The following is a 142,328-nucleotide window of genomic DNA, read 5'->3' on the forward strand; positions in this document are numbered from 1 at the left end:
CATTCCCTGACTGTTGCAGTACCTCGCGCAGGTATGGCTCTCCTACTAAAAGGCAAAATTCAACATATTCCAAACTCCCGATTTACCAAATATGAAAAACTCCTCCTGTCAGCTGCCAATGTGACTCTGTCCCGTTGATCTGTACTAAACCCTGCTTCCCTTTTACCCATCACTTCTGACGGTGAACCCCATGACTGCCTCTCTGTAACTGTGCAACGTTTAACTCCTCGGATAGATTTAAAGGACGTCCCAATCCCAAATTCTGATCTTGTCCTGTACGTCGATGGATCCTGCCTTAGGAACACAAGTGGACAGTTAGTTGCGGGATACACTGTGTGTACTCGGCACACTGTGCTTGGAGCTGATTCTCTCCCTCCAGCCCACTCTGCACAAGCAGCACAATTCTTTGCCCTCACACGCGCCTGCATCCTTGCCCGCAATCAGCCTCTAACCATTTATACTGACTCCAAATATGCATTTGGTGTAGTATACGATTTCAGCCAAATTTGGAAGCAAAGGGGATTCCTTACATCCTCTGGTACTCGAATTAGTCATGGTTGTTATGTTAATGTTCTTCTCGAAGCCATCCAATTGCCTTCTGCTATTGCCGTTGTTAAATGTAAAGCTCGTGAGCTCCCTTCTGATGATGTCACTCGAGGAAATGATCTAGCTGATCGCTCAGCTAGACGAGCGGCCCTTTCTGGCCCTCAGGCTCCTAATTCTGTTCCTGTTTGTTTATCAGCAGTCCAGTCCCCTTTGGCCAGCCCCTCAGACCTGGCCATTCTCCAAGATCAGGCTCAGACCAGGAAGAGAAGGACTGGCTGCATGCAGGATGTTCCCTGCACCCAGACTCTCTCTGGCGCTCCCCAGACGGCCACTTGGGAGCCCCACGAGAGTTACTCCCTCATCTTGCTCATCTGACCCACTCAGTGGCACACATGAGCAAAGGGGGGATGATTGTGCAGTACAAAGAGATTGGTTTGCCCCAAATTTTTCATCCGTGGCACAACAGTACTGTAGCTCCTGTCCCACCTGTGTAGCCCAGAACACTGGCCAACGTGTAAAAACCACACCTGCTGTCCATCCCCCACCACGGGGACCATTTGTCAACCTACAGATTGATTTTATACAGTTACCTAGATGCTGCTCTTACGAATATGTGCTTGTGATTGTTTATATGTATTCTGGTTGGGCAGACGCCTACCCCTGCGCACATGCAGATCCCATCACAGTTGCAAAGAAATTGCTCAAGGAACTAATTCCCAGATTTGCCTTACCTCTCACAAGAGACACTGATAGAGGCACCCATTTCACAGGTCAAATTATTCAGGACATTTGTAAAGCACTCAACACACAGCAACACCTACACTGTAGTTATCACCCACAATCCAGCGGTGCGGTGGAACGTAAGAATTCTGACCTGAAAACACGTCTTTCCAAAATCTGTGCCAAAACTGGTCTTAAGTGGCCAGATGCACTGCCCATTGCCCTCATGCATATTAGAAACACTGCAAAGAGAAAACATGGACTAACTCCACATGAATTTCTTATGGCAGCCCTATGAGACTGCCAGCCACTCCTCCGGTAGTCCCACACCAAATACATTTACACCTAACTGTTGAACTGTTCTGAATTATTGTAAGGTGCTAATGAAATGTGTCCAGTCTATCCATTCACAGATGCAGGAAGTCTTACCTCAGCCACCTGACGTCCCTTGCCATGACCTCCAGCCAGGAGACTGGGTATATCTGAAGGTCCATCAGCCAAAGGATGCACTCCAACCCAGGGGGAAAGGACCATTCAAGTTTTACTGACCACCCATACTGCTGTCAAGTGCCAAGGACACCAGACGAGGACTCATGCCTCACACTGCAAAAAGGTGCTACCGCCATTAGATCCAGACGCTCCGGCATTTCAACCATCTAAGCACCCAGCGGCTACAAACCAAGACTCCCAACACACTAAAGAAAAGACATCAGAAGAATCACCTCGATATAACCTCCGGAGCCGCACCAGAAATACTCAGAGACAATAGGTTCATGTACCCAAACACTGAAGTCATAAGCCCCTGGGGTAATCTGGGACCGGAGAGGGTGGAAAAGTTGTGGTTGCCATCTTGGGTCTGGTTAGTTGCATTCTTCTTCCTACTGGTACTAATTGCATTCGTCGTTGAGATATTTTGTCCTTCCTGTCTCTAAACTGGCACTGATATTCTTATACATTGTACCCAGGTACTTTAGTAGCACCCAAGGCCGGTGGGAGAAAAATTTGTTCTTGCAGATCTCCCAAAAGGTGACTCAGGTTGGGAATAAAAGTGACTGCTGGATGTGCTCCCACTGCCCAGCGCACCTGCATCAAGGGGTCCCTATGATCTGAATAGCAATAACCCTCCAGCAATGGGGAAAGACAAATGGCAGCTTCATTAGACCCTACTCGATTGCTGCCAACCAGTCCGCTTCCGAGGAATGGAGGTCCGCCCCCGCTGACTGGATAATCTCCCCAAGAGTAGAGGCGCCTTTCTGTTACAGATCCAACGACACCAGAGCTTATGACGAAGCCACACCTGTAGGGCACTACCCTCATTGCCAAACTATTTTAGACTAAAGCCTTAATAGTACAAGTGGAATCCTGCTGGGTAATGTGCCCTCTCTCAGTTGTACAGGATTCACGGTTCACAACTTCTCTGATGAACCTCATGTTGTTCTCATTGCAAACAGATCAGAATTTCACATTCATTCCAGCTTTACTTCTTGTAATATATCTCAGTCCAGCAAGACCTCAGCCCAACGTGGTCCGTCCTATATGTTGCATGTCAACCGACAGTGCCTGGTAAGGAAGAACACCTATAAAGATTTGAGTACCCTTTCCGCTCCAGGCCTCTACTGGCTCTGCGGAAACAGGGCTCATAAAATCTTACCCTGGAAATGGGTGGGGGCATGCACTCTTGGACATGTTATCCCTGGTTTTGAAATGCATAATGCAATATATCTGAAACAAGTAAGAAATTTCAACCATCGCATAAAAAGGGCGGTTAACCCCTGAGCTACCAGAAACACAGGGCTCCACCAATTTGCAAAGACCCTCATACCTCGGCTTGGAGTAAATGAATGGAAACAAGCCATAGCTAATATTTCAGCCACAATGGAAGCAATGGGGAACACTACTGCTAGGTCTTACAAGAAGAGATCTCCCAGATCTCACAAGTAACTATACAAAACCGCATGGCCCTAGACTACCTACTGGTATCCCAGGGAGGAGTATGTGCCCTGGTAAACTCCACCTGTTGTGTGTATGTCAACCAAACCAAGCGAATAGAGACAGACATTCACAAAATCCACAACCAGTTAAGGGTCCTACACCAGGTAGCCTCAATAAATACCAAATGGGGAACCGAAGACATGTGGTTCTGGCTTACCTCCTGGCTGCCCAGCCTTGGGCTCTGGGAAAGAAAATTCTGTATGGAATAATGATTGTTCTAATACTGTGAGTAGTTCTATGTGTTTTACTTCAATTGTCTCTTTGCTGCATACACACTGGTACCCAAAGCTTTGACAAGACTAGTAAACCTAAGATAGAGAACAAAATAATGATATTACAGAGATGTGGGTAAATTGAGAAGGAACAAGAAGAAAGATATTATGAAATAAAAGGGTTAATGAGCATTGAAGTTTAAGGCTAAAATGAGGCTTAAAAGTCTTAAAGGGGGGAGTGTGGAATTCAGAAATCACTGGTCTTAAACTTTGACCAGATTCTGTAAGAAAAAGGATGTGAGTGGACAAGTACAAGTTTTGTCTTTCAGTTGTTAGCAGAAAGCATTTGTTCTAGCAAACCCTGTCTCCCCCGTAACCGCTTCCCGATAATAGCAAGACGGTACGTGACTAGTGTCTATAGCTGCTTGTTCTAAAAAATTCCATTATACAATCATGTGAGTTGTAGTGGCTGTTTAAAGGTATATAAGCTGCCTGATTTTGTTTTTGGAGAGAGATTTCTTCCAAGTGCTTCGTGACTCCATGTCACTTTGAGGTCTCTCCTACAGCTGTAGTTTCATCTGAATAAAAAGCTTTTGCTGACCTTTGAAAAAGGTCCTCTCTTTGAAAAAGTCCTTTTTCAAATATATAGGGAGGATGAAGAAGGCACCAGGAAATGTGGGGCCCCTGTAAGATGCGCTGGGCAATCTGGTGGTTGTGCCAGAGGAGAAGGAAGACCTTTAAAACAAATTCTTCACCTCCGTTTTCTTGTGCAGGGACCGGGACTCCCCCACTGTGTTTTGAGACGGACTCGAGGGGAACGCCTCAAGACCTGAGGTTGAGGAGGTCCGGGTTAGAGTGCTTCTGGAGGGGCTGGACCTGTTCAAGTCAGCAGGTCCAGATGCTCTCCACCCCAGGGTGTTGAGGGAGCTAGCAGGGGTTATTGCAGGGCCCCTGGCACGGCTTTATGAGCGCTTGTGGTGCTCGGGCCAGGCGCCAGATGATTGGAAGATAGCCAATGTGGTCCCCATCTTTAAAAAAGGGAGGAGGGAGGACCCGGGCAACTATAGGCCCGTCAGTCTTACCTCAATCCTGGGGAAACTCTTTGAGAAGATCATCAAGGAGCACATCTGTGATGGGCTGGCATCGGGGATGATGCTCAAGGGCAACCAGCACGGTTTCATTAAGGGCAGGTCATGTCAGACCAACCTGATTGCCTTTTACGATCAGGTCACAAAAGCATTGGATACAGGTGTCGCCATGGATGTAGACTTTCTGGACTTCAGTAAGGCCTTTGACACTGTCTTCCACCCCATCCTCATTAAGAAACTAGGCGACTGTGGCATCGATGCCTACATGGTCAGATGGACTGCAAATTGGCTGAAGGGTCGTACTCAGAGGGTGGTGGTGGACGGGTCGTATTCGACCTGGGGGGAAGTGGGCAGCGGAGTCCCCCAGGGCTTGGTCCTTGGGCCCGCAATGTTCAATTTCTTTATCAGCGATTTGGACAATGGGGTGAAAAGCAATCTGTTCAAATTTGCTGATGATACCAAAATTTGGGGTGAAGTTGGCACGTTAGCAGGGGGGGAAGGACTGCAGAAAGACCTTGATAGGTTGCAGGGGTGGGCTAACAAAAACAGGATATGTTTCAATACTGACAAGTGCAGGGTGCTGCACTTGGGCAGTAGTAACCAGCAGCACGCTTATAAGATGGGAAACTCCCTTCTTGAGAGCACGGAGGCAGAAAGGGATCTTGGAGTCATCATTGACTCCAAGATGAACATGGGCCGACAATGCAAGATCACGGTCGGCAGGGCTAACGAGCCCTGGGCCTCTTTAGCCTGGAAAAGCGCAGGCTCAGGGGTGATCTGGTGGCCACCTACAAGTTTATCAGAGGTGACCACCAGTATCTGGGGGAACGTTTGTTCACCAGAGCGCCTCAAGGGATGACGAGGTCAAATGGTCACAAACTACTACAAGATCGTTTCAGGCTGGACATAAGGAAGAATTTCTTTACTGTCCGAGCCCCCAAGGTCTGGAACAGCCTGCCACCGGAGGTTGTTCAAGCGCCTTCATTGAACACCTTCAAGATGAAACTGGATGCTTATCTTGCTGGGATCCTGTGACCCCGGCTGACTTCCTGCCCTTTGGGCAGGGGGCTGGAGTCGATGATCTTCTGAGGTCCCTTCCAGCCCTAATGTCTATGAAATCTATGAACTCTGTCGTGCATCCACAGGTGCATCTCAAGTAAGGCCAAGGAGGTGATCCTCCCCCTCTAAGTGACACTAGTCAGGATGCAGCTGGAGTACTGTGTCCAGTCCTAGGCGCTGCACTCCAGGAGGGAGGTGGACAACATTGAGAGGGTCCAGAGGAGGGCCACCCACATGATCCAAGGGCAGCAGGGCAGACCATACAATGAGAGGCTACAGGACCTGAACCTGTTCAGCCTTCACAAGAGAAGGCTGAGGGGGGACCTGGTGACTCTCTATAAACTCACTAGGGGGGACCAGAAGGGTTTGGGGGAGACCTTATTTCCCCTAGCGCCCCCCAGGATAACAAGGAATAATGACCACAAGTTGCTGGAGTGTAGGTTTAGATTAGACATCCGTAGCAACTACTTCACAGTTAGGGTGGCTAGGATCTGGAACCAACTTCCAAGGGAAGTAGTGCTGGCTCCTACCCTGGGGGACTTTAAGAAGAGGCTTGATGCCTACCTGGCTGGGGTCATTTCCGACCCGACTTCTATGATTCTATGACCTGACTCAAAAGTATTCTGCGTGTGTTTCCACAACACCTCCAACCCTTTTCTCCCACCCCAAACTTCATGGTTGGAGTCAGATTAAGCTGGCTGAGTAGAGGACTCAATGAGATTTGGAACTGAGACTGCAGAGCCTCAAGGAGGATGAAATGCCACAGAAACAGAAAGCTTGACATGATATCAAGATCATGCCTTGCCATTATAAGAACAGGACTGGCAGAGAAGTTCCCATCATTACAGAGAAAGTGGGAAACCCCCTAGAAGTCACAGGAGCTGTTCTGGAGTCCCGGCACAACGGCATCAACAAAACCACACGCAGGTCTAGCAGGGGGTCACAGGCAGGGTGGTCGAGGCAGCTGAAGCCTTCCATGAGGCACAAGGCTGACGGGCCAATCTTAGATGTAGGTGCCTGAAGGCATTTTCTCAGAGCATCGTCCAGGGCAGGGAGTTGAGCTGCAGGGATGAAGGACTCTCTATCCCCATCTTCTAACCTACAGGATACAGAGAATCAGTCCAATGTGAAAAATAGGCATCCGCTCTGCGCCCGACCCCTCTGCAAAGAACTGGGCTCTAGGGAAGGCCAAGTCACTGCTGCATTTGGGAGGGCTCTTATATGGAAGTAGCGCCCCCCCCCCGCCCCCCCCCCCCGACAGGAATCAGCAGTGTGGTCTCAGGATCTGGAGTTTAAGCTTCATGCCAAAATCCCTAGGGTATAAGAGGCATGGAAATGGGGTTTGCAACAGAGTTCAGGGGTCTTGAAGAGCCGGCTCCCACTACCCCAAAGCTTCTCCAATGCGGTGTGACAGGAATTAATTTACTTAAATTGCAAGAGGGGAGACTTAAAGTGAGGACAAAGAGGTTCATAATTGGGTGGCTCAGCCTTGGGACAGGTTACTGGAGATTTTCTGGGCAGGTCAGACACACACTTGTCCAGGATTGTTTAGAAAGGGTTATACTAGATGCCACTCTTTCCAGCCAGGTTTTCCCAAGGGCACTGACAGATGTTACATCTCTCCTGTGATTAACCTATTCATTGAGTGATACATTATAACATGACACATGTTCAAGCTATTTACCAGCTAATAACAACCCAAAAAATGGTGATCCCACCTCAGAGACGTTACTTGTGTCATGACCCAAGGTTATGATTGTGTGTGTGCTTTGGCACTGCTGAATTATTCCTGCCACTCGAAGCTTTCTTTGCAGGGTGCATTTCTTAGTTGCAAAGAGAAATGCACGGTGCAAAGAAGTTCCCGCCACCCATATGTAAATTTGTTTCCCGCTATTGGCTAGTTCTAAATTATTCCCACGTGGCAGCTAGCGATTGGCCTGCTAGCCGTATAAGAGGCTTGAGCAGTTTCCGCCCAAGTTGGAGGAGGAGGAGAACTTCACATCCATCTCGTGAAGAACTCTAAGCGCCCTGTGGAGCTGATCAAACCCAGCGTGTGCTTAGAGAAGGATACAGGGGCCTGATCAACCTCTAGCCTCTCCTCGTCGCCGCCTGATCCCTCGACGAACCCCTTCCCTGCGCACTCGTTCCACGGAGCCTAGCAAACTTTGTGTGTGTGTATCCAGAGCTCTGATCCGGGTTGTTCAAGAGGCTCGAGTTTATCTGCGGGTCTTGTTTGTGTTTGTAACTGCAACTTAAGCGAAGTTTTCTCCTGCCTGCACCGCGACCATCTATGGTGTAAGTAAAATAATCTTTAATCAATCGCTACGAGTCCGTGCCTAATTGTAGTCCGTCGTGCCGCCTTTCCCCGGCCCACGTGCCGGGGCTGCTGGCCACAGCCCACGCCGCGCGCCCCCGAACGCCTCGGACCACTCCCGACTCGCACATGGTGACGAGGATGGGATACGGGGAAGGCATGAATGAACTAGAATTAGTTGAGAACTGACCTTGGCGAAGTGGGAGACGCGATGTAGCAAGTGTCGTGGAACTGGAGGCGCATATCGCTTACCGCCAGGCGGGCGGAACGGGTGAGAGGTTTATCAGCGGACGCCTTTCACTGAAGGGAGAAGAGGGAGCTTCTGAAGATGGAGCCCTAGAAGAGAGGGAGGTGTATCTTCACCCCGCGGCATTCGGGTGTATCATGAACAACGAGCGGGTTTTGTTTAAGCCCCTGAAGACTGTGTCCCTCGCTAGAGTCAACCCGGCGGGTGCAGTAAACCCGACCCTCACCCAGGAGTGTGCCCGTTCTTCGCGATGTGCTCAGGAGAGTGAGGAACCGGTGCCAATCGGCCGGATCCCCTCTTTCATGCTAGCGTCTAGATCGAAGGGCCGCGAGCTTCCATCCGAGCTCCACGAAGATCTGGAGGCGGAGGAACGCGCCGCAGATGAGAGGGCAACCCCGAGGTACGACGGGGGGAGAAGGTTAACTGCCACTTTTCATACTATAACCGATTTAATACAGAAAAATTTAAGTTTGAGAGCCCAGCTGCGTATGGCCGTTCAAGCGGTCCAAGAAGCGGCTGCGAAAAGAAATTCTGAGATGCCGCTCCAAGATGGCGCCGAGCAAGAGAGAGACCACGTGGAAGAACTGGAAGAGAAGGGTGGAGCTTCGGAAGAGCACGTGAGAGTTCGGCCGGCGACCCCGCCCACCGACGCAGCGTCGCTTCCGGCGACCACGCCTTCTTGCCAACGGGAGGGAGCATCGAGCGGAGGAGTGCATCCGCCCCTCCTGCCAGAAGCAGTAACAGCAGCAGTGACTCCTGAAGAAACAGATCAGCCTGTAGCAACAACCAGCCGAGTCATCAATCCGCAGAGTGCAATTCGTGCTACTACCTATTACGCTCGCTCCAGAACCGAACTACAGGATTTGTGTAGAGAATCAAGAATCCAACCTGAAGAAACTCTAGCTGTGTGGGTGGGATGTCTGGTCGTGGAACTTGGGTCCGACCTGCTGAACCAGGAAGAAGCAAGCTTCTTGGTCAGACAAGCTTCATGGAGTAGAGGATGTCACTGACATCAACATGGTGGCGTTTAACGTTCACTGGCCTATTCCACTGCCAGCGTTTGGTGCACGACTGATCGGACAAAAGGCCCATGCATGGCATGATGGACAGCCAGAATATACCGGCGCAAAACAGCTTATGCTAGCCATCATCGGAGACTCGTACTGTGCCTGGAACCTCAGAACGTGTGCGCTGGGACTGACATCACTCCAGCGAATACGACCATGGCCTCACCGTCATCTACGAAACCCTGGAACCGTTGCAGTGACCATTCACAGCATAGATAGTTGTCTTGAGGTTTATGGGTGAAAAAACATCATTGTCCTTTGGATTCTGCTTAACCCAATGGTTAATCAATCTGTGAGTAATCTTCTTCATCGGTTGTCACGACTGCGTATCCTGATGGAGCCAAGACTGTCCAGTGATCGGGAACATCAACGCCCGACCGAGGTTCAAAACGCAAGATGCTGTGAATCTGACCTCTCATCATTGCCACAGAGAACACCAGAGGAGCGATACATGTTTGGATTTCTCCTACAGCGCTCTGGACTTAATAAGCGGCAACTTCGGATTTTAGGGGACGCACGCCAATGGCAACTGGCCTATGAGTTAGGTTTTCATTACCTGGAAGAACTGGATGACGACTCCTCGACAATTTCGTCTAATCCGGAATTCAGAGCGCGTGGCGGAGAGAAGCCCCAAGAAGGACGACATCGCCGAAGAAGTGAGGGCTTGAAGCGCGACTTTGCCATGACGCCCAATGAAGCCCTGATCGTTCAGTTTTTTGTTATGAACGTGATTATGTGTGCATGTGTGTGTGCCGGCTATTATCTGATTCGATCCCTGGAGGACGAACTTTTTATGTTAGCTAATTTTGTGTTTACCCGTTTAGTTCGACAACCCGTTATGAGAGCTACTGGTTACCCGAGTGACGAGTGTATGGTATAATTCCCCTGTGCCTTCAGCAAGGGGGGATGTCATGACCCATGGTTATGATTGTGTGTGTGCTTCGGCACTGCTGAATTATTCCCGCCACTCGAAGCTTTCTTTGCAGGGTGCATTTCTTAGTTGCAAAGAAAAATGCACGGTGCAAAGAAGTTCCTGCCACCCATACGTAAATTTGTTTCCCGCTATTGGCTAGTTCTAAATTATTCCCATGTGGCAGCTAGCGATTGGCCTGCTAGCCGTATAAGAGGCTTGAGCAGTTTCCGCCCAAGTTGGAGGAGGAGGAAAACTTCACATCCATCTCGTGAAGAACTCTAAGCGCGCTGTGGAGCTGATCAAACCCAGCGTGTGCTTAGAGAAGGATACAGGGGCCTGATCAACCTCTAGCCTCTCCTCGTCGCCGCCTGATCCCTCGACGAACCCCTTCCCTGCGCACTCGTTCCACGGAGCCTAGCAAACTTTGTGTGTGTGTATCCAGAGCTCTGATCCGGGTTGTTCAAGAGGCTTGAGTTTATCTGCGGGTCTTGTTCGTGTTTGTAACTGCAACTTAAGCGAAGTTTTCTCCTGCCTGCACCGCGACCATCTACGGTGTAAGTAAAATAATCTTTAATCAACCGCTACGAGTCCGTGCCTAATTCTAGTCTGTCGTGCCACCTTTCCCCAGCCCACGTGCCGGGGCTGCTGGCCACAGCCCACGCCGCGCGCCCCCGAATGCCTTGGACTGCTCCTGGCCCGCACAACTTGTAAAAGGTAGAACTTGTTGCAGCGAGTCTGTACTCAGCTTGTGTGCAGTGCTGCTAAGTGTCTTCTGCAACCCTGCCCAGATGGAGTCTACCAGAGACTGATGATACTGTCCAGAGCTGCCGGCTCATTGGCCCAGATGGGAGTAACTTGCAGGCAAAGCATTGAAGAGGAAGCAATTCTCAGAAAAAGCCCAAATTCCTGGAGCGGGGCAGGGGGTGACGCTTGTGCTCAGTGGTGCAGACTTCCCCCCTGAGCAGCAGCAGAAGCTCAGCCGTGACAGGGGGTTGGGAGTGCAAAGCAGTGGGAGAGGGTCTGAAACCCCTGGGTCTATACTATGGATTTCTCCTCGCCCTGAAATACCTGAGGGGCAGGGAACTGGAGTGGCATAGCCACGTACACATGGGAGTTAGGATTTAGGGAGGGACTCATGACTAGTACTGTCAATGCACTGGTCAGCTTAGAAAGCAGGGATTTCAGGGGTTGAAAGGAAGGGCTGCCACTGGAAACTGCCTGAAGCATAGAGATAGGAGCTGGAGGTAAGAGGTAGTGCCAAGGCCTATGCTTAGAAGCAGGACCCAGAGCCAAGATTAGGATTGCTATCACCTCAGTGAGTCCCAGCTCCATGTGCCCCCTGCAGTCATGGCAGCCCCAGACCGAAGCAGGGGTGGGTGGGGGCAGTCGGCCTCTGTAGTCAGTGCTGGGTCCATGTCAGGGAGCTTCCTGGCTTTCCAACCCAACAGCACCGGTGGATCATATGAAAGTCAGGCTGGAACGGACCTGTTGAGGTCACATTTGGTCTCTGCTCCAGGCAGGATCACCCCTGATTTAACCACCCCAGCGAAACATCTGTCCAACCTGCTCTTGACAACTTCCTAGGAAGGAGATTCACAATTCCTCCTCTGGAAGCCTGTTCAGTGCTCGACCGCCCTCAGTCAGAAATGTCCTTCTTGTCTGAAACTTCAATTTCTCCTGCTTCAGCTTGAGGCCACTACTCCTAGTCTTGTCCCAGACAGCCAGGGAGGAAAGGATGGTCTGACCTGTCCTCCACGTGCCTCTGGGGAGGGACCTTCCCCAGACGACTCCTGCACTGAGCTGTAGTTAGACCAGAGCTTTCCAGTCCCCGGACTCTAGACTGGAGGTGCCCCAGGAATGGATCTGGGGTGCCAGGCCCTAATCCTCTTGCAAAGGCTGGGGCACGGGGTGATTGTTTAGGGGAGATGTGAGCAGAAGGCCCCAGCATGTGCCCATTCCCACAACTTCATAAGGGCAGACCAGTACCCACAAAAGCACACAATCCCCTCCAGGGGCCTGCCGGTCTGAACTGGAGGGGATAATCCTTCCTGGACTCAAAGCCAATGATCAGTGTCACTCTGAGCATGTGACCAAGACCCTCCTTCCTGTCATCAAACAAGGGAATTCTCCACACCCGCTCAGAGCACCGACCTAGCTTGTCCCATGTCCAGCCATGGCCAATCTACTGATGTTTCAGGGGGAAAAGTCCGCCCAGCAATTTCTACAACAGCACAAATCTCACTACTGTGCCCTGCAGCTGGATAGCTGGTGCCCTGCATCTCGAGAGTAGACTGTAGTTATTTCGCAGCTGACCTGACAGTGATGAGGGCAGCCCAATGCTCCCCACTGGAGGAAGACGAGGGAATGAATGAGCAGTGGGGTTAGATGTCACGGACTCCCAAGGCCAAGAGAACTGTAACAGCACCTAGCCCCAAAAATGCAGAGCTTCTCCCAGAAGCTGCAGTAGAGCAGGCCACTGAGGGCCATGCACAATGTCATGATAAAGCTTTCACATAACAATAGAAAAATCAGGAGCACAATTCATAGATTCATAGATGTTAGGGTCGGAAGGGACCTCAATAGATCATCGAGTCTGCATAGGCAGGAAAGAGTGCTGGTTCTAGATGACCCCAGCTAGATACTCATCCAACCTCCTCTTGAAGACCCCCAGGGTAGGGGAGAGCACCACCTCCCTTGGGAGCCCGTTCCACACCTTCGCCACTCGAACTGTGAAGAAGTTCTTCCTAATGTCCAATCTAAATCTGCTCTCTACTAGCTTGTGGCCATTGTTTCTTGTAACCCCCGGGGGCGCCTTGGTGAATAAATACTCACCAATTCCCTTCTGTGCCCCCGTGATGAACGTATAGGCAGCCACAAGGTCGCCTCTCAACCTGCTCTTGCGGAGGCTGAAAAGGTCCAGTTTCTCTAGTCTCTCCTCGTAGGGCTTGGTCTGCAGGCCCTTAACCATACGAGTTGCCCTTCTCTGGACCCTCTCCAGGTTATCCGCTTCCTTCTTGAATTGCGGCGCCCAGAATTGCACGCAGTACTCCAACTGCGGTCTGACCAGCGCCCGATAGAGGGGAAGTATCACCTCCCTGGACCTATTCGTCATGCATCTGCTGATGCACGATAAAGTGCCATTGGCTTTTTTGATGGCTTCGTCACGCTGCCGACTCATGTTCATCCTGGAGTCCACTAGGACTCCAAGATCCCTTTCCACTTCCGTGCCACCCAGCAGGTCATTCCCTAGGCTGTAGGTGTGCTGGACATTTTTCCTCCCTAGGTGCAGCACTTTGCATTTCTCCTTGTTGAACTGCATCCTGTTGTTTTCTGCCCACTTGTGCAGCCTATCCAGGTCTGCCTGCAGCTGTTCCCTGCCCTCCGGCGTGTCCACTTCTCCCCATAGCTTTGTGTCATCTGCAAACTTGGACAGAGTACATTTCACTCCCTCGTCCAAGTCACTGATGAAGACATTAAAGAGTATCAGTCCTAGGACCGAACCCTATGGGACCCTACTGCCCACACCCTTTCAGGTCGAAACCGACCCATCCACCACGACTCTCTGGGTGCGACCCTCCAGCCAATTCGCCACCTACCGGACCGTGTAGTCATCCAAGTTACAGCCTCTTAACTTGTTCACCAGTATGGGGTGGGATACTGTATCGAAGGCCTTCCTGAAGTCTAAGTATACAACATCTACCCCTCCTCCTGTGTCCAGGCGTTTCGTAACCTGGTCATAGAAAAAGACTAGATTGGTCAGGCACGATCTGCCTGCCACGAACCCGTGCTGGTTTCCCCTCAGCATGATTTGTCCTGCTGGGCTCTCACAAATGTGAGCCTTGATAATTTTTTCAAAGATTTTGCCTATGATGGAGGTGAGACTGACTGGCCTATAGTTGCCTGGGTCCTCCTTCCTCCCCTTCTTGAAAATGGGGACCACATTGGCCCTTTTCCAGTCCTCCGGGACTTTGCCCATGCGCCACGAGCGTTCAAATATTCCCGCCAGTGGCTGTGCAATGACGTCAGCCAGTGCCTTCAGCACCCTCGGATGGAGCTCATCCGGGCCTGCCGACTTAAAGGCATCCAGTTCTTCCAAGTGACTCTGCACCATCTCAGGGTCTACGCATGGCAGTCCGGCGCCTTGCTGCTGCCTCTCTACAACCCCAGTGAGAGACTTGTCGTGCCCCTCGCTTAGGAACACTGAGGCCAAGAACTCGTTGAGGAGTTCAGCCTTGTTCCCCCTGTCCATCACCAATTGCTTCTGCCCATTTAGCAGTGGTCCTATTCCTCCCTGGGCCTTCCTTTTACTCCCTATATATCTAAAAACAATTTTTTGTTATCCTTTACTTGGGATGCCATCCTCAGGTCCATGGTAGCTTTGGCCCATCTAACTGCCTCCCTACAAGCGTGAGCAGAGGAGGTATATTCGTCTTTGGTGATTTCTCCCTGTTTCCACTTTTTATGTGCCCCCCTTTTGGCCTTTAGGCTACCCTGGATTTCTCTGGTCAGCCAAGGAAGCCTCCTGGCCCCTTTCCCTCTTTTTCCTCGCATCGGGATCGTCTTGCTTTGTGCCTGAAGGATCATTTCCTTAAGGCACAGCCACCCTTCTTGGGCTCCCATCCCTTCAAAACTCCTACTCTGCAGTGCGTCCTTGACTAATCGCCTGAGTTCATTGAAATCAGCTTTCCTAAAGTCTAGCGCTTTCACCCTACTAGTTACCTTACCCACTTGACGTTTTATAAAGAATTCTATTATTAGGTGATCACTGTCCCCCAGATGGCTACCAATCTGTAGGTCCCCTACCATGTCATCCCCCATTGCCAATACCAGATCCAGTAAGGCATTCCCCCTAGTGGGACCATGTACCTCCTGTGTCAGGTGGAGGTCCTGCACACAGGATGGGAACCTGCGTGAGCGGTGGGACTTTGCTGTCTGTGACTCCCAGCAGATGTCTGGGTAGTTTAGGTCCCCCATGACTACCGCCTCTTTAGCTTTTATGGTCTCTGAGAGCTGTCTCAGGAGCCCCGAATCTATTTCTTCCCCTTGGTGAGGGGGTCTGTAGCAGACCCCTACCACCAAATCCCTTTCTCCTTGCCCCCCATGTAGCCTAACCCACAATCCTTCTACTTCCTCATCCTTGGATTCTGTCTTGATGAGGGTTGATGTATATTGCTCCTTGACATAGAGCGCAACCCCTCCCCCTTTTTTCCCCACCCTGTCCTTTCTGTACAGCCTATAACCCTCAATATGTACCGCCCAGTTGTGGGACAAATCCCACCAGGTTTCCGTTAGCCCTACTAAGTCATAGATGTTTTGTGCAAGCAGGAGTGCTAGTTCATCCTGCTTGTTCCCCATGCTCCTAGCATTAGTATATAGGCACTTGAGCCCTGCGCCTGGTGCCTTTGCTGCTCCCCCGCTCCGAGTCCCAAGGGGTCCCTTATTTCTTACCTTCTCGTTTCTTACCTGTGCTGTACTGCTGGTCTCCCCATGGCTTTCAGGTTCCCAATGCTCTCTTTCTTCAGGCTGGGCTGTCCTTGTGGGTGCCACATGGTTTGGTGGTCCACAGCTTCCCCCGCCCTCATCTTCCCCTCCCCCCAACGAGGCTAGTTTAAAGCCCACCGGAGGAGATCCGCCAACCTAGAAGAAAACACACGCTTACCTTTGGGGGACAGGTGAAGCCCATCCCAACTAAGAATGTCCCTCGTCGTGATGTGCGGGTTGTTGTCTAGGAAGCCGAAGCCTGCCTCGAGACACCACTGCCGAAGCCGCCAGTTGGTCTCTCGGATACAGTTCTCATGCCGTCTTCCACGTCCGGTCACTGGTAGGATGGAAGAGAAAACCACCTGTGCACCGAACTCCCTCAGCACGCCGCCCAGAGCACTGTAGTCCGCCATCAGGTGATCGGGGGTTCTCCTGGCCGCATCATTAGTACCCATATGGACTAGGACCATGGGGTAGTAATCGGTGGTCTTGATCCTTGCCTGGATTACCTCCTTCACATCCCGAATCTTTGCTCCGGGCAGGCAGTAGACCTCTCGTGTTGAGGGGTCCTGGCGACAGATGGGCCCTTCCGTACCTCTCAGGATGGAGTCGCCTATGACGAGCACTCGTTGCCTCCTCCTCTGGGTCCGCTTGGATCTCTTGACCTGTTCGGAGCATGGAGAATGTGGTGTTTCTTCTTGCCCAAGGGTTTCCTCCTCCCCTTCCATCTCCTGCAGGGTCGCCAGGGCCTCGTACCTGTTCTCCAGTCGGACTGGAGGAACTGGTACCTGTTCGCTGCAAGCTGCTCCGGTCCTGGATGTGACCATCTGCCACTCTGCTGCGGAGGGCACTCCCTTGGCTGCTTCTTCCTTGGGTGCCTGGGCCTGCAGGGAAAGGAAATAACTGTCAGTTTCATCCTCCGCCTCCCTGATCCCCCTCAGCCTGCTAACCTCCTCCCGGAGCTCCCTCACCTGCGCCTCCAGAGCCCTAAGACGGGCTCCTGCCGGACACGTGTGGGGGCCCCCAATCTCTGCCCCCCCTGGCCCTGCTGGGGATACCCCACAAGCCAGGAGGTAGGGGGACATCAGCTCCCCCATGGGCTCAGTCTGGGTGGAAGCCTCCATCATTGTTGGGGATAAGGATGAGACCAGAATAAGTAACACCTGCAGGGCTGAGGATCTACATTATATTGCACGGAACAAACTCAATTTGACCCACCAGCTGCTAAAGCTTCATCTGCTGCAGCAACAAGGTTTGAGCCAAGGGAAGCTACAATTATGGTCTGTTGGGATAGGAAGTTTTACCCAGGGCAAACCCTGGTTTGTGGCAGCAGACAAGCAGCAGGATGGAAGCAGAAACACCCCTTGATACCTCAGCCTCATGAGGTCCCACAGTAGGGTACACCCAGGTGCCTCCAACCCCTTGGGACTGGCACCTCTGAATCAAGGATCACTGCCTTGAAGCAGAGGAGAGGAAATGTCCTCAGTCAAGGCAGTGGCAGCTCTTCTTACCCATGGTCCCTGCTCTGCCCTGCCCCTCAGATGAGGGAGGGACAGTGGGATCCATCCCCAGCCCCAGGAGATGTAGAGCCCGGAGACCCCTGCCAGACTCCAGGGCAGCTGCTGCTGTATGCTGGGAGGGAGGGGAGCCTACAGCCAGGCCCACAGGTCTAGCATTTTGCCCCAGATAAACCCTCAATCCACCACCCCATCCATGCCCCACTCACCTTTGCTGTTCCTCAGTTAAACAAGGAGTCCCAGTGCCGGGAAGATTAGCCCCAGCACGAAGCCCCCGACCCCCATCAGCATCTTGTTCCTGGCTGAATTTGACTGTGCCTCTGTGGGGTGACAAAAGTAGCCCACAGGTGAAGGGCTCAGTCTGGGCTTCCACCCCCTGCTCACACCTCTGCCCACTGTGGGAAAGGGCTCTGACCATGGACAGCCCTTGTGGGGCTGCACAAATGAAGACCTGTCCGCTCCAAGATCTCAGGGGCTGCCCCAGGCTCCCAGTTCCTTACCCCAGAGCACGGTGACAGGGTCCGGCAGGCTGCTGTGCTCCACCTGGCAGGTGTAGACATCTCCGCTCCGGGGGGTCATTTCCAGCATCACCAGGATCTGGAAGGTCCAGTCTCCGTTCTGCATCAGCTCCGTGGACACCACTCCGGCCGTCTGCTCCTGCCCGTTCTTCAACCACTTGACCTTGATCCCACCAGGGTAAAACACCATCACAGAGCAAATCAGTGTGTCTGGGTGGACCTGGGCCACTGACTTTGCTGGCGAGACTTTCACCTTGGGCTTCACTGAGATGGAACAAAATTCAGGGAATGAGCTGGGAACAAAGAATCATACCTCCCCCAGGGAAACTTTTTTCTCCGCACACCCAGCCGTGCTCAGTTTCTCTCATCCCTTGACTTCATTTAAATCTTGATTTTGGCACCACTCATCCCTGTAGACAGAGGGAGCACATAGGTGCTGTGGATGGAGAGGAAGGGTGTACACTGGGGAATCCTAACCACTCTGTGCACAAAGGGACCAAAGTGGAGCACAGGGCAGGAGGCGTTTAGTCACTGGGACCAGATTACAACTGGTGCCTATAGGAAAGGCAGGACCCAATGTCCCAGTCTCCCCTGAGTCCTATCTGCAGTACCCTCCACAGTCCAGTGAGCAGGCTGCCTGGTGGGAGTTTGTCCATCTCTAGGCTGTTGGTCTCCCTGCTATCATCTTCCTCAGCAGCAGGGATTTCTCTCTTTAGCAGGTCCCTCCCAGCCCATTACTGTCTGCACAACCTGATCTCTATGCAACTACCTTATCTTGTGCCCACTCCAAATGCCCCCAAGAGAGGAGATGGTTAGAAGATGGGCTTCCCCCAGGCCTACATGGCCTGGTGCACCCAGCTGGTCATGCAGGGCACCAGAATAGTCAAAACCATCTGCACTACAAGGTCTTGGACACCTGAACCCGTGGTTGGAGCAGGAATGGGAGAAGGGAAGTGGAGGCCCCTAATTCCTCATGCTGAGCCTGTACAAACTCCCATTAGAGAGCCCATGGGCTGATGAGGGGGCTCTTGGGGAAGGAGGGCACTGCAGGAAGAGGCTTAGGCCTTGGCAGCCAAGGACTTTGGGGAAGGGGCTGTGGGTTTTGTGCTCCGTGACCCTTATAAGGAGGGGACTTCAGGCACCCCACCATGCCATCCCCCCAGTGGGATGCTTATCCACAACAGATATGAAAAACAGGAGCTTCTCCTACAGGTACATCCCAGTCCCACACCCTGCAGGGCAGAACATGGCCCTTTGCAGGGACAGAGCCCCTGGCCAGGCCCAGCCCCACAATTGTTCAGCTGCTGTCCAGGAATCATCACCACAGGGGGCTCAGCAGAGCATTAGGTTCCTCAGGACCCTGCGCTAGACCCAGAGGTTGGGCAGCCCCAGCCAAGTGGACCAGTCAGCATCAGGGCTGAGCAGTGTCATCCGTGTCCAGGCAGAGTCAGGCTCAGCAGGGCTCCACCACCCACTTCTCCCTCCTGCAGCAGAGTCAGTGCCTGGGGACAGGCTGCAGGAGAACCCAAGCTTTTTTCCTGTCCCCTTGGAGGCCTGGCTGGTGGCTGAATTGACATGGATCTGGAGGCAGCCCAGGGTGCAGCCCTCCCCAGAGCTCAGAGCCCAGCCAAGAGCCTAGGACACATTGATAGATCTGTACATAAGGGTGGTGTGGATCTGCAGCTGTCCGCCAGCTCAAGGGGTCTGGGAGAGAGCTACACATTGCAGAGTCTCCAGCCTAGTTGCCACCAGTAACTGTGATTGCAGGCTGCTCAGGGGACTGAACCAGCTGAGGGAGATAAGCAGGGGCTGCAGAAAATCAAATGGCTCCCAGGGAGGGGAAGCCAGAGGGAGACTTCCCAAAGGGACCAGAGGGAGCAACTTCCTGGGGAAGAAGCCTGGGAGCAGAGTTGGGCCCCTGGGGAAAGGAACTAGAAGAAGAAGGTGATGACTTGGAGACTCTTGCTAAGCTGGGGCCTACTCACAAAAGTTAAAATACAAAATATTGATGCTATCTGCATAGTGCAAGTGGATGTGAGTTCATGGCTAGGTCATCTGAGAAGAAATGAAGAAGTATCCCTTCCCGCTTATCTTACTACATTCGTCATGATTTCAAGCAAGCTCCTAGTTGTCTGGTATGCAACCATGTGAAATGTATATCCTGGATTAATTAGTATGGTAAATATTTCTCTTCCAATTAACTCATTGTATGTACAGGAAGAGTCATTCTCTATTTGTGATAGATGCTTCCTCCTGATTTACTTCTGTTTTGGCTCGTGGTTCTCTTGATTTTCCAAGGACACTCTCCAAAACCTTGTGATTTCTCCTGGTTGTTAATCAGTTTTTTGATATGTTCCAAACTTAATAGAAATGGATAACCTCCTGTCACTGAGGAAGGTAATTCATTCAAATTGGAGCCTCCTGATAACCAATAATGAGTAGTTTGATTATCAGGATTGTCCTGTCAAATACTGCTCGGGACTCTCTCTTGATTTACACAACTACTGACTTTTTCATCTGACTTTGAAATAAAGCCTTTCTGTCACTCATCCAACAAGGTGCTGTGGCAGTCCCTTATGCTAGTCTGGAATCCTTGGGTTTTATTTGCAAACAGAGGGACAGACAGAGTACAAGGGATTGGGGACAGATAGACTCCTAGAGGGAAGGACCTGGAGGGGGGAGATAGACCTGGCAGAACAAGGTTAGGTTCCTGAGAGCTGGAAGACAGAAGCAATAAGCTGAGAATGGAGCTGCAGAGCCATGAGAAGGGCTGCGTGCCAGCCGAGCAGCAGTGAGTCCAAGGCTTCTTCTTGGGGGCTGGAAAGATTCATTACCATAAGTTACCACTTAAAGGGACTGGGTGGATGGCTGATGTGGCGTATGGACTGGGTTATGTTTAAGGATTCCTTGGGGGGTAAGTCTGTCCAGGAAACAAAGGTCTGAGTTGAAGTTAAAGATTGGGCTTACAGAGCTCCAAACCTACCACAGGATGTCTCGGGGTGGATGGTGAATTTAGTTCAGGGAAAAGGTTTGAGTCTAGCCCCAGAGGCAGAACCATGCAGCTTTCTCTCACTCCCAGAGATGAGCCCTGTCCCACAGGGAACCACCCCAGAGCGGGAAGCCCCAGTGTTGATGGTCCCACTTCTGGGGGCAACTGCAGAGAATTGCCAGCACTTGCAGGGTGGGCACCAGTTGTCTCCTTAGGCTTAGCGATACCCAGTGCTCCCATATTACTTCCTTTGTGACACTCTCTGGGGAGTCCTCACACCTTCAGAGGAGTTCCTCATCCCCAAACCCCTCTCCGCTGCCTCCTGTCTGACCACTGAGATGTGTATCCCAGGGATAAACCATCACACACCACGAGTAACACATCCAACACAACATCTTTACTTCTTGCTGTCAATTCCTTCATAAAAAGAAACGCTCAGTGACAGTTCTACCTGGGTACCTTTGATACTGCTGGTGCCATTAGTGTTGAGCCAGGTAAGTTATTTCAACCTGCCACCATTTACAGTGGTGAACCGGACTGAGGCTGTAGGGGAGGAGGAGACCTTAGGGGGGAACACCACCATGTTGTGCAGAGGCCCCAGTGCCAGGAAGGGCACACCTGAACACACACACAGTCTCACAAGCACCCGTGTCATGAGTTTTGCCTGCCTGTGGACAGAGGTGCAGGGCCCCCGAACCCAGACTCCCCCTGCAGTTTTCACCCCACTGTGCCTTAACACGCACACAGTGTCACCTATGTCATGAGTTTTGCTTGTCAGCAGTTTGAGGTGCAACTTCCCAGAAACCCCTGCACCTATCTCCTTGAAACTTGTCAGGCTTTGTGGCCTCAGCAAGAGCTACCATCTCTGCAGTTTTTACCCCACTGTAGCTTCACACACACACACGTGACATAAGTTTTTCATTCAGGAATTTGAGGTGCAGTTTCCCAGAAACCCCTGCACCTATCACCTTGAAGGTGTCATGCCCGCAGCAGCGGCCACCATCCCTTTGAGTTTCATCCGAATCAGCCAAAAGACAACAAAGTTACAGATATTTCATTGATTCCCCATTATACTCAATTGCTGAATCTCCGAATCGGCTCTGAATCTTCCGGGCTAATTGAATCAGAAAAATGATTCAGATCTCCAAATTGAATCTCTAGCATTTAAATCAGCCAAATCCAAATCTGAATCAAATAGTTCCCTATTTGCACAGGTCTATTAACCAGCCCATTGTACCATCCTTTGTGTAACACGCTGGGAGCTCTCGCAACTTCACAGCAGTCCCTAAGCCGGAAACCCTTCTCTGCTGTCTGGTGGTTTACTACCTAGTCCTAGACAGACCCAAGGGACCAATGCTCTAGTCCCAAGTGCCTCAGCTGCACCTGACTCATTCAGGCCTTCCTAGATCACAGCAGAGGAAATTTTGCCAACTTAGGAAATCTCACCCTTCACCTCATTTGTGCTAGAAATGGCAGGTTCCCTCCCTCACAACAGAGGCTGCCAGAATTTTCTAAGTGCCCTGATCTGATCTCACCCTTTGGCAGACCATCAGTAAGGTCCAAGCCATGTTGATGATGTCCAAAGACATTCAGAAACCAACTACTCCAGCCAGAAGTCTGGGAAAGAGCTGCCAGACTGGTCATCTCAGATTATATTGTGACCATGCAGGGACATGAGACCTGTATTACCATTAGCAGGTTCAAGAAACAAGAACCAGAGATTCACACCTGCATGTTCAGTACCTTCACAAGCTCATGCTCCCAGTAGCTGATGTCCTCCAAAGCCAGTGGAAAGCCCTCAGGGCAGGGCCTCAGGGACTGCTCTGCTAGCACCTGCTGAAGGGGAAGCTGAGCACAACCTGTCCAGAGCTCTTTAGTGAGCCCCAGGGGGAAGGGGGCAAAGGTGACTTGAAGCGAGGCCTGTGGATCGCAGCAGGATTGGTGGCACCCCCTAAGTCAGCCTCTGTCACAGCTTCACTGCCATTTGATTCCTGATTGACACTGCTTTCCCCAAACAACTCCCACCACCAAATGTAGCAGCCATGGGCTGAGGGAAACACCAGCTGCAGTTAGGAGAGTGCCAGAGAACCTGATTTTGCTACACATGGCTGTAAATGCAAAGGGCTTTGGAAGTGCAGCTCCAGGGAAATGGAGCTCTGAAAAGGGAGGGCTCAACACACCGCACCCACTGGTGAGACAATTTATTGGTCACAAACACCATCACCCTCCAGGACAGATACCTGCTCCTTTCCAGTCCCAAAGGAGTGATCCAGAGCAGTAGCAGGAGCAATTACAATAGCACAAGCTTGAGCAAATGTGTCAAGGCACCCGACAAAATCCCCTCCTGCTTCTCTCCAACAGCTCTATGGGACACCCTGGGACCCCAGGCCAGTCTTACCAGATCTCAATTGTAACAAGGGGGCTACAAGCTCAGAGACCCCCCAGGACCACCCTGGCCCAAGGGTACAGCACATGTTCCCTGGGTATCGCTGGGCTCCTCCATCCTGTCCTTTCCTAACAACATGTTTCCACCGCTCAGGCTGAGGGTGATACTGGTCCTTTCTAGGGCATATTAGCTTAAGTTGGGGCCCACGAGAGTCTCGTTCCAGAGCGCTGTGACAACTGCTGGAAATGGCCTTGTTACAGCTCCCCGTGTCTCAGATCAGAGTCCCCTGAAAGTCCCCCAAAAGCCTGACGAAGGGTTTTTGAACCCGAAAGCTTGCTTAATAACTATTCTCCAACCATTTGGGTTGGTCTAATTAAAGATATCAAATTCACCCAGGGAACCTTGTCTGCCCAAAAGCAGTAGCATTGATGAGTGCAGATGTGGTGCAGGCTTAGGCAGATAAAGGGTTAATTCTGAGGAGTCAGCCCCAGGGATCCAGGTGAGGATGGAGGGAAAGTGAGAAGAGCTCCAGACACAGGGACAGGTGCCAGGAGACGGGGCTGGAGAATCACGCTGGGCAATGCAGGCCCTGAAGCTGCAGGATCTAACTGAGGAGCCCTGCAGGGAGAGAGGGGAGAGGCATCAGCACAGGGCAGGGACTAGTGGCACTGGGGAAGGGCCAGGTTGGGGATCTGACAGGCTCTAGGGCCTCTCTAGAGGCTTGTCTGGGGCCTCCTGGTGGAGAGATGCTTTTTCAGGGCCCAGGATGCTCTGACCCTGGGAGTAGCTCTAGGTTTGGGCTGAATGGCAGTAACGAGGAAGATAGTGACTCTTCCTCTTCCTCAATGCAAATGCTCCATGTTCCAGTTTCCACCCAGGGTGGGCAAATGTTGGGCTGAAAGGGCAGGGGAAGATGCTCCATGGACTCCCTGTACAACCTGTGGCCCCTGAGTGGGAGGGGGCTTCATAGGGGGGAACTGAGGTGGAAATTACCTGTTGGCTGGGAAGCCAGGCGGTGCGGAAAATAAAGAGAAACATGGTGAGAGTCTGGGCAGAGGCAGCCCCTTCTTGAGAGATCAGAGCTTCTGCCCTACCCTTGAGGCATGGAGCACACCTCATCATTTACCCCAAATCCCTCTTTAAAAACCTAAATCATGATCTCACCCAAACAGGGCTGGATAGAGGAGTTCACTGTGTTCACATGTATATATTCCACTGATCTGGATTCACTACTCTGTGCTCGGTCTCTATTTCCAGAGAACATTCAGTGAGGATGAATTCAACCAGGGTCACACTTGTGTGAGCCACAGTATCAGCTAGGAAGGTATGTCTGTATTTGCATTATGACCGAAGACAGGCAGGGACATACAGGCAGAATCGAGTCTCAGGAACAGCCCTAGTCCAGACCATGGCTATGCGCATTTTAGAGGAGTCCTTGCTATGTTTTTTGTTTCCACCAAAAGCAGCAATTGAAAATTTAAGGAAGAAGGAGGTGGTGAGGAGTGTCAGCAAGGAGGAAACTGATTCTGATTGGGACAGATGAAAGAGAAAAGATACTATCTTCTCATCTATCTGACTTGAAGCAGGAGAGAGGAAATGCCCTGAGTCAAGGCAGTGGCAGCTCTGCCTACCCATGTCCCCTGCTCTGCAATGCCCCCAAGAAGAGGGAGGGACAGTGGGATCCATCTCCAGGAGGTGAGAAGCCAGGAGGCCCCTGCCAGACTCCAGGGCAGCCAGGCCCACAAGCTGAGAACTTTGCCCCAAGGAAGCCTTAGCTCTGGCACCCCAGATATACCTCACTCACCTTTCTTGTTCCTCAGGTAGACGAGGAGTCCCAGCGCCAGGAAGATCAGCCCCAGCACAAAGCCCCCGACCCCCGTCAGCATCTTGCTCCAGGATGAGTCTGACTGAGCCTCTGTGGAGACAGGACCCCAGAGTTTTAGGGATGAGTTCAGTCTCTCACCCCCTGCTCACACCTCTGCTCCCTGTGGGGAAGGGGTCTGCCAATGGACAGCCCTTGTGGGGCTGCGCAAAGGGAGACGCGTCCCCTCCAAGATCTCGGGGGCTGCCCCAGGCTCCCAGTTCCTTACCCCAGAGCACAGTGACGGGGCCCGGCAGGCTGCTGTGCTCCACTTGGCAGGTGTAGACGTCCCCGCTCCGGGGGGTCATTTCCAGCAGCACCAGGATCTGGAAGGTCCAGTCTCCGTTCTGCATCAGCTCCGTGGACACCACTGCGGCCGTCTGCTCCTGCCTGTTCTTCAACCATTTGACCTCAGTCCTGCCAGGGTAAAACCCCGTCACGGAGCAAACCAGTGTGTCTGGGTGGGCCTGGGCTCTGGATTATGTTGGGGAGACTTTCACCTTGGGATTCACTGGGAGGGAAAGAGATGGAGAGAATGAGTTGGGAGAAAGAATGATTCCTCAATCACAGGAAGAGATTCTGTTCCCAACCCCTGCCCACCGCAGTTTCCCTCACCCCGATCTTTGACTTTATTTAAATCTTTACTTTGGTGCCACTGTAAAACCACTCTGTTTTCTCAAATGTAGCACATATTCTTTTCCCCAAGAACAGGTAATTGGGCTTTGCAATGTGAATCTTAACTGAGGAATATGTAAGAACCGTTTCTGAGCACATGTGTAAGTTAAATCTGCAGGGACTTTCAAGAAGCAGAGCAAGTGGGAGCCTCCCTGCTGCTACTTGCTTACTTATGGTAAGGAAATTGGGGGGGCTTTTTGTTGCTGCATGTTGTTGCTGCTGCATTCTGTGCTGCATGTTGTATTCAGGGGAAAAAAAAAAATTAAAGCTAATCTTTAATTGCACTTTCCTTTTTAGTTGCAAATGACCTGAATCCAGAAGCATCTTTCAAAGACCATTTTTAATTCAAGATGTCAAGGGGAGACCTCTCCATTTTGGAGGCCAAGCTCTATGGATGTGGCACCAAGCTTCCTGTCCTGGGTTAATGGTTTCCAGCTGCGGACAGCCAGGGGCTTTGCTTGGGAGTGCCAGAGAGTGGCAAAGATATCCCAGGTTTGGGACCTGGCCCTCGCCCCAGGAGACCCCATCATGTGTCTCATAAGCAGACGTTTGGGTTTCCCATTTGCTGCAGAAAAATGTGGATGTTCTCCTTTAAAGAGAAAAGGAGGCCAGGTAGAGGTGCAGCCCCGCATGCGAGTCCCCCTGGTCTGTCACTCCTCACCCTGCTTGTGGCGCGGCCTTACTCCACGGTGGCAGGGCTGCTGCAGAGGTGTTGGCGGCAGCGGCAGCAGTGAGTCTTGCCACCCTGCTCTACCCTCCTGTGCCAGGTCCTACCTGCTCGGCCACAAAGGCAATTCCTGCCTCATGGTGGTGGTCCAGCCAAGCTACAGCTTCATGTCCCACTGTGGGCACACAAGTCTGTGAGTGCATGTCCCTCCCCTATGCCACCCCAACTCATCACCTATACTGTTGCCTATGGCTAGGCACCTCCCCTGCCCAATACAACCCTCTTCCCAATATATTGGGGGGCTGTGGACTGGGGTAGGGGGAAGTGGATTGAAAGTGGGGGGCATCAGCAGGACTGCAGTGCGTGGCGGGTTGCCAGGAGAGAGGAGATCTGGTAGGGATTGGGGTTGTGGGTCAGGAGTGTGGGGCACCAGAGGGGATGGAGGTCTGTGGATCGCGAGTGAGGAGCACCACTGGGGATGAGGAACTGCGTTTCGAGAGTGAAGGGCACTGGTGGAGATGGGGAGGTGCAGGTCAGGAGTGAGGGGCATCGGCAGGACTAGTGGGCTGAGAGTCAGGATTGAGGGGCACTGGTGGGAATGGTGGGCTGTGGGTTCAGAGTAAGGGTCACTTGTGAGGATGGGGGAGTGCAGGTCAGGAGTGAGGGGTAGCAGCATGGCTGGGGGGGGGCTGCAGCTTGATAGTGAGGGGTACCGACATGTCAGGGCTGCTCAGTATTACAAAGCAGGTAGGGCGGGGTGGGGAACCGCAGCTGTCACCCACATCGTGGTGAGTGAAGGGGGCAGGGAAGTTCTGAATTTCCATGATGAATGACCAAAATCAAATGCCAAAATATAGAGGTATTTAGATGGTAATTTATTGTAATGACTGAGGCACTGGCTGGTTTCCAAATTGGTTTAAAACAGTAAATATCTCAATAAAGCTTGTCTGCAGCTGACACCTCTATATACAGGGGAGTTTCGTTTTAGTAATGGAAAAATGTAGATTTGCAGGTTTTTAATCACAGAAGCTGGGATTTTTAAACAGAGGACACCAGGATCCCTGCTCATCTGGATGAGATTTCTGTTATCCCCTGAATGCAGCGACTTGCCCCATGCCAAGAGCAACAAGCTTGTCTTCTCAGAGATGAGCGAGACCCTTCTGGTTTTCTTCCCTGATGGAAACGGGACGTTCCCCAGGATCTGGGCAGGCAAAGCTGTCTGGGCCCAGGAAACCCCCAGCTGTGGTGCCCCCTCCCACACCACAGGGACCTGCCCCCGCCCCAGGGAAAGGCTCCACAGGGCTGAGTCCCCTGGGTCCTGCCTGTGGCGCGAGTGCCCCTGCCTGGACCCACCTGCAGGCCTTGGGCAAAGCTCTTTGCAGGGACTGGTTTCTAGGGCAGGGAGCTCTGATCTCAGGCACTGGTGGATGCTGCGCAGCCGGCCCCCGGGACCAGGGCCCACAGCCACTCCCCAGCCAAAGCAGTCCTGCGAGTGGAGACAGGCAGAGCCCCTCTGACCCCACAGCTCCCATCACTGCATCGCAGGCCGTGCCTGGGCTCCTGTCCGTCCTCACCATGGGCGACCCCTGCGCCCCTCCCCCTCCCAGCCCTGGGGGCCTGATGCTCCTGGGTCACTTCTGCTACCCCTGGTGTGACCTGACTGCCCCCAGCTGCCCCTGCCCCAGGGAGTGTCCCTGCAGCTGCCCCATGGATCGTGCCCCAGCAGGGTGACAGTGTGACTCCCAAGTACAATCCAGCACCCAACACCTTCCCCCCCCCCCCACTGGGATCTGCAATCCTACCTCCTGCTGTGCTCCACCATCCCATCTTATTTCTTTTCCCTTCCCAGTCACACCTGCCCCTTCCTCTGCCCGCGCCCCATGGCGCAGCTCTGCCCCTGCCCTGGCGGCGTGGGTGGGGGCTGTGGGGAGCAGCTGCAGCTCCTGGCCCTCGCCCCCCACAGCCCCACTGCACACGGGGAAGGCGCCAGACCCCGGGGACACCGCGCTGCGGCCAGTGACACGGATGGTGTTCCCGTGCGCCCCGCAGGGCCAGGGGCTGTGGGCGATCACCCCAGGGCCTGGCCCTGCCTCTTCCCCACTGCCTGTTTACTGAACAATGGCCCCAGACTCTGGGGACTCACCGCTGCGGCCAATCACGTGTCTTTGCTCAGCCAACCCATAGTCATATCGGCAGAACTCACCTTTGTGCGTGTTGATAAAGTTCTCGTACACCCCGTAGTTGTGTCGGCAGAACGAGTCCATTTCGCTCCATGCGTGCTGCGGCTCCTCCTTCTGGCTGTTCCAGTGCTTGGCGTCAGGCTCCGCCCACACCGTGTCGGCCACGTGCATGCCTACATTGCTGTCAAAATGAACATCCTGCTGCCGGTCCCAGATGCAGCTGTACAGACACTTCAACTGCTGGGTGCCGTTGGTGTAGACACAGTCTGCCTTGCTCTGGAACAGGAAATGCTCTGGGGGGGGAGGGACAGCGAGGCGGGTCAGGGTCTCCCCCACAGCAGACCCCCGGGGGGCAGAGTGCCCGGGCAGTCAGTGCTGTGCTACTGTGCAGGGCGCTATTTCTGCTGGCCACTTTAAGGGCCTGAAGCTGGCAGCTGCCAGGTGCCTGATGAGGGCGGCCGTTTTGAATCTGGGGCTGCCCATATAAACAGGGTGGTTTTGCTTCTGGAGGTCTGGCAACAACATTGTGTGGCTGCTGAGATCACCTGGAGGTAAGGGAGGAGTTGTAGGGGAAGGTCAGGAGGCTCATGGTCCTGGGCATGACCTAAAACAGCACCCTGCCAGGAGTGGGCGGCCTGGTGGGGCTCCCAGTGGTGCGGGAGCGCCCAGGAAATGCCAGGTCAGTTTCCACTCCAGTGACAGGTGGGTCAGGGTGCCTTAACCCCGAGCCCTCACAACCAGGTGGGTTACCCCTGTGTGTAGGGTCTGGATGGTGGGCCCCAGAGAGAGTGTGAGGCCATAGACTCACGAACCTGTCTGAACTTCCCCTGACTGGTCAGTGCTGGGGCCAGGACCTGGGGCACTGACTGGCCTAGAGGTGGGCCAGGGCTCGTGAGCCAAAGGTCCCGGGAGGGTGGGGCCATACCCAGAAGGGGAAGCGGTTCAGGGAGCTGTGCTGCCCAGGATGAAGGCGGACTAGGCCACCAGAATGGAGGGATCACAGAGGGCTCCAATTAGTAGGATTCTGGAGCCCAGTGTGGGGGCCGGCGCTACGGATAATATCTGGATGCCATCTGTGAGGCTTGGGCTGTGGTGTAGGGGAGGATCAGAGCCGCAGATAGCGCCCCCTGGCATTGGGGCAGGGAATGGGCAGCCTCCCACTTAATTAATATTAATCAATTAACATCGCGACATGGCAGGCGAGAAGATGGGAGGTTAGCCCACTAGCAGGTGGACGGGCCACTGGGAGATTGGCCCCGAGAAGGCCCCCTGTTACAGGGACCCACATGGGATGCCCCCCCAGTCATCTGCAGCCCCTCCTGCCCTCCCCACCAGTGACCCCCCACCTCACACCACTGCCTGTGCAGCACCCAGGTGTCCATCGGGGGAATCACTGCTTTCCCCCCCCCCACACACACACAGCATTGCCCCTGTCTGTGCATTGCAGTACCTCCACACAGAAACACCCTGGTCCCTGAAAGCCGGAGATCATTTCCCCTTGCAGAAAACCCCAGAGCTGCCGTGGCTGTATGTCCTGCTGGACCCACCCCGAGCCCTGCTCACTTGGGGGCTCTGTACAATGAGCCACATAGATTGCCAGCACAGCCAGTGACACCAGCACAGCCCCAGCACAGCAGCTCCCAGCCCCTGGGATCCCACTGGTCCCCATCGCTGCGCAGGACACAGAGCTGACATCCCTTGATGTCCCCTAAAATTAGAAATACTCTGCCCAGAACTAAGCTTCAGCTCCCCCAACACACTGCCCCAGGCCCGGGGATAGGACACCCCAGTGGAGGGGACCAATCAGGATCAAGCCTGAGCAGCCTCATCTGTCACCAGGTAAAGCCAGGCTCAGCAGGGCTCTGCTCCACACTTGTCCCTGCTACAACAGCATCAGTGCTTGTCCCCCAGCACCTGCACTGGCCCCATGGCAGCTGGATGGTGCTGGGGGGAGGGGGGAGCCCAGGGTCCACATCCACAGATGAGTAAGTTTTGCTCCCAGGAACCCACCCCAAGGGGAAGCCCTGTCTCTAGGGCTCAACCACCTCAGGGCTCCCTCAGCTCATCTCCCAGATGGTTCCCAAACCCTGGCTTCTCCCTTCCCAGCTGTGTTTCCCCCTCACATCCTGTGCACCTGGACAGGGCTCCTCTCCACATGATACAGGCAGAAGCTGAGCCCCGAGTAGTCCAGTGCTGTGCAGTGCGATACATGGGCATCTGGGGCAAAGTCAGGACCCTTACGCCCAAGTCCCAGACAAGCTTCCAGACTGTGCACCCATCTCCTCTCCCTGTCTCTTTTCCCAGCCTCCTGTGACCACCCAGCCCTGAGGACAGAAGCAGCAACTGGGTGCTGAGAGTGGGCAGGAAGGGTGCGCACTGAGGAATCTTAACCACTCTGTGTGCAAAGGGACTAAAAAGGGGTGCAGGGCTGGAGGGGTTTGGTCACTGGGAAGGGAATTCTTACAGGGGAGGGTTTCCTGCCATTTTTGTGGCTAGCTGCTGGAAGGGAAGCCCCCCCGCCCCAATGTGGGAGGGCTTTTGGGTTTGAGGTCAGACTTTTGGTGATTCAAGGATGATTACAGGGTGCCCACAGGGCATTGGGGTATCCCTTTCCTCTTATTATCTTTGGGCATAGTTATTGCTCTAGGGCAACATGGGGTATTCTTAGTTTTCACTGAGATGTGTGCCTTCTCACTTGTAAACTGTGCACCTCCTATTTTGTGAATCCTGAGCCTCATATTTTGTGAACTTGCATTCCATTACAGTATAAAATCACATGAATTGCAATAAGACCCTTGCTTTGACCCCTAGAGTCCTCCCTTGTACATAGAGTATTTGCATAGGTATGTAAATAGTCTGTGCATAGTTCCTGTCACTATATATAGTGAGACGTTTCCTTACTAATGGTGAGGGCAGCATTCCTATTGTGCAGTGCCAGGGGAGGAGCAGCCCTAGCCCTGTATGCCCTGGAGCCTGGGATGGCCGTCTTCCATGTAGCTCTGGGTGGTTTGGTGGCCAGTCTTCTTGATGGCCACCTTCTCCTCCATCTTCTGGAGAAGATCCTAGCAGTGATGTAGTCTTCATGGGCCCTGATGGTGTGTAGCTGATGAACCTCCTCCTTGAGCTCCTGCACCTGGACTTCCAGAGCCTCCACTAGGGAGCACACCCCACAAGTTGGAGTGTCCCCATGTCTATCTGCCAGTGGCTATGCAGCCCTCAAAGCCCAGAGTTGGGCGCTCAGTCTGGGTGGAGACCTCAGCAGCACTAGGAAGCCTGCAGGCACAACAAGTCTTGACCATGTCAAGGAGTGAGACTATGCACCTACCTGGTCCCAGCAGCTACAGTTCGGGTTTCTGGGAGCATGATGGTTGCTTAGCTGTGCATCTCCGCCAAGGAGCAGGCCTGAACAGTGGGAGGAGTGGGCTGAACTCAATTGATCCATGGAACAGTAGATATGATTACTCATAGTTATGTTCATTAGGCATTTCAGTAATTTTTTAATCACTGGATGAAGAAGCTGCATTTTATTGAGTCCACTGGCAGTTCTTTAAAATGGGAAAAAATACCCCTTTAAATGCTTTTGGACTAGGACCAAAGTTTCAAAACTAGCCATTGGTTCTCTACTCTAAAATCAAAACAAGCAGTAACAGTCCACAAACACCTATTATAATTGAGTTCCCCTTGTTAGAGGTACATGCATCTAGGGTGCCTTCTATCATACCTCCTTTTGTTATGGAGATGGACACGTCTGCCCAATGAGTCAAAAACTATTGGACTATATAGATAATAAAACCAGGACAAGAAGATCATAACATAATATCATCAACTGATGCTAGTTTATTTTTTGACAAAGCAGTGAACACAATCCAACCCAGAGGTGAATGGGGAGGGGTGGGGGTATTCCTGCTCCACCCACACTTCGTAACCAATTGCTTGGCAGGGCTAGTCAAGCCATTTTGACAGAGACAGTTGACTTCAAGGCTCATTACCTTGTCCATGATTCCTGGTATTAGCTCTCCACTCCACAGGTGTTAACATCCCTCTCTCTTCTGTAATGGGTCTCACAGCTCCAGTATTGACACCAGGATGTTCTTCTTCAATGTTGCTGCCTGTTAGCCATTCCTGGCAATGCCTCCCTTCTATTTCAAAGCCTGGCAGACTGTTATTAGTTCTAGCTAAAATCCTTACCTCAGGTGTGGTCATGTTAGCTCAGGTGCAGAAATGACTGACAATTGGAGGCACTCAAGACACTCAAGAAGACTACATTTTGTTTTATGACTATGAATAAAATACTTTAATTGAAGTATGACTATAAGACTAATGGCAATATCTTCTGACTATTTTGACTGTTTCTTTGCTGAGTTCATTGTATTTTCCTTATCAGCCTACAACCTCAGTCAAGTGATGACGTTGCCGCTTGCCAGACAGGTAGGGGACGTGGGGCGCATTGGCCCCACTGTGCATCCCTTGCCTGCCTGACAGCAGGAAGCACACTGGTATTGTACAGCTGAGCTCCTCGGGCAAAGGCAGCAAGGCAGAGAGCCCCAGCCTACAGCAGGCATCCCACCTCTGCCCTGTGGGAGCCATATGCCCCCCTTCCCTCCCCCTTGGGTGTGCACCACTGCAGGGAGCCACACCACTCGCCCACACTTCTCTACAACCCACCCTGGCCCCCGGGCCCCATTCACCCCAGCCCCTGCCCTACACTCTCCCTCACCCCAGGGGCTTATGATCTGCTCCCCCGTCCCCTTCCTCTTCCCCCAGCCCCTTCCCCTCCACTTACCAGCTGGGTGCTGTCTGTGTCTCTGTGTGTCTGCTCTTCACTCCAAAGCCATAGCCCCCTAGCCCTGCTGCCACCTTTTACTCCTGACCTACTGTGCCCTGCATTTTTCCAGAGTGTGTGGGACCTGTGGCAGGCCAGTAGGGGGCGCTACTGCATTGAGCTGCCCACCTCACTGCGCCCGACCACCTTCCATGCTCCGAGTGCCTCCCTGGGGTGCCTCATGTCTGGCCCACCCCTTCCCTGGAGCACACCCGCTAGCCTGGGGTTCCCGCTGCCACCATCCAAGGCTCTGGACTCAATTCTGGCTCTGCGCACCTTGGAGAACGCAGGCCTGATCGTCCAATGGGTACTAGACCCAATACCAGCACTTGGGGCACTTCCCCAAGTCAGGGGCTTATTAGGGAAGCCTCCCTTAGTCCACAGACCTAAGGGGCCTCCTAGGCATAATTTCGACCCACCCCTCAATAAGTCTCCCACACCGGTCACAAGGAGAACTGTATTGTTTACAGTGAGTAGGGCGGGAACAGGGTAAAAGGTAGAGCAGAATCATGGAAATATCAGAGGAATCTCAGAGGGATCCCATAGAGCAAACCAGTGTGGCTGATGGTAGCCTTTTGATCTCGCATCTCATAGATTTCATAGATTTCGTAGACATTAGGGCTGGAAGGGACCTCGGAAGATCATCGAGTCCAGCCCCCTGCCCAAAGGGCAGGAAGTCAGCTGGGGTCATAGGATCCCAGCAAGATAAGCATCCAGTTTGCTCTTGAAGGTGTTCAATGAAGGCGCTTGAACCACCTCTGGTGGCAGGCTGTTCCAGACCTCGGGGGGCTCGGACAGTAAAGAAATTCTTCCTTATGTCCAGCCTGAAACGGTCTTGTAGTAGTTTATGACCATTCAACCTAGTCGTCATCCCTTGGGGCGCTCTGGTGAACAAACGTTCCCCCAGATACTGGTGGTCACCCCTGATAAACTTGTAGGTGGCCATCAGATCACCCCTGAGCCTGCGCTTTTCCAGGCTAAAGAGCCCCAGGGCTCTCAGCCTGTCATCGTAGGGTCTGCTTCCCTGACCTCTGATCATGCGCGTGGCTCTTCTCTGGACTCTCTCAAGCTTCTCCACATCCTTTTTGAATTGTGGAGCCCAAAACTGGACGCAGTACTCCAGCTGCGGCCTCACTAAGGCTGAGTACAAGGGGAGAATGACGTCCCGGGATTTGCTTGAAAAGCATCTATGGATGGAAGCCAGCGTTTTGGCCGCTTTAGTAGCTGCAGCATCGCACTGCAGGCTTATGTTCATCTTGTGGTCAATGATGACCCCCAAGTCTCTTTCTTGCATAGTGCTAGCCAACATAGCACTGCCGAGCCTATAAGGATGCTGTGGGTTTTTCTTCCCAAGGGGGAGAACCATGCATTTATCGTCATTGAACACCATCAGATTCTCATCCGCCCACTTGCTGAGCCTGTCCAGGTCAGCCTGGATCACCCGCCTGTCTTCTGGTGTGGATGCTTTGCCCCAAAGTTTGGTGTCATTGGCGAACTTGGCCAGTCCGCTTCTGACTCCAGTGTCCACATCATTAATGAAGATGTTGAACAGTATGGGTCCAAGGACAGAGCCCTGGGGGACCCCACTGGTCACAGGACACCACGATGAGTGACTTCCATCAATTACTACCCTCTGGGTCCGACCCCGGAGCCAATTTTCCAGCCAGTGGATCGTGGGGGACCCAAGGTGACAATTGGCCAGTTTCTCCAAGAGACGATCATGGGACACCAGATCGAAGGCTTTTTTGAAGTCAAGATATATGACATCAATCTCATCTCCCTTGTCCAGGTGATAGGTCACCTGGTCGTAGAAGGAAATGAGATTGGTCAAGCAAGACCTACCCGCAACAAACCCGTGCTGGCTATCCCTTAAGATGTTGGCGTCGGCCAGTCCATTAAGGATGGCCTCCTTAATAAACTTTTCTAAGATCTTCCCCGGGATAGAAGTCAGGCTGATGGGCCTATAGTTAGCCGGATCCACTTTCCTCCCTTTCTTGAAGATAGACACCACATTGGCTTTCTTCCAGTCTTTGGGCACTACACCAGAGCGCCAAGAGTTTTCAAAGATCCTCTTTTCAAAGAGGCTGGGGTATGATGCTCGCCAGCTCCTTGAGTACCCTGGGGTGAAGATTGTCAGGGCCGGCTGACTTGAAGGTATCCAGCTTCTCAAGATATTCCTTCACGAAGTCAGCATTAATGGAGGGCAGGGGATCACCCTCACCCGGACTTCCCTGTCCCGTAGCGGGCATGGGCGTCCCATGGGACTGATGAAAGACCGACGCAAAGTACCTATTTAACAGGTTGGCTTTTTCCTGGGTGTCAGTTGTCAGTTGCCCCATCTGGTTCAGCAGGGGTCCAACGTTGCCCCTGCTTTTCCTCCGGCTCCCCACATATCTGAAAAAGGACTTTTTATTGTCCTTGATGCTCAAAGCTAGCTGGAGTTCAGTTGCAGCCTTGGCTTTCCTGGTCTGCTCCCTACAGGACCGGACCAGTGCAGAATAATCCTCCTTGGAGGTGACTCCCATCCTCCATCCTTTGTAGGCCTTTCTTTTTAGCCTCAGGAGGTCTGCTAGGTCCCTGGAGAGCCAGGGGGGCTGCTGTGCCCTCTTGCTGCCTTTCCTCCGAGATGGAATAGACTTAGTTTGTGCATTGAGGATCGCTCCCTTGAGGAGCAACCACTCTTCTTGAACTCCCCTCTCCCTGCGGTCACGGTCCCTTAGGGCCTCACTGACAAGCCTCCTGAGCTTGTCAAAGTCGGCTTTCCTGAAGTCAAGGACTTCCATGTTGCTGCCTGACTTGCCAGCTTTTCGGCAGATGGTGAAGGTGATCCACTCGTGGTCGCTGTCACCCAGCTTCCCATCGATTACTTGGTCGCCGACTAGGTCCTCCCCTGTAGCCAGTACCAGGTTGAGCAGCGCTTTGCCTCTCATTGGCCCATAGACTTCTTGAGTCAGGTAGAGGTCATCCACGCACGAGAGGAAGCTTTGCGACCACTCAGATTTTGCTGAGTGATCCTCCCACGAGATGTCCGGATAATTGAAGTCACCCATGACAACCATGGTCCTAGAGCATGCTGCCTCAGCCAGTTCCCGGACAAACTCCTGGTCTAGCTCAGGACTTTGGGTGGGAGGTCTGTAGTAGACTCCCACCATTGTGTCCCCTGTGCCATGTTCCCCATGGATTTTAACTCAGAGGGTCTCCTCTGAGTTACTGTAAGCTAAATATCTAGTCTGATCTCAAGTAGCTTACTCGCATGCATCGTCCAGAGGTGGTTGGAGTTTTCCTCTAGAGGCAGGTCACTCTTGGAGCATGCGGTGATGAGGAGAGAGCCAGTTTCAGATTCACCTGGGTGACCGCATGGCTAATGGTTGCCTTCTTCCTGGCCCGGGCCTTTTTATAACCTCTCTGACCTCAGCAGCCCGGTCCAATTGAAGCTGCCAGTGCTGGCCACAAGCCAACCAATCTAAAAAAGCATCACTGGCTACCTGGGCTGGTGAGCAGGGCTTCCCTCCCCCTCCCCCCCCGCCCCGCAGGTGACCAGAGCATCCGCCTCCAAGGCACCAGGCTTTTTTCATGTGGGTAGGGAGGGAGATCCCTGCCCTGAGGAATTCAACCCCAGCCTCTCACGCTGGCAGAGACAGATCTCTGGAGAGGGGCACAGACGGTGGCATTTCTGCCACAGGACACCGCCCCCCTCGCCCCCCACAGTCTCTCACACTTTCAGAAACAACACCCCCAGCATACTCTTCAAAAAATAACATCTCATGATTTACGTGCCAATCTCTTGATTTTTGTAAGAGCTTGTCTAATGATTTTTGACACAGTGGGTTTGGTAATACTGATTCTAATAAAATTATATATTTTTTTGCATTCATTTTAAACTGAATAACATAGTGTTATCCACTAGAATATTAGCAAACGTCTAGCTCCCCCTGAACTGGAGAAAAATGTTGTATGTGTGATTTGCCACAACATCTGCACCCCTCTTCAAAATCCCCGATCCACCCATGATCTGAACTACTAAAGGTGATAATAAAATATGGTAAAAAGTTTCAGGATTTAAAACTAAGTCAGAACTCCTAGACATTGGTGTAGGACTAGATACACATATCTTTTATCTCTTTGTGTAAATACTTCATTAAAATACTTGAGGGAATATTACTGAAAAAAATGTCAGGACTCATAATACAGCTCAATTATGTTCCTTTGTTTGAGAGAATCCAAATTATAATATAATAAAGGGCTTAATCTCTTTGTTGAACTGTCTGCTTCTCTATCCATAAGCCTTTGGCTCTCGTGTGAATGCACTGCCAAGATAGGGTTACAATACATCTGGGTTTTGCTGGACGTATCCCTGCTCTGAGCCCTCTGATCACCATCCAGGAGAGTTTTCTAAATCTTCCCAAATGTCTGTACTCATAGGGACTGAGGGGCCAGGAGCTGCTGCCTGGAGTGGGGAGCAGGGAGGAAGGGGTGAGGAAGAGGGAGCTGGGCCCTGGCCAGTCTACCTGTAGCCATATCCCAGGGCAGGGGTGCCACAAGCCTCCCCTCCTCTTCCCTCCGGCCCATGCTGGGACTGGTTATAATCCATCACTGCCCGCACTAATCAGAGCAATTGCATTGCAGCCCAGGGAGGATGGGGACAGCTGGGGCTCTTCTGGGAGAGCTGGGGGTGGGGCAAAGGGGCTGTGGGTCGAGTGTATAGGGCACTAGGTGTGGGGGTGGGGCACTATACAGGGGGCACTGGCAGCCCCAGAGGCCTATGGGTCAGGAGTGAGAGGCACCAGCAGGGACAGGGGTGGGGGGCTCTGGCACTATAGCATGTCACTACTGTGGCAGAAATGCCACCGTCTGTGTCCCTCTCCAGAGATCTGTCTCTGCCAGCGTGAGAGGCTGGTGTTGAATCCCTCAGGGAGGGGGATCTTCCTCCCTGCCGACATGACAAAAGCCTGGTTCCTTGGATGTGGATTCTCTGGTCACCTGGGGAGGGGGAGGGAAAAGCCCCACTCACCGGCCCAGGTAGCCAGTGATGCTTTTTAAATTGGTTGGCTAGTGGCCAGCACTGGCAGCTTCGATTGGACCGGGCTGCTGAGGTCAGAAAGGTTATTTAAAGGCCCGGCCCAGGAAGAAGGCAGCCATTAGCCATGTGGCCATCCAGGTGAATCTGAACCTGGGAGAGGAGCTTCACCATCTGAAACAGGCTCTCTCCTCATCACTGCATGCTCCAAGAGTGCCCTGCCTCCAGAGGAAAACTCCAGCCACCTCTGGACGTGGTGGACCTCTTGTGTGAGTAAGCTACTTGAGATCCAACTAGATATTTAGCTTACAGTAACTCAGATGCATGATCAAAGGGCTACCTCAGCCATACTGGTTTGCTCTATGGGATCCCTCTGAGATTCCTCCGATACTGCTCTACCTTTTACCCTGTTTTCACCCTACCCCCTGTAATCAATAAAGTGCTCCTTTGTGACCGGTGTGGGAGACTTATTAAGGGGCCTCCTCGGCATAATTTAGACCCACCCCTCAGGTCTGTGGACTAAGGGAGACTTTCCTATTAAGCCCCTGACTTGGGGAAGTGCCCCAAGTGCCTGTATTGGGTCTAGTACCAAGTGGATGATCAGATCTGTGTTTTCTAAGGTGCGCAGAGCCAGAATTGAGTCCAGAGCCTTGGATGGTGGCAGCGGGAAACCCAGGCTAGCGGGTGTGCTCCAGGGAAGGGGTCGGCCGGATGGGAGGCACCCCAGGGAGGCACTCGGAGCCTGGAAGGTGGTCGGGTGCAGTGAGGTGGGTGGCTCAAATCAGGAGCGCCCCCGACTGGCCCTCCACAGCTACATCAGCGTAGCTGCTAAAAATAGCCTTGCACTGCTGGGATGGCGTAGTAACAGCTGTACTGTGCAGCATTCAGTATTTCCTAAAGCAAGCACTGAATGATGCACAGTAACAACTGATCATTGGTTGCACATGTAGATGCACCCAGGAGTGCCAGATTACAGAACAGGAGCAATTGTTTCGAGTTTCAAGTGAACTTTAGGTTAGTGTGAGGTAGTATGGATAATCTTAGTTATAGAAAGGTATAGATTGCCTCTTGTTTTCAAGATGGGATTACAAATTGAAAATAAGAATTTTTATTACCAATGTATTTTTAGTAGTGATCCTGAATCTCGTCAACCACATGTTGAGAACATGGCAGAATTCTTGAGAAAAAATATGTTAATTTTTGTAGGGGAGGGATGGATTTATACACCACTATATAACTTAAATATGTTGATTTATCTTCTATCACTGTACTCTTGTAATCCTCTTCGGAGTCTATGAAAATACTACCACCCTTATTATACAAACTTACCATGATCATTTTTTTTTCTCTGTTAATTGTGCTTTATTATTTTTATTACATAACACCTATCATTACACTTTAGAAATTTGGAATTTTTAAATATTTTCTTCCAGTTTGTTTCTTTGGATTCAGATAACTACACAGTTCTGTATATATAAAGAAATTAGGATCCACAACAAAACATGAAAAAGAAAACTAAGAGGATGATATAATACTTTAAAATGCTCATTGACCCACCCACCTGTTTCTGGGCCAACTGCCCACCTGCTCTCCTGCCATGCTTTAATGATACATAATTATAGTGTTATTAGGGGGAGGCTGCCCATTCTTGCCCGGATGCCAGGGGTGCTATCTGCGGCTCTATTCCTCCCCTACACTGTAGCCAAGCCTCGAAGATGGCATCCAGATTAATATTACCATATTTTTGTGCATATAGCCTGCCCACAGGTATAAGCTGCACCCACATATAACCCTCAGAAAATTGTATTTTTGTAAATTAGTCCATGTATATGCTGCACCCGTGTATTCCCTGCGGTAGCATATACATGGGGAGGTGGCACTGCCCAGACCGCCCCAGCTCCCATGGTGGCAGTGGCACAGCCCAGCCCCAGCCCCGGCCCCAGCCCCTGTGGCAGCAGTGGCACAGCTTGGCTTGCCCAGGCCCACTGGGGAGGCAGCGGAGCCTGCCCTGGCCCCAGCCCCGGCCCCCACAGTGGTGCAGCTCGGCCCCAGCCCTGGCCTTGGCCCCCGTGGTGGCAGCAGCACAGCCTGGCCTGCCCAGGCCCAGCGGAGATGTGGTGCAGTCTGCCCCGACCCCCGCGGCAGTGGCAGCAGCAGCGCAGCTGGGCCAGCCCCGGTCCCCGCAGCCGTGGTGGCACAGCCCGGCCTGCCCGGGCCTAGCAGGGAAAAAAAGTCCATTGATAGCCCACACACCCATATAGCCCGCTCCCATCCATTTTTTTTGTAAAATCACAAATGCCCCGCGGGATATATGCACAAAAATACAGTACTCCCAGCCTGAGACTGGAACAAACTGAGTTCCAAGTTATGCTCCATGCACACGGACATTCATACCACCTCTTCTCTCCCCTGCCCTGCTCCTCCTTGAGTGACCCCTCTGGACCATCAGGTTTCACTACTCATATAATGGCCTCACCATGCAGTCCCTTTGGTTCCTGCAAGTTCCCCTACTCTGTCCTACAAAGCCCAGGGCTTTGTGGTGAGCCCTGGGCTAATTCCACCCCATGCACCTCACTGGTCAATGCTAGATGCACACACAAGCATTTACTGGGCTCCCAGCCCTCTGGTTTCCCCCTCACTTGGGTTCCACTTCTGCCCCCTCACTGGGGCCCTGCACATATCCCCTCATTGGGCCTGCCCCTTCCTGGGGCTCCTTATCTCCACCCCATCCTTGGGCCATGGGGCTTCCCTCACTGGTGTGGACTCAGGTGGCTCTAGTCATGCCTGGCCCCATTGTACCTACAGTATTGTGGGAGCTAGGAGTTAAGGCACCCTGACTCACCTTTCAACAGGGTGGTAACTGACTGGGTATTTCCTTGGGGCTCCCACACCACTGGGAGCCCCACCAGGCCACCCACTCCCAGGTGCAGTTTTAGGTCATGCCAAGGACCAGAAGCCTCCATACCATCCCCCGAAGCTCCTGTCCTTACCTCCAAATGTAGCATTCAGTCTACATCTAAGCAATGTTTCTGCTTGGCCTGCTAGCAGTGAACAGCTCTGTTTGTATTGGTGGCCAAAGATCTAAAATGGCCACCACAATCAAGCACCTGCTGGCTGCTTGTCTCAGCCCTTAAAGTGGCAGGCACCAGCAGTGCCCTGCCACACTTATCAGGCAATGAAAGTCTGTTATTCCTGTTTATTTGTCTTGTAACCTTAACTCTTTAAAAACTAGTAAACTTTAATGTATTCCTTTCCTTGTGAGTTCTTTTGTGTTTCTTAACATAAAACTTAAAAGAAAAGTTGCAAGGCTCCTGTGTCCTGTATCGTTGAACCGGTATTTTTTATCTTTCTTCTATTCATGAATCTTCAATCAGCCTCAGCCCATTTCAACTCTCCTTAATCGATCCTCCAGCTGTCCGTCAGCTCTCCATTGATCCAGCTGTTGTTCTCCTCCACCTCAGTACACCTCCATGCCGCATGACTCCCCTCATTCCCATCCGGGTCTTTTTCTCAACTCCACCCCTCTCTGGGACCATTTTAACTTAACAGAGAAAACACTCCAGAAGCGTGGCTCCCAGTGAGATCTCCTGTCCCTTCCTGGCTCCTGCCTGCTCCCAGGCAGGATTGGTGTCATTTTTTTTTCTTTTTCACAGATAAATATTAGGGAACTTCTCTCAAGAGGACAGTAAAGTACTGTACAGGTCACCCAGAGAGGTTGTGAGCTCCATGCTTGGAGGTTTTTAAGACCTGGCTACACAAAACCTTGGGTGGGATGATTATTTGTGGGTGGTCTTGATCTGAATAGGTGGTTGGTCTAGATGATGTCTTGAGTTCCCTTCCAACCCTCATTTTCTATGATTCTAACCTCAGCCTGCTTCATTTAGGGTCAAAGCTGGGTGACTCCCCTGGCTTGTATCCACATGCATGTGTAACAGTTGCAGGAAAACAGCTGATCCATGCACCGAACTGGAAGCTCTCTGTCCCAGGGGCACTACCATAGGCAGACTGGAGAACCCTTCCCCAAGGGACCCTAGCATGGGGGGTTACACACATTTAAGAAAAAAAAACAAAAACGCCAAACCAAAGAATCACTTACCTAATGAAGGACAGCAGATGACAAGGGAACAAAGAATGGAGCCTACGTGGTTCATGAGCTGTGCCTTTATACAGGTGAGACAAGCGGGTGATGTCAGAGGCAATCACCCGCTGGCGAGGATAAAAGTCACTGGGAGCAATGCAGTGGAGCTGAGAGCTGGGAGCAGCAGCGGAGTCTGTGGAGGCTCCCAAAGCTGGCCGTGAGCAGTGCCGGTTGGAGAACAGATGCCTAGAGCCTGGAGAATCAGCAGAGTCTTCAGAGGCACTCTGTGCCGACAATAAGGAATGCCCGTACAAGGGGGCAGAGTACACTAGGGGCAAGTCATCCCGAATGATGGAAGAAAGACCCCACACTAGGTACAACCCACACCAGCATTTGGGGGGCAGCATACTTAGAGACAGAACTATGACAGACCCAGAGGCAATGGAGGCTTCCTGCTCTGGGAGTTCACAGGTACCGAGCTGGGGAGGGAGTCTGACTTGAGAAAGGGCAGAAGATAATTTCATAGAAAGGTAGAGCAGAACAGCATGGAGGGGATGTCATCACACCTCGGCCAAGAGACAGAAAGGGGAGAGTGACAGTTCACCCTGACCCTGTCTCTTTCACTGTCAGTTCCTTATCCTTGGTCCTAATCCTTTTGTTTTGTCTATAGTCCTTGGTTTAGATCCGTGTAATTGCCATAGTGTTGTCGGGGTCCGACCTTTTTGTTTTCTTTTTGTTGGTGTCATTGTGGGCAGGGTCGCCCTTAAGAGGACCATATCCATGTCATATAAGCAAAGTAACTCCGAGGCCTGGCAAGTGACCATCAGCAACGGGGAAGAGAGAAAGAATGACCACAATCAGTAAGCTCGTGGTCTATCGCAGAAGTGAACTTGAGAAGGAATCCTGAAGAGGATGTCAGAACAAGAGTCATCTGCATGTGGAGGGATGGTTGCCCAAAAACCTGGTGGCCTGCTAGAGGTTGGCATGAGGAAGGGGTGTAGGGGAGGTGGAGCCCCACTAACATCCACTGGGACATGTGCTCAGCCCCGAGGGACCAATAAAGGAGCCCTCTACTCAAAATACAATCAAGGTTGTGGCAGGTGAGCTTAGGGGCTTTCTCAGGAGTGACTGAGGTGCCTCTCGGGGACCACACAAATCCCCACTGTGGCGGCGAAGCACCCCCACAGGCGAGTGAGGGAGAGAAGAGGGGACCCACAGACCCCAGACCCCGAGAGCAAGCCCCCAGAAGGGCATACATACCGGCAGAGGGGCAGCGGGAGGAAGAGCCGCAGCTGCGGCTGCAGCCGCGCGAGCCGCCATTACGCCGGCTCTGGCAACAGCTGTTCCCCGCGCGGCGAACAGCTGAGCCAATCCCAACGGCTGGAGCGGCCGCTGCAGGAAGATTTAAAAACGCCGGCAGGACAGGGAAGGGGGGGGAGCCAGGGAGAGAGAGTACGGGTGTGCTGCCCGTGCTGCAGGCTCTCGCACGGAGCGGAGAGGATCCCGCCTGTGGGTCTCAAGCAGGCAGTGTAGGCAAGAGCTGGAAGACTTTTGCAAGCAGCCAAGCGAGAGGCAGTCAGAGAGTGCACGCCGAGGCACTCTCTCTGCGTCCTGAAGCGGCAGATGCCCAGGAGGCAGGGGAGCGCCCTGCGGACGGGAGGAAAGGGGAGACAGCGGAGGCCCCAGGAGGGGGCTGGAACCAGGGGAAGTACCCACTAGCTCCCCCTGGTTCGGAGGAGTATTATCTCTAAGGGAGGAGAAAGGAGAAACCCCTCCCAGCAGGAGGGAGGACGACCGGGAACCGGGGAACCGGTCGGAGGCCATCATACTGGGCCTGGCAACATCTGGAAGACATCGCCCAGCGGTTGGCGTGTGGACAGGGTGTAGGGGAGGCGGAGCCCCGTGGATCACCGCGTCCGATAACCGTGAGTAACACTGTCTATCAGGAGGCCCCACCCAGGACAAAGATCTCCATTGGAGACCCCTCTGAAGGTAATTGAGTACATCCAAGTCGTGGCAGGCGATTTGAGGGGAGGGGCAACAACCCGATAGGCCAGGCGGAGCGAGGCGCAGGCTCCACACCCACATTGTCCGCCACCTGGTGCTCATGTTAGGGTGGTGCAAGAATGGGTGTTTGAAGCCAGGCAGGCACACTCTCCTTCTCCGGTTGAAGTAAGTAATAAGTACGTTGGTCCAAACCCATTCATTACTCTCCAAGCAGATGTAGTTCTTCTCCATCCCATTTCTCCCCACCTCAAACTTCATGGTTGGGGTCAGATTAAACTGGCTGAGTAGAGGACTCAATGAGATTTGCAACTGAGGCTGCACAGTCTCAAGGAGGATGAAATGCAGCACAAACAAAATCTTGGGATGACATCAGGATCATGCCTTGCCATTATAAGAACAGGTTTGGCAGAGAAGATCCCATCAAAGAAAGCGGGAAACCCCCTAGAAGTCACAGGAGCTGTTCTGGAGTCCCGGCACAACGGCATCAACAAAACCACACACAGGTCTAGCAGGGGGTCACAAGCAGGGTGGTCGAGGCAGCTGAAGCCTTCCATGGGTCACGAGGCTGGCGGGCCAATTTTAGATGTAGGTGCCTGAAAGGCATTTTCTTGGAGCATCCTCCAGGGCAGGGAGTTGAGGTTCAGGGACCAAAAACTCTATATCACCATCTTCTAAGCCTACAGGATACAGAGAATCAGTCCAATGTGAAAAATAGGCATCCACTCTCCACAACCTGCAAAAATGGTGATCCAGCCTCAAAGATGTTACTTGTAAAATAGAGAATATTTTTGTAGCATTTTTGTACATAGCTTGTGGGGAGTATTACTGAGTGTCTGTTGCATCCCTGCCCAGCTTGAGTCTGCCAGCGACTGATGATAACATCCAGAGCTGCCAACTCATTGGCCCAGACTGGAGTAACTTGCAGGCAAAGCACTGAAGAGGAAGCAATTCTAAGAAGGCGTCCAATTTTCCAGAATGGGGCAGGGGGGTAGGGCTGTACAAAGCTTTGGATTGTGATTCAGTTTCAGAGATTATTCAGACATTTCAGAACCTGAATCTATTAATCTGAATAGAAACACTAGAAGCTTTAGTCTTTCCGAAATTCATAGTTTCATAGTAGATTCATAGATTCATAGATGTTAGGGTCGGAAGGGACCTCAATAGATCATCGAGTCCGACCCCCTGCATAAGCAGGAAAGAGTGCTGGGTCTAGATGACCCCAGCTAGATACTTGTCTAACCTCCTCTTGAAGACCCCCAGGGTAGGGGAGAGCACCACCTCCCTTGGGAGCCCGTTCCAGACCTTGGCCACTCGAACTGTGAAGAAGTTCTTCCTTATGTCCAGTCTAAATCTGCTCTCTACTAGCTTGTGGCCATTGTTTCTTGTAACCCCTGGGGGCGCCTTGGTGAATAAATCCTCACCAATTCCCTTCTGTGCCCCCGTGATGAACTTATAGGCAGCCACAAGGTCGCCTCTCAACCTTCTCTTGCGGAGGCTGAAAAGGTCCAGTTTCTCTAGTCTCTCCTCGTAGGGCCTGGTCTGCAGGCCCTTGACCATACGAGTTGCCCTTCGCTGTACCCTCTCCAGGTTATCCGCATCCTTCTTGAAGTGTGGCGCCCAGAATTGCACGCAGTACTCCAACTGCGGTCTGACCAGTGCCCGATAGAGGGGAAGTATCACCTCCCTGGACCTATTTGTCATGCATCTGCTGATGCATGATAAAGTGCCATTGGCTTTTCTGATGGCTTCGTCACACTGCCGGCTCGTGTTCATCTTGGAGTCCACTAGGACTCCAAGATCCCTTTCCACCTCTGTGCCACCCAGCAGGTCATTCCCTAGGCTGTAGGTGTGCTGGACATTTTTCCTCCCTAGATGCAGCACTTTGCATTTCTCCTTGTTGAACTGCATCCTGTTGTTTTCTGCCCACTTGTCCAACCTATCCAGGTCTGCCTGTAGCTGTTCCCTGCCCTCCGGCGTGTCCACTTCTCCCCATAGCTTTGTGTCATCTGCAAACTTGGACAGAGTACATTTCACTCCCTCGTCCAAGTCACCGATGAAGACATTAAAGAGTATCGGTCCAAGGACCGAACCCTGCGGGACCCCACTGCCCACACCCTTCCAGGTCGAGACCGACCCATCTACCACGACTCTTTGGGTGCGACCCTCTAGCCAATTCGCCACCCACCGGACTGTGTAGTCATCCACATCACAGCCCCTTAACTTGTTCACCAGTATGGGGTGGGATACCGTATCGAAGGCCTTCCTGAAGTCTAAGTATACGACATCCACCCCTCCTCCTGTGTCCAGGCGTTTCGTAACCTGGTCATAGAAAGAGACTAGGTTGGTCAGGCACGATCTGCCCGCCATAAACCCATGCTGGTTTCCCCTCAGCATAATTTACCCTGCCAGGCTCTCACAAATGTGAGCCTTGATAATTTTTTCAAATACTTTACCAAGGATGGAGGTGAGACTGACCGCCCTATAGTTGCCTGGGTCCTCCTTCCTCCCCTTCTTGAAAATGGGGACCACATTGGCCCTTTTCCAGTCCTCCGGGACTTGGCCCGTGCGCCACGAGCATTCGAATATTCCCGCCAGTGGCTCTGCAATGATGTCGGCCAGTGCCTTCAGCACCCTCGGATGGAGCCCATCCGGGCCTGCCGACTTAAAGGCATCCAGTTCTTCCAAGTGACTCTGCACCATCTCAGGGTCTACGCATGGCAGTCTGGCGCCTTGCTGCTGCCTCTCTACAACCCCAGTGAGAGACTTGTCGTGCCCCTCACTTAGGAACACGGAGGCAAAGAACTCGTTGAGGAGTTCAGCCTTGTCCCCCCTGTCCATCACCAATTGTTTCTGCCCATTCAGCAGTGGTCCTATTCCTCCCTGGGCCTTCCTTTTACTCCCAATATATCTAAAAAACAATTTCTTGTTGTCCTTTACTTGGGTTGCCATCCTCAGGTCCATGGTAGCTTTGACCCGCCTAACTGCCTCCCTACAAGCACGAGTAGAGGAGGTATATTCATCTTTAGTGATCTCACCCTGTTTCCACTTTTTATGTGCTCCCCTTTTGGCCCTTAGGCTGCCCTGGATTTCTCTGGTCAGCCATGGAAGCCTCCTGGCCCCTTTCTCTCTTTTGCCTCGCTCGGGGATCGTCTTGCTTTGTGCCCGAAAGATCGTTTCCTTTAGGCACAGCCACCCTTCTTGGGCACCCATCCCATCAAAACTCCTACTCTGCAGTGCTTCCTTGACTAATCGCCTGAGTGCAATGAGATCAGCTTTCCTAAAGTCTAGCACTTTCACCCTACTAGTTACCTTACCAACTCGCCATCTTATGTTGAATTCTATTATTAGGTGATCACTGTCTCCCAGATAGCTACCGATCTGGAGGTCCCCTATCATGTCATCTCCCGTTGCCAATACCAGATCCTGTATGGCATTCCCCCTAGTGGGACCATGCACCTCCTGTGTCAGGTGGAGGTCCTGTACACAAGTTAGAAACCTGCGTGAGCGATGGGACCTTGCTGTCTGCGTCTCCCAGCAGATGTCCGGGTAGTTTAGGTCCCCCATGACTACCGCCTCTTTAGCTTTTATGGTCTCCGAGAGTTGCCTCAGGAGCCCTGCATCTATTTCTTCCCCTTGGTGTGGGGGTCTGTAGCAGACCCCTACCACCAAATCCCTTTCTCCTTGCTCCCCATGTAGCCTAACCCACAATCCTTCTACTTCCTCAACCTCGGATTCTGTCTTGATGAGGGTTGATGTGTATTGCTCACTGACATAAAGTGCAACCCCCCCCCCCTTTCTTCCCCGACCTGTCCTTTCTATACAATCTATAGCCCTCAATATGTACCACCCAGTCATGGGATGAATCCCACCAGGTCTCTGTTAGCCCCACTAAGTCATAGGTGTTTAGTGCAAGCAGGAGCGCTAGTTCATCCTGCTTGTTCCCCATGCTCCTAGCATTAGTATATAGGCACTTGAGCCATGTGACTGGTGCCTTTGCTGCCCCCCCCGCTCCGAGTCCCATGGGGCTCATTGTTTCTTACCTGTTCTGTAGTGCTGGTCTCCCCATGGCTTTCAGGTTCCCAATGTTCTCCTTCTTCAGGCTGGGCTGTCCTTGTGGGTGCCACATGGTTTGGTGGTCCACAGCTTCCCCTGCCCTCGTACTCCCCTCCCCCCGACGAGCCTAGTTTAAAGCCCGCCGGAGGAGATCCGCCAACCTAGAAGAAAACACACGCTTACCTTTGGGGGACAGGTGAAGCCCATCCCAGCTGAGCATGTCCCTCATCGTGATGTGCGGGTCATTGTCCAGGAAGCCGAAGCCTGCCTCGAGACACCACTGCCGAAGCCGCCAGTTGGTTTCTCTGATGCAGTTCTCCTGCCGTCTTCCTCGTCTGGTCACTGGTAGGATGGAAGAGAAAACCACCTGGGCACCGAACTCCTTCAGCACGCGACCCAGACCACTGTAGTCCGCCATCAGGTGATCGGGGGTTCTCCTGGCCGCATCATTAGTACCCACATGGACTAGGACCATGGGGTAATAATTGGTGGGCTTGATCCTGGCCTGGATTACCTCCGTCACATCCCGAATCTTTGCTCCAGGGAGGCAGCATACCTCTCGTGCCGAGGGGTCCTGGCGACAGATGGGCCCTTCCGTACCTCTCAGGATGGAGTCTCCTATGACGAGCACTCGTCGCCTCCTCCTCTGGGTCATCGTGGATCTCTTGATCTGTTTGGAGTGTGAAGAACGTGGTGTTTCTTCTTGCCCAAGGGTTTCCTCCTCCCCTTCCATCTCCTGCAGGGTCGCCAGGGCCTCGTACCTGTTCTCCAGTCGGACTGGAGAAGCTGGTACCGGTTCACTGCGTGCCGCTCCGGTCCTGGCTGTGACTATCTGCCACTCTGCTGTGGAGGGTATTCCCCAGGGTGCTTCTTCCTTTGGTGCCTGGGCCTGCAGGGAAAGGAAATAACTGTCAATTTCATCCTCCGCCTCCCTGATCCCCCTCAGCCTGCTAACCTCCTCCCGGAGCTCCCTCGCCTGCGCCTCCAGAGCCCTAAGACGGGCTCCTGCCGGAGAGGGGTGGGGGCCCCCAATCTCTGCCCCCCCCGGCCCTGCTGGGGATCCCCCACAGGCCAGGAGGTAGGGGGACACCGGCTCCCCCATGGGCTCGGTCTGGGTGGAGGCCTCAGACCTGCCCCGGGTAGCCTTGTCCCCCTGGGCAGAGGCCCTAGCAGTACTCCTTGTAGACACCATTCTACAAGCTGCTGGTTGTAGACCTGCGCGGTGACTACGCCCTACCCCTACAGGAGTCCCACTCCTGGCCCTCCCGGCCCGCCCGCCGGCGCGAACGTCCGCGCAAACGCCGGCGTGCTCTTACAGAGCGTACCTGTTTGCACGCTCTGTTCGCGCCGCGCGGCTCGGGAGCGCGGCTCCCTACCGGCTCAGCTATATGGGACCCGGAGGGCTTCCCCTCCGGATCCGGCTCAGCTGCGCCGGGTCCCTCCGCCCCACTTACCTTCGGGGGATCAGCTGCTGCTGCCCCCGCTGCCGATTCCCCTGTTGTTGCTGCTGCCGCCGCCGCCTCCGGTCAGTTGGTTGGTGAGAAGGGCACACGTGCGTGCGGGACACACGTGTGCTGCCTCCTCTCGTTCCCGCTGCTGGTTCCCGAGTGCTGGGAACTACGTCACTCCGTGGCTTTAAAGCCCGTGGTTTGAATTACCCGCCCCGCTCCAACAGCCAATCAGGTGCTCCGGTCTACCCGGAAGTGCCTGCCGGCAGTTCTGCCCCTACGCTCCCCCGCTGGGGGGATCCGCTGCCACAGGAGCCTGCTCCCCCAAGGGTTAGCCCCGGGTTAGTAGTTTTGTAATAGCTAGGGTCAGGAGGGACCTGAAGAGATCATCTAGCCTGACCCCTGCCACAGGCAGGGATGAATGCTGGGGTCATGAGACCCCAGACAGGTGATCATCCAACCTCCTCTTGAATTTGCCCAAGGTAGGGGTGAGGACCACATCCCTGGGAAGCTGGTTCCAGATTTTGGCCACCCTAACGGTAAAATATTGCCTTCTGGTCTCTAACCTAAACCTATTCTCCATCAGCTTATGCCCATTGTTCCTCATCACCCCAGGTGGTGCTGGGGAGAAAAGGGCTCTACCTATTTGCTGTTGATCTCCCCTGATGAGCTTGTCGGCAGCTTCCAAGTTCCCCCTCAGCCTCCTCTTGCTGAGGCTGAACAGGTTCAGGTCCCTCAGTCTCTCCTCACAGGGCCTGTCCTACTGCCCTCTCACCAAGCGGGTGGCCTCCTCTGAACCCTCTCCAGGCTGGCCACATCCCTTTTGAAGTGTGGTGCCTGGTACTGGACGCAGTACTCCAACTGCAGCCTGACCAAAGTCGCATAGAGGGGGAGTATCGCTTCTCTGGACCGGCTTGAGATGCACCTTTGGATGCATGACAAGGTATGGCTGGCCTTGCTGGCTGTGTTCTGGCAATTGATTTGGAGCTTCTGAATTGATTCAGAAAAGATTTGGCTTTTCGGTGATTTGGCCATAGAGTATAATGGGGAATCAATGAAATATCTATAACTTAGTTGCCAAGTTTCAAGGAGATAGGTGCAGGGGTTTCTGGGAAACTTCACCTCAAACTGCTGACAAGCAAAACTCATCACATCGGTGATACTGTGTGTGTGTGTGTGTGTGTGTGTGTTAAGGCACAGGGGGGTGAAAACTGCAGGGGTGGTAGCCCCTGCTGCAGCCACAGAGTCTGATAGCTGTCAAGGAGATAGGTGCAGGGGGAATCTGGGTTCTGAGGCCCTTCACCTTTGGCCGCAGGCAGACAAAACTTGTGACATGGGTGCTTGTGGGACTGTGTGTGTGTTCAGGTGCACCCTTCCTGGCGCTGGGGCCTCTGCACAACATGGCAGTGTGCTCCCATGAGGACTCCACCTCTCCTACAACCTTGGCTTGGTCCACCACTGTAAATGATGGCAGGCCAAAATAACTTAGCTGGCTCAACACCAATAGCACCAGCAGTATCAAAGGTATCCAGATGGAACTGTCACAGAGCCTTTCTTTTCAGAAAAGAATTGACAGCAAGAAAAAAAATGCTGCATAACCCGGGCGGTACTCCAAGAGGTACCCCCTCTCTGATTGAAGGGATCAAAGCAGGTGCACAAGCGCTGTGGGAGGTGTAGGGACTCTCCTTCCTCTATAGAGCAGAGCCAGACCACCAATGGGGACTTAACCATATATCTTTTAATGAGAGAACAGTACTGGGAACATAACCAGTATAGACCAGCGGGGTATAGAGGACACTACAATGCCCCGAGGGGCAGGATTCAACAAAGGTTAGACACTTACAATCATAGACATATTCATCCAGTTGACAAAAGACAGGGCTAACCAAAATATAAAATACAAACAGCAGAACAAACAATACTGGTTGGTGAAATACAAAAGGCACAAAATACAAAATGTCAAATAACAAGGAATATAGGGCCTGCATACCTGGAGGGGGAGAAAGAGGGAAAACACAATGACCCCTTTCCACTGCAACAAGAATTTCTCCATGTTACTTCACTCATCCCAACTTGAATTCAGATCTCCCACATGGCAGGCAAAAACTCTACTACACAGCCACCAGTGCTGGTACTGTGCCAAACTGCTAGAGGTCTTGACCGTCCAGGGGCCCCGGTCTCACTTTGAGCTGCCTGGCCTCTTATTGGAGGAGCTGGAAGCAGAGCTGAGAACCTCTCAGGTCACTGCTCAGATCCTTGCTGGAGCTGGGGAGCCTCTCCTGTTGGCTGCAGCCTCTCATAGGGGATCCTGGAACCTAGTGGGGACCCTCTCCTGCTGGCTGCATGCTGCACTGCTAAGGGTCCAACTGCTGCCTGCAGGTCCTGCTCCTTCAGGCTCTTCTGGTCAACTGTTCCCACCCCGCTGGCCCAGCTCTTGCCAGCTCTTTGAATCTCCTTCCTTGTGGTCCCTCACCTGTCTCCCCTGAGTCAGCCCTGCTGCCCCTTTTATCCCTCTCCTGGTGACCCAAGGGGTGAATCAGGGGACATTGAGAGTGAGTATCTGAGGCCTGATTGGTGAGGAAAGGGAATCTCAAATCCTTCAATCAACTTTTACCCTTTCAAAACCCCTGGCTTAAGTCACTGCCAGCTAGCCCATCACAGTTGTGTTGGATATATGTTACTCCTGGTGTGTGATGGCTTATCTTGTGTTTTTATGTTTAAATGTTTATTATGAAAAAAAAAAACCCAAAATAGTTAGAAAAATATATCTTAGGAAGCATTGAAAAATGTTGAAAAACCCTTTGTCAGACTGTGGAAGTACGTGCAATTGGTGTGTCTCCTGGTCCTGGATGGAAGGACTAGTAAAGAAGCCAGAGGCTGGCCTGGTGTGCAATGCAGGCAAGAAAGCCAGTCAGTGAAAATGGAAATATAGGTATCAGGGTGTGAGGGAGAGGCTGGGGGGAAGGGCAGAGGAAGGGGGATGTAGCAGCACAGGAAAAATGCAGAGGTACCTGGGGAGTCAGGTGTCTGAGTTTTGCCTGCCTGTGTCCAGAGGTGCAGGGCCCCAGATTCCAGACTCCCCCTGCAGTTTTCACCCCTCTGTGCCTTAACACACACACACACACACACACACACACACACACACACACACACACACACACACACACACACACACAGTGTCACCTATGCCATGAGTTTTGCTTTTCAGCAGTTTAAGGTGCAGTTTCCCAGAAACCCCTGCACCTATCTCCTTGAAACTTGTTGGATTTTGTGGCCTCAGCAAGAGCTGCTGCCTCTGCAGTTGTCACCCCACTGTGGTGTAACACACACACGTGACGTGAGTTTTGCTTGACAGCAGCTTGAGGTGCAGTTTCCCAGAAACCCCTGCATCTATCACCTTGAACCTTGGCAGGCTTCATGCTCCAAGCATAGGCTTCCACCCCTTCAAGTACCATGTGAATCAGACTAAAACCCCCAAAGTTATAGATATTTCATTGATTCCCCATTATATCCTATGGCTGAATCTCCAAATCGAATTGGATGAATCCAAATCGGCCGAATCCGAATTGAATAGTTGCCTATTTTCACAGGCATACAGGGGGGATACACTTGTGCTCAGTGGCATAGAATTCCCCCCTGAGCAGCAGCAGAAGTTAGGAGTGCAGAGCAGTGGGAGAGGGTTTGAAACTCATGTGCCTTGAACATGGGTTAGTGCTCGCCCTGAAATACGTAAGGGGCAGGGAACTGGAGTGACATAGCCAAGTATATGTGGGAGTTAGGATTTAGGGAGGGTCTAATGGCTAGTACTGTCAATGCACTGGTCAATTTAGAAACCTAGGCAGGGATTTCAGGGGTTGAAACATAGGGCTGGCACTGGAAGCTGCCTAAAGCATAGAAATAGGGACTGGACGTAAGAGTTAGTACCAAGGGCTATGCTTAGAAGCAGGACCCAGAGCCAAGATTTGGTTTGCTGTCATCTTAATGAGTCCCAGCTCCATGTGCCCCCCTCCCTACAGTCATGGAAGCCCCAGACCTAAGCAGGGGTGGGTGGGGAAGATAGCCTGTATAGGCAGTGCTGGGTCCATGTCTGGGAGCTTTCTAGCTTTCCAACCCAACAGCACCCACAGATCATATGAAAATCAGGATGGAAGGAACCTCTTGAGATCACCTCTAGTCTCTGCTCAAGGCAGGATCACCCCTGATTAAACCACTCCAGCCAACTGTCTGTCCAACCTGCTCTTGACAACTTCCTAGGAAGGAGATTCACAATTCCTCCTCTGGAAGCCTGTTCAATGCTTGACCGCCCTCAATCAGAAATTTCCTTCTCATCTGCAACTTCCATTTCTCCTGCTTCAGCTCGAGGCCATTGCTCCTAATCTTGTCCCAGACAGCCAGGGAGGAAAGGATGGTCTGGCCTGTCCTCCAGGTGCCTCTGGTGAGGGACTTTTCCCAGACGACTCCTGCACTGAGCTGCAATTAGACTAGAGGATTCCAATCACCAGGACTCTAGACTGGAGGTCCCCTAGGAATGGATCTCATGGGTGTCAGGGCCTAATCCTCTTGCAAAGGCTGGGACATGGGGTGATTGTTTCGGGGGAATGTGAGAAGAAGGCCCCAGCATGTGCCCATTCCCACAACTTCATAAGGGCAGACCAATCCCCGCAAATGCACACAATCCCCTCCAGGGGCTTGCCAGTCTGAATTGGAGGGGGAAATCCTTCCTGGCCCCAAAGCCAATGATCAGTGACACTAAGCATGTGACCAAGACCCTCCTTCCTGTCATCAAACAAGAGAATTCTCCACACCAGCTCAGAGCACCGACCCACCGTGTCCCATGTCCAGCCATGACTAATCTATTGATGTTTGAAGGGGAAAAGGTTGCCCAATAATGTGTACACCACCACAGATCTCACTCCTGCTCCCTGAACCTGGATAACTGGTGCCCTGCATCTGGAGAGTAGACTGTAGTTATTTCTCTGCTGATCTGACAGTGGTACAAGCTGCTGTGATGGGGCAGTCCAATGCTCCCCACAGGAGTAAGAGGAGGGGTGAATGAGGATGGGGGTTAGAAGTCACAGATTCCCAGGGCTAATGGAAATGTAACAACACCCAGCCTCCAAACAGCAGAATTTCTCTCAGAAACTGCAGTAGAGCAGGCCATTGAGGTGCACACACTATGTCATGACAAAGCTTTTAAACCACAATAGAAAAATCAGGAGTAGAAGGCAAGAAAAGACCTCCTGAAATCCTCTCCCATTGACTTCAGGGAGTAGGAAAGACATGTGATTCCCTGCAAAAACGCACGATGAAACTGAATATACACAAGGCTAAAAAGACTCCAAGGCACAGTGTATCCACCCCACCCTGGTAACAGTATTCCAGTGATTAATCACTTGCTTCTAAGAAAGTGGGTCTGATTCCATAGATTTAATAGATTTCTACGGTCAAAAGGGACATTGGAGAATGTGACCCCCTGCCCCAGGCAGAAAAAGAGCTCTGAGGTTATCTAACCCTAGCCAAGTGCCTGTCTAATCTCTTCTTGAATACCTCCAAGGTAGAGGAAAGCACCACCTCCAATCTAAATGTACTCTCCTTTAGTTTACGACCATTATTTCTACTAACCCCGAGGGGCGCCCTGATAAACAGAGTATCCCCTATTCCCTGCTGACCCATCCTCCCCCCCCCCCCCCCGCGATGAGTTTGTAGACAGCCACAAGATCACCTCTCAGCCTTCTCTTGCAGAAGCTGAAGAGATTCAGGTCCCTCAGTCTGTCTTCATAGGATCTTACCCGCAGGCCCTCAACCATATGAGTAGCCCTTCTCTGAACCCTCTCAAGGTTATCCACATCCCTCTTGAAGTGCGGCACCCAAAACTGGTTGCAGTACTCCAACTGTGGCCTGACCAATGCCACATAGAGGAGAAGTATCACCTCCCTGGACCTGCTTGTGATGCACCTACTAATGCAAGAAAGAGCTGGGTTAGCCTTACTTATTACCATGTCACATTGACAATTCATGTTCATTTTTGCAAGGACTAAGACTCCAAAATCCCTTTCCACTGCTGTCATACTCAGAATAGTACTTCTCAGTCTATAGGTGTATAACCCAGGTACACCCAAGGGTGTGCCCTATTCTCAGTTGAATGGGATGTGTACGCATTAGGGAGTGATGTGAGAGGGATGCCAGACTTTCAAGCAGATCCCGCTTTCCTCGATAGAGTTATCCCAAGTCCAAAGTTCTTAACTATATACAATTTTTTTAAGTTAGAATATACATAAACATAAAACTAAATATCATATACATATATTTACACAGTGAACACTAACCAATAACCAAGGTCAAACCCTAACTAACACTATTTACAACATCACAATACATTTCAATTACAAAATATAAGGTACAAACGAACAATCTTAAAAACATCTATTCCTTAATATAGTCCCTGACCCAAGGCAAGAGATAGTCCTCCTTCCAACAGGGTCCCTTGCAGGGTGTCCAGGAAGCACCAGGGGCCCCTCCCCTTAGGGCCTTGATTAGGCAGGGTGGCTTCTCACCCAGCCGTTTCTCTGGGTTTTCCCATCCCAAGTGTCTTTCCCTGGTGGGACCCAAGAGCCCAATGGCTCACGCTTCCTGAGGTGGTGGTGGTCAGGGTGCAGCTCGATGGGGTCTTCTCTGCTGGAGCGCCTCTCCAGGCCTCTCCTGCACCACTGGGCTCCTCCCCACCCTGAGCCCCACTCGGGGCACTGAGGGCTCAGCTCCTCTCAGCTGCTGCACCACTGTTGCTGGCTTCTGGGTTTTGGTCTTCATGCTGCAGCACTGCCATTTGCCCATGCCCTGGCTCAGCACTGAGGGCCCACTCAGTACAGGCCAGGCCCTTCAGGCTCTTGCCAGCCATCCTCATGCTGGGTGGCTGACCTAAGCAGCCTCCGCTGCTCCCTGGCTCCCAAGGCTCGGGGCCGTGCACTGCCCTGTGTACTGTGGGACCTGGCTGCTTGCTGGAAGATGGGGCCTCCTCACTGCAACTCCAAGGCCTTTGACTCATGCATTGCCCCATGCACTGTGTACCGGGGTTACAGGCTCAAGCTGCGGCTTGCAGCTTCCAAAGCCTGGGCTCTGCGCACTGAACTACACACTGTGATGAGCCCCAGCAATTTCATATTGCTCCCAGGGCCGAGTCTCCGCACACCCTCCCTGTGCGCTGTCAACAGCCCGAGAGGTCTTGCACTACTGCCAAGGCTGCTCCTCCAGTGGCAGCATCAGGAACCTTGGAGCTATTGCCTGCTGGGGGAGAGCTCCCCAGCTTCCCTTGGCCCTGCTCTTCTTGAGTCCCTGGCCGCATCTCCCCTTGGGCTGGGCACACAGCTCCTTTTGTACGCTCCAGGGCTCCGCCCCTGAAGTCTTCCAGACCTGACAGTTTAGTCTTCAATCAGGTCCGGGTGAGTTCCTCTCCCTCTCCCCTCAGGAAAGGGACATGACTTTATTTCTCCTGCTGCCTCCTGGTTAGTGGATGGGATCCACCAATCAAAACAGGAGGATCTTAATGCTGAGACTCAACCCAAGCTCTGAAAGGTGAGCCTGCTACACACCATGTATTTGCACAACCTGTCCCCTGAGCCCCCATTCATCCTCCAGCCAGTCCTTTTGGCTGTTCCAGCCTGTGACTTGGCCCAGCTCCATGTCAGCTGCACAAGCCCCAAAGTTGCTGTCAAAGTGAGCAGACTGTGTGTAGTCCCTGTGGCAGAAATGCCACCGTGGGTGCCCCTCTCCAGAGACCTGTCTCAGCCAGCCTGGAAGGCTGGTGTTTCATTCCTCAGGGCGGGGATCTCCCACCTGGTCTACATGACAAAAGCCTGGCGCCTGGGAGGCGATGCTCTAGTCACCTGGGCAGGGGGGAAAGACCCGGCCCTGCGCGGGCCCAGGTAGCCAGGGATGCTGGGGAGATTGGTCGGCTTGTGGCCAGTATTGGCAGCTTCGATTGGACCGGGCTGCTGAGGTCAGAGAGGTTATTTAAGGGCTCGGTCCAAGAAGAAGGCAGGCAGCCATTAGCCATGCGGTCATCCAGGTGAATCTGAGCCTGGCTCTCTCCTCATCACCGCATGCTCCAAGAGTGCACTGCCTTCAGAGGATACAACAACTACCTCTGGACGATGAGAGTGAGTAAGCTACTAAAGATAGATATTTAGATATTTAGCTACTAAATTTAGCTATCTTTAGTAAGCTACTAAAGATTAGATATTTAGCTTCAGTAACTCAGATGCGTGTTTAAACGGCTACCTCAGCCACCCTGGTTTGCTCTATGGGATTCCTTTGATATTCCTGTAAGATTTCTATGATACTGCTCTACCTTTTACCCTGTTTTCACCCTACCCCCTGTAATCAATAAAGTTCTCCTTTGTGACCGGTGTGGGAGACTTATTGAGGGGTGGGTCTAAATTATGCCAAGGAGGCCCCTTAGGTCTGTGGACTAAGGGAGACTTTCCTAATAAGCCCCTGACTTGGGGAAGTGCCCCAAGTGCTTGTATTGGGTCTAGTACCCATTGGACGATCAGGCCTGCGTTCTCCAAGGCGCGCAGAGCCAGAAGTGAGTCCAGAGCCTTGGATGGTGGCAGCGGGACCCCAGGCTAGCGGGGGTGCTCCAGGGAAGGGGTCGGCCGGACGGGAGGCACCCCAGGGAGGCACTCGGAGCCTGGAAGGTGGTCGGGCGCAGGGAGGTGGGCGGCTCAACGCAGGAGCGCCCCCTACTGGCCCGCCACACGTGGTGGGAGAGGTGGGATCTGAATACCCTGCTGTATTTGAGGCATAATTTGGGAAAGGGAATAGAGTCACTGAAATCCCTTGAGCAAACAATTTCTAATTTGACATCGGGTCGACTGGATAGGGTAGAGAGTCAGGATGGCGGACGAGTATGTCCGGATGACTGTGCCCGAACTGAAGGAACTGGCAAAAGAGAGAGTCCTTCACGCAACGGGAAGGCTAAAGAAGGATGAGCTGGTTAAACTCTTGTGCACCAGCGAGTCAGAACCAGCGTCAGCTTCATTCTTGTCACCTCCTGGGCCTGACCCAGGACCACACTCCCGCTCGCCAAGCCCAGAGGCTGCCGGGAGATCACTCTCTGAGAGCGAGCAACAGAGACTCCATGAGAGAGAGATGAAAAGGATGGAGCTGGAGGAGAAACAGCTGGAGGCCCAGCGTGAAAGGGAACAGCGGGAAGACAAGAAGGAACAACGACGGCTGGAGGAAAAACAGCTGGAGGCCCAGCGTGAGAAGGAGCAGATAGAATTGAAAAGGCTGGAGCTGGAGGCCCAGCGCCAGCGCGAGAAGGAGCAGATAGAATTGAAAAGGATGGAGCTGGAAGAGAGGAGGTTGGAAAGGGAAGCCCGGTTGGAGGCACAAAAGCTGGAAGCACAGCTCCATTTGCAGACCATTGGGGGAAACGCGAACCCTCCGCAAGCGTCCGGGGAACACCCCAAACTGGACGTCTCCGCCTTTGCTCGCTACCGGGAGGGAGACGATCCTGCGGTGTTCCTAAGCAACTTCGAAAGACAAGCCCAGCGGTGCAAGGTGCCGGAGGAAAAGATGATGTACTTGTCTGCGCTGGTAGAAGGCGACATGGCGGTGGTCCTTAACAGCCTGCCCTCAGACGCAGCTGATGACTATAATGCCTTTAAAGCTGCAGTGTCTAAAAGGTTCCAGTTAGGACCAGAGTATTTTCGGAAAAAATTCCGGAATGCGCGCCCACAACCCGGAAAGTCATTGACTGATTTTGGGGTCCTGTTGGAGGACACATACATTAAATGGTTAGCCGAAGCCAAGGCTGACACTGCAGAAAAGTCTCGCCAGCTCCTGGTGCTGGAACAACTCTATTATTGCTGTCCGAGAGAGGTTAAGACCCTGGTCAGGGACAGGGACCCCAAAAATGTTCACGAGGCCGCAGACATTGCAGACCGACTGTTGCTAAACCGTGAGAAGCCTCCCTACTCTGTGAAAGAGCAAAAAGGGGTCCAAAGAGGGGGGAAGGGAGGCCCAGGTCAAAAGGGGGAAAGAGGGCCACCTCCTGCAGAGCGCACGGCGGCCCCAGATTCGGACAAACCACCCAATTCGGAAAAGAGGGGGTGCTATAACTGCGGGGAGCAGGGCCACATCAAGCCCAACTGCCCAAAGCTAAGCACTAGACCCAGGCCCGTCAGGCATGCAACAGCCATGAGCAGTGAGGGGGAGGGCCGGAGCCACTCTGAGGGGAGTGTCTGTTGCTACAGGATCACAAACTCCGAGGAGGTGATGGCCCCCCACCGGACCATGATCACAGTGAAGGAGAGGACCCTTGTGGGGGAACTGGACACGGGGGCCAGTGTGACACTGATTAGTTCCAACCTGGTCTCACCTGCAGACATAATCCCGGGGAAGACCCTCACTATTCACGGAGTGGGGTCCGCACCCCAGAAGGTAACAGTATTCTGTGCCCCCGTCGTGTGGAACGACTGTGCAACGTACCTGGAAATGGGGGTACTGGAAGGGGCTCCGGCCCCCATCCTGGTGGGACGGGATCTTATAGAGCAGGAAGCCCAGCTCCGGAGGTGGGAACAGATCCAAGAGCCAAAGCCCCGCACCGTTCATGCGGTGACTCGCCTGCAGAGCAGGAAGGCTAAAGAAGGGGGGTTAGGAAACCCCCGGGAGAAAGTCACACCATTGGCCGCAGGGGAAGGGACCCCTGCAGACGGCGATTGCACCCTGGTCCCAGAGGGAACTGGTAACCCCGAGGGTGGGTTAAGTGACAGTCCCGGGGAGGCGTGCATTCCGTCAGTGGCAGAGGGAGGTGACACTAGCAGGGAGGAGACCCAGGAAGTCCCTGTGGGTGAGTGTGCACTCCGTGCTGATTGCCTAGTTGGGCAAGAGGAGTTCAAGCGGGAGGTTCGGGAGGACCCCAGCTTGGAGGGACTCCGGCAGATGGCTCAGGAGCAAGAGACTGAGTTCACTCCGGACAAGAGGGAACAGGTGGTCTGGGATAAGGGGCTTCTCTATCGGTTGTGGGTGCCGAAGAACCATGCCGAGACCAGGGAGCCCCAGCGCCAGCTCATAGTACCCCGGAAATACAGACAGCAATTGCTTGCCCTGGCTCATGATCTACCGTGTGCTGGTCACATGGGCAGGGAACGGACACGCCAGCGGTTGCAGGTGAACTTTTTTTGGCCCAGAATTGCCCAGAATGTGACGGACTATTGTAAATCTTGCGAGACATGCCAGCGGACGGGCAAAAGCGGGGACAAGAGAAGGGCTCCCCTGCAGCCCCTCCCGATCATAGACCAACCCTTCCACAGGGTGGCCGTGGACATTGTGGGACCGCTGAAGCATAGGACTCGTAGGGGAAAGAAATACATACTGACTCTGGTGGATTACGCAACGCAGTACCCGGAGGCAGTTGCCTTGACCTCCATCGAGGCACCCGTGGTTGCTGATGCCCTCATCAAGGTCTTCTGCCAGCTGGGTTTTCCCTCCGAGATCCTGACGGACCGGGGTGGGAACTTCATGGCGGAGGTGATGGAGTGCCTGTGGGACTGCTGTGGGGTGCAACACCTTAAGACCACAGCCTACCACCCTCAGACAAATGGGCTGGTGGAAAGGTTCAATGACACCTTGAAAGGGATGCTCAAGGCCTATGTGGACTCCAACCCCAATGACTGGGATGAGAAGCTGCCGCATCTGCTCTTTGCCTACCGGGAGGTGCCCCAGGAGTCCACTGGGTTCTCGCCCTTCGAGCTGATGTTTGGGAGGCGAGTGCGAGGTCCTCTCGATTTGGTGAGAGAGGAGTGGGAAGGGAAGATCGCTTCCACAAAGAGCTCCGTGGTGGAGTATGTGCTTGACTTCCGTCAGAAACTGACTGACATGATGAAGGTGGCACGGGACTCCCTGGGACAAGCCCAGGAGAAGCAAAGGTCCTGGTATGATGAGAAGGCCCGCTTACGTACCTTTGAGCGGGGTGAGAATGTGATGGTCTTCCTGCCACTAAAAACGGACAAGCTGCAAGCTGCTTGGGAAGGTCCCCATGCTGTCCTGGACAGACTGGATGATGTGACCTATGTAGTGGGTATTAAGGGTAGGAAACCTAAGACAATTCATGTGAACATGCTTAAACCCTACTACGACAGAAAGGAGATGGTATTCTGGGTCCCCTCCGTTGAGGGAACTCCGGAGGACCCCGAGGAGCCGGTCATGTATGGAGACTGGGATGGCAAGGCAGGGATCGAGGAACTCCGCCTGCCGGACCATCTGCCCTCCCAGGAAAGGACCAGCTGCTCGCAGCGCTCAAGGACTTTGAGACTGTGTTCTCTAACAAACCAGGTAGAACGGACCTGGCGGTACACTCGATAGAGACGGGCAGCCATCGCCCTATATACTCCCGACATTACCCAGTCAATGAGAAGGTGAGGCAAGAAATAGAACGGGAGATCGCAGAGATGGAGGAGTTGGGGGTAATCCGGCCTTCGACGAGTCCCTGGGCCAGTCCGGTGGTGCTCGTCCGGAAGCAGGACGGGACCATCCGGTTCTGTGTGGACTACCGGAAGCTGAATGCCATCACCACCCCTGATGCGTACCCTATGCCCAGGATGGACACGTTGCTGGATCGCCTGGGCCCAGCCAAGGTGATCTCAACTCTCGATCTATCCAAAGGATTTTGGCAGATGGCCCTGGACCCGGATGCCATAGCCAAGTCTGCCTTTACCACACCTACGGGGCTATACGAGTTCACAGTTTTACCTTTCGGTTTGCGCAACTCGCCCGCCTTTTTCCAGAGACTGATCAATAATCTGCTGCAAGGATGTGAGCAGTTTGCCATGGCTTACATCGATGACATCGCCATCTTCAGTCCGGATTTCGAGTCGCACCTGACTCACCTGACCACCGTGCTAGGTAAGATCAAGCAAGCGGGTCTTACGGTGAAAGCCAAGAAGTGCCAGTGGGCACTATCGGAGGTAGTGTACTTGGGTCATCGTGTGGGTGGAGGTCAGATTGCTCCCTTGTGGGACAAGATCGAGACCATCAAAGACTGGCCACCACCACAGACCAAGAAGCAAGTCAGAGCCTTCCTTGGCCTGGCGGGTTACTACCGAAGATTTGTCCCGGGGTTTGGAGCAACCGCAGCCCCGCTGCACGAGCTGACTAAGAAGGGCAGCCCGGACCCGGTGGTCTGGAAGCAGGGGTGCCAGGAAGCGTTTGACACCCTCAAGGCTGCCCTGGTCAAACAACCGATCCTGAAGGCACCGCTCCAGGATAAACCCTTCTACGTGGCAACGGATGCCTCCGACGTAGGACTGGGAGCCGTGCTCTTACAGGAGCACCAGGAGACACGGCACCCCGTGGCGTACCTCAGCCGGAAGCTAATCCCTCGGGAGCGAAACCTGTCCTCCATCGAGAAGGAGTGCTTGGCCATCGTCTGGGCCCTGAACAAGCTGAAGCCCTACTTGTGGGGACAACAGTTCACCGTCCTGTCGGACCATGCCCCACTGCAGTGGCTGCAGACCATGCACAACACCAATGCCAAGCTGCAACGTTGGTCTTGGCAGCTGCAGGAATTTAATTTTACGGTCCAACACATAAAAGGAAGCCAGAATGTTATAGCGGATGCCTTGTCACGAAAGGACTCTGGGTAGCGGGTCCTTGGGACTTGGGTCTAGTGAGGAGATCACTAGTGTAAGACTGCCATCAAGTTTTATGGTTTCCATCTGTTATTGTCTTAACTTGTTCCATGTTCCAGGTTTTTCCCTTTTCCTTCTTCTGGCATCCCGTGGGAACTCCCTGACCCGACACGCCCGGACCCACGGCCCTGTGAGGCCCCGTGTCCGAGCTTGTAAAGGAGTGGGGGGAAGTGTGGCAGAAATGCCACCGTGGGTGCCCCTCTCCAGAGACCTGTCTCAGCCAGCCTGGGAGGCTGGTGTTTCATTCCTCAGAGTGGGGATCTCCCACCTGGTCTACATGACAAAAGCCTGGCGCCTGGGAGGCGATGCTCTGGTCACCTGGGCAGGGGGGAAAGACCCGGCCCTGCGCGGGCCCAGGTAGCCAGGGATGCTGGGGAGATTGGTCGGCTTGTGGCCAGTATTGGCAGCTTCGATTGGACCGGGCTGCTGAGGTCAGAGAGGTTATTTAAGGGCTCGGTCCAAGAAGAAGGCAGGCAGCCATTAGCCATGCGGTCATCCAGGTGAATCTGAGCCTGGCTCTCTCCTCATCACCGCATGCTCCAAGAGTGCCCTGCCTCCAGAGGAAACTCCAACCACCTCTGGACGATGAGAGTGAGTAAGCTACTAAAGATCCGATTAGATATTTAGCTTCAGTAACTCAGATGCGTTTAAACGGCTACCTCAGCCACCCTGGTTTGCTCTATGGGATTCCTTTGATATTCCTGTAAGATTTCTATGATACTGCTCTACCTTTTACCCTGTTCCCGCCCTACCCCCTGTAATCAATAAAGTTCTCCTTTGTGACCGGTGTGGGAGACTTATTGAGGGGTGGGTCTAAATTATGCCGAGGAGGCCCCTTAGGTCTGTGAACTAAGGGAGACTTTCCTAATAAGCCCCTGACTTGGGGAAGTGCCCCAAGTGCTTGTATTGGGTCTAGGACCCATTGGACGATCAGGCCTGTGTTCTCCAAGGCGCGCAGAGCCAGAAGTGAGTCCAGAGCCTTGGATGGTGGCAGCGGGACCCCAGGCTAGCGGGTGTGCTCCAGGGAAGGGGTCGGCCGGACGGGAGGCACCCCAAGGGAGGCACTCGGAGCCTGGATGGTGGTCGGGCGCGGGGAGGTGGGCGGCTCAACGCAGGAGCGCCCCCTACTGGCCCGCCACAGTCCCAGATACACTTCTGTACAAACCTCAAATATTGGGAACCATTAGTGCAGTGACACACACTTGGATTGGAGAAAGAAGTGTTCTGGGGGGTGGGTGCAGACAAGGCACAGATCAGAAACCCTCCCAGCCACACCATGATTTCTGCTGGGGGGAAGAGAAACCAGGTGCTGTGGACCGTCTCTAGGACTCCCCCTAGGGTGACTCCTTTGCCTGCTCCTGGCAGCCTCAAGACCCTTTGTCCCCATGTCCTGACACAGCCCTGCTACCCACCCACTCCCATCTCTTACCCCAACCACTGGGCCCTTCCTCCCTAGCCACAGCCTGCCCAGGCAGCAGGCATCTCTCCAGGGGACAACTCACAGCTCCCCTTGTGCCTGTTTTGCTCCACTGAAAAGCCCTGCTACCACCACTAGCATCCCCCTGAACTGCTGTGATGCTGCTCCACACACAGGAATCCTCATCCTACCCCACCCAAGGGAGCCGGATGCTCCCACCCACCTGCTGCCCTCCATGAGGCCATCCTACCACCATGACCTCAAACCAGGCTGACCTGTTGCCTCTGCCCAGTTCCTGCCCTTGCAGCACTTCTGTGATTCTGCTGCCCATGTGCACCTCCTGCCCCACCCCATGGGGGACCCTGCTGCCTCCATCCATCTGTCCCCTATCTCTGCTCCACCAGTGGGAACCTACTGGCTCCACATCACCTCCTGCCCCACTGATGCCTCCCCACCAGGGCCCATGGGGCCCCATACTCCAACACTCTCAGCATGTGCCTGGGAAAGGACAGGTTTCTGTTCACCTGGGGCTCCATGCAAGAAGCCATGTGGATTCTCAGTGCCATCAGTGTCACCCACAGAGACCCAGCCCATGCACATCCCTTTCACCAGGCTTGATCCTGTCCCCATGTCTGCCCTGGAAACAGAGCCAAATGAGACCTGCTTTGCCCAGCTCTGAGCATCAGCTCTCCTGGGATGTTGCCCCAGCTGCACAGATTGGGCAGCCCTGGCCTTTGGGACTAGTCAGCATCAGGGCTGAGCAGTGTCACCTGTCTGCCATCACGGCTCAGCAAGGGTCCCTTCACTACACAATTCTCCCTCCTGCAGCAAAAGGCCAGTGACTGCAGTGGGGCTAAAGGATTCCCCAGCACCTGTCCTGGCCCCATGGCAGCCCCTGGATTGTCTAGATGGTGCTGGATCCCACTGCAGCCCAGAGTCCACCACCCCAAGAACAGCGAGCGCAGACAAGCACCAGGGACATTGAACTGATGGATCTGCACAGGGTGGTCTTGGGGATCTCTCAGGTGCAGATGCTGAATTTAGTCTAGGAGGAATATTTTGGTCTACCCCCAGAGAAGGAACCATGGAGGTTCCTCTCACACCCAGAGATATGCCCTGCTTCTCAGGGACTGACACTGAGATGGGAGCTCCATCTCTGGGGTTCAGTCTCCATGGGTGTCCTTGGGTGATCCCTTCACAAAAGACTATGTTCTCCAAAAGCTGTAGATGGTTCCAAGGATCCTGATACTTCCCTACCCCTTTTTGTTTCCCCCCACATGCCTGAGGCTGCGCAGAGCCTTTCACCCCTCCTACAGATTGGGGCTGAAGCTGAGAACAATCCAGTGCCTTCCTCAGGAGCAGATCAGGGCCCTGAGCCCAGGGGCCAGTCTCAGGCCCACTGCCAGACTGTCTCCATGCCCTGACTCTCTGTCTCTCACTGCTCAACCTTTCAGCCCCACATAGAGAGAGCAAGTTGATGTGGCATGCAGAGAGGACTGGGGTCTGATGGGAGCACTGTCCTGCTCTGTGCACAAAGGACCTAGAGAGAGGGAAGCCAGGAGGGGTTTTGTCACTGCAGGTGGAACACAGCTGGTGCTTAAAAGAGCTTTGAAAAGGCTCAATGTCTTGTCCTCAACCCTTCATGCTAATACTTGGAGGGGGACAAACATGCAAACCCCAGCTCAGCTCTTGGGCTCTAGGCACCTCACTCTGTGATGGGCTACCCAGGTTACTGGGTCCCACTGTGATGCCTGCCCTCACCTCAGGCGTAGAGGTGCTTCACTCTCCCCTAGAATTATCCTCTGTGTGACAAACTCTTGGGAGTCCTCATGCCTTTACAGGATTCACTCAGCTGCAAACTCCTCTCTGGTTCATCACTAAGAACAAGCTGAGAGTGGCAAAAGGAGCCAGATCCTCAGTGCCAAGTGCCTCAGCCCCACCTGACTCTCTCAGACCTTGCCACCTCTAAGCACAGGATTTTTTGCCAGCTTAGGGGATCACACCCTGTTCCCATTTGTGCTAAAAATGAGTCCAGTCAAAAGCATGGGAAAGAGCTGCCAGGCTGGCCAGAAGCGTCTATATTATGACCATACAGGGACGCGAGGCCTGCATTGCCATTTGCAGATTCAACAAAAGGAACCGTCTAGTCTCACCTGTATGTTCAGCACATTCACAAGCTCCTGTTCCAAGTAGCTAATGTCCCCCAAACCAGCGGAGAGCCCTCAGGGCAGGGCCCCAGGGCCTGGCTCTGCTGGCACCTGCTGATAGGGGAGGCGAGCACAGCCTGTGCAGAGCTGTGGGATGAGCCCCAGGGGGAAAGGCAGCAAAGATGACATCTAGGAGGCCCTGTGGATCACAGCAGGAATTGGTGGCACCCTCCTAAGTCAGCTTCTGTCAGAGATTCACTCCCCTTGGATCACTGATTGACACCACTCCTCCACTACCTACTGTCACCGCCAAATGGAATGTGGCAGACGTAGTATGACAGAGTCACCAGCTGAAGTTAGGGCAGTGCAGGACAGCCTGATTTTACCACTGGGTTGTAAACCCACATGACTTGTGAAATGTTGCCCTGGGGAAAGGGAGTGCTGAAAAGGGAGGGCTCAACACACCGCAGGCACCAGTCACACAATGGCACCTGCTGATGGGGGAGCCAAGCACTTGGCGGAGGAGGTGGCAAGGGTGGCGATAGCAGCTGATCTGGGTAAGTGCAGGGGAGGGAAAGGAGCCGGCACAGCTGCAGAGGATCTGGAGGAGGAGCCCCCAGGTCCCTCTTAACTGAGCCAGCAGGGAGTCGCATACCCAAGCTGTGTGCGGGCAGCACTTGTGAAGAGTGTGCGCAAACAGGTGTGCTCTGAGAGAGCACGCTGGTGTTTGCACCAGTGTTCACGGAAGACAGGCACACAGCTGTAACTGGATGGAGCCTCCAGTAAGAGATGGGGGGAGACACACAGCTCCACAGACATGGTAAGGATACGGAGTGCAGCTGCTAGGGGTCCCATCCTGGTGGCACTGTGGCAGGCCAGTAGGGCCAGTAAGAGCTCCTGTGCTGAGCTTCCTACCTCACTATGCCCGTCCACCTTCCGGACTCCACGTGTCTCTCCAGGGGCACCAAAACCCTGGCAGATCCTCTTTCAAGCCCCACCACAGTGTCTGGGGGTAACGTATGCTGCCAATACCCTGAGAAGGGACTGTCTGGGACCTGTGACCTTGAGGAAACACAGGCCTAATAGTCCTATGGGTACTCAACCCAATGGAAGAACGTGGGGCACTTCCCCAAGTCGGGGGCCAAAAAAGATAGTCTCCCTTAGTCCGCAGACCTAAGGGGCCTCCTAGGCATAATTAAACCTACCCCTCAATAAGTCTCCCACACCAGTCACAAAGGAGAACTGTATTGCTGCCGACAGGATGAGGTAGAAAAGGGTAAGAAGTAGAGCACTATCAAAGGATTACCATTGAGCAAAAGAGGCTGGCTGAGGTAGCCATTTGATACACAAATGCATCACTGGGAGCTGACTAGCTCTAGAAACACTTACAAGTATCATGCAGAAGATGGTAGAGATCTGGCTCAGAGATTTCCAGAGAGAGCGTTTCAGATGGATCAGACTCTCTCCCTGTGTCCTGATGCTTGGGCCATGCTGGAAAAATAGTTTCTCCCCCTTCTCCTTGGACCAGGCCCTTATATAGCCTTTCTGACCTCAGCAGCCCAGTCCAATAGAAGCCAGCAGTGTTGGCAACTAGCCAACCAATTCAAAAAGCATCATTGGTTACCTGGGCAGAGAAGCAGGGGCTTTTCCTTCCCCCACTCAGGTGACCAGAGGGACCATGCCCTCGGCACCAGGCTTTTGTCATGTAGGCAGGGAGGAAAATCCCCCTCCCTTTGGAATTCGACCCTAGTGTCCCAAGCTGACCAGGACAGGTTTCTGGAGGGAGACACAGACAGTGGCATTTCTGCCACAGTGCACACCCAGGGGCTTGGCTTGACTTGGCTTGGCTTGGGAGTGCAGGAGACTGGAAAAGACATCCTGGGTTTGGGACCTGGACCTTTCCCCAGCAGGCCCAATCATGTATCTCCTAAGCAGAGAAGCAGGTTTTGCATTTGCTGTGAAAAAATGCAGATTTTCTCCTTTATAGGGAAAAGGTGGCAGCCTAAGGCTGTGACCCAAGGCATGAGCAACACCCCCTCCCCACTAGTCCATTACTCCTTGCACTGCTGGCGCTGAGGCCTTACTCCATGATGGTGTGACTGCCACAGGGCTCCTTGAGGTGGCAGCAGTGGCAGCAGCAGCAGTGAGTCTACCACCCTGCTCCACCCTCCAACACCAGGTCCTGCCCAGTGGATCACAAAGACACCTCCTGCCCAGGCTCCAGCCCCATGCTTCGCTGGCTGTGCACAAGGCTGGGGGGAAATGGTCCTCATGCCCTCTGACATGTTATTTATGGTCTTGCCTATTGTAGGGCACCCCTCCTGCCCTACACACTCCCCTCCCCCCACAAATGGTCGGGGGCCTGCAGCGGGTTGGCAGTGAGGGGCACTGGTGGGTACAGGTGGCACGGAGGGTTTCATGTCAGGAGTGAGGGGCACTAGCATAGATGGGGGGGCTGTGGATTGGGAGTGAGGGGCACCAACATATCAAGGCTGCTCAGCACCGCAAAGGAGCTGGGGGCTGGTGGGTGTCAGAACCAAGTAGTTGTATGCCTATGGCACAGTGGAACATTCCTTTGATTTGATGCCTATTGCTCTGTAGGATTTCTCGCCACAGTGAAATTCTCCTCTGCGGTGGAGAATCCCGGCGCAGTAAAAAGATACCCGCCACCTTTATGCAAACACACATACCACCATTGGCCAGTTCTAAATTATTCATGCTTAGTGACTAGTGATTGGCTTGCTAGTCATATAAAGGTTAGAGCAGTTTCCGCCCACGTTGGAGAACTCCGTGTGCATTTGGAGAACTCAGAGAACTCGGAGAACTCCGCATATTTCTCCACGTTGGAGAACTCCGCGCATTTCTCGGAGTTTGGAGCACTCCGTATACACCTCAGAGTGAACCTGGCGGACTGATCACCCACCAGCAACTCCCCGTCCTCGACCTTCCCGACGTACCTCGACCCCGGTACCGCAGTAAGCCGATTACGAAGACTTCGTCGTTTCTCTCGCGTGTTTAAGAGAGTTTTTGTAACTCGTTTGTAACTACAACTAAGCCAGTCAACCCTGCCTGCGCCCATACATCAGTGGCGTAAGTAAACAATCTCTTTGTTCAACCAGTACGCTTCCGTGCCTAATTCTGCTCCATCGGTCAAAAGTACCCACCTGCCGTTTTGGGCTACTGGCCATAGCCTCGGCCTACCACTCGACTGCCACAGTGGGAACAGGAGGGGTGGGGCACAGCTGCAGCTGGCCCCGAGTCCTGGTGGGTGAAGGGAGCAGGGAGAGCTCTGATTTCCATAATAAAAAAAAAAAACAGAATAAAATCCCAACATATCTAGTTATTTAGAATGTATTGTATTATAATGACTGAGACACTGACAGGTTTCCAAATGGTTGTAAAAGTTAACTATATCAATAAAAATGTGTGTGCAATGGATTTCTCTACATACAGCAGTGTTTTGTTTTCAGTAATGGAAAAAATGTGGATTTGGGTATTTTTAAACACAGAATTTAGGATTTTTAAATAGAGGAAACCAGGATCCCTGCTCATCTGGATGAGGTTCCTGTTACCATCTGAAATCAGTGACTTGCCCTACGCCAGGAGCAACAAGCTTGTTGCCTAAGAAAAGAGCAAGGTCCTTCTGGATTTCTACCCTGCTGGAAATAGGACATCCCCCAGGATCTGGGCAGGCAAAGCTGTCTGGGGCCCCAGGAAGCCCCCCAGCTGTGGTGCCCCCTCCCAGGAGAGAGCTACCCCCGCCCCAGGGAAAGGCTCCATAGAGCTGTGCCCCGGTGCCCCTGCCTGCACCAACCTGCTGAACGGCCTCGGGCAAAGCTCTTTGCAACTAATGGCTGTGAGGGACTGGAGTCCTGATTTCAGTGACTGGTAGATGCCACCCACCATGCCCCAGGACCAGGGCCCATGGCCACACACCAGCCACTTCAGCCCCAAAAGTGGAGAAAGGTAGATCTCCACCTAGCCCCACCACTGATGCTGCAGGCCTCATTACTGCATCCCAGGCAGTGCCCGGCTCCTTCTCTTTCCGACAATGCATTACCCCCGTGCCCCTCCCCTCTCCCAGCCCTGAGGGGACCTAGTGCTCCTGCTGGGCATGGGGGACTGTCGGTTGGGAGTGAGGGGCAACCAGTGTGAACTGGCTGCCCCCAGCTGCTTCATACCCCAGGGAGTGTCCCCACAGCCCCACCATGGGTACTGCCCCCCCCATCACAGTGTGGCAGTACAAACCCCTCACGAATATGACCCTGCACCCACATCCTGCCCACTAGACATTTTCTTCCTTCTTCCCTCACATTGCTGCTTTTGGCGCCTCCCAGTGCCATCTTGTTCCCCCCTGGCCTGCATCCTGAACCCTGAATCTTCTCCTGCCCCGCCATGTGATTCTTTTCCCCTTCCCAGTCACACATCCCCCTTCCCCTGCCTTTGCCCCCATGGCGCAGCTCTGCCCCTGCCCTGGCGGCGTGGGTGGGGGCAGGTGTCCCTGGGCACTAGCAGGGATGGACATGGGGAGCGGGGCTTGGAAAGGCTCCCCTGCAGTTACTGGTCCTCGCCACCCCCCAGCAGTGTGAGGGCTATGACAGCCACAGACCCTAGGGATGCACCAATCCTGGCCACTGAAAAAGTTGGGATCACGCATGTCCTGGTCCCTCCCATCACTCCTCCACCGTGCTTGGCCTGGAAGAGGAAATGCTCTGTGGGGGGAGAGACAGAGGAGGCGGATCAGGGTCTCCCCCACAGCAGACCCCGGGGGGCAGAGTGCCCGGGCACTCACTGCTCTGCGACCACAGGGGGCGCCCCCCCGCTGCCATCTGCAGACCTTCCTGCCCGACCCCCCGGGCTGCTCCCCCCGACATCCTGCCCCCCTCCAGTGACCCCACCTCAGACCACTGCCTGTGCAGCACCCGGGTGCCCATCGGGGGTCACTGCTCCCCCGCAGCATCGCCCGGCCGTGCATTGCGGTCCCTCCGCACAGAAACCCCCGACATCCCTGTCCCTAAAGCCGGAGATCGGTTCCCCTTGCAGGAAAGCCCAGAGCTGCCGCGGCTCGAGGTCCTGCCGGACCCACCCCGAGCCCTGCTCACCTGGGGGCTCCGTGCAACGAGCCACGTGGGGTCCCAGCACCGCCAGTGTCACCAGCACAGCCCCAGCCCAGCGCCTCCCGGCCCCCGGCATCCCCCCGGTCCCCATCGCTGCGCAGGACACACAGCTGACACCCCTCGATGTCCCGAAATGAGAACTGCTCTGCCCAGCTCCGAGCACCAGCTCCCAGGACGCTGCCCAGCCCCGGGGACAGGACAGCACCAGCCCCGCACACCAATCAGCATCGGGGCTGAGCGGTGTCATCTGTCACCAGGTAAAGCCGGGCTCAGCAGGGCTCCGCTCCACACTTGTCCCGGCTGCAGCAGAGTCGGTGCTTGGCCCCAGCACCTGCACTGGCCCCATGGCAGCTGGGTGGTGCTGGGGGGAGGGGGGAGCCCAGGGTCCACATCCACAGAGGAGTCAGTTTTGCTCCCAGGGACCCACCCCAGGGGGAAGCCCTGTCTCCAGGGCTCAACCACCCCAGGGCTCCCTCAGCTCATCTCCCAGATGGTTCCCAAACCTTGACTTCTCCCATCCCCAGTGCATTTCCCCCTCACACCCAGTGCACCTGGGCAGGGCTGTTCTCCCCATGTCACAGGTGGGAGCTGAGCCCCAGAGCCGTGCAGTGCTGTGCAGTGCGGTACATGGGGCATCTGGGGCAAAGTCAGGACCCGTACACCCAAGTCCCAGTGAAGCTTCTAGACTGTGCACCCATCTCCTCTCCCTGCCCCTCTGCCCAGCCTTCTGTGACCACCCAGCCCCGCAGACAGAGGCAGCAACTGGGTGTGAAGAGTGGGCAGGAAGGGTGCGCGCTGAGGAATCCCAACCACTCTGTGCACAAAGGGACTAAAGAGGGGTGCAGGACTGGAGGGGTTTGGTCACTGGGACCAGATTTGAACTGGTGAAAGGCCCGTGTCCCATCTCCCCTGAGCCCCATCCATGGTACCTGCTGTCTGGTGGGAGTTTGTCCATCTCCTCTGGGCTGCTGCTCTCCCTGCCATCGCTTCATCAGCACAAGGAATTTCTCCCATTAGCGGATCCCTCCCAGCCCCTGCTGTCTGCCCAGGGGAGAGTTGCATGTGTCCCAACCACCCTGCTCTCTCTGTAGCTGCCTGACCTTGTCCCCAGTGCAAGTGCCCCCAAGAGAGGAGCTGGATAGAGAAGGGAGCTTCCCCCAGGCCTAGCTTGCCCTGTGCACCAGCTGGCCATGCAGAGCACCAGGGTGGTCAAAGCCACTTGCAGTACAGGGTCTTGGACACCTGGACCAATGGTTGGAGCAGGAGTGGGAGAGGGGAAGTGGAGCCCCCTCTTTCCAGATGCTGAACCTGTACGAACGCCCACCAGAGTAGAGAGCCCATGGGCTGGTGAGGCGCCTCTTAGGGAGGATGGCACTGTGGGTGGAGGCTGAGACCCAGACAGCCCAGGGCTTTGGGGAAGGAGATGAGTGTTTTGTACTTCACAACCTCCATAGAGTAGAACCCAGACACCCCGCTCCCCCCAGCGGGACACTCACTTGTAGGAGATAGGAAGAGCAAGAGTTTCTACAGGGACAACCCAGGGCCACATCCAGCTGAGCAGAACCTGCCCTCTGGGCAGGGACAGGAGCCCCTGGCTTGGCCCAGCCCCATGATTTTCCAGTCCCTGTCCAGGACTCAGTCACTCCAGGGGGGCTCAGTGGGGATATTCCCCTGTGAGACACCACTGCGCTCTGTGCACCTGCAAGCTTTGGTTTCTATCCCCAATTCTGGGAGGACATTGGGGTTTTATGGGTTTAAACAGGGAGTGACTCTGGACAGGAAACTAGCTGAACATGGGCTCATGAACTGGTGCTGAGAAAGGAGGTGCTTCCCTAGGTTCCTGCGGGGCAGGAGGGATGAGGTGGGGTGGCCTTGCCAGGTTCAAGTCTGCAGGAGGAGCAGGGCAAAGGGGTCCCTGTGCACCCAGCACTGGGGAAACCCCCCTGGCAGAGTCTAGCACAATGTGGAGTCTAGGGAGCACCTCTGTGGTGCTTGGAGCTTAAGAGACTCTGGTGCCCCCAGCAGAGGAGCATCTCTCTCCAGTGCCGGCAGCCCCCAGGCAAGGATATAGTAACAGAAATCAGACAAGAGTCCAGCCCTGGATCTCCTGGCAGTAGGTCTACCTGGTAATGAGTGACAGGTGTCAGGGAGCAGCCCTCAGCCCTGAGAGTGGTGATAAGGTGGCCATTCCTCCTTTTTTATAGAGCACAGTCCTGTTTTCTGCTACTCTGTCCTCTGTTGATACAAAACTGGATGCCTTTATGTTCTTTATTTTTCTCTAGAGACATCCAACCTTTCAACCCACAATTGGTCTTTGGATTGTTTGTTTTCATTGGTTAATATATTTATAATTTAATTAATCCCACGTTTGTATTGGTCCTGGGAATGTCAACAAATCTCCTATTTGTTACACTTCCTAATGTTGTTTTTTACATTACGGCAGTTGCTTGCTGCCGTTAAAAGTTTGTCTTCAACATCAGTTTGACCTCACCCTTAATTCAAAATCCCCAAGCAAAAGATGTGGTTATTATAAATTAGCACCAAACTTAGTGTAAATAAATAAAAAAAAAAGTCCTCTATTCTTGAGGTACTTCGATGGCCAGCATAGCGGTGAAGCCAAAACAGAGCAACTCAGCAAGCCTTGTCTGGAGCAAGCTGCAGAGGAAGGCTTGGTAGCAGAGCGCATTCCCTGCCTACATTTGCCTTGTGAGACAGTATCTGGCACAGCCGAGAGCATGCACACTGCTACGGGGGCTCTAAGGGGACCATTTCCTAAGGCTTAATGCAGTTGTTGAAGTCACTGGCAGATGAACAGCAGTTTAAAGTGGGAGGATGTGACTGAAAGCTGGGGTTTGCTCAAAGGCATCTTTCTGGGTTCCTCAAAACCACAATGTAACAGAGGTGAGGAAGTGAGCCATAATCTATAATCTGGAAGTGTTAAATGCATTGATAAAATAAACCTCTAAATCTAGGTGCAGAGGTTGCATTGGTTCCTGGATAAGTTGTGTCTGGCTTTGTCCTTGGATAAAAATATGCTGGTTTGATATGTACACACTTCACTCATGAAATCAGGGATTAGTGAGTGCTGCTTTTCAGTCATTGATTTAATGATGACATCCCAGGACAACCGTACAGATGCACTTTGCCATATCCCAGGATAAAATGTTACTACCTCTTATCCAGGAAGCTTTGTTAGGAATTATCCTGGGACTGCAGACATGGACATCTGCAGGCTTGCACTTTGTCCCAGATTAAAAGTTTATCCCAATTAGATAAATGTAATGTCTGTTTGCAGCCTAAGAGGATGAGGGAGAGGGGGAGGAAGGAAGTGGCAACAAATCTCAGCCTTCTCTTTTTTAGGCTGAAGAAGCCCAAATCCATTAGCTTTTCCTCATAATGGCTTCCCTTGCAAATCTCTCATTATGCGGGTGACTTTTCTCTGGACTCTCTCAAGCTTGCCCATGTCCTTGTTGAAGTGCAGCACCCAGAAGTGGACACAGCACTCCAGCTGTGCTCTCACAAATGCTGAGTGAAGTGGAAGAATCACTTCCTTGGTTTTGCTGGAGATGCAACGGTTGATGCGTGCCAGAGTATTGTTTGCCCTGCTGGCTACAGGATTTCACTAACTGCTCAAGTTCATGCTATGGCCTATTAGTACCCCTAGGTCCATTGGTGACATGTAGGGGGTGCACACAGGTGCATGTGCACCCTCTGAGATTGGCTGCCACTGATACTGCTAGCAGTGTCTGTGGGTGGTCGTCGCTCTCCACCCCACCCCCCACCCCACAACGGGCACTGCTGTGGTTGTTTGTGAGCGGTCCCCACTCAGCCTGTCCTCCAGAGTGACATCGCCATGGCCACCTGCAGGCAGTCCCCACTCACTGCCACAATGTCCCAGCCGCTGCCACCGCCACCACCACCTGTGGGCAGTTGCCATGACCCCCAACCTCAGGAGGCACACGCCATTCATGCTTGGGTCCCTTTCAGTCATGGTGCTAGTCAAATTGGCGCCACTGAGCCTGTAAGTGTGGTCGGGATTGTTCATCCCCAGATGGAGTGCTTTACACTTCTCAATGTTGAACTTGATCTGGTTCTGATCCGACTAACTTGCCAGACTGTCTAGGTCCACCTGTCTGTGCAGGCTATCTTTAAGTGTGACCACGCTCTCCCATAGCTCGGTGTTGCCCACAAACTTGGCCAGTGAGCTCTTCACTCCCTCATCCAAATCCTTGATAAAGACTTTGAAAAGTGCTGGATAGTTTTCTACCCGCCTAACCGTTGAGTAGTTAAGTCCACAATCCTCCAGTTTTCCCATGAGAACATGGGATACCAGTATATGATACTAGGTATATGTTGCCGTTTACCTCTCTCTTATCCAAGTGGTGAGATACCTGGTTGTAGAAGGAGATAAGATTGCTAAGACAAGACCTGCCCATGATGAAGCCATGCTGGCTGTTGCTCAGAATCCTACCTTCCAGAAGTGTATCGCAGATAGACTACTTGATAAATTTTTCCAGGATTTTCCCTGGTATTGATGTTAGGCTAATTAGCCTATAGTAGCCTGGGTCTCCTCCCTTTCTTGAAGATGGGCACAACATTCACCCTCATCCATTCTCCAGAGACCTCCCCCAAGTGCCATGAGTTTTGGAAGTTTCACCAGAGGTCCCGCAGTGCCCTTGGCCAGCTCCTTCAGCACTCTCGGGTGAAGTCCATTCGGTCCTGCTGACTTATAAATGTCTAACTTTTCTAACTGATCACCTACCAGCTCAGCGTCAATTGTAGGAAGGTGGTCAATCCTACCATGCCCACATTGAATGTTATCTCACATGATTACCCTTGGTCCGATGAAATACCAAAGAAAAGTAGTTGTTCAGGAGTTCAATTTTTCCCTGAGTGTCAGTAACCAGCTGTCCTGAGGTATCGAGCAGTCGCTCCATGCTTCCATTTGTTTTCCTTCTGTTCCCTATGTACTTAAAGAACCTTTTATTGTCCTTGATTCCCTTTGCTGACTTAAATTCAGTCACCACCTTAGCTTTTCTAATCTTCTCCCTACAAGTGTGGGCCATTGTTGTGTAGTCCTCCTTGTGGACTGTCCCAAGTTTCCATTGTCTGTAAGCCTCTTCTTTTCAAGAGGACCATGATATCCATATTAAGCCAAGAGGGCTTGCCAGCTCTCTGCTAATTTTCCCGCACATGGAAATGGTTCACCTTTGGTCCATTCACGTTTGATCTCTGGTCCTGCATCGTTTCCCCTGCTATTGCCATGAGCTTGTAGAAATTCACTTTTTTGAAGTCCAAAACTTCAACCGTGCTAGCTGATTTGTCTGCCTTGTGATGGACAGTGAATGTGATAATCTTGTGGTGGCTGTCGTCCAGGCGACCCTCTATATTCAAGTCACTCACCAGATCATCTCCTTTGGTCAAGACCAAGTCAAGGAGAGTATTACCCCTGGTTTGTCAAGAGGGGTCATCCATGCATGGGATGGTGCACAGGGCCAAGAGAGGGCCAGAGGCCAGGCGAGTCTTGAACAGCTGGGGACCCCCTGCTGAGGGAGGAGATTCCGTGGTCTGAGGAACGAGAGTGGCCTCGACAGGCCTCGGAGAGTTGTGAGTTGTCTGGGAAGGGAATTCCTACAGGGGAGGGTTTCCTCACATTTCTGTAGTTATCTGCAGGAAGGGAAGCCCCACCCCACCCTGCTGCCCCTGAAGGGGAAGGGTTCCAGGGTTGGAGGTTAGACTTTTGGGTGATTCAAGCAGGGTCACAGGGGACCCCCAGGGCATTGGGGTATCCCTTCCCTCTTATTATTTTTGGGCATAGTTATTGCTCTAGGGCAACATGGGGTATTTTTTTGTTTTCACTGAGACGTAAGCCCTTTCACTTGTAAACCCTGCCCCTCATATTTTGTGAACTTGCATTGCATTAGAGTATAAGATTTCATGGCTTTTAATAACACCCTTGCTTTAACCCCTGGATTCCTCACCTGTATATAGAGCATTTCCAAATATAATCTGCATATAGTTCCTGTAACTATATATATAGCAATATGTTAATTTTAAAATCTTTTTATCTTATGAAACTTGTATATAGTTAAGCTAATCATGTGTCTGGGCCTTGATCTATAGGGGAGGGAGGGAAACTCCATGCTGCAGGCAGTTTTGCCTCCCACATGCCCAAGCTGAGCCACGCGTGTTTGCACACTCTGTTTGCACAACTCCAGTCATGGGACTCCCTGGGGGCCTCAGCTATGTAGGGACTTGGGTGGGGGGAGGTGTTCCCCTCCCTAGTCCTGGTCAGCCAGCACGTCCCACCCAGTGCAACTCTTGCATGCTCACACACACACATGCACGCATGTGCTCACTCATATTCACACATACACCTGAACCCTCTGAGAGCCCCTGCACTCGCCCACCCTCTCCTTGCCCCGGTTCCCTTTCTTCCTGCTCTGCACTGGGGGCTGGGGGGGTCTGTGGTGTCTGGGTGGCATCCAGGGCTTCAGTTCCCAGGAGCATGATGGGTGCTTATCTGACAATTGGAGGTGCTCAAGACACTCAAGAAGGATAAATTTTGTTTTATGAATATGAATAAAATACTTTCATTTAAGTATGACTATAGGACTAAGGGCAGTATCCTTCCACTATTTTGACTGTTTCTTTGCCTCATTCATTGTGTTTGCTTTATTGGCCTATAACCTCAGCCATGTGATTCCATTTCCATCTGCCAGGAGGGCAGGGGACGTGAGGCACAGTGGCCACACCATGTGTCCCCTGCCTGCCTGACAACAGGAAGCACACTGGTATTGCACAGCTGGGCTCCTGTGGCAGAGGCAGCAGAGCAGAGAGCTCCAGGCCACAGCAAGCAGCCTACCTCTGCCTCATGGGGAGCATGTGCCTCCCATGCTTCCCTCACTGGTGTGCACCGCTGCGGGGAACGTCACAACTCATGCACATTTCTGGACAACCCCCATCCCCAGGGCCCCATTCACCCCAGGCCCTGCTTCTGCCTCACTCCCTCCCTCCCTCACCCAGGGGCCTTGATTTGTCCCCCATCCATTTCCTCTTCCCCCCCCCGCCCTTCAATTCTCCTCCACTTCCCAGCTGGGTGCAGTCTGTGTCTCTGTGTGTCTGCTCCTCACTCCCAAGCCGGAGCCCCCCAGTCCTGCTGCTGCCTCTCGCTCCTGATCCACGGTACCTTGCACCCTGCCAGAGTGGGTGGGAGAATCCTCCTCCAAACTCCACACACACACCCACAAGCCTCCACACCTTCACAAAAACACTGCCCCCCACACACTTCAAAAATAGCATCTCATGATTGCTTGATTTTTTAAAGAGTTTGTCTCATGATTGTTGACACAGTGGGGTTGGTAATACTGATTCTAACAAAGTTATAGTTTTTTTTTTGCATTCATTTTAAACTGAATAACATAGTGCTATCCCCTAGACTATTAGCAAAACTTCTAGTTTCCCTTGAACTAGATAAATAATGTGTTGTATGTATGATGTGCCACACTTTCTGCACCCCTCTTCAAAATCCCAGATCCACCCTGATCTGAACTACTAAAGGAAATAATAACATATGGTAAAGTTTCAGGATTTAAAACTAAAAAGTCAGAACTCCTGGATCAGATACCCATATCTTTTATCTCTTTGTGTAACTACTTCATTAAAATACTTAAGAGGGGAATATTACTTGAAAAAAAATGGCAGGATTCATAATACAGTTTAATTATGTTCCTTTGATTGAAAGAATCAAAATTCTAATATAGTAAAGAGCTAAATCTCTCTGTCTATCTGTCTGTAAGGCTTTGGCTCAAGTGTGCATGTGCTGCTGAGATAGGGGTACCATATGTCTGGGGTTCCCCAGACAGGATCCCACTCTATTTGAGCCGTCTAACCACCATCCAGGAGGGTTTTTTAAAATCTGCCCAAATGTCTGTACTCAGAGGGTCAGAGTGGCCAGGAGCCACTGCCTGCAGGAGGCAGCAGGGAGGAAGGAGTGAGGAAGGAGGAAATGGGCTCTGGCTAGGCTGCCCCCAGGGTTCTGCAGCCCTATCCTAGGGTGGCAGTACCAAAAGCCGTCCCTCCCCTTCCCTCCAGGCCACACTGGGGCTGGACATGCTCTACCACTGCCTGCACTAATCAGAGCCATGGTGCTCTGGCCCAGGCAGGACAGGGACAGCTGGGGCCCCTCTGGGAAGGCTGGGGAGGCAGGCAGTTGTGGATCAGGAGTGTGGGGGCACCAGGGTCGGGGCAGGGCACTGTGGGTTGGGAGTGCAGGGGGCACTGGCATTGCCAGAGGGCTCTGTGTCAGGAGTGAAGGGCAGCAGCAGGTATGAGTGGTGAGGGGCTGAGGGTTTGGATTGAGGGGCACCAGCAGGGATGGGGGTTGGGGGCTGTGGGTTGGGAGTGAGGGGCACCAGCAGGGATGGGGGTGGGGGGCTGTAGCACTAAATCATGTCACTACAGTAGCTAAACATAGCTGCTAAAAAGAATCAGGCACCTCTGGGATGGTGCAGTACCAGCTGTTAATGTGCCATCATATAGTATTTCCTAAAGCAAGTACTGAATGATGCACAGTAACATCTGCACCATGGGCGGCATGTGTAGATGAACTGAGTAGTGTCAGATGACAGAACAGGAGAAATAGTCTCAAGTTGTAGCAGGTGAAGTTTAAGTCAGATATTAGGAAAAATCTCTCAAGAGGACAGTAAAGCACTGTACAGGTCACCTGGAGAGGCTGTGAACTCCATAATTAGAGGTTTTCAAGACCTGATTAGACAAACCTTGGGTGGGATGATCTAGTTGAGACTGGTCCTGCTTTGAGCAGGGGGTTGGTCTAGATGACCTCTTGAGGTCCCTCCCAACCTGAATTTTCTATTATTCTAACTTTAGCCTGCTTCATTCAGGGCCAAAGCTGGGTGACTCCCCTCGCTTGTATCTACATACATGTGTAACAGTTGCAGCAAAACAGCTGATCCATGCACTCAACTGGAAGCTCTCCTTCTCTGGTTGAAGTAGCGAATAGGTACACCGGTCCAAACCCATTCATTAGTCTCCCAGCAGATTTAGTTCTCCTCCACCCCCTTTCTCCCCATCCTATTACTTCTTGGTTGGTGTCAGATTAAGCTGGCTGAGTAGAGGACTCACTGAGTTTTGCAACTAAGACTGCAGAGTCTCAGGGAGGATGAAATGCAACAGAAACAGAAAGTTTGGCATGATATCAAGATCATGCCTCGCCATTATAAGAACAGGTTTGGCAGAGAAATTCCCATCATTACAGAGAAAGTGGGAAACCCCCTAGAAGTCACAGGAGCTGTTCTGGAGTCCCGGCACAACGGCATCAACGAAACCACACACAGGTCTAGCAGGGGGTCACAGGCAGGGTGGTCGAGGCAGCTGAAACCTTACATGAGTCACCAGAAAGGCAGTTTCTCAGAGCATCCTCCAGGGCAGGGAGTTGATCTGCAGGGATGAAGGACTCTCTATCCCCATCTTCTAAGCCTGCAGGATACAGAGAATCAGTCCAATGTGAAAAATCGGCATCTGCTCTACTCCCGACCCCTCTGCAATGGACTGGGCTCTAGGGAAGGCCAAGTCACTGCTGCATTTGGGAGGGCTCTTATATGGAAGTAGCGCCCCCCAGACAGGAATCAGCAGTGTGGTCTCAGGATCTGGATTTTAAGCTTCATGCCAAAGTCCCTAGGGTATAAGAGGCATGGAAATGGGGTCTGCAACAGAGTCCATGGGTCTTGAAGAGCCAACGCCCACTACCCCAAAGCTTCCCCAGTGAGGTGTGACAGGAATTAATTAACTTAACTTGCAAGAGGGGAGACTGAAAGTGGGGACTAAGAGGTTCATAATTGGGTGGCTCAGCCTTGGGACAGGTTACTGGAGAATTTCTGGGCAGGTCAGACACACACTTGTCCGGGATTGTTTAGAAAGGGATGAACAGAGGCTTATACTAGATGCCACTCTTTCCAGCCAGGTTTTCCCAAGGGCACTGACAGATGTTACATCTCTCCTGTGATTAACCTATTCATTGAGTGATACATTATAACATGACACATGTTCAAGCTATTTACCAGCTAATAACAACCCAAAAAATGGTGATCCCACCTCAGAGATGTTACTTGTGTCATGACCCAAGGTTATGATTGTGTGTGTGCTTCGCAACTGCTGAATTATTCCCGCCACTCGAAGCTTTCTTTGCAGGGTGCATTTCTTAGTTGCAAAGAGAAATGCACGGTGCAAAGAAGTTCCCGCCACCCATACGTAAATTTGTTTCCCACTATTGGCTGTTTCTAAATTATTCCCACGTGGCAGCTAGCGATTGGCCTGCTAGCCATATAAGAGGCTTGAGCAGTTTCCGCCCAAGTTGGAGGAGGAGGAGAACTTCACATCCATCTCGTGAAGAACTCTAAGCGCCCTGTGGAGCTGATCAAACCCAGCGTGTGCTTAGAGAAGGATACAGGGGCCTGATCAACCTCTAGCCTCTCCTCGTCGCCGCCTGATCCCTCGACGAACCCCTTCCCTGCGCACTCGTTCCACGGAGCCTAGCAAACTTCGTGTGTGTGTATCCAGAGCTCTGATCCGGGTTGTTCAAGAGGCTCGAGTTTATCTGCGGGTCTTGTTCATATTTAAGAGGCTCGAGTTTATCTGCGGGTCTTGTTCGTGTTTGTAACTGCAACTTAAGCGAAGTTTTCTCCTGCCTGCACCGCGACCATCTACGGTGTAAGTAAAATAATCTTTAATCAACCGCTACGAGTCCGTGCCTAATTCTAGTCTGTCGTGCCACCTTTCCCCGGCCCACGTGCCAGGGCTGCTGGCCACAGCCCACGCCGCGCGCCCCCGAATGCCTTGGACCGCTCCCGGCCCGCACAACTTGTAAAAGGTAGAACTTGTTGCAGCGAGTCTGTACTCAGCTTGTGTGCAGTGCTGCTAAGTGTCTTCTGCAACCCTGCCCAGATGGAGTCTACCAGAGACTGATGATACTGTCCAGAGCTGCCAGCTCATTGGCCCAAATGGGAGTAACTTGCAGGCAAAGCATTGAAGAGGAAGCAATTCTCAGAAAAAGCCCAAATTCCTGGAGCGGGGCAGGGGGTGACGCTTGTGCTCAGTGGTGCAGACTTCCCCCCTGAGCAGCAGCAGAAGCTCAGCCGTGACAGGGGGTTGGGAGTGCAGAGCAGTGGGAGAGGGTCTGAAACCCCTGGGTCTATACTATGGATTTCTCCTTGCCCTGAAATACCTGAGGGGCAGGGAACTGGAGTGCCATTGCCAAGTACACACGGGAGTTAGGATTTAGGGGGGGTCTCATGGCTAGTATTGTCAATGCACTGGTCAGTTTAGAAAGGCAGGGATTTCAGGGGTTGAAAGGTAGGGCTGTCACTGGAAGCTGCGCGAAACATAGAAATAGGGGCTGGAGGTAAGAGTTAGTGCCAAGGCCTATGCTAAGAAGCAGGACCCAGAGCCAAGATTAGGGTTGCTCTCATCTCAGTGAGTCCCAGCTCCATGTGCACCCTGCAGTCATGGCAGCCCCAGACCAAAGCAGGGGTGGGTGGGGGCAGTCGGCCTCTGTAGTCAGTGCTGGGTCCATGTCAGGGAGCTTCCTAGCTTTCCAACCCAACAGCACCCGTGGATCATATGAAAGTCAGGCTGGAAGGGGCCTTTTGAAGTCACATCTAGTCTCTGATCCAGGCAGGATCACCCCTGATTAAACCACCCCAGCCAAATGTCTGTCCAACCTGCTCTTGACAACTTCCTAGGAAGGAGATTCACAATTCCTCCTCTGGAAGCCTGTTCAGTGCTCGATCGCCCTCAGTCAGAAATGTCCTTCTCATCTGCAACTTCCATTTCTCCTGCTTCAGCTTGAGGCCATTGCTCCTAGTCCTGTCCCAGACAGCCAGGGAGGAAAGGATGGTCTGGCCTGTCCTCCACGTGCCAATGATCAGTGTCACTCTGAGCATGTGACCAAGACCCTCCTTCCTGTCATCAAACAAGGGAATTCTCCACACCCGCTCAGAGCACCGACCCACCTTGTCCCATGTCCAGCCATGGCCAATCTACTGATGTTTCAGGGGAAAAGGCTTCCCAGTAATTTCTGCACCACCACAAATCTCACTCCTGCTCCCTGCAGCTGGATAGCTGGTGCCCTGCATCTCGAGAGTAGATTGTAGTTATTTCACAGCTCACCTGACAGTGATGAGGGCAGCCCAATGCTCCCCACTGGAGGAAGACGAGGGAATGAATGAGCAGTGGGGTTAGATGTCACAGACTCCCAAGGCCAAGAGAACTGTAACAACACCCAGCCCCAAAAGTGCAGAGCTTCTCCCAGACACTGCAGTAGAGCAGGCTTTTGAAGAACATGCACAATGTCATGATAAAGCTTTCACATCACAATAGAAAAATCAGGAGCACAAGGCAAGAAAGGACCTCCTGAAATCCTCTCCCATTTACTTCGGGGGATAGGAAAGACATGTGATCCCCTGCATAAACTCAGGTTGAAACTGGATATGCACAAGTCTAAAATGACTCCAAGCCACAGCGAGTCCACCCCACCCTGGTAACGCCATTGCAGTGATTAATCACTTGCTGCTAGGAAAGTGGGTCTGATGTCAACACTTACCTTATACACTGCAATTTCTAGCTGGTGGCTCTGTTTATGCCGGTGTGAACAAGAGCAAAATACCTCCCCTTTGCTACTTGTGACTGGCTGCACTGAGGGATAGAAGCCCTTCTCCTCAAGCTAAGGAGACTGAGCTCTTGACACCCCTGGGTTGTGACATTGGTTTTCCAGCCCCCTGGTTATTTCTGTGTCCCTCTAGTATGTGTGCATCTTTCTTGAAGCTTCAAATTGGATGCAGTGTCCTAAGCATGGTCCTACCAGTGCTGGGCACAGAGGTGAGATCTTAGCCGCCCCGCCCCCCCCCCCCCCCCAGCCCCTCATCCCCACAGTCCTGGCTCCCCATTTCAGCCATTGAACATTGAATTAAAACTAGCGTTCCTGGGTGACCTTGGGACCTTCTCCAAGTCATTCTAAGCTGCAAGTGTTGCCACCCAAAAGGAGCCACCCATTGCTCTACCTCCTGCAACTCCAACATCACAAGCTCAGCCCTGTTTCAAGGTGGCCATAATTATATCACTGACATACCTCACACATGCATCAATCTTGTGAAGCAGCTTCCCGCTTGGTGGGTATGTAGCATAACAGACCCTGAAGCATCCCCTGAGCCAACAGACCAGAAGTTCAGCATGGTCAGATACTCAGGAGCATCCCACACAATCCACGTGATGATTGACACACTGAAGAGCTACAGAGTGAGATTCCAGGACGCTGGATTATGGGACCACATCAGACATCAGGTGGGGATTAGCCAAGGGAAGGAGCTTTCTCCCAGAAAGATCCCCCCACACCACAGTCAGCCCCTGGGCTCAGAAGAAAAGCATTCTGGGTGTGGAGATGCCCATGGGCATGAGGTGGGACTTCCTGCCACTGTCCCCAGTCACATTGTTTTATCAATAGAAAAGGTAATTTTGCAGTCACAGGGTGCATCTACATATGAGACTTTGCTTTGCACTAGACTAATCTAATGCAGGGGTAGGCAATGTTTTTTGGCCGGAGTGCCAAAAAAACCACAATGTCTACCTTGGAAGTTGTCAGAGTGCCAGCATGCCAGAAAAACAAATTGGGGGGTGGGGGGGAGTGTACATAGCAGGGTGCACTGCATATTAGTATAGTTAATAATTATAAATGTTGCCTTTGTCATTGTGTATTCCTGTGGAGCCTGCTGCAGCTGCCCAGAGCCCAGGCTGGATACTAACAGCTGTGCCAGGCTCCAGAGCCCAGTCATCAGATCTGTGCTGGCAGTGGGGGAGAGGCCAGGGTTGTGCTGCCTCAGGCCCCTCACCCACAGTCCCCTCCAAGACGCACATGCACCTGCTGGTATGGAGCTAATGCCAGAGCTTGGAGCTCCTGGCTGCAACTGGCCCAGGCTCTGAGTAGCTGCTGCCAACCCCGGAGCCTGGTTTGCTTGCAGCAGGCCTTGCAGCCATTCAGCCACCTGCTGGGAGCAGCCCGGGCTTGGTGGCTGGCAGCAGCTGTCTAAAGCCCAGGCTAGTGGTGGCGTGCTGAAAAAAATGGCCTTACTTGCCATGCTCGGTACACGTGCCAGGGGTTGCTGACTCTTGATCTAATGCATATTAAAGCATCACTGTCTCCATGTGTGTAGCAATTACTGCATAGCAGATTAGTTTAATGCACCATTTTTAGTCCCAGTAGATACAGGTACTAGAAAATGGCACATTAAATTAAGGCGCCAAAGTGCACATGTAGACATTGACTCAGAGCAAATTGCTATGAATCAGCCCAGGCAGCAGGGTGGCACAGGTTAGTCCTAAGCTCTGAGGGGTGGATGGGGAGCTGGGGTCAGAAGAATTGGAGCTGTTCTGGGGAGTGGGTGGGGAGCTGTTCCCACCTCCTCCTGGAGCCCAGGCTTTACCACGCGCCCCCCCCCCCCCTCCCCACCCTCTGCCAGCCTGGGGCTGCTCCAAGTGTCCCCTGCCAGCCTGGGTCTGGCACCCAGGGGAGTCTGGAGCTCCCCCCAGCTGCTTCTGGGGGGCAGGGCGGGGGGGGGGGGAGGGAGTCCAGGCAGGGGCAGCCCTGAACTGAACAGCTGTAGATTCACATTCGGACGTGTGCCTGGGCACAATTTAAACACACCTGAATTTCCTGTGCAGAAAATTCAAGCACATTAATTGCACATGTTGACATATGCACAGGTAAGCTTTCTCTGTATCCTAGTTGCATCAGCAGATGCAACAACTGTATCCATGTCAAATACTAGGGAAACAAGGGGTTATGACTTAACTATTGTAAACTGGGCATGATACCATGGAGGTAAGAGCATAGTGAAGCAATTGCAGTGTTAACCCCCATTTCATGCGAAGTTCAAGTTCACCAGTTAGGCTGTGCTTGCATTAGCACAGGATCGTGTGTTACCTTGTCACAGACAATACACACTCCAGAGCAGTCACTCCTGTTCTCTTTTTAGATATCCCTCTCGTGCATTGTATAAGCTAGGGGTCAGATGCAGAACCAAGACAGTCTTCTGCACAGTGAAGGTACTTAGATGCCAGCTGAGAAGTGCCAGGAGCAGGGAACCAGGAGCTACATCTGGTGGGAACTGATGACCAGATGTTTTCCTGGGATCTCTTGAGCATATTTTTAACAACATTTGCAGCACTAGGGTGCTGGGCACTGTGGTACTCCTGCTTTCCCTGGGGCAGGGGCAGGGGCAGGTATGATATCTTGTGTTGTGTTGGAGCAGAAAGCCCCTTTTCCTCTTGCCTGATTTTGCTCTCCCATCTTTGAATAAGTTTTTCCTCTTCTACCTTTTCTTCCTTCCTCTCTCTTTCACTTTAAGATAAGGAATTGTGTTTTAAAATCTGTATGTGTGCATTTTGTATCTCCCCTTGTATTTTGGTATTTTTATCTATTTGTGTGCCATGGCATTTGTAGCTTATATTTTATACTCCTCACCTTTCAACTTTCAACTAAATGTGTTTAGTTTCATAAGTAAGTTATACATTGTAACAATGTTAACAAAGGCAGGAATTAAGCTGCCCTTCCCTGTATCAGGCGGCCCCTGAAAGAAGCCAGTGAATCAGTGATTGAATGTGTAACATAGTAGCAGGCAGCTATTAACACCTAAGGAAACTGCAGATCAACCAATGGAAGAACTCAATCGAAGACAATGTAACAACCTGGAAATCTCTAAACATCACTGATCAAGGGCTAGAAGCCCTGGCCTGAGTTAATCAATGCCAGGGACCAACTTTTGTGCTGAATATCTCCAGATGGACCACTCCCAGAGCCCTATTCAAAATTCATCAACGGACTCCCAAACCTGCACGTACATGCAGACGACCCCTGGGGCTGACAGATGTCATCCAGTAGCCACCGGGGGGGGGGGGGGGGGGGAAGTCCCACGAGGGTCAATGACCCCTGGATTGGGCAAACCTGAAAACTGGGGAGTCAACAAAGTCTGCCAAGGACAGATAAAAGGCAGTGAAAAGTGACCCTTAGTGGCGCCCTCTTGATCTCCAACTCGACCAGACCTGTCCAGCCAGAAGGACCAGCCAGCGACCCCCTTCTGGAAGATAACACCACGCTGAAAGAAGCCTCGACTGGCCATCGACGGCAGACTCCAGCGCTTGTAGGATAGGTATACCTGACTCTGTAGCTTGCTAGTGTGTGTGTGTGTGTGGGGGGGGGGGGGGGGGGGGGGGGGAACCAGCCCCAAGGTTTATGATTTAACTCATTACAGTGTTTCAATCCGCCTAATAAACCAGAAGTTTAAGGATCCTGAGTTGGACATTTGTAGCCAACAGTGTCAAGGCTGACTTTGCCAAAAGGTTGGACAATGGATTTGTCTGAGATGGTTTAGAGAGAGTCAATCCTGTCTACACTAGATGGCTTCTGGAGGTCCCTTCCAGCCTGACTTTTCTGTGATTCCATGACGAAAGAGTCTTTATGATGACTCAAAAACCTGGCTTAGTTAAAGATACTGACTAGGACTTGAGAGACCAATGCCAGTCACCCAGGCTTAAAACCAATGCATTGGCAACCCAGACAGAGCGGTCTATTGTGGGCAATGAAACAGCAACTGGACCGACCCTACATCTCTGTGGATACATTCTTATAACCTCTTCCTTACAGGCTATGAATATATAATTACAGAGCTGCTGGCCTTCATCTCGGAAAACACATGGTGATTGGAAGAGGTCCCGGATAATTGCAAAAGGGCAAAGATAGTGCCCATATTTAAGAAAAAGAAAAAGGAGGGTCCAGGGAAATACAGACCAGTCAGCCTCACCTCAGCCCCTGGAAAAATTATGGAGCAGATCCTCAAGGACTCCACAAGGAGGGAGAGTTGGAAGTCCTTTCACAGGCATGGCACTAGGATGTGACTAGCAAATTACCTGTGAAGAGTGACTGGGGGTGGGGCAGGGACAGAGGCCCGTGTCCAAACCCACATCCTGTCGCTTCAGGTCTAGGTCCACCTCACCTCCCTCCATGACTTTGGTCTGGATCAGGCGGCATGCCCCCCGACCCCCCCGACCCTTTGGGTCCTGGTCTGGATTTACCCCTCCCCACCTCTGCCTTGCATCCGGGCCTGATTCCCCCCTCAGGTGCTCTGGGTCTGGGCCCAGCTTCCTCCCCTGTCCCCACTCTCCCCACCCGAATACCACTTTGGGTCTGGGTCTGCCTTCCCTCCTCTCCCCAACCCCCCAACCCCTGGTCTTTGGGTCCAGGACCACTCCCCCTCTCCCTCCCCTGTTCCCCCTGCATTGGCTCCAGGCCCACTCCTCCCCTTTCTTCCACTACTTTAGGTCTGGTCACCCCACACCCCTGCTACCACTTTGGGTCTGATGCCTCTCCCCTCCCACCCCGCCCTCCTGGTCTGCCTGGCCCCTGTCCACCTGCCTCCCCTCCCCACTCCCCTCCCTCCCTGTGCACCCTCTCTCCCAAGGCGTGGTGCAGCATAGCACTCGTGGTGGGCCCAGCCCCAGCCTGCTCCCCCCCAGCCCTACCCATCCCTCCATCCCTGCCTACTGCCTCCCCCTCCCTGCTGGCTATTCTGGGGGGTGGTAGGGCTGGGCAGCAGTGGGGGCTGCCACCATCATCCCCCCCTGCACCCTCAGGCAGGAAGGCAGGAGGGAGAAGCACAGCTGCTTGGGTGGCCGGGGCTTGTTCCCCCATGAAGCCCAGGCTGCCCAGCCAAACAGCGCTGATTCTCTCAGTGGCACATGTGCAGTTGGCCTGGATCAATATTGACAGACAAACAGACAGACAGACCAAGCCTTTCATTATATTAGAATTGGAATAACAGAGACCTGGTGGGAGCTCACATGACTGGAGCATTGTCATGGATGGGTAAAAACTGTCCAGGGAGGGCAGGCAGGGGAGAAGAGGAGGAGGGGTTGCACTGTATGTCAAAGAGCTTGATAATTGCTCAGAGCTCCAGTACAAAGCTGGAGACAGGCCTGTGGAGAGTCCCTGGGTTAGGGCTAGAGGGGCGAGCAATAAGGGTGATGTTGCGGTGGGGGTCTGCAAGACCACCACACCAGGATGAAGTGGTGGTTGAAGCTTTCTTCAAACAGCTAGCAGTAGTTTCCCAATCACAGGCCCTGGTTCTCATGGAGGACTTCAATCACCAGGACATCTGCTGGGAGGGCAACAAAGCAGTGCCCAGGAAACCTAGGAAGTTTCTGGAGAGTGTTGGCGACAACTTCTTGGTGGAAGTGATAAAGTGGCCAACTAGGGGTCTTGCTTTTCTTAACCTGCTGCTCACAACCAGGGAAGAATTGGTGGGGAATGTAGTAGTGGATGGCAACTTGGGCAGCAGTGACCATGAGACGACCAAGTTCAGGATCCTGAGGAAAGGAAGGATGGAGAGCAGCAGAGTAAGGACCCTGGACTTCAGAAAAGCAGACTTCAACTCACTCAGGGAACTAACTCATAGGCAGGATCTCCTGGGAAGCCAGACTGAGGAGGAGAGGAGTCCAGGACAGCTGGCTGTACTTGACAGAAACCTGACTGAGATTGCAGGAACAATCCATCGTGTTGCACAGGAAGACTAGCAAGTACGGCAGAAGAGCAGCTTAACTAAATCACAACAAGGAAGCTTATAAGAAGTGGAAACTTGAAGAAATAACTAGGGAAGAATATAAGAGCATTGCTCGGGCATGCAGGGATGAAGTCAGGAAAGCCAAAGCACAATGGGAGTTGTAGCCAGCAAGGGATGTGAAGGGCAACAAGAAGGGTTTCTACAGGTCTGTTGGCAGCAAGAGGAGGATCAGGGAAAGTGTGGGTCCCTTACTGAATGTGGGAGGCAATGTTAGCTACAAAGGACCAACTCACAGGATCACCATAAATTCTAGCCTATTGTATGGGATGTGAAGTTACCAATAAAATCATAAATGCAGACTTTTAGTTATGAGGGGTATTGGCCACCTTAACACACACTGACGCACACTCATACACACGATTGCTGCAATAGTAGTGTAGCACCAATGTTGGTTTATACCTATCCAGGGCGCTGGAGTCTGCTGTCAATGGTCAGCTTCCCCTGAGGCGATGTCTTCTCCAGAAGTGGGTCGTCTGCTTGTCCTTCTGTCTCGGTAGGTCGGGTGCTGGATGAGAGGCCACAACTGAGAGTCACGCTTCACTGCCTTTCATCCCTTTCTGGCAGACTGCTGTGATCCCCCAGCATCATCTTGGCTGCCCATTGCAGAGGCTGCTGTCCCACATGGGTCTTGCGTAGTGCATGACACCTGTCAGTCACAGTCACTGGGGTTCCCCTCCCCACCCCCCCAATGGTGCAGTTTTGGAGTCCACCCTTGACTTGACTGATGTAATGGCTGTGTCCTTGCAGGTTTGAGGTGGCTGGGTTAGCTTAAAATGGCTTGTAGAGTAGAGTTTTGTAATGGTAATTTCCTCTGGCTAGCCTATTGTCAATTAACAGCCAGAGGCTCTTGCTTTGTCATTCACTTATCTACTGACTCATATATACTCCATTCACTTAGGGGACCAGTCCAATATAGCAATCCAAGTCCAGTGATTACAATTCCAATGTATTCTTATAATAATAAATTTATTAATGCAAGGTATGACTTACTCTAAGGAATACATTCATTAAAAGGTAAAAGATATAAAACATGAAATACAGAATACCAGGCCACAGATGAGACAGAGGAAATATAAAAACACACTGAGAGAAATATATAAAAATTCCATGAGAGGTAGTGAGGATCAAAGGCCACTGGAGACAGTGAGTGAATTAGGTTAGATGCAGGCACGTAGATTGATTTAGCATAAAACTTTAGACAGATATGGGAAGTTTGCTTTGGGAAATAGGTCTTAATCAAAGAGGGAACACGTTCACCAGGGTATACTTACTTCCCATATCTGTCTAAAGTTTTATGTGTTCAATGCACCTTGGCTTTTCTTGTCTCTTATATACTTTCCTTTTAAGTGGATATTTCAGCTCTTTTGTTTTCCTTGGCAACACTGAGCTCAGCTGGGAAGTAGATGGAGTTTGTAGGGTTCTCCTACAGAAAGCCACATCAGCTTTTTGGCTTGCTCTGACCCTTGCCACAGCCATGAAATGAGTGTGCTAGGTCTCTGCCAATACTGAGAAGGAAAAAGAAATGCACAAAATGTGGGGGAGGAGGGGAGGTGCAGGCAAGAAGGGGCTTCTGTTATATCAATGCCCAGAAAGCGAGTGTACAAAGTGGGCTCCCTATTACAGCAACCTTTCTACAGAAGATGCAGAAAAGGCTGAAGTGCTCAATGCCATTTTTGCCTTAGTCTTCACAGGCAAGGTCAGCTCCCAGACTACTGCATTGGGCAGCACCGTTTGGAGAGGAGGTCAGCAGCCCTCAGTGGTGAAAGAAGAGGTTAGGCACAGCAACAGACAGAGGGAGACTCTGCACTTCCAGGGGTTAAGACAAGGCAGACTTAGAGATGCACTAAGGGCTGGTGGTTTAGGGAGTGGGAAGTGGGTGGTGGTGGTCTCAGCAGCCCCAGGAGCAGGGCAGAGATGTAGCTAGAGAAGTGTCATGCTCAGGAGAAGGGCAGAGACAGGAGCCAGAGAAGGCTCAGGCTTGCGAGCAGGGTATGTTGAGTGGTAATGGCTGCGAGGGATGGGCGTTAGCAGTGTATGAAACAGGCTGTAATCAATTCAGATTTGGATTTGGCTGAAACTGGGGACAGTGATTTGATTCGTTGATTTGGATCACTGTCCCGATTCAATTCAGCCAAATCCGAATCTGAAAATTTGATGCTGATTCAGAGAATCAGCGATTCATCCATAGAAACAGCTTTCAATGTTTTTTCTATGTCTCATGAATGCTGACATGCTGGGGTGGAGAGAGCGTCCTATGCGAACGTGGGGGAGACCCCAGTGAGCTCAGCAGCACACCCAGAAGTGGACCAGAAGCGCTTTTGGTCCATTTCCAGGTCCGCTGGGGAGAGCGCTGGGCTGCACCCTCCACACACTGTGCGCCCCACCGGACCCAGGAGGCACCTCAGTGACAAGAGGTTATCCATTTCTACTAAGTTTGGGACGCATCAAGAAATTGATTAACAACCAGGGAAAACACATGGTTTCTGAGGAATCTTCCTCTGAAGATTAAGGGAACCGCTAAGGTAAAACAAGAGTAAATCAGGAGGAAACATCTATCACATATGGAGAATGACTCTTCCTTGCCGTAAACATGAATTATTTGTAAAAGAAATATTCACCACGCTAATTATTCAAGGACAGACATTTTATACATCCACATACCAGACAACAGGAGCCTGCTTAAATTCATCATGAATACAGTAAGGTAAGCAGGCAGGGATACCACATTGGTTGTTGTCAGACAGCCTAGCCACAAACTCACATCTTCTTGCACTATGCAATTGTCATCAGTATTTTGTATTTTAACTTTTGTGAGTAGGCCCAGCTTAGCTTGAGTTTCACAGTCATCTGTCACCAGGGCCAAAGTGGAACTGGACTTCAAATGACAGGAAAGGACAAGTGTGCCCATTCCCCACCCTGCATGGCAACACGGGGAGGGGCACTGACATGCAGTCTCAGGGGGTGCCAGGGCCAGGGCAGCTGGGGTGGGTGCCAGCATACAGGATCAGAGTTGCACTGAAGCAGGGAACTGGTCATCTCCTCTCTGGCAGCTGGACGAGTGTCTTTCCCAACTCAAGCTTCTCCCTTGCTCTTGCCTGGGAAGGCAGGAGGAGAGCACACAGTGTAAGTCCTTAGCACCATCACCCTGTAACCAGCTACAAAGGTGCCCCAGCCCCATGATTAGTGAAGGACTGGATGGGGAACCCTCCACATGGGACATTTCTGCAACTCTCTGGGTCCTGGGGTCCCCACCATGGGCATGGGAGACCCACTACCTCCAGCCTGTGAGTGATGGAGTGATGCCAGCACCTTGCAGGTGCAAGACAGGATGTGGCACATGGTCCAGTGACATGAGGGGCTGTGAGGGAGGGGTGATCCTCAGCTTGGGGGCTCATTGCCTGCTGCACAAGGAAGTGCTGTCCTGGGTCACAACTCCCAGCCCAGCCCTTGGGCTCTAGTTGGTATATTATGTGAAGGGCTCCCCTGGATCATAGCAGCCCCAGCACTACCCCTGTCATCTCCTTGGGCTTGGAGATGCCCCACGCTCCCCTATTACCATCCTTTGGGACACTCTCTGAGGAGCCCTCACACCTTCAGAGGAGTCCTTCAGCCCCAAACCCCTCTCCGCTGTCTCTTGTCTGAGCACTGAGAACAAGCCGGGCTACGTCGCAGGTGCCAAATGCCTCAGTTCCACTGGACTCATTCAGGCCTTGCCAGCTCGTAGCAGAGGAAACATTGCCAGATTTGGGAACCACTCCCTTCATTATGTTCATGCTATAGCTCCCCTCCTCCGCAGAAGAGGCAGCCGGGATTTCCCAAGTGCTTTGATCTCACAGTTAATGCACATGGTCAGTAAGGCACAAGCTCTGTAAGGCTGTCCAAGGCCAGGCAGAAATACAGGACTCCAGCCACAAGCGTGGGAAACAGCTGCCAGGCTGGACAGCACAGGCTGTGTTGTGAACATCTAGGGGCCTGGTTTGCCATTAGTAGACTCAACAAAACCTAACTTCAGATTTTCACCTCCATGTTACACACCCCACCCCCCACTTGCATCGAGGGGGTGACGTCCTCAAAAGCCAGCTAAGAGCCCTCAGAACAGGGCACCAGGAGCTGCCTCTGCTCAGGTCCCTGCTCAGCAGGTCCAGATGGCCTCTCCTGAGCTGTGGGCTGAGCCGCATGGGGGAGACTCAAGAAGTTCCTTGCATGAATGGTGTGTGCCCCCGGTGGCTGGGGGCACGGCTGTGCTGGTGGCAGTGGGAGCGTGGTGGCAATAAGCTGGGAGCTACTGCAGATGCCACCAGGGATGCACTGCCACGTTCAGGGGTGCATGTGCACCCGTGTGCATCCCCTACGCATTGCCCCTGCTTCCTAGTGTGAAACATGGCAGGAATTGGTGGCCCCTCCACCCCCAGACCAGCCCCTGCCAGCGCTTCAATCATGGTGGATTTCTGATCGCCAATGTTTCCCCCTCCACTGCCCAACACAGACAAAAGGAATATAGTTCCCAGGGGGGCTGGGGCAGGGCAGGGAATGGGGGCCCCCACACCTGTCCTGCAGGTGCCCATCTTAGGGCCTTGGAGGGGCAGGTGAGGGAGCTCCAGGAGGAGGTTAGCAGGCTGAGGGGGATCAGACAAGCTGAGGACAAAATTAGTGGGTATCGCCTTTCCCTGCAGGGCCAAGCACCAAAGGGAGAAGCACCCCGGGAGATGCCCTCCACAGCAGAATGGCAGAAGGTTCCCTTCAGAGCCAGGGCTGGTCGCAGTGGTGCACTACCAGTTCCCCCAGTCCAGCTGGAGAACAGGTATGAGGCCCTGGCTACACTGGAGGAGGAGGAAGAAGGAGAGGAGGAAACCTCTGGAGAAGAGGCCACTCCACGCACTGAACAGACTGAAGGAGGCAAGCTGACCTGGAAGAAGAGACGCCGAGTGCTTGTTATAGGTGACTCCACCCTGAGAGGTACAGAGGGTCCCACCTGTCACCAGGATCCCTTGACATGCGAGGGCTCCTGTCTGCCCACAGTGAGGATTCAGGATGTGATGGAGATGATCCCGGCCTTTATCCATCCCACTGATTACTACCCCATGGTACTAATTCTTGTGGGCACTAATGATGCGGCCAGGAGAAGCCCAGATCATCTGATGAAGGACTACCATGCACTGGGGGCAAGCTGAAGGAGACAGGGTCACAGGTGGTCTTCTCATCTGTCCTTCCAGTCAGTGGACGTGGACGACACCATGAGACCTGCGTCAGAGAGGTCAACTTGCGCCTTTGTGAACAGTGTCTCAAGGCGAGCTTCAGCTTCTTGGACCATGACCCATACTTCAAGACGAGAGACATGCTCGGGTGGGATGGGCTTCCCATCTCCCCAAAGGTAAGCGTGTGTTCTCTTTCAGGTTGGCCGATCTCCTTCGGCGGGCTTTAAACTAGGCTTGCTGAGGGAAGGGGAGGATGAGGTCGGAGGGAGCCCTGGACCACCAAACCAAGTGTCACCCACAAGAAGAGCCCAGCCAAGACTGACAATGAGCACAAGAAATACCCAGGTAAGAGACCCAGATAGTCCTGGGATTAGAGGGGCGGTGCATACACCTTCAGGAGGCCTTAAATGCCTATACACTAGGGCTTGTAGTATGGGGAACAAGCAGGAGGAATTTGCCCTCCTGCTAGCTGACGCCAACACAGACATAGTGGGGCTCACTGAAACATCGTGGGATCCAACACATGACTGGGCGGTGAACATCAAGGGCTATAGGCTGTACAGGAGGGATAGAAGAGGGAGGAAAGGCAGGCGTGTGGCCCTCTACGTCAAACAACAATTCACATCCTCAGTGAGCAGCACTGGGTCAGAGGAGGGACACACCGAAGTGCTCTGGGTTAGAATACAAGGGGGTCGGGGGGAAAGGGACTTGATGGTGGGGGTCTGCTACAGACCTCCCAACCAGGGAGAAGAGCTGGACTGGGAATTCTCATGTCAGCTCATGGAGGCAGTTAAGTCAAAGAACGTGGTCATCATGGGTGACCTAAACTATCCAGACATTTGCTGGGAAGAGCAGTCAGCCAGGTCTGACCACTCACATAGGTTCCTTGCCATGTTACAGGACCTCTCCCTAACCCAGGAGGTGCACAGCCCCACCACGGGAAATGCCTTGTTAGACCTGGTCCCGGCCACAGGCAATGACCTGGTGAGGGGTCTGCGGGTGCTCGACCGCCTGGACAACAATGATCATCGCCTGCTGGCATTCACCATCCAGCACAGAGTGTTAAAGGCCTGCAGCAAGACAGCAACCCTGGACTTTAGGAGGGTGGATTTAATTGACCAAAGGAGACTAGTCGCAGAGGCACTGAGGTCCCAGAGGGGTGGGGAATTGGGAGTCCAAGAAGAGTGGTCATTCCTGAAGGAGAAGGTCCTCCGAGCCCAAAGGGTGGCAATCCCAACACGGATCAAAGGGGGCAAGAGTGCTCAAAAGCCCCCATGGCTCACCAAAAGCATATGGGAATGTCTCCTAGCTAAAAGGGAGGCGTACACCCAATGGAAGGGAGGGGCCATCACCAGGGAGGACTACACCTCGGTTGCTCGGGGCTGCAGCGGGGCGGTCAGGAAGGCCAAGGCGGAGATGGGACTGGGTCTAGCAGCCCTGATCAAGGATGACAAGAAATCCTTTTTTAAATATGAAGCGGGTAAAAAGAGGGTACTGGGTAATGTGGGGCCTCTGAAGGACACGCTTGGGAATCTGGTGGTCACACCAGATGACAAAGCTAACTTATTTAACGATTTCTTTGCCTCCATTTTTCTGAGCAGGGACCAGGTCATCCCCACCACCAGGACCCCCAATGGCCCCCAATGGCCCCAGGGGAGGCGCAGCCAGGCCCAGGGTCAGAGAGGACCTAGTCAGTCTCTCACCCCATTCTTGTTAAAAAATTAGGAGATTGTGGAGTCGACTCCTACACAGTCAGATGGGTCACAAAGATGTGGGGGGAGTGGGCACGCTAGAAGGGAGGAATAGGTTGCAATCAGACCTAGACAGGTTACAGGGGTGGGCGGATGAGAACAGGATGGGTTTCAACACTGACAAGTGCAAGGTGCTGCACCTGGGGAGGAAGACCCAGCAGCAGACCTACAGGCTGGGGAACTCCCTTCTCGTCAGTGCAGAGTTCCTCTGCACTGACGAGAAGGGAGTTCAGTATTGATGACAAAATGAACATGGGCCGACAGTGTGGGGTTGCGGTCAGGAAGGCCAACCACACCTTGTCATGCATCCACAGATGCATTTCGAGCAGGTCCAAGGAGGTGATCCTCCCCCTCTACGTGACATTGGTCAGGCCACAGGTGGAGTACTGCATCCAGTTCTGGGCGCCGCACTTCAGGAGGGATGTGGACAACATGGAGAGGGTCCAGAGGAGGCCACCCGCATGATCTGGGGGAACCAAGACAGGCCCTATGAGGAGAGGCTATGGGACCTGAACCTGTTCAGCCTCCACAAGAGAAGGCTGAGGGGGGATCTAGTGGCCGTCTATAAACTGGCCAAGAGGGACCAGCAGGCACTGGGGGAGTCCCTGTTCCCCCGAGCACTACCGGGAGTAACAAGGAATAACGGCTATAAGTTGACTGAGAGCAGATTCAGACTAGACATCAGGAGGCGCTACTTCACTGTCAGGGTGGCTAGGATTTGGAACCAACTTCCAAGGGAATTTCTACCCCGGGGGGTCTTCAAAAGGAGGCTTGATAGACACCTAACCGGGGTCATTTGACCCCAGCATCCAGTCGTGCCCATAGCAGGGGGTCAGACTTGCTGATCTCCTAAGGTCCCTTCCGACCCTACCAACTATGAATCTATGAAACTCTGGCAGCCATGGGGAGGGAGGAGGCATCAGTTGCAGTTACAGGGCTGGAGACTGCCTGACTTGGCTCCAGGGCCCTCTGCCCCTGGGGGAAGAGACCTAGACCCAGGCTACCCCCGAGGGGCTCTATACACGAAGGAGGGCTGTGTGGATTCAGGCCTGGACGGGGTTCTCAGCCCTCAGGAAATTCCTCATCCTGGGGTCTCCAGAGTGCGTGTGGGAGACCCCCAGGGTCCCGCCAGGGAGGGGGATGAAGGGGCTCCAACAACTTGGAGCTGCAGGATGGGACATGGCCCTTGCTCTCCTGGGGCACAAGTCTCAGCACAGCTCTAGGCACATCACTCTGTGATGGGTTCCCCCGGTTTCTAAAAGCCCCAGCGTTATCCCTGCCCTCACCTGAAGCTCAGACGTGCCCCACCAGCCCACAGTACCATCCTTTGTGGGAAACCCTGGGGAGCCCTCACACCTTCACAGGAGTCCCTCAGCCCCAGACCCCTCTCTGCTGTCTGCTGTTTTACAAAGGAGAGCTAGACCCAAGGGACCAACTCTTCAGTGCAAAGTGCCTCAGCTGCACCAGACTCATTCAGTCAGTGCCTGATCACAGTGAGGGAAATTTTGCCAACTTAGGGAATCGCACCCTTCACCTCATTTGTGCTAGAAATGGCAGGTCCCCTTCTCCAGAACAGAATTTCCCAAGTGGGCTGATCTGATCTCCCCTTTCGCAGACCATCAGTAAGGGACAAGCCATGCTCATGATGTCCAAGGACACTCAGAAACCAACACGCACAGCCAGGAGCATGGGAAAGAGCTGCCAGGCTGCCCAGCACAGACTATATTGTGACCATGCAGGGACATGAGACCTGTATTACCATTAGCAGGTTCACGGAACAAGAACCAGATATTCTCATGTGCATGTTCAGCACCTTCACAAGCTCACACTCTCAGTAGTTGATGTCCTCCAAAGCCAGCGGAGAGCCCTCAGGGCAGGGCCCAGGGACGGCCTCTGCTGGCACCTGCTGATGGGGAGCCGAGCACAGCCTGTGCAGAGCTGTGGGGTGAGCCCAGGGGAAGGCACCAAAGGTGACTTGAAGCGAGGCCTGTGAATCACAGCGGGATTGGTGGCACCCCCGAGGTCAGCCTTGTTACAGCTTCACTGCCATTTGATTCCTGATTGCAACTCCCACCATCAAAAGAAATGTAGCAGCCACGGGGTGAGGGAAACACCAGGTGCAGTTAGGAGAGCGTGGGGGAGCCTGACTTTGCTACATGGGGTGTAAACCCACAAGGCTTCAGAAACAGACCCAGGGAAATGGAGCTCTGAAAAGGGAGGGCTCAACGCACCGCAGACACTGGTGAGACAATTTATTGGTCAGAAACACCATCGCCCCCAGCAGGACAGAAACCTGCTCCTTTTCATCCCAAAGGAGTGATCCAGAGCAGTAGCAGGAATAATTAAATAGCACAAGCTCCAGCACATGTTTCAATGCACCCGATTCACCCCTCACCTGCTTCTCTCCAACAGCCCCACAGGACACCTGGGACCCCAGGCCAGGCTTACCAGATCTCAATTGCAACGAGGTGGCTACAAGCTCAGAGACCCCCCCCCCAGGACCACCCTGGCACAAGGGTAGGACATGTGTTCCCTGGGTATTGCTGGGCTCCTCCATCCTGTCCTTTCCTAACAACATGTTTCCACCGCTCAGGCTGAGGGTGATACTGGTCCTTTCTTGGGCATATTAGCTTAAGTTGGGGCCCCACGGGAGTCTCAATCCAAAGGGCTGTGACAACTGCTGCAAACAGCCTTGTTACAACTCCCCGTGTTTCAGATATGAGTCCCATGAAGGTCCCCCCAAAAGCAGTAGCATTTCTGAGTGCAGATGTGGTTCAGGCGTAGGCAGATAAAGGGTTAATTCTGAGGAATCAGCCCCAGGGGTCCAGGTGAGGACAGAGGGAAAGTGAGAAGAGCTCCAGATACAGGGACAGGTGCCAGGAGATGGGGCTGGAGAATCACGCTGGGCAATGCAGGCCGCGAAGCTGCAGGATCTAACTGAGGAGCCCTGCAGGGAGAGAGGGGAGACATCAGCACAGGGCAGGGACTAGCAGCACTGGGGAAGGGCCACGGGGGTGGGGATCTGACAGGCGCCAGGGCCTCCCTAGAGGCTTGTCTGGAGCCTCCGGGTGGGGAGATGCTTTTGCAGGGCCCAGGATGCTCTGACCGTGGGAGTAGCTCTAGGTTTGGCCCAAATGGCACTAATGAGGGAGATGGAGACTCCTCCTCTTCCTCACTGCAAATGCTCCATGTTCCACCTCCCACCCATGCTGGGCTGGGCAAGTGTTGGGGTGAAAGGGCAGGGGCAGCCGCTCCATGGACTCCCTGTACAGCCTGTGGTCCCTGAGGGGGAGGGGGCTTCATAGGGGTAGACTGAGATGGAAATTACCTGTTGGCTGGGGAACGGGGCGGCCTGGAAAACAAGGAGAAACATGGTGAGAGTCTCACCAGAGGCAGCCCCTCTGAGAGATCAGAGATCCTGCCCTAGCCCTGAGGTGCAAAGCAGACCCCATTAGGGACCCCACATCCCCCATTAAAAACCCAATGACGGGCTCACCCAAACAGGGCTGGATATAGGGATTCACTGTGTGCACGTGTAGATATTTCCCTGAACTGGATTCACTACTCAGTGCTTTGGTCTCTATTCCCAGAGAACATTCAGCAAGGATGAATTCTACCAGGGTCTCACTTGTGTGAGCCACAGTGTCAGCTAGGAAGGTATGTCTGTATCTTCACTATATGACCCAGGGCAGGCAGGGAGATGTGGGCTGAATCAAGTGTTCAGTACACCCATAGACCAGACCATGGCTGTGCACATTTTGGAGGAGCCCTTGCTATGTTTTTCTTTTCTGACAAAAACTGCAATTGAAAATTTAGGGAAGAAGAAAGTGGTGAGGGGTATCATAAAGAAGGAAACTGATTCCAATAAGCATGGGTGCAAGAGAAAATGTACTATCCTCTCATACTGCAGGGAGTTTTCCTTAAGGAAGAAAAAATAACACCAAAAACTCCACCTGCAAGAAATTGCAGTGAGCAGTATGTGTGAGAAATATGGTAAGAGCAGCTTCCACTAGTTCCCAGGTAGGCATGAAAGCTGCATGGGCCCCATAGGGAGCAGAGCCAGGAGCAGTGCTTTCTCCTTTCTGCTGCTGCTCCTCATCTCCTGACTGCAGGAAAGGTCTGTTATGCTCCTCTCTGCCAGTCACAATGCAGGGGGACATTTTCTCCTTGGGTCTGGTGTAGGTGAGACAATCCTTCCCTTGTTCCACATCCCTCCCTGACTGTCTAGGGTAATGGTGAGTCCAGAACAACTGACAATTGCAGGCCTTTCACACTTACAGGGCTGAGGATCTACATTATATTTGGCTGAACAAAATGAGTCTGACCCACCAGCTGCCAAAGCTTTCTCTGTTGGAGCAACAAAGTCCGAGACAAGGGCAGCTGAGATTAAGGTCTGCTGGGATATGAAGTCTTCCCAGGGGCAAACCTGATTCTGTGCCAGCAGACAAGCAACAGGACAGAGAGAAGTTTGGGGCAGAAAGACCCCCTGATACCTCAGCCCCATGAAGTCCCGCAGTGGGTACACTCAGGTGCCCCCACCCCCTTGGGACTGGCACCTCCGAACCCAGGGTCACTGCCTTTAAGCAGAGGAGAGGAAATGCCCAGAGTCAAGGCAGTGGCAGCTCTGCCTACCCATGGCCCCTGCTCTGCCCTGCCCCTTAGAGGAGGGAGGGACAGTAGGATCCATCCCCAGCCCCAGGAGGTGAGAAACTGGGAAGACCCTGCCAGACTCCAGGGCAGTTCATACTGGGGTCTGAAAGGGAGGGGAGCCTGCAGACAGACCGACAGGCTGAGCATTTTGCCCCAACAATGCCTTGGTTCCAGCACCCCAGCCACGCCGCACTCACCTTTCTTGTTCCTCAGGTAGATGAGCAGTCCCAGAGCCAGGAAGATTAGTCCCAACACGAAGCCCCCGACCCCTGTCAGCATCTTGCTCCTGGCCGAGTCTGACTGCGCCTCTGTGGAGACAGGACCCAGAGGTGAAGGCTCAGTCTGGGCTCCCACCCCCTGCTCACACCCCTGCGCGCTGTGGGAAAGGGGTCTGACCACGGACAGCCCTTGTGGGGCTGCACAAAGGGAGACGCGTCCCCTCCAAGATCTCAGGGGCTGCCCCAGGCTCCCAGTTCCTTACCCCAGAGCACGGTGACGGGGCCCGGCAGACTGCTGTGCTCCACTTGGCAGGTGTAGACGTCCCCGCTCCGGGGGGTCATTTCCAGCATCACCAGGATCTGGAAGGTCCAGTCTCCGTTCTGCATCAGCTCCGTGGACACCACTCCAGCCGTCTGCTCCTGCCCGTTCTTCAACCATTTCACCTCGATCCCGCCAGGATAAAACCCCGTCACGGAGCAAATCAGTGTGTCTGGGTGGGCCTGGGCCCCTGATTTTGTTGGGGAGACTTTCACCTTGGGCTTGGCTGAGAAGGAAAGAGATGGAGAGAATGAGCTGGGAGAAATAGCGATTCCTCAATCAGGGGAAGTTTTCTCCCCCCAACCCCTGCCCGCCTCAGTTTCTCTCACCCCTGAGCAATGAGTTTAGTTAAATCTTTACTTTGGTGCCACTATAAAACTGCTGTGTTTTCCCACATGCAGCACACATTCTTTTCCCCAAGAACAAATAGCTGGACTTTGCAATGTGAAGCTGAACTGAGGAATTCGGTAAGAGCAGTTTCTGGACTCTCAAGAAGCGGAGCAAGTGGGAGCCTCCCTGCTACTACTTGCTTATATATTTTAAGAAAATGTGTTTTTCTCCCCTGATGCATGTTGTTGCTGCTGCATGTTGCATTCAAGAAAATATGCTATTTTTTTATCATTAAAGCTAAACTTGTATTGCAGTTTCTTTTTCTTAGTTGCAAATGACCTGAATCCAGGAGTGTCTTTCAAAGGCTCTGGATTCCCTTTTTCCTTCAAGATGTCATGGGGAGACCTCTCCGTTTTGGAGGCCAAGCTCTATGGCTGCAGCACCAAGTGTCCTGTCCTGGATTAATGGCTTCCAACTGTGGACAGCCAGGGGCTTTGCTTGGGAGTGCCAGAGAGTGGCAAAGATATCCCAGGTTTGGGACCTAGCCCTGTCCCCAGGAGACCGCATTATGTGTCTCATAAGCAGACGTTCGGGTTTTCCATTTACTGCAAAAGAATGTTGATGCTCTCCTTTAAAGAGAAAAGGTGGCCGGGTAGAGATGCAGCCCCGCATGTGAGTTCCCCTGGTCTGCTACTCCTCACCCTGCTGGTGGCGCGGCCTTACTCCATGGTGGCAGGGCTGCTGCAGAGGTGTTGGCGGCAGTGGCAGCAGTGAGTCTTGCCATCCTGCTCCACCCTCCTGTGCCAGGTCCCACTCTCTGGGCCACAAAGGCAGCTCCTGCCTGGTGGTCCGGCCAAGCTATAGCCTCATGCCCTGCTGTGGGCATACAAATCTGGGGGGGGGGGCATGTCCCCCCATACCACCCCAACTCATCACCTATGATGTTGCATATGGTTGGGCACCTCCCCTGCCCCATACAACCCCCTTCCCAATATACAGAGGGGCTGCAGCCTGGGGGAGGGGGAAGTGAATTGAAAGTGGGGGCACCAGCAGGACTGAGGTGCATGGGGGGTTGCCAGGAGAGAGGGAAACTGGCAGGGATGGGGGCTGTGGGTCAAGAGTGTGGGGCACCAGTGTGGATGAGGGACTGCGGTTCGAGAGCAAAGGGACTGGTGAAGATGGGGAGGTGCAGGTCAGAAGTGAGGGGCATCGGCAGAGCTAGTGGGCTGAGAGTCAGGATTGAGGGGCACTGGTGGGGACGGTGGGCTGTGGGTCAGGAGTGAGGGACATTGGTGAGGATGAGGGGTGCAGGTCAGGAATGAGGGGTACCAGCATGGCTGGGGGGGCTACAGCTTGATAGTGAGGGAGGGGTACTGGCATATCAGGGCTGCTCAGTAGCACAAAGCACCGGAGGGGCGGGGGGAGCAGCTGCAGCTGGACCCACATCCTGTTGAGTGAAGGAGGCAGGGGAAGCTATTATTTTCCATGATCAATGACCAAAATCAAATGCCAAAATATAGAGGTATTTAGATGTTATTTTATTGTAAGGACTGAGGCACTGGCTGGTTTCCAAATTGGTTTAAAACAGTAAATATTTCAAAAAACCTTGTGTGCAGCTGACACCTCTATATACAGGGGAGTTTCATTTTAATCATGGAAAAATGTGGATTTGGGGTTTTTTTAATCAGAGAATTTGGGATTTTTAAACACAGGACACCAGGACCCCAGCTCATCTGGATGAGATTCCCGTTACCCCTGAATGCAGCCACTTGCCTCACGCCAAGAGCAACAAGCTTGTCTTCTCGGAGATGAGTGAGACCCTTCTGGTTTTCTACCCTGCTGGAAACGGGACGTTCCCCAGGATCTGGGCAGGCAAAGCTGTCTGGGCCCCAGGAAACCCCCAGCTGTGGTGCCCCCTCCCACACCGCAGGGACCTGCCCCCGCCCCAGGGAAAGGCTGCACAGGGCTGAGTCCCCTGGGTCCTGCCTGTGGCGCGAGTGCCCCTGCCTGGACCCACCTGCAGGCCTTGGGCAAAGCTCTTTGCAGGGACTGGTTTCTAGGGCAGGGAGCTCTGATCTCAGTCACTGGCGGATGCTGCGCAGCCGGCCCCCGGGACCAGGGCCCACAGCCACTCCCCAGCCAAAGCAGTCCTGCGAGTGGAGACGGGCAGAGCCCCTCTGACCCCACAGCTCCCATCACTGCATCGCAGGCCGTGCCTGGGCTCCTGTCCGTCCTCACCATGGGCGACCCCTGCGCCCCTCCCTCTTCCCAGCCCTGGGGGCCTGATGCTCCTGGGTCACTTCTGCAGCCCCTGGTGTGACCTGACTGCCCCATGGGTCGTGCCCCCACAGTGTGACAGTGTGACCCCAAGTACCACCCGGCACCCACCACGTGCCCCCCCCACCCCCCCCGGGGTCTGCACTCCCACCCCCTTCTGTGCCCCACCATGTCATTTCTTTCCCTTCCCCGAAACACCTGCCCCTTCCTCTGCCCGCGCCCCATGGCGCAGCTCTGCCCCTGCCCTGGCGGCGTGGGTGGAGGCAGGTGTCCCTGGGCAGTAGCGGGGATGGACGTGGGGAGTCGGGCTTGGAAAGGCTCCCCTGCAGTTACTGGCGCTCACCACTGCCCAGCAGTGTGGGGGCTATGACTGCTGCAGACCCCGGGGATGCACCAATCCTGACCATGGAAAAAGTTGGGATCACGCGTGTCCTGGTCCCTCCCATCGCTCGTCCACCCATGTCCCCTCCGGTCTGTGTGGGCACGGGCTGGGAGCACAGTGAGGAGCGGTGAGGGAAGTGTCGCCCCAGTGCCTGCCCTGCCCCCAACCTCTGTGGGGCCAGCAAGGAGCCGATCCCGGGGGACTCACCGCTGCGGTGCACCACAAGGCCTTGCTCCGCTGTCTGGTAGTTGTGTCGGCAAAACCTGTCCACTGAGCCCCGTCTGTCCTCCATCCACTCCTTCTGGCTGTTCCAGTACTTGGCGTCAGGCTCCCCCAGCTCCGTGTCGGCCACGTACACGCCCACGTCGCTGTCGAAGTGAACGAAGTCCTGCTGGTTCCAGACGTACCTCTCCAGAAGCCTCACGCGCTGGGTGCCGTTGGTGTAGAGACACTCCGACTTGACCTGGTAGAGGAAGTGCTCTGGGGGGGGGAGACAGAGGAGGCGGGTCAGGGTCTCCCCACAGCAGACCCCGGGGGGCAGAGTGCCCGGGCACTCACTGCTCTGGGACCACACGGGGCGCCCCCCCCCCCCCCCCCGGCCGTCTGCCCCCCTCCTGCCCGACCCCCCGGGCTGCCCCCCTGCCCCCCCATCCTGCCCCCCAGTGACCCCACCGCAGACCACTGCCTGTGCAGCACCCGGGTGCCCATCGGGGGTCACTGCTCCCCCGCAGCATCGCCCGGCCGTGCATCGCGGTCCCTCCGCACAGAAACCCCCGACATCCCTGTCCCTAAAGCCGGAGATCGGTTCCCCTTGCAGGAAAGCCCAGAGCTGCCGCGGCTCGAGGTCCTGCCGGACCCACCCCGAGCCCTGCTCACCTGGGGGCTCCGTGCAACGAGCCACGTGGGGTCCCAGCACCGCCAGTGTCACCAGCACAGCCCCAGCCCAGCGCCTCCCGGCCCCCGGCATCCCCCCGGGCCCCATCGCTGCGCAGGACACACAGCTGACACCCCTCGATGTCCCGAAATGAGAACTGCTCTGCCCAGCTCCGAGCACCAGCTCCCAGGACGCTGCCCAGCCCCGGGGACAGGACAGCACCCGCCCCGCACACCAATCAGCATCGGGGCTGAGCGGTGTCATCTGTCGCCAGGTAAAGCCGGGCTCAGCAGGGCTCCGCTCCACACTTGTCCCGGCTGCAGCAGAGTCGGTGCTTGGCCCCAGCACCTGCACTGGCCCCATGGCAGCTGGGTGGTGCTGGGGGGAGCCCAGGGTCCACATCCACAGAGGAGTCAGTTTTGCTCCCAGGGACCCACCCCAGGGGGAAGCCCTGTCTCCAGGGCTCAACCACCCCAGGGCTCCCTCAGCTCATCTCCCAGATGGTTCCCAAACCCTGACTTCTCCCCTCCCCTCTGCATTTCCCCCTCACACCCAGTGCACCTGGGCAGGGCTGTTCTCCCCATGTCACAGGTGGGAGCTGAGCCCCAGAGCCATACAGTGCTGTGCAGTGCGGTACATGGGGCATCTGGGGCAAAGTCAGGACCTGTGCACAAAAGTCCCTGGCAACCTTCAGGACTGTGCACCCATCTCCACTCCCTGCCCCTCTGCCCAGCCTCCTGTGGCCACACAGTCCCACAGACGGAGGCAGCAACTGGGTGCTGAGGGTGGGCAGGAAGGGTGCGCGCTGAGGAATCCCATCCACTCTGTGCACAAAGGGACTAAAGAGGGGTGCCGGGCTGGAGGGGTTTGGTCACTGGGACCAGACTGGAACTGGTGAAAGGCAGGGCCCCGTGTCCCATCTTCCCTGAGCCCCATTCATGGTACCTGCTGTCTGGTGGGAGTTTGTCCATCTCCTCTGGGCTGCTGCTCTCCCTGCCATCGCTTCATCAGCACAAGGAATTTCTCCCATTAGCGGATCCCTCCCAGCCCCTGCTGTCTGCCCAGGGGAGAGTTGTGTGTGTCCCCACCACCCTGATCTCTCTGTAGCTGCCTGACCTTGTGCCCAGTGCAAGTGCCCGCAGGAGAGGAGCTGGATAGAGAATGGGGCTTCCTCTGGGCCTAGCTGGCCCTGTGCACCCAGCTGGCAATGCAGAGCACCAGGGTGGTCAGAGCCACTTGCAGTACAGGGTCTTGGACACCTGAAACAATGGTTGGAGCAGGAATGGGAGCGGGGAAGTGGAGCCCCCTCTTTCCACATGCTGAGCCTGTGCTCCCACCAGGAGCTGGTGAGGGGGCAGGAGAGGGACCTGTTGGGGAACATGGCCCTGCAGGGGAAGGCTGGGGCCCAGGCAGCCCAGGGCTTTGGGTAAGGAGATGTGTTTTTTGTACTTCACAACCTCCATGGAGTGGACCACAGACACCCCGCTCCCCCCAGTGGGACACTCACGTGCAGTATACAGGAGGAGCAAGGACTTCTGCAGGGACATCCCAGGGCCACATCCAGCTGAGGAGAACCTGGCTTGGCCCGGCCCCATGATTTTCCAGTGCCTGTCCAGGAGTCAGGCACGCCATGGGGGTTTCGGGAGGGGATATTCCCCCTGTGAGTCATCACTGGACCCTGTGCACCAGCAGGCTTTGGTTTCTATCTTCACTCCTGGGAGGACATTGGGGTTTTGTGGGTTCAAACAGGAAAGTAACTGAACATGGGCTCGTGACCCGGTGCTGAGAAGTGAGGTGCTTCTCTAGGTTATTGCGGGGCAGGGGGCTTAAGGTGGGCAGTGTTGGCAGGTTCAGGTCTGGAGGAGGAGCAGGGCAAGGGGGTCCCTGTGCACCCAGCACTGGGGAAACCCCCCTGGCAGAGTCTGGCACTTGGGAACCCCTTGACCACAATGTGGAGTCTAGGGAGCACCTCTGTGGTGTTTGGAGCTGAAGGGACACTGGTGCCCCCAGCAGAGGAGCGTCTCTCCCCAGTGCCGGCAGCCCCAGGGCAAGGATACAGCTGCAGAAATCAGACAAGTCCAGCCTTGGGATCTCCTGGCATCAGGTCTACCTGGTAACAGGTGACAAAGCAGCTCTGGTGCATGGGATTGGTGCAGACTCAGAGCAGGGACTGCACCCACTGGAAAGTCCCTCACCCAGTCTGAGCCCTGGTTCCCCATTTCCTCCCCTATTTCCCCCGTCCCAGGTTCCTGGGAGCATGGACAGGGAACCGAACCCTGGAGAGCCCCTGGCGCCAACCCAGCGTGGGGGCGGGGAGCAGCTCCCAGAGGCTCAAAGCCACATATCGGGGAGCAGCCCTCAGCCTGGAGAGGTGCCAGGAGTGGTGCTAGGGTGGCCATGCCTCCTTTTTTATAGAGGATTGTCCTGTTTTCTGCTACTCTGTCCTCTGTTGATACGAAACTGGATGCCTTGATGTCCTCTATTTTTCACCACACTATTGAACTTCAGATTGTTTGTCTTCATTGGTTAATATATTTGTCATTTAATTAATCCTGTGTTTGTATTGGTTCTGTGAATGCCAATAAAGATCCTATTTGTCATGCTTCCTAATGGTCCTTACATTACGACTGTGTCTTGCGGTCATTAAACGTTTGTCTTCAACATCAGTTTGACATTACCCTTAATTCAAAATGCCCAAGCGAAAGATGTGGTTCTCATGGATTAGCACTACATTTAGTTAAAAAAAAAAAAATCACTATGCACTAAATGTAACTCCTCTATTCTTGAGGTACCTCGATGGCCACCCTAGCGGTGAAGCCAAAACAGAGCAGCTCAGCAAGCCTTGTCTGGAGCAAGCTGCAGAGGAAGGCTTGGTAGTAGAGCGCATTCCCTGCCTACATTTGCCTTGTGAGACAGTATCTGGCACAGCCAAGAGCATGCACACTGCTATGGGGGCTCTAAGGGGACCATTTTCTAAGGCTTAATGCAGCTGTTGAAGTCACCGGCATGTGAACAGCAGTTTAAAGTGGGAGGATGTGACTGAAAGCTGGGGTTTGTTCAAAGGCATCTTTCTGAATGCCTCAAAACCACAATGCAACAGAGGTGAGAAAGTGAGCCATAATCTGGCAGTGTTAAATGCAGAGATAAAATAAACCTCTAAGTCTAGGCACAGAAGTTGCATTGGTCCCTGGATAAGTTTTGCCTGGGTTTGATCTGGGATAAAAACATCCTGGATTGATGTGCACACACTTCACTCGTGTAATCAGGGTTTAGTGAGTGGCTGAATGCAGTGCTGCTTTTCAGTCACTGATTTAATGATGACATCCCAGGATAACGATGCAGATGCATTTGGCAATATCCTGGGATAAAATGTTACTACCTCTTATCCAGGAAACTTTGTTAGGATTTATCCTTGGCAGCGGACATGGACATCTGCAGGCTTGTACTTTGTCTCAGGACAAAACAGTTTGTCCCAATTAGATAAATGTAATCTGTCTGCAACCTAAGAGGATGGCAGGGAAGGGAAGTGGCAACAAATGTAAATTAAAGAGCCCCAAAATGCCAGTCTGGGCAGCAGTGGGTATATGGTGTCTCTGGGAGAGATGGCTGCTTAAAGCCAGAGCTCTAGGGAGAATCCAACACAATGCAAAGGCCTCGGTTCTTCCTTTTAGACTCAGAAACATTTTCCCCTACATGTTAGAGGGTAGCCACACATAAAGAAGACTGATAGATGAGAAGGTTTCTCCTCCAAAGATCACAAGAAAAAATTGTGAAGCAAAAAGCTGTCTCTGGGCACGTCTACACGTACAATCAATGTACATGAATAAACTCCAGAACTTATTGTTGTGGAGCATTTTGCTCGTGGGTGTGCCAGTTGAATGTGTGCAGCACATTGGAGTTAAGTTGGAGCAGCCTGGGCGTGAAGGGGACCCAGGGGGCAGCCTGACAGCCAAGGCTGCTCTGACCGGGCTCCATGTGCAGCAGGGAGGGGGCTGGCTGAGGCAGGAGGGTGCTTCAGTGTGGAGCTAGTTGGCAGCCCCATCCTGTAGCATCCTCCTGCCTCAGCCGGCCTTGTCACCATCTACATGTGCACCCTGGCATATGAAACCAGGCCGCCCCAGGGTAGTACTTGTGTTTAACAGGACTACCCTGCAGCAGCATTTATCAATCTACTGAGACCTAACAGTGTTGCACATGTAGACGGGGCCATTTTACTGCACAGTGAACAGTGTGCTGCACAAGAAACATCTTGTATAGACTGCCCGAGGAATCACCAGTGATGCACAGCATCTAAGGTGCCCCGTCCATCTCAGCAGCCCTGGGACTGACTTCATTTGTCTCGACTCAGAGAAGCAAAAATGAAATGCAGCAGGAGGGGCTACACCTTTGCACTTCTGCTCACCCAAGAAAGACAACAGCAAATCACAAAAGATACAGCAAAAGGACTTCAGAGTCTCAGCAGACCAAAGCTGCTAGAGAACAACTCTGAAGCACAAGCACATTTCAGACAGAGATGTTGAACCCCTAAACTAGAATCCAGCCCTTCTAATGGGCCTGGCAACAGGGCAAGGCCTGGCAGAGGAGTTACATTTATGTTATATAAAACATATCAGTAAACAGGTTTGGCTGTCAATAAGAAGTGTCCAGAGTGTCAATGAATAATACATGCATACATATACATACACATATATACATATATATACACATATATATATCTACACACACATCTATACATACACACACGTATGTGTATATACATACACACACATATATACATATGCACACACGTGTATATACATACACACATATACGCACACACATATATACAAATAAACATACATATATACACACATATATATATCTACACATATATCTGTATATATACACACATGTACATACATACATTATATACACATAAATATATACACACACATACATGTATATGCACACACATACACATGTATACATATATATACGCACAAATATATATATATATCAGATGTATATATATATATATATATATATATATATATATCAGATCTCTCTCTCTCTCTCTCTCTCTCTATATATATATATATAGATCAGATATGCAGATTCTATACCTCAGATCAATCACTCACATTCATCTCAGATCAATCACTCACAAAGTGTATTAAAAAATGTGTATGCGTATGTATAAAAAAGTAGAATCTGCAGCCTATCTTCAAGCCTGACCACGTTCACCCATAGCTTGGTGTCGTCTGTGAACTTGGCCAATGAGCTCTTCACCCCCATATTCCAGTCATTGATAAAGATGTCAAAAAGCACTGGACTGAGCACTGACGCCTGAGGGACACCACTGGCCACTTCTCGCCAGGACGATACAGATCCATTCAGAAAAACTCTCTGGGTCCAGCCTCGCAGCCAGTTTCCTACTCACCTAACCAGCAGTTAAGCCCACAATCCTCCAATTTTCCCATGAGAACACCATGGGATATCAGATTAAAGGCCTTTTGGAAGTCTAAGTATATGATGTCGACCATCTCTCTCTTATCCAAGTGGTGAGATACCTGGTTGTAGAAGGAGATAAGATTGGTAAAACAAGACCTGCCTGTGATGAAGCCGTGCTGGCTGTCGTTCAGAATCTTACCTTCCACAAGTGTATCGCACATAGACTACTTGATGAACTTTTCCAGGATTTTCCCTGGGATTGAAGTTAAGTTAATTGGCCTGTAGTTGCCCTGTTGAATATTGCTACAACATTGGCTCTCTTCTAGTCTACAGGGACCTCCCCCAAGTGCCATGAGTTTTGGAAGAGTTTCGCCAAAGGTCCCACAACGACCTCAGCCAGCTCCTTCAGCACTCTTGGGTGAAGTTCATTCAGTCCTGCTAAGTTATAAATGTTTAACTTTTCTAACTGATCACTTACCAGCTCAGCATCAATAATAGGAAGGCAGTCAGTCCCACCATGCCCACTCTGAACCTTATCTTGCATGATTTTCCCCTTGGTCTGATGAAATACCGAAGAAAAGTAGTCATTCAGGAGTTCATTTTTTTCCCTGAGTGTCAGTAACCAGCTGTCCTTAGGTATTAAGCAGTGGCCCCATGCTTCCATGGGTCTTCCTTCTGTTCCCTACATACCTAAAGAAGGATTTTTTATTGCCCTTGATTCCCCTTGCTAACTTAAATTCAGTCGCCACCTTAGCTTTTCTAATCTCCCTACAAGTGCAGGCCATTGTTGTATAGTCCTCCTTGTGGACTGTCTCAAGTTTCCATTGTCTGTATGCCTCTTTCGTCTTTTCAAAAGAACTGTGAAGGAGTAAACGTGGATGCGGCAAAAAGACCCGGAGAATGCCACTTTCGGAGCCATTACTATATTAAGATGGAAGCTCCGAGATTGGGGCAAGGCGGTGGGACAGGAGTTTCAAGGGGAAAAAAAGTAGAGACTGAAAGAGAAAAGAAGGAGGAAAGAGGATCCTCAAGGGATCCTCATCTTACATGAAACATCTCACTGCGCCGGGAGAGAACGGAGCGCCAAGGAGAGGGGTGGGCTCCCGAAGAGTCAAGCCCCATGGGACACATCACATGCTGCACGCCTGGAAAATAAAGAAAGAAAAGAAGTGAGTGAATTTGACTCGGACTATGTCTGATTACCCTTCAAGAAGAGTCGGGACATCCACTACACTCGGGATAAAAGGTAGATTCATAAGTTATCTGGACAAGTGGAGTGTAAACAGAGAGTTTGAAGATAGAGGAACGTAACTAGTATAGAAGAGCAAGTGAACCAGAACAAAAGAGACGTTGCTTAAGAATACTAAGTTCTGGTCATCCAGGTTAATAGTGATAGCATAATAGCATTATATAAGTAGAATTACTCAGCTGATATTACAGATAAGATTAAAAGAAAAGAAAGATACAAAAGACAGCTTCTGCCTGAAACTGAAGGAAAGCTGTACAGAGTGATAAAAGATAAAAATAAAGACAAGTGTTAATCTGAATCAGACTGCAAATATATATATCGGCGAGCGTGTGTGGATATTCAGGGAAGCGATCAAGATATTTTATCCATAGTACCTGGACCCCTAATAGAGATATACAAAAAAATAACAACAACAAATCCCCACAAAAAGCCAAGCCCAAACTATATATAATAATCCTCCCGACTAGTGACATAATAAATTAGAGCATATAATAATAACATCCAAGATGTGGCAGGCAGGAAAGTCGGGGTACCTACAGCTCGTTGGGAGATGATAAGAGGGTACGAGGAGGCATCCTAAGCACAACCACCACAAGGACCATGATATCCCTAGTAAGCCAGCCCCTCTGCTACCTTTCCTCCACACAGGAATGGTCTTTTTTTGTGCTTCAAGGATAATGTCCTTGAGGAACGACCACTCTTCATATACTCCATTCACCTTCGGCCCCTGGTCCCGCATCACTTCCCCTACTGTTGCCATGAGCCTGTTGAAATTCATTTTTTTGAAGTCCAAAACTTCAACCATGCTAGCTGATGTGTCTGCCTTGTGACGGACAGTGAACATGATGATCTTGTGGTCACTGTTGCCAGGGCTACCCTGTATTTTCAAGTTACTCACCAGATCGTCTCCTTTAGCCAAGACCAAGTCTAGGAGAGCATTACCCCTGGTTGTCCCTTGCACTTCCTGAGTCAGATAGAGCTCTTCAATACAGGTCAGGAAGCTACATGACCGATTCAAATTACCCGAGTGTTCCTCCTTAGCGACGTCTGGGTAATTGAAATTGCCCGTGACGACCATGTCCCGCGTGTGTGGCCTCTGCCAGTTCTTGAGAGAACTCCAGATCGAACTCCTCCCCGTGGTGTGGTGGTCTGTAGTATACACCTACACTTAGATCTCTCTCACTGCGCTGTACCCCCATCCCCTGCATAGTTTGACCCAGAGGGTTTTGAGCCGCTCTTCTTTGGAGGTGATGTAAGCCTTCAAGGAGGTGTGCTTCTCCCCCGCATAGAGAGCTACACCTTCACCTTCCTTCCCTGCTCGGTCCCTCCTGTGCTGGGTGTCGCCCTCTCTGGCTACATTCCCGTTGTGGCGGGCTTGTCGGCTTCGAAGAAGTTCAAAAGGATCGGTGGGGTATATCCCCTTCCCCACCAAGCAGGTGATGGCAGGGGGGAGGCTTGCCCTGCCCCTACCCAGGGGTGAGGTGAAGAGGTGGACCAGAGAGAAGACTAACCCCCTCTCTCTGATTGGGGGCACAGCCCCGAAAGGGAATAAAAAGGCAACATGCCCGGCACATGGGTGGCTGCAACGAGGGATGGAGAAGAGGGCAAAGAAGAGCTGGCCAGCAAGGCAGAGCAGTTGCCCTGGAAGAACCCAAAGATGACTCATGGGACAGGGAACAGCAAGCAGTTGTGCTCCCCAGCTGTACCATGAGGGGGCATGGCGTCAGTGCACAGCCAGTGCATGGAGGGTCCAGGAGTGGACCGAAACCCCAGACCTGTAGGCAGCACCTTGGGTCTCCAACCCCTGCATGAGGCAGGACACCTGGTGCACAGATGGTGCATGGAGGGTATGGGAGTGAACCAAGGCCTCAGAGCTGCACTTGGCAGCTCAGACCTCCAACCCCTGCATGAGGCAGGGCACGCAGTGCACAGATCAGTGCACAAAGGATCAGGGAGTGGATCAAGACCCCGGAGCTGCATGCACCAGCTCAGGTCTCCAACCTTTGCACAAGGTCCGGCGTGTGGGGTATAGGAGCCATCGGTGAGTGGGATGGTGCACCGGGCCAAGAGATGGCTGGAGGCCAGGAGAGCCTTGAGCAGTTGAGGTCCCCCTGCTGAGGGAGGACATGCCTCGGTCTGAGGAATGAGAGCAGCCTCGTCCGGCCTGGCAGAGTTGTGAGTTGCCTGGGAAGGGAATCCCCACAGGGGAGGGTTTCCCACCATTTCTGTGGCTAGCTGCTGGAAGGGAAGCCCCCGATGGGGAAGGGCTTCCGGGTTTGCCGTCAGACCTTGGGGGGATTCAAGCAGAGTTACAGGGGGGCACAGGGCATTGGGGGCAGGGTACTGCAGTTTGGTGAGCGAGGGGCACTGGCAGGGCTGGGGTCAGTGGGTTGGGAGTGAGGGGCAGCAGCAGGGCTGGGGGGGCTGTGGCTTGGTAGTGAGGGGCAACAGAATGGGCAGGGGCTGGGCAACCCCTCGGGACCGGCCATGGAAATGCTCCTTTGAAATCCCTCATTCATGACGGGCAGTCGGCTAGTAGACTTAGAAAATAATTCATCAAAATGTGAAAAGTCATCCCTGGATAAAACTGTACCAGTTAAAATGAACAGTCTAGATGAAATTAATTTTCTATTCCAAACTACCTACTAGTGCCAACAAGTCTTAGATGCATGCAAACTATGAGAAATACATTTATTTTGCAAAATAAGAAACCAAGATTCAGAAATCCCACCCCACAAAGACCTCTGCCAAAGAGGAGAAATCGATCAGTCCAAATATTAAATATTACTGTCAAGCCAATCATCTTAAATCTGATATATTAGACAACACCATTTCACAATAAACACTGGGTCGAGATAGATCAAACATCCTATCCGACAGTCAAACTTTAACATATTACCATGGCTAAGGAAATCTTCCAGGCCAAATTTAATATATAAAACACCCATATATGAGAGTCTCAATGAAAACTTGGGATAAAGCATAAAAGAAATTAACCATTACCTCTATCAACTATATATAATAATATTGAATTTAAATACTAATAATTTATTACAAAGTTTTAACATCTGGGAACATATCACTATTATACATTTTGGACAACTATTCAAATAAAATAGATTTAGGTGTTTTGAAGAAATACAGAGGTATGACAGGAGACATTACAATCCTATCCCCTCCCCATCCCCATAGCTTCCATTGAGACACTAATCAACACATGCCCAAAATAAAGGTAAACCTAGATAGAAATCTAACAGAATTTGAAAAAAAATATTGATCACAACTAGGAAACGTATATGCCTATCGTCTGTATTTAAAAAAAAAAAAAAATTAAACAGCTTTATAAAAAATACAAAGTTTATAACAAAAGGACTTGACATTGGATCAGAAATTAATGCTGGAGAACAGGAACAATCTGGAAAAATGGTCCTCACATATCCATCTGCATGATGATAAAAATTATTTTGAAATCCCATATTGATGTGGTCTCACCCTACTTGGACGTCAGCCTATGTAGGCAACCCCCAGCATGGGTGCAAGAGTGTGACACGTGAAGGCATTTTGCTTGGCACATGCGCCGTGGGGCGGACATCAGGGAAGGGGCCAGAGCTGCACTGCCAGAACAAGGAGTGGGCCTCCACTGTGTGTCCCTGGCACACCAACATCGTACAAGTTGAAGTTATGGATGGTTTTGGCACTCTGCCCAAAAATGTTGTCAACCCCTGCTTTAGGCTGTGTCTAGATAAGCACTGCTGAGCAGTATGTGGTGCTACAGACTTGTCTGCAGTCCCACGTACTGCACATTCAGGCATTTCTTGCACTGCTACCTTGTGGCTTGGAGGAGGAGGGCACGAGAGATCTCCTGGGGTCAAAAAATCCTGCACACAAAAAAAGCAGCATGGTGCACGTGGAGGCAGTGTGCACCACCAAAAACCAGAGACTTGGTGGCCCAAGCCACACTGTGGCTGACAGCTCACTACAGCTTCCCTGGCCCCCAGGACAGGCTGCTGGGGCCAGCACAGTTGCTGCCCCAGTATCCCCGACCCCACCCGGGGTAACCTGGCACACACCAGAGGGTGTGCGGCATGGGTGTTCCCTGGGGACAACTAGTAGCAACACAAGGCAGTAGTGGTGCTAACAGTGCGAGTTGTCCCCAGGGAGCCAAACATCTGCACTCATCTGGACACGGCATTAGTGTTCTTCTTACTGAACCTTCTTGAGAGCTCTGCGACATGAGAGTCATAACCAAAAGACTTATAGCTCTATCAAGCCTTCAGTCAGCACAGATGTAGTTCGGGAATCTTCTGGAAGGGCTAGACATTTTTAAATCTGCAGGTCCAGATGCCCTCCACCCAAGGGTGTTGAGGGAGCTGGCAGGGGTCATCGCGGAGCCCTTGGCCCGGCTGTATGAGCATTCGTGGTCATCTGGCCAGGTGCCGGGGGATTGGAAACTGGCTAATGTGGTCCCTATTTTCAAGAAGGGGAGGAAGGAGGACCCAAGTAATTATAGGCCTGTAAGCCTCACCTCGGTGCTCGGGAAGCTCTTGGAGAGGATCATCAAGGAGCACATCTGTGGGGGGCCTGCAGGGGAGATCACGCTCAGGGGAAACCAGCATGGGCTCATCAAAGGCAGGTCCTGCCAGACCAACCCGATTGCCTTTTATGACGAAGTAACTAAATCCTTGGATGATGGTGTCACCGTGGACGTAGTCTTTCTAGACTTTAAAAAGGCCTTTGACACTGTCTCTCACCCCATCCTCATCAACAAATTAAGTGACTGTGGCATTGATGCCTACACAGTTGGACGGGTAAAACATTGGCTGATGGGGCACACCCAGAGAGTAATGGTGGACGGGTTGTACTCAACCTGGCGAGATGTGAGCAGTGGGGTACCCCAGGGCTCAGTCCTTGGGCCCGCACTGTTTAACATCTTCATCAGCGACTTGGACGAGGGGGTGGAAAGCACGCTGTCCAAGTTTGCTGATGACACTAAGATGTGGGGCGAGGTGGACACACTTGAAGGGAGAGAGGCTGCAACTAGATTTAGACAGACTACAAAAGTGGGCAGACGAGAATTGGATGGGGTTCAACATAGACAAATGCAGGGTGCTGCACCTTGGGAGAAGGAATCCACAGCATACATACAGGCTGGGGAGTTCCCCTCTTGAAAGCACAGAGGCAGAAGGGGATCTTGGAGTCATTATTGACTCCAAGATGAACATGAGCCGCCAATGCCAGACCGGAGCCAGCAAGGCCAACCATACCTTGTCATGCATCCAAAGGTGCATCTCAAGCCGGTCCAGAGAGGTGATGCTCCCCCTCTATGCGACTGTGGTCAGGCTGCAGTTGGAGTACTGTGTCCAGTACTGGGCGCCGCACTTCAGGAGGGATGTGGCAGCCTGGAGAGGGTTCAGAGGAGGGCCACCCACTTGGTGAGAGGGCAGCAGGACAGGCCCTATGAGGAGAGACTGAGGGACCTGAACCTGTTCAGCCTCAGCAAGAGGAGGCTGAGGGGGGACTTGGAGGCTGCCTACAAGCTCATCAGGGGAGATCAACAGCCAATAGGTAGAGCCCTTTTCTCCCCAGCACCACCTGGGGTGACAAGGAACAATGGTCATAAGCTGATGGAGAATAGGGTTAGGTTAGAGATCAGAAGGCAATTTTTTAGTTATGGTGACCAAAAACTGGAGCCAACTTCCCAGGGATGTGGTCCTCACTCCTACCTTGGGCAAACTCAAGAGGAGGGTGGACAATCACCTGTCTGGGGTCTTGTGAACCCAGCATTCATTCCTGCCTGTGTCAGGGGGTCAGGCCAGATGATCTGTTCAGGTCCCTCCTGACCCTAGCTATTATGATACTATCTTCTAGCGACTGCAAGAACTTAAACTGCAAAACTCTGGAAAAGAGTGACAGCCTTAAAATCACCAGCTGGTTTCAAAAAGTTTGGAAGTTTTGAGTAATGGAAAAATTGTCCCGTTAAGGCTGTGTTCTACACTGGGGAAAGGGGGAAAGCTGCTTACTTAGAAAACTGATGGAAATTCTTGGAGTTTCCAGAAAAAGAAATTTCTCCTGCCTCCAAACCAGAAAGTTTTAGAAACGTTTCTGAATGTTGAAGAAAAGAGCAAGTTCTATGAGCTAACACTTAAGAACAGGGAGTCAGGCTCGATGATCTATTGAGGTCCCTTCCGACCCTAACGTCTATGAACCTATGAATCTATGAAACAAATTTGGAAGGACTGTGAAATCCTGAAGACAAGATGAGAAGAAGATAGTAAGCTTTGTATTATGCAGAGTTCTGAGGGGGAGGTACAGGGGTGGTGGAAGGACATGAATTATTACATACTGTGAAGGAACCCACAATCTGAACTTTGATCGAATCATAAAGGAACGGTTAGAGATTGAAAAGAAGGAAAGAATGCAAGATTCCTCCATGATCATTGACTTGGACTAAGAGAGCAGTGTTAATGAAAGATGTCTGTCTGTATGTATATTTTAGGGGATTGGCTTTGGCTTTTTACTATTCAATTTGTTATTTGATAAGTTCGATTTGTCAATATATAAAAGTTAAACATATCGAATAAGAGCAATATTGGCCAATACCAAGGGAAGCCAAAAGGAATCAAATACTGGCTACTGATAAGTTTTTAAAAAATGTATTACACACACACACACCCACAATCCAATTGTATTAATTTCTGCAGGGCAAGCCACAGCTGGTGAAGCTGTAGTTAGCAGTGAGGAAAAGGCAGAAGTATTGGTAGCTCCTTTTGTGGTGCGTTTATTGGAACCAGGAAGAAGGATGTATCCATCCTGTACGCTGTTGCAGATGGAAAAAGCAAGCTGAGAGCATGCAACAAAGGAGGATGTGAAATATCTGCTAAAATGCAAATGTTTGAGTCAGCAGGCCAAGATCAAGACAGCAGAGAGTCTGAAAGGACCTGGCTGAGGGGTTCTCAAAAAGACACTTGTGTCAATGTTTCCTAGGTCTTGAAAACTAGAGAAATGTCCTGGTCATGACAGGTCTTCAGTCTTCAAGAAGGGTCAGAAGGATGGCACTGGGAACTGTAAATCCGTAGCTTAAGAGCCATGCTGTGTAAGCTGGAAGAGGTGGTTCAGGAGTATCAATAGACTGAGGATTAAAGACCTTAACTAAACTCCTTGAACTTGCCAGGGGTGAGCAAAATACAGTTTGGGGGCCAGATCCAACCCATGAAGTGACTTTGTCCAGCCTGTAGCGGGTCCTTCAGTGTTGCTTGGTCCAGGCACCATCTGCCACGTGGCATGTCCCGCACTGCTGGGCATGCACCATGTCCCACACTCTTTGGGTTAAGGCAGCTCCATGGGTGGACTCCATTTCCCTGCAGTGGCAGCTCCTTCTGGCTGCCACCACCACTGGTGCCAGCCCCATGGAAAACAGACAGGACCCACACAGGCAGGGCACAGCCTAGCCCACCCCATGTTGGGGGGTCTGGGTCCCTCTAGCATGCTCTCTGGACCCCTGCACATTCTCTGGACCCAGCTATAATGAGCAGCGGTGGCAGCAGAAGAAAAAAGTGGGACCTGGATCCCACTCCAGGGCTGCTCCTCCCTACCGTCAATGCTGACACCACCAGCACCATCTCTGGACGACCCCAGGCCTCTGTGGCCAGGAGGGCAGTGGGGAGGCGCCACTGGGCAGCCCTCACACCCATGCCAGCCCACCAATGCTCATGCAACCTCCCCAACCACCTGTGGCCCTATTCCACACAGGGAAGTTTGGTAAAACTGTTCTGTCTGTGGGTGGGGGTGGAGTGCTGACCTGGCCCGTGGCCAACTCCCCAAAAATCCCCATGTGTCCCCCAGACCCAAATAATTGCCCAGTCCTATACTAACTGATACGCTGGCCATGTAAAGAAGCCATTGAGCTTTGGGGCTGAAACTGCCCAGATTCATTAGGGCAAGGTGGGAAGGAACAGAAACTTCCCTATGGCTTTGTGGCCATCCCTGACACTGCTGCTGTAGGAGAACTGTTGTGGAAGACAGATGCCCGTCACAAAATTATGAGGCCAGCTGTGTTAAAGCAATGAGTTCAGGGACCCCTTAACATAGCCACATACACGCTTCTTCTGGGTCCACACCTTCTCTCTGCTAGACAGAGTGGGGGAAGGGGAACCTTTGTTAGTCAAACCTTCATTTTTCCAGAATGCTTCATGCTCATACTTCAGCAAAAGTTGAAAGAACTTGAACCATGGTCCTTTTCCCTTCAGGCACAGTTGTTACTTGCATTATATATCCCCTTTGGTGCTGTCTATGGGAACATGTCAGAGAAAATGGGACCTTTCAATGAATGCTCTTATAAATGCCCAGGACACGTGCATTCTTTATTGGGGTCTGGTGGGTACAAGGACTCTGAACTTTCTTTCTGCAATACTTTCCTCAACCTAAGGTAATACAACAGTTTTCAGGCTTGAAAGATATATGAAACATGTTATGGGTCTAGTTGTTGCAAGCAAAGTGGGTAATATGGGTACACACGCAGTGCACACTCCCTTGGAGTTTGTTCCAATCCAGTTGCTGTGGCCACCAGTGCAGGCCAACCTTTTGAGCAAGAACTGGAGCATTTCAATTCTTGTTAATTGTTTTGGGTCTTTCAAGCCTTCATAAATCAATGTGAGAACTGAGTTGCGTCCATTTGGTCTTTTGAGCCCTTCTAAATCTAAAAGATTTTGCCCAGAGGGGAAACAGTGAGCACAGGTAGATGCAACCACTATCACAATCAAAGGAGACAGGTGAGCTGTTCCAATGCATGTGTTACCTCTGTAGCCATACAAACCTTGCAAAATTGCTACAATTTAGAGAGGAGAAGAGAAGACTGGGGGGTACAGGTGTGTGTGGGGGGGGGGGTCGGGGGGGAGGGAATTGAATAGCATCCTTGAGCTCCCTGACGGGTGGTTCCACAGAGGATGAAGCTGGACTGTTTTCTGTGGGCACATGATGCCATGGGACCATAGCTATATGGTAACAGCCTGTCACTATGGTGACACAGTGTCGTCAAGCACAGTGATGCCAATACAACATCACTGTATGGACAAGCAACCTTGCTATTGCACATCACTACAGCAACGTAGCTGCTAAAAAGAACCATGCACCCCTGGGATGTCGCAGTAACAGCTGTTACTGTGCCATCATTTAGTATTACCTTAAGCAAGTAGTGAATGATGCACAGTAACAACCACACCATGGGGGGCATGTATAGATGCATCCAGGAGTGCCAGATGACAGAACAGGAGCAATGGTCTCAAGTTGCAGCAAGTGAAGTTTAGATCGATACTAGGAAAAATCTCACAAAAGGAGGACAGTAAAGCACTGTACAGGTCACCCAGACAGGTTGTCAACTCCATTCTTAGAGGTTTTTAAGACCCAACTGGACAAAACCTTGGGTGGGATGATTTAGTTGGGGCTGGTCTTGCTTTGAGCAGGGGGTTGGTCTAGATGACCTCTTGAAGTCCCTTCCAACTCGAATTTTCTATTATTCTAACTTTAGCCTGCTTCATTCAGGGTCAAAGCTGGGTGACTCGGCTGGCTTGTATCCACATGCACAGTTACAGCAAAACAGCTGATCCATGCACCCAACTGAAAGCTCTCCATCTCCGGCTGAAGTAGCTAATAGGTACATTGGTCCAAACCCATTCATTAGTCTCCCAGCAGATGAAGCTCTCCTCCACCCCTTTTCTCCCCACCCCAGTTCTTCCTGGTTGGTGTCAGATTAAGCTGGTTGAGTAAAGGACTCTCTGAGATTTGCAACTGAGACTGCAGAGTCTCAAGGAGGATGAGATGTAACAGAAGCAGAAAGCTCGGTATGACATCAAGATCATGCCTTGCCGCTATAAGAACAGGACTGGCAGAGAAGTTCCCATCACTACAGAGAAAGTGGGAAACCCCCTAGAAGTCACAGGAGCTGTTCTGGAGTCCCGGCACAACGGCATCAACAAAACCACACGCAGGTCTAGCAGGGGGTCACAGGCAGGGTGGTTGAGGCAGCTGAAGCCTTCCATGAGTCACGAGGCTGACGGGCCAATCTTAGATGTAGGTGCCTGAAAGGCATTTTCTCAGAGCATCCTCCAGGGCTGGGAGTTGAGCTGCAGGGATGAAGGACTCTATATCCCCATCTTCTAAGCCTGCAGGATACACTGAATCAGTCCAATGTGAAAAATAGGCATCCACTCTGCGCCCGATCCCTCTGCAATGAACTGGGCTCTAGGGAAGGCCAAGTCACTGCTGCATTTGGGAGGGCTCTTATGTGGAAGTAGCGCTGCCGCCATCCCCCGCCCCCTAACCCCTGCTCCTGTCAGGAAGCAATAATGGGGGATCTCAGGACCTGAATTTTAAGCTTTGTGCCAAAGTCCCTAGGGTCACATTCCTTGGAACGGGGTCTGCACAGAATCCATGGGTCTGGGAGACGCACACTTTTCTAGGATTGCTTCGAAAGGGATGAACAGAGGGTTACACTAGATTTGACTCTTTCCAGCCAATTTTACCAAGACATGTTACAACTTTCCTGTGATGAATGTGTTAATTGGGTGATAAATTATAAATTACCACACATGCAAGCTATTTATTAGCAAATAATGATATGCAAACCTGGTGATTCAGCCTCAAAGATGTCACTTGTAAAATGTTGAACATTGATGCAGCATGTCTGTATGCAGCTTGTGTGGAGTGTTATTGGTGTCTGCTGTAACCCTGCCCGGATGGAGTCTGCCAGAGACTGATGATGCTGCCGAGAGCTGCTGGTGGATTGGCCCAGACTGCAGTAACTTGCAGGCAAAGAATTGAAGAGGAAGCAATTCTGAGAAAATTGGACCTTTTCTCGAACAAGGGTGGGGGTGATACTTGTGTCCAGTGGTGCAGACTTCCCCCCTGAGCAGCGGCAGATGCTCAGCCACTACAGGCGTAGGAGTGCAGAGCAGTGGGGGAAGGTCTGAGCACGAGGGGAGACTGGACCATGGGTTCCCTCTCACCCTGATATACCAAAAAGTCGGGAGCTGGGGTGACAAAGCCAGGTACACATGGGAGTTAGGATTTAGGTTGGGTGCCCTGGCTAGTACTATCAATGCACTGGTCAGTTTAGAAACCTAGGCAGAGGCTCCAGGGGGTTGAAAGATGGGGTTGGCACTGGGATCTGGCTTAAGGAGAGAAATAGGGGCTGGAGGGAAGAGTTAGTACCAAGGGTTATGCTTAGAAGCAGGACCCAGAGCCAAGATTTGGGCTGCTTTCACCTTTATGAGACTCGGGTCTGTGTGCCCCCTCCAGTCGAGGCAGCCCCAGCCCTCACCCAGATCCCAGCTGGGATGGGTGAGGGAGGAATGCCTCCGTAGTCAGTGCTGAGCCCCTGCCAGGGAGCTTCCTGGACTTCCATGCCAGCTGGGACCAATGGATCATGGATCCATAGGAAAGCCAGGCTGGAAAAGGCATCCTGAGGTCATATCAAGTCCAGCCCCTTGCTCAAGGCAGGATCATCCCTGAATAAACCATCCCAGCCAAATGTCTGGCCAACCTTCTCCTGAAGACGTCCAAGGATGGAGATTCCACAGTTTCTCTAGACTTCACCACCCTCAGTCAAAAAGTTCCTCCTCATCTCCAACTTCAATTCCCCTGCTGCAGCTTGAGGCCATTGCTCCTGGTTCTGTCCCCTACAGACAGAGAGCAATGGATGGCCTGGTCTATCTGCCGGGTGTCTCCGGTGACAGACCTTCTCCAGATGACTCCTGCACTGAGCTGTAGTTGGACCAGAGCGTTCCAGTCCCCGGGACACCAGACTGGAGGAGCCCCAGGCAGAGATGTAGGAGATCCCAGGGCCCAATCCTCCTGCAAAGACTGAGGCAGGAGGAATTCATTAGGGAATATGTGATCAGAAGGCCCCAGCATGTGACCATGCCCCAAACTGCATCGGGGCAGACCAAGCCCCCAAAACGCACACAGTACACTCCAGGGGCCTGCCAGTCTGAACTGGAGGAGATAATCCTTCCTGGCCTCAAAACCAATGATCAGTGTCACTCTGAGCATGTGACCAAGACCCTCCTTCCTGTCATCAAACAAGGGAATTCTCCGCACCCGCTCAGAGCACCGACCCACCGTGTCCCATGTCCAGCCATGGCCAATCTACTGATGTTTCAAGAGGAAAAGGCTGCACGCTAATTTGTACACCACCACAAATCTCACTCCTGTCCCTGCAGCTGGCTGGCTGCTGCCCTGCATCTCGAGAGTAGATTGTAGTTATTTCATAGCCGACCTAACAGTGGTGCAAGCTGCTGTGATGAGGGTAGCCTGATGCTACCCCCAGGAGTAAAAGGAGGGGATGAATGAGGAGCGGGGTTAGATGTCACAGACTCCCAAGGCCAAGAGAACTGTAACAACACCCAGCCTCCAAAGAGCAGAGTTTCTCCCAGAAACTGCAGTAGAGCAGGCCATTGAGGGGCACACACAATGTCATGATAAAGCTTTCACACCACAATAGAAAAATCACAAGCACAAGGCAAGAAAGGACCTCCTGAAGTCCTCTCCCATTGACTTCAGGGCATAGGAAAAACATGGTATCTGCTGCGTAAACTCACACTAAAATTGGATATGCACAAGTCTAAAAAGACTGCAAGCCACAGCGAGTCCACTCCACCCTGGTAATGCTGTTCCAGTGATTAACCACTTGCTGCTAGAAAAGTTGGTCTGATGTCAACACTTACCTTATACACTGCAATTTCTAGCTGGTGGCTCTGTTTATGCTGGTGTGAACAAGGGCAGAAGGCCTTCCCTTTGCTACTTGTGAGCGGCTGCACCCAGGGATAGAAGCCCTTCTCCTCAAGCTAAGGAGACTGAGCTTCTGACACCCCTGGGTTGTGACATTGGTTTTCCATCCCCCTGGTTATTTCTGTGTCCCTCCAGTATGTGTGCATCTTTCTTGAAGCTTCGAATTTGATGCAGTGTCCTAAGCCTGGTCCTACCAGTGCTGGGCACCGAGGTGAGATCACAGCCACACCTCTAGCAGAGGCTCCCCATTTCATCCATCCAGCACTACATTAAAACCAGCATTTCTGGATGACGTCAGACCTTCTTTCAGTCATTCCAAGCAACAAGGATTTGTCACCCAAAAGGATCCACCCATTGCTGTAGCTCCCTCACCCCAATGTCACAATCTGAGCCCTGTTTCAAGGTGTCCATAGTTATACCAACTAGTTATACCCCAAACATGCATCACAATCTTGTGAACCAGTTTCCCACCCGGTGAGGATGATCAGATCCTCAGGAACATCTCACAAAATCCATTTGATGACTGATATCCAGAATAGCTGCAGAGCGAGATTTCAGGACACTGGATTATGGACCCATGTGGGGCGTTGGGTGGGGAGTAGGCAAGGGAAGTAGCCTTGTCCCCACAAAAAACCCTTTCACATCATGATCAGCCCAAAGGGTTAGAAGCACAGCATGCCGGGTGGGGGAGCTGGCCATGGGCATGGGGTGGGACTTCCAGTCACTGTCCCCATTCACATTTGTGTTATGGGTAGGAAGAGTAACTTTACAGTTACAGGGTGCATCTACATGAGATGTTTTGCTGCACATTAGCCTAATCTAATGTGCAGTACAGTAAAGCATCACCCTCTACATGTGTGCAGCAATTACTGCACAGTAGATTAATTCCTCATTTTCTAGTATTAGTAGATACAGGTACTAGAAAACAGTGCGTTAAACTAATGAGCTGAACCACACGAGTTCCAGGGGATGAGTAGGGGGCTGGGAACATCAGCAGGCAGAGCAGTGCAGAAGCTCTGGACTGAACTGCTCCCATCAGGAGCAAATTTGCTCCCAACACAAGCACACGTTCAGACACATGCCCTGGGACAGTTTAATGCCCTGTATTTTCTGTGCAGACAATTCAGGTGCATAATTGCATGTGTAAACACACCCACAGGGAAGCTTTGTCTGTATCCTAGGGGCATAAGTACATGCAACGACTGTATTGGCATCAAATGCCAGCAAAACAAGCAGTTATGATGTAACTGTTGTTACCTGTGCAGGATTCGGTGGAGGTAAGCATGTAGTAAAATAGTTGCATTGTTAACCCCTGTTTCATGCAGGTTTCAAGTTCACCAGTTTGGCTGTGCTTGCTTCAGCACAGGATCATGTGTTACCTTGTCACAGCACATACACACTCCAGAGCAGCCACTCCTGTTCTCTGATTAAATATCCCTTTCCCCCATCAACTAAGCTAGAGTCAGAACCAGATCAAAGTCAGCCTTCTGCACAATGCAGGTTTTTAGACATCAACTGAGAAGCGTCAGGAAGCAGGGAAGCAAAAGCTACATCTGCTGGGAACTGATGGCTAGATGTTTCCCTGGGCTTCCTTGAGCATATTATAACAATCTTTGCTGCAGCAGGGTGGTGGCCACCACGGTTCCCCTGCTTTCTCTGGGACAGGGGCAGATGTGACATCTTGCGTTGTGTCAGGGCTGAATGTAGTTTTGCCAAGAGGTTGGACAATGGATTTGTCTGGGATGGTTTGGACAGGGATGATCCTGTCTCAGACAGGGGGCTGGACTAGATGACCTCTGGAGGTCCTCCACAGCCCTACTTCTCTATGATTGCACAATGAGAAACTCTGTATGAAGGATTCAAGAACCCAGCTTAGTTAAGCTGGAGCATTGCTAGCAAATTGAGGGAAGTAATTATTCCCCTCTGTTCTGCAGTGCTGAGGCCACATCTGGAGTCCTGTGTCCAGTTTTGGGCCCCGCACTATGGAAAGGATGTGGGCAAGTTGAAGAGAATCCAGTGGAGGGCAACAAAAATGGTTCAGGGGTGGAGCACATGACTTGTGAGGAGAGGCTGAGGGAACTGGGCTTATTTAGTCTACAGAAGAGAAGACTGAGAGGGAATTTGATAGCAGCTTTTAACTTCCTGAAGGTGGGGTCCAAAGCAGATGGAGCTGGACTGTTCACAGTGATGACAGAGGACAGAACAAGGAGTAGTGATGGTCTCAAGTTGCAGTAACAGAGGTTTAGGTTGGATATTAGGAAGAAAACTTCCTTAGAAGGAAGGTGGTGAAGCACTGGAGCAGGTTACCCAGAGAGGTGCTGCAATCCCCATTCCTGGAGGTTTTCAAGGCCTGGCTTGACCAAGCCTTGGCTGGGATGACCTCGTTGGGGCTAATCCCGCTTGGAGTACCAGGTTGGACTATATGCGACTACCTGAGATCCCTTCCCACCCTCATTTTCTATGATTCTATACTGATTAGTGCTTGAGAGACCACTGCCAGTGACCCAGCCTTAAAAATCAATGCATTACCAACCCGAGTGGCCGATTGGGGTAGGCGGATCAGCAACTGGAAAGACCCTACATCTCACTGGATACATATTTATAACCTCTTCCTTACAGCTTCTGAATATATGGAATGAGAATACAAGTGCCATACTGAGTCAGACCAATGGTTCGTCTAGCCCAGCGTCCCATCTCCAATAGTGACAGAAGTGGATGCTATAGAGGGAGAGCATTGAACCAGAAATCTCTAGAGTGATTTATCACCCCTATTCAGTACCCTCCCTGAGATCCACCATTTACTGGGGTAGAGATGTCAAAGGAAACATCTCCAACCACTCTGACCAATAGCCATAATAGACTGAACATCCACGAATCTATCCAGTCCCTTAGTGTCCCTGACTCTGCTCCTGCCTCTACCACCTCCTGTAGCAATGAATTCCAAACGTTAAGTGTGTTATGTAAAAAAGTATGCAAGGGAGGAATCTTCCTTCCATAGTTTTGTACACCATTTTTCTATCTCATCGAGATAAACATGCTAGAAATTCAGTCAGCATAAAGTCAATTGTTTACTCACCCATCCCTGGTACAGAGTACATGTTTTTTGAACATTAATAGCACCTGCCGTATTGTCCTATCTTTCTGGAACATTTCTACAATTAGCATAAAGGCATGTTCAAACTTTAACGCCAAGTGGGGGTAAAGGTGCTGGGATTAGGATTCTACATTATACAGTTTTACTGATAGGTAGGGGATCACATGATGGATGCCAAATGCTTGATGTTATTGTTTATCAACTGTTGCACTGTAGTATGCCATGTGCCATGTTCACTTCCAGGTTCCGGTTCCTGCTCAAAACTATGAAGATATCAGCCCTGGTTTCTTAGACTCAAAGCCTCCCTGCAGAAAATGACAGTTCTGAGTCTTCACTCATTTTTTGACTACAGAAAAAAAATAGAGCAATTCTTCTATTGCAAAGAGCTCAGCAAGACCACAACGGGGAAGGATGCTTATGACCCTCTGGATTCCTATTGGAAATCTCTGGGTTTATCTTGCAAACCATGTCTGCTCACCTAAGGGCACTAAAATTGTGTGGCCCCCTGCAGGGAATCACTGGGTTATGTGCTCTTTCCTGAGGTCATCCTGCCCCCAACCACTGTGGAGGAAACAAGTTATAACCAAATGTGCTTCTTGGACCCTTGAGCACAGCTCTCCAGAATACACAAGCCAAGAGGGTCGTCCTTAAGCATCAAAATAGGCCATTTAGTTGCGAGTTATAGGACACTGGAAGTGGGTCACTCTCCCAGGTTGCTTCTCTAGGTCAGTCAGCTCTGCATTCAGGGTTTCCAGCCAGTTTTTATTTGTATTTTTTTTTTTTTATGTGGGACAACCTCATCCCCACAGCAAAGACTAAACAACCAACCAACCCCAAACCTACCGTCTTCAAGGCTTTGAGGGGGGCAACCCACGCTCTATGTTCCTAGCTTGGTGCTACAGCAGAAGTTCCCATACTTGGAGTCATGACCATATTTGGGGTCACAATGATAAAAAACAGAGTCACAAAGACACTCAACAGTGTTGTTCAATTATACAGGGATCCGGATTTTCCTTTCATTGCAGAAAAACACAGATTTTCTCTTTTAAAGGAGAAAAAAGCAGGAAACGGTGCAGGAAAATGGCAGAGTTCCAGCCTGCAAGGGGCTGCGTGTGGCTGGGGGAAGCGGGAGGAGGGCGATAGGGTAGGAGGCACCATGTGCACGTGCACACACACACATGCACTTAGCAGCCAGGCAGCATAGAGAGCATCTCCCACAGCTCCCACCAGGTAAGTCTATGGGGGGCACGGCAGATTGAGGCCCCCACATTGAGGGTGGGAGTGGAGCAGAGCTGGGGCTGGGGGTGCTGCCCAGCCAGGGCGGTGCCTGGGGCCTGAAGCCAGGGTAGGACTGCAAGTCCTGGCTTGGGGAGCAGGACACAACCACAGGTGGTGGCAGGGGGCTGGCTCCTCACAGCTGTGCATACTCCTGAGAAGGGAGGCATGGGGGGCACGTGCCCCCAGATTTGTGTGCAGGGCAGGGGCGGATGCAGGCTGCCCGCTGCCAGCTCAGGACTACCTGCCCTGTTGCCCTCCCCACAGGGCCCCCACAACAGAGTGGGGTGCCAAGGCTCAGTGCCACTGCTGGGAGCCCCACGCTGCCCATGCCACCATGGGGAGGTTCCCCCTGCCCACCCAGCAGCAGCAGGGGGCACAACTCTTCACCACTGCTGCTAGATGGGCAGGGGCACCTTGCCATGGCAGCACAGTTGACTTGGGGCTCCCAGCAGTGGCACCGAGCTTCCCCGACCTTCCACGCCAGGTCCCACCTGCTGGTCTGTGGAGGCCCCCAGAGGGAGGGTAGCAAGGTGGGGATCCCCAAGCCTGCAGCAGGCAGCCTGCATCCTCCCCCCCAACTGGCTCTACTGGAGCCATGCTGCCCACAGGGCAGGGGGCAGGAGGTGTGTGGGGAGGGGGTGCAGGGGAGGGAGGAGCTGGGCTCCATGTTCTGCCCTGGCCACAGCAGCCATCACCTCCTGTGCTTCTGGGGGGGAAAGGGGCTGCAGGCCCTGACCCTGGGGCACCTGGGAAGGTTTGGTGACTGGGTTGGGAGTGAGGGGCACCAGCAGAGCCAGGAGGCTGGGGTCCAGGAGTGAGGGGAGCTGGCAGGGCCAGGGGTTGTGGGGTGGGAGTGAGGGGCACCTGGGAGTGGGGAGGGGGCATCATGCTGAGGAAAAGGTTGGGAAACACTGTGCTGCAGCCTCACCTATCCCTTGCCCTTTGGCTCTTGGATCTCTGAACCCTCTTTGTAGCTCCACTCATGTCCTAGTCATCAGTTGTAGCTGGCATCCAGCCTCCAGCCCGGCAGATGGTTACTGCTAACCACCTGGTGCTGGGTGGCTGAGCACCTCTCTGGGGACACCCTCCATGCTCTGAGGCAACTCCAAATTCAAAATTACACCCAGAGTCCTGGGGTTTGGTGCACGATGGATCAGACTGAGACAACCACCCTCTTCTACCTCACACTTCAGGGCCTGTGCATGTCCGTGCTGGTCAGAAACAGCTAGCACCTCTATCCCACCAGGGAGTCCCTCTGCATGAACTGCAATGCCCTGGTTGTGCAGGGCTGTGACAGGCAAGAGCCCGAGCTCAGAAACTGAAAGCAGCTCAGAGAGGAACACGGCTCCGGTCCCGACTAGCAGCACGGAGGTGGGGCTCACCGAGCTCCTGGCTGCACACATACCACCTCCTTGGCGCCCCTGCTTCCCAGCTCTGCTCCAGCCCAGCCCGCAGAATCGGGCCGACCCCTGACCCGTGGCACCTCTGGCCCCAGGCCAGCCCCAGCCAGGATGCCTGCCACACTGTGTGGTGCTAGACAAGAAGCTGCCTTGAGGAGTGTGATGGGGCAGGGCAGCAGGCGCTACAGCTGCAGGGAAGTGGTGACGGCTGCTTGTGAAAGAGGAGAGCTCAGGAAACCAAACTGACCCAGCTCAGCGAGGTGACTAATTAGGACTGAAGCAACCATAGCCAATGAGCAAGACAACTGAGTATCACTCCCTGCTCCCTCCTCCCATACCCCCTCACTGCCCAAAGGACTTGGCCTGGTGCTCCCCAGCTTGGGGATTAGCTTAAAAAGCCCTTACCAAAAAAACCCATAGGTCTTCAAGCTCCAGGTCTCCTTTCCAGGCTGCCCTGAAGCAGAAGCAGTGTCCCCTGCATCTGTGACCTTCCCAGAGCCTCAACTTACTAGCTCTTGACCAACACAGTGCCCCTCCAGCCAACCTGAGCCTTTCTTGGCCCTCCATTTCGTCCACAACCCTAACAAGGCTTGCATCCTGATTGGCTGGTTGCTTCGTTAACCATTTCCTCACCCGTCCAAAGCAAGATCATCGAGTCATAGAGAAGTAGGGCTGGAAGAGACCTCCAGAGGTCATGTAGTCCAGCGTTTCTCAACCTGTGGGTCATGACTCAAAAGTGGGTTGCAAGTGTATATGAAGGGGTCACAAAAAAACTCTAAAGATAGAATCTCCTTTAAAGGATAAAAACGTGGGAACCAGTGACATTTCCTGTGCGGGCTGGCATAGTTCCAGCCTCTGAGGGGCTGCTTAGGGCCCCTCATGCCCCCCCTCCACACACACACACACCCTTCCTCACATGCCCACCCCTACCACACGTGTGGGGGCTGAGGCCTGGGACCAGGGGGCAGTGGGTCAGGAGTGAGGGGCACTGGGTTGAGACTGGCCATTGATGTTTATAAATGAGTTCTGGCACAAAAAAGATTGAGAAGCACTGATTTAGTGCAGCCCCCTGCTTGAGGCAGGATCATCCCTATCCAAACCATCCCATGCAACCAGAATCTAAACTCCATACTGACTACCCTCAACCCTGACACCGTGGACCTTATTTCAGGTGCCAACCAAACAGGTGGCAGCAGCCATTGAAAGGGACCAGCTCAGTCATATGTGTTTAATATACTCTGATTTACAATCCCTCCTCCCTTCTTCATGACACCCAGACCAATAAGGGGTTTAAAGAAGAGCTTGCGCCCATGCACCCCCCATTCATTCCCCAAGGGATCCTTTGCCACATGTAAACACTGTCTGTAGTTGAAGGGGGGTCCCTTAGGCAGAGGGAAGGGCCAGGTACCCTGGTGCTAGGGGTTGTGCATTGTGGGGCATCATCTCCAGGGGAAGGGTTCAAAACCCGGTGTTGGGAGAATCACCAAGCTGGGAATTTCCCCATTCTTAGTTGCTGGGTCCAGGCAGGATTTGCTGAGCTGGCCCAGCAGCAATGTTTGGCTTCATATCCCTTGGCGTCTGTGGGATGGGGCCACTTCCCACTTTGCAAATGCAGTGCACCAGGGCTTGCTCCCAGCACCAGAGCTGAGCTGATGTGTGGGTTTCTCCAGGGCTTGGTTCCTTGCACGCACTCCCAGAAACCCAGGGGGGAGGGGGAAGGGAAACTGGAGCTGAATCGGTTCCAGGGACTTTCCCCAGCTCAGCACTGCACCAATCACAGAGACCAGAGCGGCTGTGTCAACGGTTACCAGGTAAAGCTGCTGCTGGGAAAGCTAAAGCTGGACTCTATCTGAATTCTTCATGCTGCGTCCCCTGCTCTTGGTCACACACAGAGCTGGAGAATGATCCTCATCCTCCTGGAGAGATACTAGCTTCCCCACCCCACACCGGAGTGAGCCATGGCTCTCTATCCCCTGGGCATTGCATTCAGGTACCTCCTTCAACCCCTGCCACCCTGACACGCACCACGGAAACACTTACAGACTTGTACCATCCCACAACCTACCTGTACCCTCCCTGAACCCCAGGTTCCACCCCTATCCCAGGAGCTCTCTCATTCCCACTTTCCAGGACCTCCTGAACCCCCAGACCCCGCTCCAGGTGCTTGCTGGATCCCACATCCCAGGTGGTCTCCCTGGATCCCACATCCCAGGTGGTCCCCCTGGATCCCACACCTTACCCTGGGGTCTCTCTGCACTTCCAGTCTTGTTTCCTTCCTGAGTCACACTTTCCAGAGACCAGTCTAGGGACCCCTGAGCTCTAGCTTCTGCCAGGAGCAGTGTCCCCATGCCATGCACAGCAGTGACACCCCCAGTCCTGCTCCTTCTCTAGGATTCCCAGCTCAGACCCCGCAACATGGCTCCCACACCCTCAGTACCATGCCACCCTGGGAACTCATGTTCATTTGGCTTCCAGGCTGCCCTTGAAGCCATGCTCATAACACCTGGTGCTCATGAGGGGTTCTCCATCCTGCATGACCCATGCTCTGCCTTCCTGGAGAGTGCTTTGGTTGGTGTGAAGGATCCAATACCATATATCATGGGGTATAACTGGCTTTTCCCCATCGTGAGCTGTTTGAGCTCAAGGCCCATGTTGGCCCAAGCATGAAAATGGCCAGAAGCAGCTGCAAGGTGGATGGTAGAAGCAAGTTTGGACACATCAGAGCTGGGAGGCCTCCGAGCAGTCTCTGAGTTGGAGCAGTGAGGTTCAGAGGGCATAAGGGGCCTGTATAACATAGGGCTTAAAAGAGCAAAGGATGGGGTTCACCAGCCCACAAGGCCTCGTCCCGTTCCACATTCTCCGCTGCACATGCAGATGTCACCAGCCAGTGCCTCTGCCTTCTCCCAAATTATAGCACATGATAAACAACTCTGGACCCTATGGGACCCCGCTATAGACACCCGCAACACAGCAGAGCTGTCACCCCGTCTAGCTACTGTCTGGCTTCATAACCTCATGGGTGCTCCACAGTCTTCCCATGGGGCACTGGGATGTCTTCCATAAAAAACAGCTGTAGGGAGTTGATCCAAGAATCACAGATACCCCTAGGGACTTAGTTAGACACTGCAGTCACTGGCTGTGTGTACACACATACTAAGAAGACTTAAAATAAGGCAATTTAGCTAAGGCGATTTAAGATAAGCTGGAGCATACACACATAGAGATCCTTGACATGGTGGCAGCCATCTTGTGAGCTAAGTTATCGTAACTAATGTGACTTAAGATACTGCACCTTGGAGGTGTATTCTTTTACGCCATATTTAAGTTGACTCTGCTCAACATAAGCACGTATGGTCTGACAGTTAAGTCAACTTTAAAAAGTTAAGACAACAACTTAACTGTTAGAAAGTCAGTATGTGTGTACACCCCCTGGGATTCCAGATTGGGCCAGTCTGGGACTGGGCTTGGAGGTATCTCACTTGCCCCGGTAATACATTGCGGGCCACAGTATGAGGCAGGGGAATGTTATCTAGGGAAGTGGTGAATGTTTCTTCCTTAAAGCTGCAGTAAACACACCCAAAAATGGAAGTGAAACCCCTGGGTTCAAGCCATTGGACCCTCCTCCCCTCCCACAGCTGGGATAGCGAGCTCTGGCTCCCACAACCCTCCCAAAACCTGCTAGACCCTACTTTCTTTGCAGAATTGGGCTAGAAACCAAGAGTCCTGGCTTCCCACCTCCCTGTTGTGACCCATTAGACCCCTTTCCCATCACACAGCTGGGAGATAACCAAGGCATCCTTCTCCCCTCCATTCCCTCTAGACCAACCTGGACAAGACTGGATGGAAACTGGACAGGCACCTAGCTGGGGTTGTCTGACCCCAGCACTCTTTCCTACCCAGGGCAAGAGGTTGGACTCAGTGATCTACTGAGGTCCCTTCCAACCCAAACATCTATGAATCTATGAACCTGCACCCCCAAAATCCCAACCAAGCCCCTCATCACCAGGATAGAGGCTGTTCTGTTTCAAGAAAACACCCTGAAGAGCTTAGTAAAATGGACCAGGTTGTAATGACACTCAGACACTCAGCAATGTCCCCCAAATCTATTTTATTGCTGTTCAGAAAAGCTGCAGATTGAGATTCCAGCACGCAGGATTCTGGACAAACCCAGGGCACAATTTTGAGGGGTTGCACAGGCAAGGAGACCCCCACCACACACACACACAAATATATGCAGATGCCCCCACCCTGCCGTCTGTACCTGGGCTCCAGAGCAGAGATGGGCAGCTGGGGCTGCTGCCCTGTTCCCTCCCCTTTGACCTTAAATGAGTGGATTTACCCAAAAGCAACTTCAGTGGATTAATTTGGGCATGATTGACTCACAGAAGGGCTGAGGTGCCAGGCGCAATCCAGCACCCACCAGAGTCAAGAGACTCTTACCCAGGACTTTACTAGACAGTGGATATAATACATAGACCAGCTGCCATTGGTCCCAACCAGCCCTTAAGTGAGAACCTCCTTTTCCCATTCCCAGGGGTCAGCAGCCATCCCCAGCCCCAGTGTGAGGGAGCAGTAGAAGACAGTCCATGATCAACGTGTCACAGTCACAGAGTGAGGGGGGACTCCCACCTGGGTCCAGTGGCTGAGAGTCAATGGTAGCAGAGTGGGGACACTGGGGTGGCAGGTTTGGGAGGACAGTGCAAGCAGTTCTTGCAAAGGCATGTGGGGAGGACTCAGGGATGCTTAGTTCTTCCTCTTCTTACCTAAAAGGCAAAAGGTTGTCAGTCACCAGGAGCCATGGGCCCAGAATCTGGGCCTGTCAGGGATCATGGCCCTTCCCTGGCAGTAGAAAAGAGTCTCGGGGGCTGCTGGACCCCATTAGGAATATCCCAATGTAGCAGAGCTGCCACCCTTTATTGGCTGGGGGATAGGTCATGTAGCTAGCGAGGATGGACAGGTTGCGTAGTTAGCAGTAGAGGGAGTCTCCCCTGTGGGTGCTGGATCAGCCCAAGATGGCTTGGCATAGACTGGAAAACAAGCAACAGCTACTCACAATGGGCCCCGTGGGTTACGGGCCTCGTTCATCTTCATGCCCTTCATGATAAGGACAGTGCCTGCGATGATGCCGATAATGCCCACAGCCAAGCCCAGGGCACACACCACAGTCTCTGTGGTCTCAGGAATGGGGGTGGGCACTTGGGCTTCTGCAGAGGGAGAGATGAGGGACAAAGTGAGGCCATGAGACAGGGAGAGACCCCAGGAGTCCGGGTTCCCAGCTCCCCTGCTCTACAGCCCACCTGGTGTCAAGCGAACCCAAGTCCTGGCTCCCAGGCCCACCTGCTGTATGTCACTAGGTCCAAGACTTCTCCCAGTGCCAGGGGAGAACCCAGGAGTCCTGGCTTCCCAGCCCTGTGCCCATCCAGGACCCATGGGTGTGCCCTCCAGCCTTACCCCAGTGCTTCAGGAAGGGCTTGGCCAGCCCCCAGTGCTCCACCCGGCAATCATAGTAGTCATCAGTGGTGGGAATGAAGGGCAGGTAGGTGAACTTGCGGAAAGCGTTGTCCTGGCGGGGGTAGAAGTCAGTCTCAAAAACGCCATCTGTCATCTCTTTTCCGTTCTTCAGCCAGGTGATGTTAAGCACAGGCGGCGAGAACTTGTCCACGAAGCAGATGAGGATGTTGGGCTCGCCCAGCTCCACAGGGTTCTCGGAAAACACTTTCACTTCTGGGGCCACTGGGAAGGGAGGCCAAGGACAGGCCATTAGTGCTGTCCAGACTCCACCCGCATGGCTGCCTGCCCTCGGCCTGCAAGGGGGCACTGCACCACGTTAGAGGGGCAAGGCCCCTAGTCGCTCCATCCTGGGGTCATCGTAGCCCAGTGTGGGCCAAACTTTCTAGCAGGCATGCCATAAATAAGTCAAACACCCTCCCTACATGCCACTCTCATCCCTTCCCCCTGTCCAATGTGCTGCTCTGTTTTGTGCTCCATGCCCCGTGTTCCCACCCCTATCTGCTGCTCTGCTTTATGCTTCCTGCCCTGTCTGCTGCTGTGATGCCTGTCCCCTCCCCAGCCTGCCAGGTGCCACACACACAGGCTGCCCATGCCACAGGCTGGCCACCCCTGTTGTAGCCATAACCCCTTGGGGGGAAAGACCCTGTGCCCTCTGCTACCCAGCTCTGTAGTGTAACCCGGGTCAGAGGTTGGTGCTGACAGCTCATCATGAGTAGAGGGCAGAGAACATCCTGGGGGCTTACCGATCTGGGACCGTGTGCGGTTGGACCTCTCAATCATGATCTCCATGTTCTTCTTGAGCACAGCAATGTTGCCCAAGGCACCCTGTGCCTCAAAGCTGGTGAACTTGCCAAAGTCGGGCAGGCGCCAGATTGTTTCCTTTTTTTCCAGGTCCACATGGAAGATCTCATCGTTGTCAAACTCGAACATGAACTCACCAGACTCCGTGGATGGATGTGTCCGCTGGTAATAGGCCACCTGGGACAGCACGTGATCCACTGTGGAGAGACAGGGGTGCACACCCACTCATCATACGGCAGGATCACCCACATTGCCCCTACTCAGTTGTTCAGGGCTTGTGTCCTTCCCCAGTATCACCCCACCCCACGTGCTCCTGTGGGTGTTACAACTGCATTAGGACACAGTGAGGAAAGGCAGAAGGACCTCCATGAGGCACAGCACCACCCCACCACCACATAGGTGCGGAGGGGTCAGTAGGGACTCACACGAAGGGGGGGGGGGCACAGGGAAAAGGAGTGGGGGTTGAGACCAGGGGCTGTTTGTCCCTGCACCAAGGACACTTCCTCTTCAGCCGGGTGTAGCACCGGGGCACCCTTTTGGGAAATGCTTCCTTTCCGTAGGTGCTCTGTGAATGGGGGTCCCCCACAAAGCTTCCAGCTCCCCAGTGCCACCCAGGGAGGGGCTCTTCCTTCCTGCAGAGATGCTGCTTCACAGCAGAACCACGGCTCCTTCCTCACCCCAGCGCCCCGCAGTCACAGCCGCTTCCTGATCATCCCCGGCTCACTCCGTGCCAGCCCCAATGCCCCCTCGCCTGGTCCCATCAGGGCTCCCTCCTGCCTCTAGAGGGTTGTGCCCAGGGCCATCTGGGGAATTAGGGTGCCTTCCTTTCCTTTCCTTCCCATTATCACCTCCTTCCTATGTATCTTAGACCCCACTCTGCACCTACCTTTGACTGCCCCAGTGCCCTGCAGAGCCAGCATGGTGATCAGAGCCAGCTGGGCCTGAGGAAAGACCCGTCCTCCAGCCATCTCCTTTCTTGGGGGCACTCGCACTGGGCTCAGGGTACAGGAGCAATAGAGAGAACAGGTTGGGGGGGCACATTTAAGAGTCCCAGGAGCAGACAGTAGAGGGCAGGGCAGGGCCTCAGCTAATGGGAGAAATCCCCAGTGGTGACGAGGCTGTTGCTAGGAAGAGCAGCAGCACAGGGCAACACTGAATGGAGATAGATAAATTCCCACCAGATACAGGCTACCACAGACAAAGCTTGGGGGAGCTTCTGAGGAGACTGGATATGGATCCTCTGGTCTGCAAGGGAGAGCAGCTCCCATGTAGCTCTGGGAGGAATAGCCCAGCTGCCTCAGGGGAGGAGAACTGGGCTTGGGACCTTTTTCCAGGAGCCCCAGTCTGGTCCCACTGACGAAACCCCTCCTGCACCCCTCTTGGGTCCCTCTGTGCACAGAGTGGGGTGTTGACCCCATTATACCCTGTTCTCCCCACGCACAACACAGATGCACCCCCTCCATCTGCAGGGCTCAGGGATCACCCTGCTCCACCAAGGTGGGCTGAGAGGTAGAGGGACAAAGGGGCGATGGGCTGACTGCCCAGACACTGGCCTGGGACTCTGGTGCCAGGGATCAGGTCCCAGCTGTGCCCCGCAAGCCCTTGGGAGGGTCCTGAATGTCTGTGGGCTTCGACTCCCACCCGAAGCTGGAGAGAACAGACCTGCCCCAGTGCAGGAGGTGTGAAGGGAAGTGCAGGGGGGTAAGGAGGACACAGGGGCTCTGAGACCATCCAAGACCTTTACCAAGAGCAATGGGTGATCTTCCAGTGATGGCCCCATGGACATGGAGATCCCCTCTCAAACACGGTCCCTGAAAAGCAGGGCTGGGACCCTCCATGGGGCCTTGGGGGAGCTCCAAGCTTCGGCCTGTGGGGCCAGCCACAAGTCCCCCCCCCCCCCCCGTACTAGATTCACATGCATAAGAGGTCCCCCAGCACCTCCACATTACAGCCCATCTTCCCCAGCAGGGAGGCATTGGGGTATCAGTCCCAGGGAAAGTACCAGGGCATCATACACATCTTGCTGTGTGCCCTGCACTAGGGGGCAGCTGGACCCTGGACTGCCTCCCCCCCTGCCTTCAGCATCTTACAACCACCCCAAGAGCTGCAGCTGGGCCAGGGAAGGTGCTGGGGGTGTCATGCAGCCCAACCCCGGGCATTGACTTTTTGCTGCAGGAGGAAGTGTGTGCTGGAGCCCTGCTGAGCCTGGCTCTGCCTGGTGACAGATGAGCTGCCCAGGCCCGATGCAGACTGGTCCCTGTGGCTGAGGCTGCCCAATCCTGGGGCTGGGGCAGCATCAGGTGCTGATAGTCAAAGCTGGGCAGAGAAGTTCTCACTTTGGGAGGAAAATGATGGCTTTCATCTCTGTCTCCTGTGTAGTGATGTGGACAGGTCAGATCCCAGGGGCCAGGAGCTTCTGGGCTGGGGCTCTGCTGGGGACACTGATGGTGCTGAGAGCCCACGTGGCTCCTTGCACAGAGTCCAGAGGTGTGCAGAGACCCCAGGTAACCCAGGGAGCCCTGTCTTAGGCAGGTGTTGGAGGTATTGGGATGACTGATCCCACAGGGGAAGCACCAGGGTCACACCAAGGGAGAGGCTTGGGCTGGGTCAGGAGACAGAGAGGTGGCAACAAGGTCACACCAGTGGTGCAGGGGCAGGGGCAGGAACCAGGCAAGTAGGGCAGGGTGGGGCTGGTGGACAGCAGAGGCAACAGGGTCACATTCAGAGGAGGCTGCAGGCAGCAGAGTCACCCTGCTTTTGGGGGGTGCATTTAGCAGGGTGGCAAGCAGCAAGTCCCCCTTACTGCATGCCAGAGACCATCCAGAGACCCTGCACTCTCTGGTCCTGCTGCACCCCTGGCAGGAGTTGTGCTGTGGCTGGGGGGTCCCTGAGTGGTGCCATCTCTGCCCCCCAGAGCATTTCATGATGCAGCATAAGCAAAAGTGTTATTACTGCAACAACAGGGTCACCCTGATGGGGAGGCAGAGCCAGGTAAGGGGGCTGCAGAGGGCAGGCTGGGAGCATAGCCCCTCAGTGGCAGCAGGGTCACACTGCTGGAAAGCAGCATGGTGACACATGGGCAGCAGAGTCACGGGGGCTAGGGGGGAGGAAGGGGCTTCAGGGTCACACTGTGGGGGCCACAAGGTCACCTCAAAGCAGGGCAGGCCCCAGGTGGGGGCAACCAGTACCACCAGCGATTGCAGAACTGGCCCAAAGGCACGCAGGAGTTTGCCCAGGGCTCAGCGGACAGGTTCTGCAGACACAACTACCAGGCGATCACACCTGCCCTGTAGCAGGAGAGGTGAGTCTCTGGGGCTCGGGGCCCTTTGCTGCTCCACAGTGGTTGGGGGAAGCCAGGGTCAGTAACTGGGGGCTGAGACTCAAGCCGCAGCCCCCTACTCGTTCCAGTCCCAGCCACAGCCCAGAGACACCTGCCTGCGCCCACAGACTGCAGAGAGGGCGGGAGGAGAAGGGGGTCAGGGGCAGCAGGGAAGGGGCCAGAAAAACACAGGGGGGTAGAGCCAGGGAGCAGGTGGGGGCAGTATCCATGGACAGGACTGTAGGGTCACACTGAAGGTGGTGGAAAATGATCAGGGCATTGGGATGGGGAGGGCAGGGGACATCCCGCTCAGGGAAGAAGGAGAAGGGAGCTGGGTGATGCCTGGGACAGGATGCTGGGATCTCCGAGGGGTTCTGATGTCCCCATTTTCCCAGGGTTGCTCTGGTTGGTGGGTGGCACAGTCCCTGCTCCCTGCTCTCTGGCCAGGGTAGGTGGTGTCAATCCAGATTTCGATCAGTCCTTGAAATCACGGCTCCTGCTCCCCCATGAAAAGCCTCCCTGGAAATCACTGATTGTCTCCAGCTTTGCCCTTGG

General features: G+C 52.8%; 2 protein-coding genes and 2 pseudogenes across 3 annotated transcripts; all 4 read right to left on the reverse strand.

Moving 5' to 3' along the window:
- Positions 1–17,333: 17,333 nt before the first annotated feature.
- On the reverse strand, positions 17,334–20,961 carry LOC106738259 (DLA class II histocompatibility antigen, DR-1 beta chain-like; annotated as a pseudogene).
- A 2,692-nt stretch (positions 20,962–23,653) lies between these two features.
- LOC102564020 (DLA class II histocompatibility antigen, DR-1 beta chain-like) lies at positions 23,654–72,423 on the reverse strand (annotated as a pseudogene).
- A 27,672-nt stretch (positions 72,424–100,095) lies between these two features.
- LOC132244204 (H-2 class II histocompatibility antigen, E-S beta chain-like) lies at positions 100,096–107,085 on the reverse strand. Its single transcript, XM_059715282.1, has 6 exons — positions 106,911–107,085; positions 106,242–106,514; positions 102,990–103,271; positions 102,706–102,816; positions 101,187–101,210; positions 100,096–100,805 (listed from the first exon to the last, which is right to left on the reverse strand). The coding sequence occupies exons 1-6, from the start codon at positions 107,014–107,016 to the stop codon at positions 100,792–100,794; spliced, it is 810 nt and encodes a 269-aa protein (XP_059571265.1). The 5' UTR covers positions 107,017–107,085; the 3' UTR covers positions 100,096–100,791.
- Positions 107,086–136,235: 29,150 nt separating this feature from the next.
- On the reverse strand, positions 136,236–139,478 carry LOC102568501 (HLA class II histocompatibility antigen, DR alpha chain). Of its 2 annotated transcripts, XM_006276425.4 has the most exons (5): positions 139,341–139,478; positions 138,397–138,651; positions 137,594–137,875; positions 137,196–137,346; positions 136,236–136,905 (listed from the first exon to the last, which is right to left on the reverse strand). In XM_006276425.4, the coding sequence occupies exons 1-5, from the start codon at positions 139,420–139,422 to the stop codon at positions 136,902–136,904; spliced, it is 774 nt and encodes a 257-aa protein (XP_006276487.1). In that variant the 5' UTR covers positions 139,423–139,478; the 3' UTR covers positions 136,236–136,901. The 2 variants fall into 2 exon arrangements, with proteins under 2 accessions (XP_006276487.1, XP_059571266.1); XM_059715283.1 differs by lacking the exon at positions 136,236–136,905 and having other exon boundaries at positions 137,191–137,346.
- Between the last annotated feature and the right edge of the window lie 2,850 nt (positions 139,479–142,328).

The sequence above is a fragment of the Alligator mississippiensis genome, chromosome 11 (assembly GCF_030867095.1).
Source record: "Alligator mississippiensis isolate rAllMis1 chromosome 11, rAllMis1, whole genome shotgun sequence".
Classification (NCBI taxonomy): Eukaryota; Metazoa; Chordata; order Crocodylia; family Alligatoridae; genus Alligator; species Alligator mississippiensis.

Bases quoted from the DNA above. Each gene is read 5' to 3' on its own strand.
- LOC132244204 (XM_059715282.1), bottom strand. From the start codon at position 107,016: ATGGGGCCCGGGGGGATGCCGGGGGCCGGGAGGCGCTGGGCTGGGGCT. The intron at 102,817-102,989 runs GTAAGGAACTGG...CTGTCTCCACAG, and splicing joins CCCCGTCACCGTGCTCTGGG to AGGCGCAGTCAGACTCGGCC. The intron at 101,211-102,705 runs GTGAGTGCGGCG...CTTGTTTTCCAG, and splicing joins CTACCTGAGGAACAAGAAAG to GCCGCCCCGTTCCCCAGCCA.
- LOC102568501 (XM_006276425.4), bottom strand. From the start codon at position 139,422: ATGGCTGGAGGACGGGTCTTTCCTCAGGCCCAGCTGGCTCTGATCACC. The intron at 138,652-139,340 runs GTAGGTGCAGAG...GTCTCTCCACAG, and splicing joins GGGCACTGGGGCAGTCAAAG to TGGATCACGTGCTGTCCCAG. The intron at 137,347-137,593 runs GTAAGGCTGGAG...CTCCCTCTGCAG, and splicing joins GCCCTTCCTGAAGCACTGGG to AAGCCCAAGTGCCCACCCCC.